Source organism: Leucopleurus acutus, assembly GCF_964270905.1.
Source record: "Leucopleurus acutus genome assembly, chromosome: 4".
NCBI classification, from domain to species: domain Eukaryota; kingdom Metazoa; phylum Chordata; class Mammalia; order Artiodactyla; family Delphinidae; genus Leucopleurus; species Leucopleurus acutus.
In genome coordinates this window covers 155,654,004-155,798,182 of record NC_139146.1, presented here as the reverse complement: position 1 = coordinate 155,798,182, position 144,179 = coordinate 155,654,004, and the positions used below count along the sequence as shown (strand labels likewise).

General features: G+C 40.0%; 2 protein-coding genes across 6 annotated transcripts in view; both read left to right on the top strand.

Moving 5' to 3' along the window:
* Positions 1 to 44,905: 44,905 nt before the first annotated feature.
* Positions 44,906 to 109,907, top strand: GLRB (glycine receptor beta; the record flags this gene model as incomplete). 4 transcript variants are annotated; one of them, XM_082837872.1, is made up of 9 exons in its annotated part: positions 44,906 to 45,027; positions 72,101 to 72,207; positions 74,097 to 74,164; positions 87,978 to 88,207; positions 88,315 to 88,397; positions 89,965 to 90,105; positions 95,248 to 95,400; positions 102,699 to 102,991; positions 109,611 to 109,907. In XM_082837872.1, the coding sequence occupies 9 exons, from the start codon at positions 44,906 to 44,908 to the stop codon at positions 109,905 to 109,907; spliced, it is 1,494 nt and encodes a 497-aa protein (XP_082693998.1). The 4 variants fall into 4 exon arrangements, with proteins under 4 accessions (XP_082693998.1, XP_082693997.1, XP_082693999.1 ...); XM_082837871.1 differs by having other exon boundaries at positions 109,572 to 109,907; XM_082837873.1 differs by lacking the exon at positions 95,248 to 95,400.
* Positions 109,908 to 141,376: 31,469 nt separating this feature from the next.
* The window catches only part of GRIA2 (glutamate ionotropic receptor AMPA type subunit 2), a gene marked incomplete at both ends in the record, with an annotated part of 153,617 nt that continues 150,814 nt past the window's right edge, over positions 141,377 to 144,179 (top strand). For both annotated transcript variants that reach the window (XM_082838458.1, XM_082838459.1), the window contains 2 exons: positions 141,377 to 141,464; positions 142,014 to 142,154. In XM_082838458.1, the coding sequence (XP_082694584.1) occupies positions 141,377 to 141,464; positions 142,014 to 142,154 (229 nt within the window). The remainder of the gene's footprint in view (positions 141,465 to 142,013; positions 142,155 to 144,179) is intronic.

The following is a 144,179-nucleotide window of genomic DNA, read 5'->3' as shown; positions in this document are numbered from 1 at the left end:
TTCATCCTTCCCTCGGTCCTTTCTTCGGAAGCCCTGGCAACCTCTGATCTCCTCACTGCCTCCATAGTCTTATCTTTTCTAGAAGGTCATATAGCTGGAATCATTCAGTATGTACGGAGCCTTTTCAGATGGGCTTCTTTCACTTAGCAATATGCATTTAAGTTTCCTCCATGTCTTTTCATGACCTGATAACTCATTTCTTTTTGTGATTGAATACTATTCCATTGTATGGATGGACCACAGTTTATCTACTTTCCTGTTAAAAGGCATCTTGGTTGCTTCCATGTTTTGGCAATGTGTAAGTAAAGCTGCTTTAAACATTCATGTGCAGATTTTTGTGCGAGCAGAAGTTGTCAGCGAATTTGGGTGAACACCGAGGAGGAAGATTGCGGGATCAGATTTTGTGAGTATGTTTAACGGCACCATTTTGCCTCCCAACCAGCGACGGATGAGCATTCCTGTTAGTCCACATCCTTGTCAACATTGGGTGCTGTCAGTGCTCTGGATTTTAGTCACTTTAGTAAGTGTGTAGTGATTCTTCTTAGATTTTATTCCATGGTGCTTAATTCTGTCCTATGTTTTCAGACAAAGTCCTCCTTATTACCTGCGAAAAGCGGAAGAAAACAGTAGAGAACCGAGGTTTACATCTGGGAATCCAGGCTTAATTTATTGAAATCATAGGTCACCTTGGGTCTTAGACTCAACTTTCATGTATGAACAAGTGGGAACTTCAGCTGAAAAACATGCTTCTAAGAGTTAAAATTCTGTGCAATTTACTTTGTTTATCCTTTACTGACTCCAGTACTTTCTGGCTCACGTCCGAGAGCAGGTCAGATCACTGTGATGACGGATGAATCGACCCAGTATCCCCAAAGATCGGAGGAGCCAGTCCCAGCTCTGGAGCTAATGGCCCTATGCTTTGCCCTGAATGTAGTTGCATAGTTGCGGCTATGTAGTTGCACACCTTCCTTATAAAGTTGTGCACCTTCCTTATAAAGTCGCACACCTTCCTTATAAAGTTGAGCTTGCTATAAAATAAACAGTTTGGAAATGGACAAGAGCAGCTGGTATAAAATTCCTTTCGAAGTACTGACTCTTTTATCTCTGCATTTATGAGATGCGACAGAAGGAGAACCAAATGGTCACAGGATGGCTGCGGCTCAGGGCACAGGTACGAAACTCAGGGCACTGATACAGTTGCTTTTTGCAGATAGCTGTTAACATTCTGAAGTGACTGTCAGGTGCTGAGTGAGATTTTTAAAGGTGCTGAGAGTGGATAAGAGAAATTCCTGGTCAGAGACGCACATTCTCTGTGGTTCACACTTCCCTTTTGGCAGTAAGCTTTGGGATGACTGCTCTAATTCTGACCCTCGTGTGTAAATATTGTTTGAAGGATAGAGCCTAACAATTCGTATAATTCCAAAGAATTCCAAACTCCATACTACTGAAGTTTGGAGGAGAGGAAGGAGGGTGGGTAATGGAAGAAATTTTACTTTATTCCTGGTCTTGTTACAGAAAAAAATTATTTTTCTTATCTTTCAAATGGAAACCCGAGTAAACCTGGCTGACAGGCAAACTGACCATATCATGATGGCACTAAAAGCCAATTTATTTGCCAAATGTCCTTCAGTGAGAGCTCTGGTGATTGAATGATACTGAAAGTTGTCCAAAGGGGTGATAAATTCACTTTTATGTGTTTTGACACTACGGATAAAGAAATTACTGTCATTTCTCACGGATTTTTAGTTATGAGTTACTGACAGCTGTGCAGTACCAGATCTAAATGTCATTACTGCGAGCTCATTGACTTTAGGATACGTACAGTAGGAAAGTTAGTACGCTATTTTAATAAAACCACTTACAGAGAGAGCACGGGGTAAATATGTTTCAGTTTGATTTCAAACTAATTGCTAGTATATTAAAACTATTCTGTAAATACCGAACACATAGATGATATTCTAGCATCTATCATTAGTCACAAAGTATGAGTGCTTGTATATTGCCCTGTCCTTTAATTGATTCACATCATAGTAAGGCCAATAAAGGTACAGTGACTGTGGTAAACTCTATTTTTTGTCAATAAATATTGAATCTTCTTCTCTCTTACCACTGAGAGAACCGTACTTCCCCACCCCATCAATTCTGGGTTTGGTCATATAACTTGCTTTGCTAATGGAATGTGGCAAAAGTGACATCTTGATAGCTCTAGCCTTTAAAAGAAACTACAAGTTTTCATCAATTTGTGAAGCACACCTAATCCAGTTCACAGCCTGAAGCACAGCTGCAGCCCACACAGCCCACAGCCAACAGCGAGCACTGTGAATAAGATGTATTTGCAGTGTGTGCCCCTAAGATTTTGAGATTTTTTCCTTCTTGTTATGGAGCATAACATATTTAAAGCCTACAAGTGGAGATATTAACATCTAAGATTGAAGCGTTTTTTACAGTAACAACAAAGAAATAGAAAGCTCTGGCGTTGGCGTGGGGCTGGCTGATGTAATATAAGGAAACTTCTAGGAGTCTGGAAAAAATGGCAGCCGTGTTATGTAATAAGGAACTATCTGGCTGAACTTTTGAATGCAAATACCTGAGGGGCTGAGAATGTAATGGATATGGTGTTTGAAATTGGTTGTGATTTGATATGTCTGTAAAGCTAATGCAAAAAAGAATAAGCTCAGAAAAGATCTGTACTGTTTGCGAGGGGACACAGAGAGTCTAAGGAAAGCTGGGGGACTCAGAAATGAAATGTTTTCTCATTTCTAGTGAGTCTAAGATAAAAGTGAGAAACCCCTTGAGCCACAAATGCTGATTAGCCCTCAGGACACAGCATCAGGGTTGTGACCATCGCAGATGTATAATGTATTATATTTTCTCAGAGGGAAAAGTGAAGCAGAAATTGCATTTGCAGTTGCCACACTGCCCTCACTACAACACACATTTCCACTCACCCACATGAACTAACGTAACACCTGCACTGAAATTCACTCATACGTGAACACTGATGCAAACAGCAGCCGTGCCTCATCGTGTCAGACACCTGTACTCGTGTCTACATCTGAGATTTAGCCCGTTGTAAAAGCTCAGTAGTAACTGCTGAATAAACTCATGATTTTTCCCAAGGTCTTAGATTTTAGATGCTAATAAATCTGCTTTCAATAAATGAAGGAGACGCATATGTCTTGTATAAAAAGTCAAACTTAAAGGCTTACCAATTTAACACACGATGTAAATACATAAATAATTTTTGCGTGTGGGTAAAAGAAAGACTTTAAATTAAGACACAGTGAAGAAAATGCTTGGAAACTCCAGGGGTTATCTTTCATTAATGTTCATATTGATATAAAAAGTAATAAATGTATTTTTTGGCCAAGATATATATTGACAAGATTCAATATTGTTTCTGACAAAGGGTAAGAAGACCCAAACATATGGGTACTAAGGAAAAATGTCCTAAAGTAAAGATGGTCTACAACTAATATTTTTTTCTAGTGCAGCCGGAAGCAAAGACCTCCTAAGAATTCTTTTTTTTTTTTTTTTTTTTTTGGTTTCTTGGGTCTTTGTTGCTTCATGCGGGCTTTCTCTAGGCGAGCAGGGGCTACTCTTCGTTGCGGTGCGCAGGCTTCTCATTGCGCTGGCTTCTCTTGCTGCGGAGCACAGGTTCTAGGTGCGTGGGCTTCAGTAGTTGTGACACACGGGCTCAGTAGTTGTGGCTCGTGGGCTCAGTAGTTGTGGCTCGTGGGCTCTAGAGCGCAGGCTCAGTAGTTGTGGCACACGGGCTCAGTAGTTGTGGCTCATGGGCTCAGTAGTTGTGGCTCACGGGATCTAGAGTGCAGGCTCAGTAGTTGTGGCGCACGGGCTTAGTGGCTCCACGGCATGTGGGATCTTCCCGGACCAGGGCTCGAACCCGTGTCCCTTGCACTGGCAGGCGGATTCTTTACCACTGTGCCACCAGCGAAGTCCCTCCTAAGAATTCTTGAGAAAAGTATTACAATTGATGTTATTGAGAATTCACGAAAAATTTCCCCCAAGTTTACTTGGTTTGTGAGTGTATTGGCTTATTCTTCTGAGTTTGCATCAGTTTAAAACTCAGGGGATGTAAAACAGAACTGCCAGCATTATGTCTAGATAGTCTTGTAAACCAAAAGAACCTTGAGTCATGAAGTTTGTAACAGTACTAAGGGTGAACTGCCTTGCTTTTCCCATGCTGTCTCTGTCTCCATGACAGAAGCAGCTGTAGAATGAAGGGAAAGATCTTAAGCCTTCTAAAGTCTTGAGTCATTTTAGAAATTCCTTCCCTTTGTGTTAATTACATATTTTAGTTTGATGCCGCGTTCTAAGTGTAGTTTCACACAAAAGCCCGAAGACACGAAAATCCAAAGTAGTCTTCAGAAGTCTATCCAGAAGAGAAAAATCTGTTAGAAATGAGCATGTATAGGAAAAAATAGAAAAAATTTGTTTTAAATTTATAATAATGGAAAAAGTTTTTAAATACTGTTTATAAGACTAGAAGCTTAAAGTGTGTCTTTCCACCACAGAGTTCAGCATCCCTTCCACTGATACTCATGAATTTTATTACACAATTCCTTGGCTTCACGACACTAGCTTTACCAGTTGTTTTCTTCGTGGACCTGTGTGAAGAATTAAGTATTTCTCTACTATTTTACTCGTGTATTTACTTTGTAGTTGAATTCAATTTATAATACATAGATCAAAGTCTTCCCAATTTGCAAGAAAATTAGCTGTTTATAAAATATTTAAGATATTTAAATGTGTTAGAATCCACGGGACCTCAACATTCCTTTTGAGCTACTCAGTGAAAGTAGACTTTGAAAATCCAAGAGCAATCTTAACTGAAATTCCTATCTTAACAAGAAGAGAGAGAGAGAGAGAATTCCTAGTGTGATGGTCAGGGACCATCATACTGCGATGATTTGACTTATGATTATTTGACTTTTGGAGAGCTCAAAAGCACTAGGCATTCAGCAGAGAGCACACTTGGAATTTGGAGTGTTGATCTTTTCCCAGGCAAGTGATTTGTGGTTCAGTACTGTCTTGTGAGGCTGGGCAGCCACGTGATCACCAGGGTAAAGAACTGACATGCTTACGACCACTCTGCATGCAGACAACCATTCTGCTTTTCACTTTCAGTGCAGTATCCAATCAGTTACATGAGATAGTCAACACTTTATTATACAATAGGTTTTTTAGATGATTTTGCCCAGCCGTAGGCTGATGTAAGTGTTCCGAGTCTGTTTAAGCTAGGCTAGGCTAAGCTATGATGTGTGGTAGGTTAGCTGTATTCAATGCATTTTTGACTTACGATATTTTCAATTTACAGTGGATTTATCAGGACTTAGCCCCGTTGTAAGTCAGGGAAAATAAGACATTTTGGCCAGTAGCTTAAATCACGAATTAAAATATTTTCCTCTGGAAGCTGTCAAATTATCAAACCACATCTAACTTTGTAAAATATCCATGTCTAAAGAACAGTAAATATGTCATGTTTAAATGTGCCCTGAAAGATTTGATTGTAAAGCTGACAACTTTACAATCCTCAAATGTTTTAATTGGAAAAAAAAGTAAATCACATTTATCATGAACACATTTATAATTATCATGAAAATAGGAGGACTGATTTTTATCACCAGGACTAGAAAGGGTGACGGAAAGCACAAGGAAGGGGGCTACGTAAGACTGCAGGAGATATTTTCTGTGCATGTGTGAATGGAAGAGGAGCAGGGGTGGGTGAGAAGCACACAGGAATATTCCCTGCTCTGTTCCACAAGGCCTGAGGGCACAGTCTTCTGGCATCCCACGCGTCTGCATTTTTAAGTGCTCGTTGCAGTTAGCATCCTTGTATCTATCTGATACAAACTTGGTAGAGCAGTAAACTCAATGATTTAGAAGAAACTACCATAATGTCCCTTGGTTTCTAAGATTCTAAAAGGAAAGCAGCATAAATTCAACATAAACTAATTCAGACTATCGTATCATATCCAAATTATTAAATGGAGGAAATGTTGTACCTTCTTTAGCTACATCCTCTTAGGAGGTTTATAAAATTCATATTTGCTCTTAAAGGCAAGATTGAAGGATTGACCGCCGACGAGGACCTTGTCTCATCGGCAGCTTATATATTGTTTTTTATTTCCAGAAAAACGTCTGGAGTCTCCATACAGGTAGCTAACATTGAATAATAAGTAGCATGGAATGGTCCCACCCAGCCAGAAGTTTAAGCACGTACAAAGGGCAAGGATGTTTCATAATTACAGGCTCTTCTCCCTCTGCATGATCCTGCTTTTCCACATCTGTGGTACCATCATCAGGCACAGGGTCTCGCAGTTCTGTATTATAATATCAGGGTATTATAACATCCCTCATGAGAGGACTTTCAGTGGTGGACTGACCACTGTTACTGACCTGTAGAGACCTGTGGTGTGGTAAGCACTCACGGCCTCCAGCATTTGCTGCTGGTTTTCCTCTATTTTTGTAAGCAGCTCTTTGCAGGAAACCGCCCTCAGCAGGAAGCCCCTTTTCTTGTTAATTTAGCAGAGCTATATTGTCACTCATCTTAAACCAGGCGCCCCCATGCTCTACTCATCTCTGGCCCAAGCACACCATACTTTGCCTAACCTGTTGGTTCTTTCCGTAGATCAAAGTAGAAATAAAGGATAAGTAATTAACAGATGACCAGATCTCTCCCCCAGCTTCCCCTTCAGTAACCTGGCAAACAGAGTGTGTGAACAAGACAGCATCTGAAGAAAGATCACCAGCGGTTGACAAGCCTGCCCACAGCAGGGGATGACGACCAATCTCACTCCCCTTCTCGATGATTCACTGAAACTACTTCCCTTTTTCCCTTTAAAAACCTTCATGGCCAAGCAAGATCTCTGGAGGTGGATTCTGGGGACCCTGAGTCCACCTTCTCCCCAGATTGAAGGCTTTCGGATTAAAAGCAACTTTCCTTTCTACCAACACTTGCCCTTGGGTACCGGTTTTCGAGCAGAAAGCAGCTGGACCTGCGTTTGGTAATGTTTGGGGACCTGGTTCCGTAGTAGAATGTGGAAACTGTCCCAGCTGCATTGCCCTCAGGTATGAGTCTGTGTATTCGCCTGCGGCAACCGAGAATACTTTTTCTTTTCCTCCTGTCTCTCTCTCTCTCTCTCTCTCTCTCAAACACACACACTTGACAATGAGGGGAAAACACCTTATTAACAGATGTTGGTTTACTAAAACACATTAGCTTTATAAATTTTTTCTAGCATTTTCCAAAAGATATAAGAGAAAATGTATGGAGTAGAAAAACATGATAAATGAAAAATATTTCACCATTCATCAAACTTACCTCGTTTGTTCCCCTGTACTGGGCATCAGAATCTGGTAACTGGGTTAAAAGAATGATTTCAATGGGGAGACCAATATGCAACAGTTTTTCTCCTAAGGCTTCATACACTTATCAAACCTTAAACCAGATTCATTAAACAGCCAGTGTGATTCACACATCCACTCATTACAGAGTAACGCCTGACATCAGGGACACTGGCAGCTGCATGGAAAATGAGTGACACGATTTCTGCAGCGGGGCAGGTCAAGTGCAGTGTTTACACCTGAACCACCAGAGGGTCCGACTCACACATGCTGGGTCAGAAGCTGCAGAGAGTGGAGCCCAGGGTCATGCCCGTTTTTATATTCACTCTCAGGGTGATTTGAAGGCACACTAGTGAAAGTTTGAAGGTAATGTATAAATTCCTTCTCAAGGAAAACTTAACTCTTAAAACGAAAGCAAAGCCATTAAAAACACCAGCAAATGCTTTCCATCCTATGTCACACCTTCAAAATTTCAGATTGTAATTTTCACATTTTTTAAGGCATGATTTCATTTGCTAAGTTTAGGGTGACAGCATTTTCCACATCCAACAGAGACGAAAACCGTGGCAAATACAAATTGTTTCAAATACTTCCAAATAGGAGGAGCCCTAAGATTTGGATTAAAGTACGACGCTTCTAAAATTCTAGTTGTTTTCCCCGTTTAACTCCATGCTCTTTAAATTCCTTAAGCTTCTTTCTTCTGTAGCCCCATTATGTCACTATTATTCCACCACGAGGCCCAGAATTGGGGCGAGTACTTATCAGACCATCTCAGGCCATTACCCCAAAGTGTTTCAATGCTCTGCTTAATTTGACCATGACAACTAGCCCAGCTGTAAAATTTCAACAGGATATGAATTTTCACCCAGAACCACATTTTGGAGTGTCTCAACTCAACTAGTGTCCTATCATATCATATATCATATTGCATTCTACTGTCTTGCATTCTATTGTATCATAAACTCATAACTTTCTAACAGGTCTGTCTTTTGCTGTACAGTTTTGGCCCAGGATCCCCAGGGCCCTGGTGGTGAGTCCTACTTTACCTCATTGCTAGAACCTTGAGCAGTACCCATGTCTTTGACTCCTTACCTCACTATAGAGCACAGTCAGTATCAGAGTTACAGTCTAAGCAGGTAGGCTAATGTACACTTACAATATACATTTTCAACCTTTTCCTTTCGGCTAGGGCTGGTAGGAACTGTTGCGTATGTTACAGGCAGAATCTCAACAACTGGTATAAATGGATTAGTTAAATAGGTATTGGAAGGCTCTGAAGATTCTACAGAATGGCTTTGGGTTTAAAGTGTTAGAGATTAGGGAAAATCCTCCATTCTCCCTGGGTGATATAGTCACTGGGATCCCATCCAAATCTGCCCTCGGAAGAGGCGGTTGCAGTGCCAACTGTTAACGAGTGTTTTGTTTATTCAAAAGGTTGATAGGTGACATCCTCTAGAATAGTCACGCAATGCGTTAACATCTTTGAACACACTCATTCTTTGGCTCAGTTTTTCCATCTTCATCAGGTCTTTGATGTTGATCATTTTTGTTGGCTCATTAATTCAACTTTTCTTTGTTCAATAAATTCCCTGCATGCTTATGTCGAACTGCCAGGAATAAGAATACTGATGATAGAAATGGCACCAGAGGAATCACTGCTATTCTTGGCCACAGACATTTCCAGTCTGAACAATAGCTGTTTTCTTCATAGCTTTCACCAATGTCATATTTTAAGCAGGGATTTTGTGGGCTTAACAAATGAATGGAAAAGTCTGTAAAATACGTTGCAGAAATCTCTCACAGGTAGGCAGGAAATTTGGAATAGATTATCAGGACAGAAAAGTTATATAGAGATGTCTAGGTCAAAAAGACAGAGTGAAAGGCTGACGCGTGTGGTGAAGTGGGATGCAGTCAGTAGCCCAGCCGTGCTCTTCCCAGCTGATTCTGTATCCACTGCTGTGAAAGAAATTAAAGGAGGGAGGCCAGGAGACCTGGCTATTTGAAGTTCTAGGAAGTGTTAAGAAGGCAGGTTTCATAAGAATAGAACTATCTTAAGGCAGTTTATTTTATAACTCGGTATAATAAAACTCTTATCCTTTTACTTTATTTATTTTTAAAAAAAATTTTATTGGCACACAGTTGATTTACAATGTTGTGTTAGTTTCAGGGGTACAGCAAAGTGAATCAGTTATATACATACACGTATCCACTCTTTTTTAGATTCTTTTCCCATATAGGTCATTACAGAGTATTGGGTAGAGTTCCCTGTGCTATACTGTAGGTCCTCGTTGGTTCTCTATTTTATATATAGTAGAGTGTATATGTCAATCCCAGTCTCCCAATTTATCCCTCTCCCTTTCCCTCCTGGTAACCATCAGTTTGTTTTCTACATTCTTATCCTTTTAAGTGATAATTATTTAAACCAAAATTTTCACAGATTGCAAATATCCAAATAGTCAATTCCAGAGTCAAGGGACATGAATGAGGGAGAATTAGGGAGGACACAGGTAACATGCTCATACCAGAGCTATCTGCCTTTCTTGGCTTTTCCTTCGAAGCATGAGTGGGAGTTAACACATGCAAAGAAAACAATATCTAATTATAAAAAACATGCAGAAGAATAAGGAGTTTTCCTGAGAAATACCTGAGACCTAGGGAAATTTCCCAAGTTTATTCAAATCTTCTTCATCTTTCCATCTCTCCAGAGACCCTCAGGAGTGACAGCTGCCCCTCCAATACTCCCAGTCTTTTCAACCTTTCTCTTGCTGTTCTATACTGCTTTTTTTTTTCTCATTCCACTTTAGTGATCTCTTTATTATGTGAATCAAGATAAACCTTCGTAGACTTTTTCCTTTGGATCACCACAGTGACTCCCAGCAAATGTACTTCATTCTGAAAGTTTACCTCAAAAGGTCAATTTGTTTCTCTAGTTTAGAAGATGCACCTCTTGTTGGGAAAAGTTGATTATACTGAGACATCACAGGTATTTGTGGAATTAACTTCTCTGTTTCAGACACTGAGTTCAATGGCTAGGGGTACTGTATTCGCTTGTAGGCGGTCTAGGGAAGCTGCAACAAGAGTCACTAGACATACCTGACAGTTAATACTTGAGTTAACTTAAATGTACTAAAATTAAACTTTCACTCCCACTTGCCATATTTCAAAAGCTTACTTGCTAACTATGCCTACTGTCTATCATGTTGGAAAGCATGGAGATAGAGACCCTTTTCTTCTTTGCAGAAAGTTCTATTGGGATGACTGTTCTAGAATCTTCTATTCAAGGTGCATTCATGGACCAGCAGGGTCAGCCTCCCATGGGAGTTTATTAGGAAAGTGGATTCCTGGGCTCCACCCCGGACCTACTGGATCATAATTTGCACTTTTTCACAAGATACCTGGGGTTTCATATGAGGACACATCAGTGCCCCCAAGAGGTCATTTTGGAGTCTGCCTTTAAATATGAACTTCCTTGCAGAGAGAGCAGATTAAAATATGCCTGATTTTTGAGATGTAGAGGTCAGAACTCCATCTGAGCCTTTCTTATCATGCAATACCAGAACAACCATTAAGCCACTGTACATTTATTTTAACAATAAGGACAATTATGATGTGTTTACAGCATTCCAAGATGTCTTCTTCAATTAAACAAGCTAATCATTTGCTATAATTTTTCCAACACTCACGTCTTTCTGAAATTATGCTCATTTTATTGGGACCTTCAGAAAAAAAGGAAATCACAGGCAAAGGGCAGCTCATCAAGATGTGACACTTTTTTTGAATCATGAAAATACTTTGGTCAACGTGAGGGAGACAGCACCTAACACAGGCAGCTCTCTGGGAGTTGAATGAACCATACTTGTAACTGCAGAATGTAATGGGGTCAACCCAAATTTTTTTTTTTTTTTTTTTTTGCGGTACGCGGGCCTGTCACTGCTGCGGCCTCTCTCGTTGCGGAGCACAGGCTCCAGACGCGCAGGCTCAGCGGCCATGGCTCACGGGCCCAGCCGCTCCGCGGCATGTGGGATCTTCCCGGACCGGGGCACGAACCCGTGTCCCCTGCATCGGCAGGCGGACTCTCAACCACTGTGCCACCAGGGAAGCCCTCAACCCAATTTTAAAGACAACGATAATAATTAATCTATATCCACCATTACAGATAGCCACCTGAAGATATTTAATATTCATTTAAAATCGTAAAAAAAAATTCAGTTCTCAAAGTCGCCAAGCCACTCACCGTGGCCTCCTTTGAAACTCAGAAAATCTTGCTTCGCATATATTGCATATCTCATCACTTTTTGCATTACTGGTGAATTGTTTAATGACAGTGAGAATTATTAACACGTCAAATATCAGAATTATTCCTGTGAGTCTTCTTAGGTAGATACTTTTAATATAATTACGTCCCAAATATTTGTTCTCGAAGATGAATATTCATTTCTTTATGAAATGCCAAGATTCTAAGATAAGCAGTTCTTGTAAAGATGTATAGGGATTAGCTCGGGCTCTGAAGACAATTTGAAAGTTTCACAATTGGGCTGGCCCTGAATTCCATCTCTTGAGATAAACCAAGGATCCAAATAAAATAAGCTAATCTGGCTCCAGTTCTGTAAAATCAGGCCAAAATTCCATCTTCTACTGGTGAAAAATACAATATACTTTGTGGTGGCCAAACAACAAATAACCACGTTAATTTATGATGAAGACTATGGTCCACGTCTTTCTTTAAAGTGAGCTTAAATGTGTTTTTCTCTGGCTCAGCTTCCTTGGTTCAAAGATCACCATTTGTATATCTGAATGATCAAAAACACTGTTCAAAGTGGAAAAGAAAATTTCCAACTTCTAGGCTCACAGACCCTCACAGAGATCTTTTCTCTCACTCCCTCACTCGCACAGAGATCTTTCCCCTTTTCTATATTCGATACTACTTTTCAATGCTGAAAGGCAGGATATTACAAAGGATGCGTATTTATCATAAGAACCCACTCTCTGCATTGGTTCTCACTGGCCTGCTGGACTCACTAAAATTTCACCATTAGGAGTTTATCACTTTATCTCAAATTATATCATTTCCAAACGGCAGGGTTTTTTGTTATTGCAGAGTCCTGGGGCAGTTTTCCTTGACATTCTACTGTATGCATTCTTTTATCACATGGTTAACCTCCAGCTGTGACAGGTGGCTTCAGTTTTAAGGAATGTGGCTGAGGATCAATGGGACAGAAGGACAGAGCCAGAGCCCAGCACGCTCCCTGTGGATGCGGACGTGGCCAGGCTGCTGAGAGGAACTTCTGGGCTGCCTGGTCCCCTGGGATGCCCTGTACGGGGAACAAGCCACACAGAGTGGAGGGGAGGGCGGAGGCTCAAACTTTATCCAGTGTAGACATGGATAAAGGACTATAATATTGGGAGACTATATTTATTTATTTATTTATATTTTTATTGAAGTATAGTTGATTTACAATGTAGTTTCAGGTGTACAGTTTATATGTATATATGCACATATATAATATATATTCTTTTTCGGATTATTTTCCATTATGGTTTATTACAAGATACTGAATGTAGTTCATTGTACTATACAGTAGGTCCTTGTTGTTTATCTATGTTATATACAGTGGTGTGTATCTATGAATCCCAAACTCCTAATTTATCCCTGCCCACCCCCTTTCCCCCACTGATAACCATATGTTTGTTTTCTAGGTCTGTGAGTCTATTTCTGTTTAGTTGTGTTACAGCTACCTAATTCAAACAAGAACGCTATACGTAAAGTCTGAATCTCAGTGAATTTTAAGGGTCCAGCTTACTAATTCAGCAGACGGAGTTTCAGTTCAAAAGTTATGCCAAGCAAGGGACATAAAGCAACAAAGACTTTTCATGTACCAGTAAAAATAATTCAGATAACCGCTCCATTTTACTTTCTATTTTGGATATTTGTGAAAAAGTAATTTTTAGAATTTTTGGAATCAGCAGAGTTAACTGCTGATAATTCTTTCAAATATCCATCTCAGAAAATGCATAAATAAATACATCAGGAATAATATAACTGAATAAACATATGGAAAGTGGAGCTGATAGTGATATAAATTCTAAGAGAAATAAACTTATCTATAAAACAAAATTGTTAATAAAATTACATTTGCATGAATCATAAGAATTTACCTGGATAAAATTAACTGCATAAAAAAAGACTAATTATAGGGCTTCCCTGGTGGCGCAGTGGTTGAGAGTCCACCTGCCGATGCAGGGGACGCGGGTTCGTGCCCCGGCCCGGGAAGATCCCACATGCCGCGGAGCGGCTGGGCCCGTGAGCCATGGCCGCTGAGCCTGCGCGTCCGGAGCCTGTGCTCCGCAACGGGAGAGGCCACAGCAGTGAGAGGCCCGCGTACTGCAAAGAATCCGCCTGCTAATGCAGGGGACATGGGTTTGAGCCCTGGTCCTGGAAGATCGATCCTACATGCCGCGCAGCAACTAAGCCCATGAGACACAATTACTGAGCCTGTGCTCTAGAGCCCGCGAGCCACAACTACTGAGCCCACGAGCCACAACTACTGAAGCCCATGCGCCAAGAGCCCGTGCTCTGCAAGCCCGTACTCCGCAACAAGAGAAGCCACCGCAATGAGAAGCCCGCGCACCACAACAAAGAGTAGCCCCTGCTCACCGCAACTAGAGAAAGCCAACCTGCAGCAACGAAGGCCCGAGGCACCCAAAAATAAATGTAAATTAATTAATTAATTTAAAAAAGAGTATATAGAAAAATTCCTGTCTGTGAAAACTTCCATTTAAAAAATCCAAATCTTTTTCTGTATCTGTATGATATAATGCGTTAATATGATGAGAGTCTACTTTTGCAAAAAATTAATAACGATAGCTTTGAAAATAGAAGTTTTTACATTTTTCCAGAGTAATACCATATACTGTTTGTAATTACTTATTAGAAATAATTACTTAAAATTATAAGCATTTATTTTATTCACTCTAGTTATTAAATCCTCCCAGGATTTCTTATAAAATAGATGTTCTTTAGGAAGTACATTAAATCATTTCTAATTAGCACAAGTAGTTACCTATATAAGCATTTTTAAAGTGTCTTATATTTGTAGACAACTAAAACTTGGCTAACTAATGTTAAGCCTCTTGGATTCCAAAACTACATCCTAAGGAAAGTAATAACATCTTAATTTCTACATCCTTTCATAGTTCTACAAATACTTGATTTAGTTGCATTATATTTAAATTCAAACTATAAAATTTCAACGACAAAGTTTAAAAAAACTTAATTATATTTTACATGGGTACCATTAAAAATATACTGCACCTTTTATACAGTTTTTGAATAGATATTTTAAATACAGTACTTTACACAAGACTATATGTGCAATACTAATGAATTATTAAGGGATATTCAATGGTAATTTGATTGAACCCTATTTCTATTTTGCACACTGACTTTAGAATCTGATTCTGGCATAAGATATGTCATTTCTCATGATTAGTTGCTCGCAGAGCTTTGTCTCAAGGAAGGAAGACACTTAGACATTAAATCTTCCGATTTTCTCTCTCTCTCCCTTTTTTGCTCTCCCTAATGGTAGAGAATTCTGAATTTAATAGTGCAAAATTTGGAAAAATAAAGAGAAACAAATGTCAATTATTCCTTGTGATGGGGGTAACCTTATCTGTTAGGGGTCAGAAGTTTTTCGACAGGGAGGATTTAATATAGGAAATTTGCTACCCAGGTGTTGGAGGGTTTAGGGGCAAAGAGAAACGCTGAAACCCCAGGGAGTCAGAGTAGGAGTTAGGTAGCAGTCTGTCTGGGGAGTAAAGAGGGAGATTAGTGTACTTAGAACATGGGAGCACAGCCCTGGGTGCAGGGCACGGCTGGGCTGCGGCTGACACCTCTGAGCAGGAACAAACAGGTGGAAAAGGCTGAAGGCTGGAACTGGCGGCCATTGCTGGGGTGGTGGTGACCGACCGGCACAGCCGGCAAAGAGTAACAACGAAGGCCCTCTGCCCCTCTGCCGATCTCCTGATCTTTCTCTCGTTCCTGAAGGATGCTGGTAAGGAAGCCTGTGAGGTGTCATCTGCAGGCTTCCAGTCCCAGCTTTCCAGGGTGCATTGTAGAAGGACAGATCCAGAACTGAGATGCAATGGATTTAAAACCAGCACAGCCAGAGGAATGGGTAAAGAAGATGTGGTACATATATACGATGGAATATCACTCAGCCATAAAAAAGAATGAAATAATGCCATTTGCAGCAACATGGATGGACCTAGAGATTATCGTACTAAGTGAAGTAAGTCAGACAAAGACAAATATGATGTGATATCACTTATATGTGGAATCTAAAAACGAGATACAAATGAACTGATTTACAAAACAGAAACAGACCCACAGACATAGAAATGAAACTTACGATTACCAAAGGGGAAAAGAGGTGGGAGAGGGATAATTTAGGAATTTTAGATTAACATATACACACTACTATATATAAAATAGGTAACCAACAAGGTCCTACTGTATAGCACAGGGAACTATATTCAATATCTTGTAATAAGCTATAATGGAAAAGAATCTGAAAAAGAAGAGATATATACATGTATAACTGAATCACTTTGCTGTACACCCAAAACATTGTAAATCAACTAGACTTCAGTAAAATATAATAATGATAAAAATAAAAATAAATAAATGTAAAAAAACCCAGCACAATGATCAGGCAAATATTGACAATGTTTACTTATTACATTATTTGAAAACACCTATCAATATTCATTTAGCTGTAATTACAAAGTATATTTACAACAAATTAATCAATACTAATAATAGGATTTTTCTGCTATATAGCTACAATTCTTTGGTATTTAAGCTCATAGAGTGAAATTTTCTATACATTACTCTCATTTAACTCTACCTTTCATTAAATGTTATTGAAATGGCAAACTCAGAAGATGGTGTTATGTAGAGGAAAGAACCTTAGATTTTGCATCAGAAAAACTGGTTTCTAATCCAGTTTTGATCACTAATTGATTTTAGATACATCTCTTAAGTTGCCTGAACCTCATAGTTGTTTTTTTTTCATTTAATGAACATTTACTGTGTGGGTCTATTGTGTTCCATACACCAGGAGCACAGAACTAAACACTTTTAAACTAAATTCTTTTCTCAGAGAGCTTACAGTCTGGTAAGAGTGGGGATAGATACACAAGGTAAAACATTCCAGTAAATGTGTGCATAGAATGATATAGAAGCAAATGGGCAAGGTGGTCAGTGACTTCAAGGATCAGCAAAGTTTTTCTGTTGCAGATAACACTGGAGTTTATTATGAAGAAAAAGTCTAGGTCACAAGTTGAAGGAAAAAGGAAATTCAAGGTAGAACAAGAAACGTAAGACACAGATACACAAGCCAGCATACTGGAAACTACAAGGAATCCAGGATGGTAGGGTAGGGAGGTTTCAAAGTGCTAGGTGAAGAAACATAAGGGACAGGAGAAATGGGCAGGAACATATCTATCAATATTTGCATATTATGATAGGAAATTTAGATTTGGTTCTGTAAGCAAGGGGCAGTCACTAGAAAAATGAAGAGCTTGGAAGTTGTCACAATCAGAAATTGTTTATTTAAATAGATCACTCTGAAAACAGTACAGAGAATGGCTCTGTAGAGGTTAAAGGCATTGCCTCTAAAACCACAAAGACGAGCATGGCCTCAGCTTCCCAATCTGTAAAGTGAGAATAATAACCCTAAGACTGGGCTTCCCTGGTGGCGCAGTGGTTGAGAGTCCGCCTGCCGATGCAGGGGACACGGGTTCGTGCCCCGGTCCGGGAGGATCCCACATGCTGCGGAGCGGCTGGGCCCATGAGCTATGGCCGCTGAGCCTGCGCGTCCGGAGGCTGTGCTCCGCAACGGGAGAGGCCACAACAGTGAGAGGCCCGCGTACCGCAAAAAAAAAAAAAAAAAAAAAAAAAAAAAAAAAAAAATCCTAAGACTGTCACGAAGTTTAAATGAAATAATGTATGCAAAACACTTAGTAGAGTTACCAGCAGTTTGGATGATGATGAAGATATCACTGCCAGAGACAGGATGAACCTCATAGTCTTAATTTTGGGTTTTATTTGATGATTTCTAATGTCATTTCAAGATTCATGGGTTGGGGGTTATTTGATTCAATGAATCATAGAAGAACAATACAATGAATTTTGTTATTTGCTGAACAGTGGAATGATATGCTATAGAATGTATACGTATGACCTTGCTTAAAATAATGGTGCTGCAAAGAATATGGAGAAATTATCCTGTCTACCTATTTGCTTCCAGATACATTAGCATACAAAAGTAAGATAAAATATTTTCTTTACTAACAGCACTTTATTGAATAGAAATGGATCTCTGTTTGGCAGAAAATTGTTGCATTATTGCTAAAATTGGAGAAAACTCAATTAAATTTGCCAGAATCAGAAGGACATTGTGAGTTATTGTCTAAACTGTGCTTTTTACAAATAGATGTTAAGCTGTTGGCCGGGGGAGAGTACAAAGTAATTATTTTAAAGGTCAGTATATTGAAACTATTGAATAATCAATCTCGTATATAAAAAAGGGCTGCAATGTGAAATAACTTTGCGTTTGGAAAACTTGCCATTTTTCTGAAATGTGAAAATGAGAATCAAAGTGACATGAATAAAACCGTTGGTTTCTAAAGCAGGATAAAATTTTGTAGAAAAACAAATGGAAAGGACTTGACTAGACAAAAATATAAAAGAAAAACCTGGAGTCTGGGTGCTGAACCCAAGCTGTGAGGATTCTGGAATTTATTAAAAGGAATAATTCATGGGGCATTTGGAAGCAATATTCCTGCTATATTATGCATTCATGAACTCTTTACTAGGATTCTGTGGCTACTTCGTGTCACTATGCTTTGTAAGAGATGTGGACAAACTGGAAAAGATGGGAAAGGAATGAGGAAAATGAAGAAAGGAACAGAAAATAGTAACCTGAGCAAAGTTTTGAAGAATTGTGTTGCTTATAATAGAGAAGAGAAGCCCACGGGGCAGCCTGATTGTTATAATTAGATACATGAGGTATTTTCACCAGATTGTAACTAATTATTATTTTTTTTCTCCACACCAATGTTTCCTAGAACAAAAGAAAGGTGTTTAATTAAAGAGCATTTAACTGTATATATACCCCCAAGTTAAACGTGTGTGTGTGTTTGGTTTTCCACTTCTTTGATCTAGTGAGAGAGGCGTTAGAAAGTTACCTCAATAATCCCTAGGAGGAGAACTCTCCCTTAAGATCTGGAAATAGATCCCTCTCCTTTTCTGAACAAACAGAGTAGCTTCCTTGGTCTAAAAAAGGGGCTCCATAGGCTTCTGTTGTGTTTTGCCTGGTCTTAGACCCAGGACATTTGATCTAACAATCCTTACAAAGGTAGGTGGCTGAACTGGTGAGAAGGGGCACATGGGGCCCTTTGGGTTTTGAGAGCTACAAAGGGGCGGGTTCAGAAACGCAAAGACAGTTTCGGAAAAAATGTGGACACTGTGCTCCCTGAGCCTAGAGGATGGCCAAGGATGGCTTAGAGATGTGAGCACAAGTAGCTGGAGGATGCACATCCAAGCAGGGGAGATGCTTGTTCCTAGGAATTCTCAGAGTAGAATCCTCTGGGGATGCGGGGACTCATCACCTAGGTGACTGTGGAGTATGAGTTGTCAACAGAGACACCTTGTGGTGGGGAGAAGCAATGGCAGCAGGAGAAGGATGAGAAACCGAGCTTCCCCCCTAAGGGGGGTGGGAGAGGACCACAGAGGAGGGCTGGGGTCTCCTCCCAGCGTGGATACTCCTGAGGGACGTGCCCACATCTACAGCCCATCTTGGAGAAGTAGCTCTGTGGGGGGGCAGCTTGTCAACAGAATGTTTTTAAAGAGGAAAGGAATAATGAACAGGTATAAATACAGATAAGTTGAAAACATTTGCTTATGCCCACACAGTGTTTCTTTACGAAAGTTGTTTCTAATATGCTTAGGGATCAAATATTCTTGTTATTAACTCTCATGGCATCCAGACCCTCTATTTAAATTCATTAAAATTGAAATTTTATGTTTATTGCTGTATATTTGGCAAAAGCCGGTCTCTCCTCTAGAGTATGTTCCAGAAGAGAAGGCCCATGCATCTCACCTTTGTATTTTCAACACAAGCTCAGAGTCCGCCTGCCGATGCAGGGGACACGGGTTCATTCCCCTGTCCGGGAAGATCCCACGTGCCGCGGAGTGGCTAGGCCCGTGAGCCATGGCCGCTGAGCCTGCGCGTCCGGAGCCTGTGCTCCGCAACGGGAGAGGCCACAGCAGTGAGAGGCCAGCGTACTGCAAAAAAAAAAAAAAAAAAAAAAAACCTCATAGTAAAAACCCCAGACCCAGAAGGATTCACTGGTGTATCTTCCCAAACTTTTAAAGAAGAAATGTAAACAAGAAATATCAGCCAGACGTAAATTCTTCCAGGACATGGAAAAAAGGGAATAATTCCTTGGGTGTTTTTTTGTTTGTTTATTTGTTTGTTTTTTATAATAGCATCCAATCATTGATTCCAAACCCTGACAAGGAAATGACAAGAAAGTAGTATTACAGACCAATAGTGAACATAGATGCAAACATCCTTAATAAAATGTTAGCAATTCCAATTCAGTGTATGTATATGTATGTGTCTATATATATGCTGATATCATCCTTCCATAGGCAAAGTTAGTTTAACACTGAAAAGCCATCAGTGTAATTTACCACGCTAAGAAAAAACGGTGGAGGGGAGAAAAATCACATGATTTTGCTAGGTTGAGAAAAATCATTTGACAATATTCAACACTTACTCATGATTAAAAACTCTGAGGATACTAGAAATAGAAGGGAGGTATCTTAATCTATAAGTAATCTATAAGAACATCTATAGAAAACCTAGTGAAAACATCTTACAAAATGGTGAAATACTGAAAAGATTGTCCTTGAAATTCGGAAGGAGACAAGGGTGTTTACTATCAACATGACATTCAACACTGTATTGGAGATTTAGGCAGTAAAATAAGGCAAGGAAAAAGACATAACAATTGGAAAAGAAGAAATAAAACGATCATTATTCAGACATAGCCATTGTACGCTTAGAAAATATAAAGAGTTTACAAACATTTAAAATTAATAAGTGAATTTAGCAAAGTTACTGCATATGTGTTCAATCTACAAAAATCGTTTGCATTCCATCAACAAATGACAAAAATGAAATGGAAAAAATTATACCATTGCAATCACATCAAGAAACATCAAGTATCTAGGAATAAATCTATCAAAAGAGGTTCAAAGCCTCTGCACTAGAAACTAAAATCCTTCTTAAGATGAAAGACTAGAGAAATGGAGGGATAATTTATGAGCCTTGGGAGTACAATGCTAGACACTTCCAAATAGCAAGACCTATTATAAAGCTGGAGTAATTAGAACAATGTGATATTTGTGCAGAGAAGTCGAAAGCCCAGAAGCGGCCCCACAGACCGTCACCTGACAGGGGTGAGCGCTCTGATGAGCAGCCCGTTTTTCCCTTAACAAATGAAGGGCTCCTTCTGTCGGCAGCTGAGAATGATGAAGATGCTGAGAAAGCTGCTGGGAGATGCTCCCGGACTGACAGCCATTTATGGTGATGGCCTCGGCTGAAGGAGACTGGCCCGCTCAAGGCCACAGCTACTTCTGGGGTTCTCCTGTACCCAGGGACCGATCGGCCCAGGCCCCTCTTTCCCAGCTCAGGGCAGCTCTGAAAGGCCATCCCTGCTCCAGATCTCTCCGTGGAATCCGGGGAGTCTTTCACTGGGACGTCATCGCAGCTCAGCTTCTCCTTCTGTCCAATCCCGTTTCCTTTCTGTCTCTTCTACACTCGTGCACTCCCAGGAGCAGTCTTTAACAAACGTCTGGCAAACTCATCTTCATCTCAGAGTATGCTTCGTAGGGAAGCCAAATCACGGTAGCTGGTGCCAGGAGTGTTCAAAGGAGCAGATGCTAACGCAGGATTTCAGGGCTGGCTCGTCTGCGGCCTGGCTGGAGGATGCAGCAGACTACTGGAAAGTCTACCAAGGCGTCATCCAAGTTGCAGCTCCTGAGCCAGATGTGATTGTCTTCGCTAGAGTAGAATAACAGGTGCATGGTGTATGGCCACTGATTTGATGAGTTTGTTATTTTCCATTCTTACTAACAAAGAGCATCATACACAGTTCATATGCAAATCAAAACTACAATGATATATCACCTCACTCTGGTCAGAATGACCATCATCAAAAAGTCTACAAACAGTAAATGCTGGAGAGGGTGTGGAGACAAGGGAACCCTCCTACACTCTTGGTGGGAATGTAAATTGATACAGCTGCTATGGAGAACAGTATGGAGGTTCCTCAAGAAACTAAAAATAGAATTACCATGTGATCCAGCAATCACACCACTGGGCATATATCTGGAGAAAACTCTAATTCAAAATGATACATGCACCCCTACGTTCACAGCAGTATTTACAATAGCCAAGACATGGAAGCAACCTAAGTGTTCATCAACAGATGAATGGATAAAGAAGACGTGGTGTATATATACGATGGAATATTACTCAGCCATAAAAAAGAATGAAATAATGCCATTTGCAGCAATGTAGATGGACCTAGAGATTGTCATACAGAGTGAAGCAAGTCAGACAAAGAAAGACAAATACCATATAATATCACTTATTTGTGGAATCTAGAAGAATGATACAAATGAACTTATTTACAAAACAAAAGTAGACTCACAGACATAGAAAACAAACTGATGGTTACCAAAGGGGAAAAGGGGGCAAGGGATAAATTAGGATTGGGGGATTAACAGATACACACTACTATATCTAAAATAGGTAAACAGCAAGGACCTACTGTATAGCACAGGGAACTATACCTGAATCACTGTGCTGTACAGCTGAAACTAACACAACACTGTAAATCAACTGTACTTCAATTAAAGAAAAAAATGGTTCACATTTACTTGGAATAGACAAGACATTTAGAGACATATAGAGTTCTGCCCCAGCGCACACTGTGTCACAATGTGGTCCAAGGAGATCTGTGCCCTCTAGATGTACCACAGCACATCACATTGGTCCATGATAGTGATGCCATTATACTAACGGGACTGGATGAGCCAAAGTGGTTAGTGATTTGGAGGCCTCGAGAAGACCCATGTGTCTAAAGGGTGGGAAATAGAATCCACAAAGATCCAGGGAACCATCACATCAGTGATGCCCTATTATCTACAGGTTTCTCCACTTTAATACAGGTCCGGCAGTGTGTGTGTGTTTCAGAACTATAAATCTGTACAATACTGGTAACTTCGCATTTATTGAGTATGTAACCTGAGGCAGGTTACTTAACTTCCTTGGACCTTGTTATTTCCATCGATAAAATAATTTCCTAATAGTCCACAGGAAATTTATATGACAAGAAATATAGTTTTCTAGCATAAGATATTTTGCTAAAATTGAATCATTGTTGAAGACATTACTTTGAACTAAATTCTTTTCCTTTATGTCCCCAGTCTACATCTATAAAATGAAAATAATAATAGCGCACCGTAAGGGTTTTGTGACGATTGAAAGTGATAAAATACGAATTTCCTCAAGTACATTTTCAATCCTCGCTCGTCTCTTTATGGGTCCCCTATAATGCAAATGTTGGTATTCTTATTGTTTTCCCAGAGCTCTCTTAAAATGTTTTTATTTTTATTTTTTATTTTTTTTGCTGTATGCGGGCCCCTCACTGCTGTGGCCTCTCCCGTTGCGGAGCACAGGCTCCGGACGTGCAGGCTCAGCGGCCATGGCTCACGGGCCCAGCCGCTCCGCAGCATGTGGGATCCTCCCGGACCGGGGCACGAACCCGCGTCCCCTGCATCGGCAGGCGGACTCTCAACCACTGCGCCACCAGGGAAGCCCTGTTTTTATTTTTTAAAACGTGATTTTCTTTCTGCTGTTGTGGTTGGATGATTTGCATTATTCTTTCTTCCAGATCACTTAGGCATTCTTCTGTAACACTTAGTCTTCTATTCATTCCTTCCAGTGTGTTCTTTTATTCCAGTATTGAATCCTTTATTTCTGATTGGGTCTGTTTTGTATTTTCTAGTTCCTTGCTAAAATTTTCACTTTGTACATTCATTCTTTTCCCTAATTCAGTTAGCATTATTTTTGCCAATGCTTTGAATTCTTTACCTGGTAATCTGTTTCATTATTTTTTTTAAGGTTTTTCTCTCACTCTTTCGATTGAGAGCAGATCCTCTACCTTTTCATTTCGTTTAAGTTTCTCTGCCTCTATGAATTTTGGTGAACCAGTTACCTGCTGAGGTCTTGAGGTGGAGTTTTTATGTGGGAGCGTCCCTGCGGAGACTGTGTGTCCAGTGCCCGTGGCGGGACTTGACATGGATGCGACTCGTGTCTTTGCCCGGGGTGTGCTGGCCGCCTTGGTCGGGGGCGGGGCTGAAGTGGAGGCCCCCGTCCCAGGGCTCGGCAGCTTCTAATGTGCCCCTAAGGCGAGCGCCCACAATGGCACTGCAGCCCCACCCAGGCTCCGCCCCCAGATCGTGGGGCCTCGATGTCCCATGGTCAATTCTTCTGCCCACCTGTGGCTGTCCCAGACTCGGTGCCGCCCTGTGCCTGGGACCATAGCGTTTGCTCAGCTGGAGCCGAGGCCAGTGTGGGAAACCTAGCAGCCACAGAGCAGACCTATCTCCGGCCTGGGACAAGCCGGCACAGGCCATCCTCAGGCTTCCCGCTGCCCTCCTGCGGGTCCCAGTGTCCCTCCAATCAGCAAGGGGGGCTTGCCTTCCCGCAGGGGGTCCCAGGACTGGGGCCCCCAATCTGTGGCTCTCACCGCTCAGTCCCTAGGGCAAATGTCCACCTGTGTGTTCTCCCTTTTCCTCCGAGTCCCCTCACAGTGGCCCAGGTCCTGACCTGATTGCTTTCCTTCCATTCTGATTACCTGTCCGGCTTTCCTCAGCCTTGGTTGTACAGGAGTCCTTCTGCCAGTATCTAGTTTTCCGTGAGAATTGTTCCCCATGTAGATTTTTTGGATGTGTTCCTGGGGGCAGGTGAGCTCCATGTCCCTTTATCCTGCCATCTTTATAGATCTCCAGAACTGTGTATTTGTAATAGAGACAGCCTTGCTGGCAAAATTTCAAATACAGTAAGTCCCCTACATGTGAACGAGTTCTGTTCTGAGAGAGCGTTCGTAAGTCCAATTTGTTCGTAAGTCCGACAGATTTAGCCTACATAACCACTACACTATTGGCTATATAGTACTGTACTGTAATAGGTTTATAATACTTTTCACACAAACAATACATAAAAAACAAACACAAAAAATAGAAAACATGTTTTAATCTTACAGTACAGCACCTTGAAAAGTACAGTAGTGCAGTACAACAGCTGGCATCCAGGGGCTGGCATCGAGTGAACAGGCGAGAAGAGTTACTGACTGGAGGAGGGAGAGGAGGTGGGAGACGGTAGAGCTGAAGAATCGTCAGCAACAGGAGACGGAGGGCCAGCTGCCATTTCACTCACGCCTGACGCTGATGGCACAGGTTCTGGTTCCTTGCTGGATTCAGTTCTATCTACCCTCTTGAAAAAACGATCCAGTGATGTCTGGGTAGTAGCTTTTTTTTCTCGTCATAGATGACACGGTGGCACTGGGTTGCATTCTGAATGGCTGCTGCGACCTTCATGTACCGTTCTACCTTCAGATCCTGTGCCTCAAAAACTAACAGTGCCTCCTCAAATGAAGAAAATCCCCTTGCCATTTCCTGCGTCGTGAATCTCTTCAGTTCTTCGGTTGCTTCTCTTCCTCTTGTCTCTCTTCATCCTTTCCCTGGGCCTCCTATTCCCGGTGCTTCTTAGCAGTACCAGCCACTTCACCGCTGCTTTTGCACTTGCTTCCAGACATCCTGATCTTGAAATAAAGTTACTGTGCTACTGTACTCTATAAAGTCCTGTACAGTAAAGTACACAACAGCACAACCACTTGCAGAGGATGCACGCACGTGACAATGTACGCCAGACACGTGAACTCACTTACGTGACTGGACGTGCAAACACATGTTCGCTCTTTGAAAGTTCGCAACTCGAAGGTTTGTACGTAGGGGACTTACTGTATTCGTTATCTGAGTCTTTACAGAAAAACGTTTGTCAATCCCTGCAATAGAATATCCAGTATTCTTTTCAATATAGCCTGTGGGTTTTGGTGTTTTTGTGTTTTCTATGTCTTCTTGAATCAATTCTTGTCATTTATCTATCTACTTGGCTGTCATTATCTACGGCAACTGAATTTACTTTTTCTTTCTGTTTTCTCATTACTAATAATATGTTGCTACCAACTTTTATTTTGATAAAAATACTATTTGGCCAGACATTATTTCCTTATTATTTATTTTAATTTTTACTTTTGATTTTATTGTCTATATTTAAAAGAAAATTAACCTTGTTCTTCTTTGTAATTTCTTGGACTGAATGTTTAATTCATTTATTTAAAATATTCTTGAATTATAATGAGTGTATTTCTAGTCATAAATTTTCCTCTTAGTACTGCTTTGGTCTAACTCCATTATTTTTGAAATATGGAAATTCACGATTAAGTTTTAAAGTTCATATATATATATATTTGTTTTGATTCCTCTTTAACTCAAGTTTTATTTAGAAATGGATTATAAATTTTGGAATGTAGTGATTTATGTGTATGTATATGTTTTGAGTCATTTGTAGCTAATATTTAGTGTATTGCATTGTAGCTTGAAAATGAGGCCTGTATAGATTCTTCTTCCAGAAATTAATTGAGTTATCCGTTGTGGCCTTATACATAGCCAATTTCTACTACTGCAGGGGCAAAGAATTAGGGTCTGGGGTAAGAATATCTGTGGATTGTTGACATTTCTTTGTGATTTTTTCCTTTGTTATTGGCTATAAAATTCTATCTGTATTAGATCAATCAGTTAATTGTTTCATTCGAATTCTATCCTCAGCATCTGGTCCCAATCCAGACAGAGATGGGAAAGGGGGAGGGAGGACGGACAATAGGGAGACAAAATGGAGGGCGATTCCAGTTACTTCATATTTCATGCAGCACAGACCTACTCAGAGGCAAGGAGCATCGTATATCTTGTTAACAAAGCAGATAGAAGAAGCAAAAAGCAAACAAATTCTATACCTTTTACCTTTTTTGTCCACTTCATCTGACAATTTCTGAAAGATGTATATTAAAATCTCCCAACATGATGGTAGAATTGTGTACTTCTCTTTTTATTAATAGAAATTTTTGCTCTACATGCCTTAAGGCTAACTTATGAGGCAAGAAAATTTGTGATTATCAAACATTCTTTAGGTAAGCTATTTCTTCCCTTGCTGTGTTCAGTCTCCTGACGAGGCCATCAAAGGCATTCCTCATTTCTGTCAGGCTTTTAGATTTCTAACACTTCCTTTGACTCTTTCTTAGAATTCCCATCTGTCTGTTTACATCACCCACTTGATCTTACTTGTTGCTGCCATCCCCATTAGAGCCCTTATCATGTTCATCATGGTTATTTTATTTTTTAATTTAATTTAATTTTATTTTTGGCCATGCCACACAACTTGTGGGATCTTAGCTCCTTGACCAGGGATTGAACCCAGGCCCATGGCAGTGAAATCACCAAGTCCTAACCACCGGACTGCCAGGGAATTCCCTAATCACAGTTATTTTAAATTCCCTGTTTGAGAATGCCAATACCTGTTGTCATATCTGGATCTGGTCTGACGCTCATGTTGTTTCTTCAGATGGTTTTTTTCTTACTCTTTGATGTGCCTTGTAATTTTTTCATGAAATCTGAGCATGCTTTACTGGATAATGGGAAGTGAGGTGATAGGTCCTTAGGGTGTAGTTTTGTGCTAATCTGGTTTGGAGTTGGTCTTTCCTTACTGTTTGCTGTGGCTGTTAAGTGACAAGGCTTCAGACTCGTCTTGTGTCCTTATTTTTTTTTTCCTTCTTGACTTTGGACTTTCTTAAGTACTTCTTAGAGAGTCTGTTTGCATGCAGTTGTAATAGTTGTAATCCACTATTATTATAATAAGGTATGGATGACAGAGGGCATTCCACAAACTTCCAGTTAAATCTCTTTCATGGGGCCTATATCTCTGGCCTGTGACCTTCACGAGTGTTTTTTCTTGTATGGCTTCTCCTCTTAGGAAGACAGGGACCAGGCTCTGAGGAAGTCTTTCCCCGGGGGGAGTAGGTTCTTGTGATAGCAAAGTCTCTGGGCATTTACCACAAAGCTCACTCTTCCCTTCCCCTGTCAGAGCCACTAAGGAACTTTTCTCCAGTCTTCACTGTGACAAGCAGGGGAGGTCCCTAAAGGTAAAGTCCAAGACGTGTGATGCCTGCTAGGACCTCAGCCCCCAGAAGCATCTCACTCTTACACTAGTCCTCACTCTGCCTCGATAATTTGTCAAAATCACCCTTACGGGTTCCTATCTGTTTACAGCTCCAAGGGCTTCTGCTCCAGGTAAGCAGATCTCAGCTATGAGGCTCTAGATTTGACTGTGGCTCCAGATTTTGGGATGGAGACTTTCACTACGAACTTAGTTCTCTGAAAGGTCTAAGAAAAAAATCACTGATTTTCAGTTTATTCAGCTTTTTCTTGCTGTAAGTTTAGGAGTAACAACTTCCAAGCTCTTCCCAGATCTCTGGAACTCCCGATCTCGTCTTTATCATTATAAATATACTTGTTTTTGGCCTCATTTAATGCTTTTCATGTCATAGCTCACTTTATTTGATTTGTAGATTAGTTTTTGTTTAATACATCCTTAGTCATTTCATTATTGTTAGCCTTTCTATGTGACTCTGTTTTTGTCTTGTTCCTTGTGAAAGGCACATAGCTGGATTTTGTTTTCTAATCCAACCTAGTATTTGTCTTTTAATAGGGCAATTCAACCCATAAATGCCATACATCATACTTTGTGTTGAGTGTATTCTGACCTTCAGTTTCCCAAATTAATTTGCTTTCAGCAATCTATTTTTAATTTTCTTTTCTTTCCTTTTTCAATGATTGCTTTTATGTATTTATTTAGTTATTTATTTTTGGCTGTGTTGGGTCTTTGTTGCTGTGCGCAGGCTTTCTCTAGTTGCGGCGAGCGAGGGCTACTCTTCATTGCGGTGCATGGGCTTCTCACTGCGGTGGCTTCTCTTGTTGCGAGCACGGGCTCTAGGCGCGTGGGCTTCAGTGGTTGTGGCACGCAGGCTCAGTAGTTGTGGCTCGTGGGCTCTAGAGTGCAGGCTCAGTACTTGTAGCACACAGGCTTAGTTGCTCCATGGCATGTGGGATTTTCCTGGACCAGGGCTCGAACCCATGTCCCCTGCATTGGCAGGCGGATTCTTAACCACTGCACCACCAGGGAAGGCCATTTTTAATTTTCTTTATTGACCTTTTTTTAATATACAAAATTATTTTTTTGCTGTTTTAAATTTTTTTTAATTATTGTGTTCTCTGCTCTTTGAAGTGTCTTCTTGTATTATTTTAAGAATTCTTTTTTTTAAAAATAATTTTTATTGGAGTATAGTTGATTTACAATGTTGTGTTAGTTTCGAGTGTACAGAAAAGTGAATCAGTTATACATATACATGTATCCGCTCTTTTTAAGATACTTTTCCCATATAGGCCACTACAGAGTATTGAGTAGAGTTCCCTGTGCTATACTGTAGGTTCTTATTAGTTATCTATTTTATATATAGTAGTGTGTATATGTTAATCTCAATCCTCCAATTTATCCCTCCCCTCCCTTCCCCTGGTAACTGTAAGTTGTTTTCTGTATCAGTGAATCTATTTCTGTTTTATAAATAGGTTCATTAGTACCATTTTTTTAGATTCCACATATAAGTGATATCATATCATATTTGTCCTTGTCTGACTTACTTCACTTTGTATGATAATCTCTAGGTCCATCCATGTTGTCTCAAATGGCATTTTTTCATTCTTTTTTATGGTTGAGTAATACTCCATTGTGTATACGTACTACATCTTCTTTATCCACTCCTCTGTCAAGGGAGTGTCAATGGAGTCTATTTTTAATTTCCTTTCCTCAATATACAAAAATCATTTTGTTGCTTTTTAAAAAACTTCTTTGGCTCTCTGCCCATGTCTTTGAAGTATCTTCTTCTATTATTTTAAGACTCAATTTTATTTCCTTACGCATATCTGGGGAATGTCTTACTCAGGTGGTGAGGTTAGGAATGAATCCTGTCATCATTTGGTGAGGACCCCATGGCCTGGCAAGCTGACCGTAGGTCGAGTGGCCCTATTTGGACTCCTCCAGGTTTGTCAGCTCTTAGGGAGGGAGCAGAGAGGGGCATTCGTCTCCTGGCTTCGCGTTCCCCTGGCCGGTCCTCCTTAGGGGGACTGGATGGCTAAGAGCTTTATGCTTTTCCCTGAGCCACGATCACAAAGCAGAAAGGGGCATTCCTCTGTGAAGGGCACAGCCTGGGACGTCATCACCCTAGTGCCCTCAGCAGGCTCTCCTTTCAGACTGCACAGCCTCAAGATGGACACTGCTGCTTGCAGGGCCCCTTGGAAAAGAGCACATTTTACAAGACAGGGTGATCTCCTGCTTCTCCCTAAGCTGTAGCCCTTGGCCCCAAATTCTTAGAACACACACACACACACTCAAATGACTAAAGAGGTAATTTTTTTTAAAAAAGGATTTATTAGTAGCATAGGAAGCCATCTTTACAGACTCTTTTGCTGCTTATTAACTTTTCTCCATCTTCTTGAATAACAAAAATTAGACAAAGCAACCCTTTTATATTGAGATCTGCTAAAACACAGCAATGTGTGCCGACAAAGACTGAAGAACGTTTAATATTTCATCTTGATAAGTAAAAGAGATCATCACATCTCAATTAACTGAAGTAAAGAACTATATCTATATCTTTGTATTAGAAAAACTCTTCAATTCTTATTTCGCATCTGGCCAAGTGAAAATTCTCAAATCAAGACTGCCCTATTTATTCACAAAATAATATTATCCTGATAAATTGTGAAAATGAAGAGGCCTATTTTTTGAAATACATTTTGGCCTACTTGTCAGTGTGGAGATCATAAAATACGTTGCTCAAAAACAATGGAAATAGTATTAAATTTACTGAGCTTTGCTCATGTGTCAACATTCCAGTTTCTTTTGACCTCCTTAAATCTTGGCATACTTTCTCCTTCCTGGCTTCCCTCATCTTCCTGATCAATTCCCATTTGGAGCCACGAATTTGCTAAAAGCAGCAGTTACGTGTTCACAAGGAAATCAGTGGAACTACACTAAATGCCCCCTACTGTAAAATCTGAAATATGTTCTTCCACGAGCCTTGCTTTCAGCTATTCCATCAGTAACACTGTACCTGGTGTGACATCTGGAGGACACATCTTTTGTCTTGGTTTTCAGATGGAAACAACTCGATCAGTGGCACGTATTTTCCCTTGGAATTATACTAACCAAAATGGAATGGCAATAAATGAAGAATCATTTCTGGAATTCCTATATTTCTTTGTAAAACACACTCAAAGACAAACAAAACTACCCCATACTTTTCCAAGGGGCATAGACTCACATCTCAAGTATCATATTGATCTGTTGTTATATGTTTGTCTTCCTACATACATATCATTATATTCTAGACTAGAAAAAAGATAATAAATATTTTATCCTTGTGCAATCCAAATGTATTATTCATCTGGAAGTTTTCCAAAATCCATGGACAGAAGTTTATATTAAATAGCTAGGAATTTTGACCCTATTGTGTCATATAGTTCTCCAATACTTAGGAAGATAAAAACTTTCATTCATAAATCTAGTGGAAAAGATTCCCCAGCGGTGCTCCAAATTCAGCCTGAGATATAAACGTCTCTCTTCTTCCTCCTTAAGTATTCCCAATGCAAGCCTGTCCATCGTGTGCACGTACCCGCATTCCGCGCCTGCTCGGGCGTCAGGCTCCCAGAGGTTCAGCAAACCCAGCTACAGTTATGGCAGCACAGGTGCAATTTCCTCGAGTAACACTGATTTGTGTTAGAGCAACTATTTTTGCCAGCTCTATTTTTTAAAACAGAAGTAGAGTTGATTTACAGTATTATGTTAGTTTCAGATACGAAGTGATTCAATTATATACATATATGTATATTTTTTCAGATTATTTTCCTTTAGGCCAGTACTATTTTTATTTTTAAAAAGGTTTAGGTACAAAATTACTTAACACATACCATTGGGATAGAGCCGGCTATCAATCGCGGAGAGAGATTGGTTGTCAGTCAAGTTTTGCACAGAATTTGTTAGTGGAGAGGTTTACATGAAAAAAAATACCATAAATGACTTCTTGAATCAGTTTTACCTCTATTCTAATAAAATTACCTAAAAGTAATGAATATAGCACAAACTTGAAATAACGGTGCTGTATTATTTTGGAATCGCAATATGTTACTTTGAAAGAGATTTACTCTCAGTGCAAATTCATTACACTGTTTGCTTAATCTATTTTAATGACACCCTTCAATATTTGACAGCAATTCAAAATCAGCATGTTCTTTTGCTGATCATACTTCTTTAATGTTAATCTGGTCGTTTTTATCTCCCAATGAAAGCTCTTCAATGGCTCTCATAGTCTTCAGAATAAAATGAAAATAAACTCTTAAGCATGTTGTTCAATGTTCTTCATTATCTGGTTATACTCTCCTCTCTGGCTTCATCTTCTTCCATTTCCCTATGATGATCCAGCCATTGTGTTAAGTGGCAACACGTAACATAGTTTTATAAATATATCTGTTTGCCTCACTTTGGATCACTTTAGTGTAAGTACCATTTCTTACTAGTTTTTATATTTCAGTTGCTTCCACAATGTTTGACCCATAGTGGATACCCAAAACATGTTTTTATTGAAAGAAAAATAGAATTAAAATGAGCTATATGGTATTTCTTCAGCTTTAATTAGAGTAATTTTCTTACTAAAAATAAGTATTGTCTGATGTCATTGTTCTCAGCATCTATCATTTCCACCTTCACGAACTTTCAATAACCAGATTCTAGGTTTCAATAACCTACAAAGAAAGCATAGGAAACTGAGTTGAATTAATTAGAATTAGTAAATAAAAGAAATTGAACACAAGAACGACGGAAGAATTTTTATCAAAAGTACAGTTAGTTGTTTTGTCTTGGTTTAAATAGTTTTCACTTGGGACTATCAATTTTGACCGATGAGAACTTCATAAATGCTTATGGAGATCTCTTATTGGCACTTGGTGAGCTACATACGAGGTCGAAAAATGTCAAAAAAGCTACTTAGTAGAAATTAGCTTCTACTAATGTTTTTTAGAGTCTATCTATATCTAAGTATCTATCTATCTACCTATCTATCATTTATTCTTACCAATTCTATTTTCTGTTCAATACTGTGTTTTGACTTCAAATGTATTTATTTTAACATTCCATATAGGTAATTTACTATGACTCATTTACATGAAGCAGGGTATGAAAATGAAAAGACCTAGATTTCAAACCTGGCTCTAACACAGAAACAGATGAAATCCGATACCTGCCTTCAGTGTCAGAGATACAGCTCATAAAGCTTCTGGTGTAAGGTAGCGGATCCCTGCTTGTTCTGGGTCCCTGACCTTCCCCCCCGACCCCTCCCCGACCCCATTTTCCCATGAGCGCCATCTTACTCATTGAAGATGGCAAACTGAAGCCTTAGGCTCTGAAGTTCTCTCTCTCTCTCTTTTTTTTTTTTTAAACGCTCTCCTTTCTTTGCTTCCATGAATTTCATTTCCTTATCAATTTTAACAATTTCCCCATCATTCTTCCTCTAAGTGTGAGCGTCCCCACAGACACGGCTGCACGTCTTATTCTGTATTTTCCCTCAGGGTATCGGTTGGCATTGTGCCTGATATTACCTCTGCTTCCCTGACTTTCTCCTAAGCACTGGCTTGCTGTCTCAATCTCAGTGCCCCTGAAATAAAACACTTCATCCTTCTTCCCACCATTGCACTTCTTCTGTCCCATCTTCCTGTAGATATACCAATGGCCACCTACTCATCCAAGTTCAAACACTGCGAGTTGCCTTTGAGCGCTTTTCACTATCCTCCACATTTAATCAGTTCTCTGTATCAACGGCATTGTCAGAATCCTGTCACTCATGAATCTCTCTTATGCATTCCAGGTGCTATGACCGAAGTCCAGGTGTTATGATAGGTCTGAAATGGTTCCCTCCACCTTCAGAATAAGAGAAGAAATCAATAACCTAATACGTAGCAGTCAATAAAGTGATGAACTTTATTGTTTACTGCCCCGCCCCCATCCCGCAAATGCATGTGTTGGTAGCTCCAACCCCTGGTACCTCCGAATGTAGCCGTATTTGGAGATAAGGTCTTCAAGAGATGATTAAGGTAAAACGAGGTTGCGAGGGAACAGCCCTCATCCAACAGGACTGGTGTTCTTATAAGAAGCAGAGGAGACACCAAGGATGTGTATAACACAGGGATGGCCATGTGGCCAGGAAGCAAGAGGGCCGCCATCAGCAAGCCACGCAGAGACACCTCAGAGCAAACCCTGGTGGGGTGGTGGTCTCAGCCTTCCAGCCCCAGAACTGTGAGAAGATGCATTTCTCTTGTTTACGTCACCCGGTCTTTGTAACTTTGTTGTGGCAGCTGCAGCAAACTAATACAGCACTGACCTTGGGTCAAGGACGTTTCAATACACAGGTGTCCTAATGCTGTCCCTCCAGTGCATAATAAGGCTGGTCACGTGAGGAGAGGAAAGCAAGGTCTAGCAAAAGGAGCAGGCGCGATGGCAGATGGAGAGTGTCAGAGGCGGGATGCTGTTTCCCACAACTTTGTTTTCATTTAACACCAAAGTTTATTGTCAATTACTTAGCTTTGGGGAGAAGGTTCTTATTTTCAAATGTTGGAGAGTGTTATGTTTAGTGCTGGGGTTGATAGGAAGGGGGCAGCTGGAGGTAAGGGAAAGGGAGAGGGGAAGGCAGTGTCACGGCTCCTGGATACATGAAAGATGCTGAGAGTCGAAGCAAGGTGATGCAGCTGGTGGTGGACGGGAGGAGAGATGGAGAGGAAACGTTTGCTGTTAGCTGAGTGGAGGAGAAAAGCAAAGTTCTCATCATGGGTAGCTTTGTTGAATGAACGTCGAGTGAATGCTGCCTTCTGTTTTGTCACCTGTTGAGGGTGAGTAGGGAGCCGGGCGATGGAAGTTCGAGGACCATGGAGAATGAATGAAATAACCATGGAAACCAGGGCAAACGTAATAAGATTGCCGAGCACATAAAGGGCCCGTCTACTATAAATGCCATTAAAGCTCTTCTGTTAAGTAATTAATCCGTCCACTCAGTTTTGGAGAAAGCAGGTCGTGGGCTTCACGCAGGATTGGAATTTTGTCAAGGAGGGGTAGCAGAAGGACAATCGGAGTGTAGTGCAGGATATCGATAAGAAAGTTATTCCTTGAAACTGCCCAACCACAGTTTCTATCGTCCTGTCAGCCACTGAAATGAAATAAAACAAACCAAACACACAAGCCAAGAATAACTTCCCTGTCGCGCCTGTTTTTGGCCATCGGCACACTTGGTTCTGCGACCCTCATCCTACCATGGTCCATCGTGCATCCTTAAGTCTGTGTCATCGATGTCTCTCTTATTCTCTGGACTCTTTTTATTTCCTGAGACGCTACCTACCGACAACTTCCTCAGTGTCTTCTTGCTTCTTGTCTGTCCCAACACTGTCTCCAGATGGCTGTTCAAGTGATCACTCTACAAAACAAATCCAATTACATAATGCCCTTCTCTTAAGACCCTTCCCAGCTTTATTTCAACCTATAAAATAAGCATCATTGTAAATGAGGCCCTTACTTGTCTGGTCCATGAACCCCTCCAGCTTCATTTTCTGTCATTCTCTCTCTTCCCTGAATCACAAATTCTTTATGTTCCAGAAAAATAAAACTCTGTGGAAAAATGTCCACACCATGTATTGTATATCTATGTCTCCACACCCACCTTTCCACTTGTTAGGAATTCCCTTTGGTCAATCTGGCACACTGATTCTCTAAAACCCAACTGAGACATCATCTCAATGAGAGATCGTAATTGTCTCCCTTCCCTCAGGCTGTTAATCATCACTCCCTCCTCAGGGAGCCGTGAATACCTCATACATGAGTCTTCTGTCGTAATGATAAAACCCTGGCATTGGCAGGCAGATTCTTAACCACTGCACCACCACGGAAGCCCCCAAAGTAAATCTTTTTAAAAACATATACACCACCACGAAGCTCCGCTCACCATAAAATCTGAAGAGAATATTCCAGCAATATTGCTTTTTATCATTAAAATATTGTCTCTGCCCACCCACCCCCATCCCCACTTCTTTGGAATAATTATTTTGGTGACTATGGCTCTAATCCCTGTCTCCAAGAAGGAACACATGATTCTGAGAAGAAAGTCATGCATCCAGGGCTTTTCAAATGATCTTTTGAGAGATGGGTCATGAAAATACAAAGACGTAACTAATATACTAATAAAATAAAGCCATACACTCCGACATGCCAAAAAACCAAATCCACGGGCTTCCCTGGTGGCGCAGTGGTTGAGAGTCCGCCTGCCGATGCAGGGGACGCGGGTTCGTGCCCCGGTCCGGGAAGATCCCACATGCCGCGGAGCGGCTGGGCCCGTGAGCCATGGCCGCTGAGCCTGCGCGTCCGGAGCCTGTGCTCCGCAACGGGAGAGGCCACAGCAGTGAGAGGTCCGCGTACCGGAAAAAAAAAAAAAAAAAAAAATCCACGGCAAGCTAAAGTTGTTCTTAATGATAACATGATGAGCTTACTTTGTTTGGTGAGGCTGATTTTGAATCTTATTTTAAAACCATAATAATTTGATACATACCACAGTTTTATTTCTATAGCTTACTTTTAATATTTGTACAACCATTATACATTCACTTACTAATTCTAAAAAATAAATTGCTGAAATAGGAAGCCAGTTCTTGGTCATCATCCGTCATATCATAGACATAAATTGTAAATGGAGTTTACTGGTATGGCAAATAGAAAAACACTTCCAACAAAGACACAGATTTAGAATCCATGCAATGTGCATTTTTGGAACTTCCAGTTGATGTAGCTTGGTATTAGAAAACTTAGAGGAATAAATTCTTCATATTGTCCATAGATAATACTTCTCTAATATTAATTGTTTACCTAGTTCTTAAAAGAAAGAGGTAATAAGCAAAAAAAATGAACATTGACACTATCTACAAGTTTCTAAAAGACAGGTTTTGGGTTGCTTTCTAAACTGATGTGACACATCTGCTCTGGTTACCGGGGAAGACAGCTGTTGTTCAGGATACTTAAGGCATGAACTCCTGGAGGAGAGCATGAGATCTTCCCAGACTTGCAGCACTGCTGATGGGCACATTCAGAGCTGGTCAAAAGAGGCTACTATTTGTTCAGACTTGGTAAAAACTGAAAATACTTCTGGCAGAGATTCTGTTTCACTGGAAGATTTGTGGGCCTGAGTGACTGGCCATCTGCTTCTGCCCCAGGAACTGTCATCATTGCTCCAGAGAAGCATCTGGCTTCGAGCAGTAGGAACGAGCTGGTTTATCACATGCTAACTGCAAAGCAGAAGAATGAGAGACTCAACACACACAGAAAAGGCAGGAATGAGCGAGAGAGGGCACGAGAGAGAGAGAAGCATGATGTGAAAAAAATATATATGTTTATGTTAAAATGTTTATATATATATTTTAAAAAAACTGGGAAAATTTAATTATGGGCAGAATTTAGGTGATACTAAGGGATTCTTCATTTTGTTAGGTGTGAAAATGACATTGTGGCAATGTGTGAAGGTGTCTGGTTTCCAGAGATGCATACGGGAGCAAGTATTGAAATAACATGGCAACGCCTTTAACTACCTTTAAAAAGACACAGATCGAGCAAATGTTCAATTATTGATAACTGTTTTACGACGGCTATATGGGGGATTGCTGCACTGTTTAAATTCCAGGTCTATGTCTTTCTAACTGTAACCTTATTTACACTAACTCTTCTAGACAGAAAAATGGCTTCAATACAACTTTCTGCCCCATTTAAAAAAAAACAAAAAAGAATAAATAACTCACACAAACTGATCTGTGGATGACAGTTGCTTCATAATATCTATCTGGATGTTAAGAGCTTTGGTGAAAATCAGTGATTTTGATATTGGACTAGCCTTGATAATGAAACTGTGTACAAGCTCCTGTGTCCTTGATTTTTTGAAGTAAAAGTCTGGGTCAAGAGCTAAGGATTAGGAATATGAAGATGTAGAAACAAAGGTTAGCTGTTGGGCTTGGAAACTGGTAACAATTTAGATTATAAACCAGCCACACAGCAGAATCACTGAACTCCCAGTTCCCTGAAAGATACAGATAAATGTCCGACACACAGTCCTAGGTTGTTTTTATAGGAAGCAGACCCACCAGATGAAAAGTGCTGACTGTAAGAACGCAGACCCTAGACCATTTGAAACCAGAAGGTTGATGATGCTTGAAACCTCACCTTGATGCCAGCCAACCTGAGAATCGTGCATGAGCTAATCATGCACTCTGCAGCCCCTCCCTCACGTGGCCTTTAAAACCCTTCCCTGAAAGCCATTGGGGAGTTCAGGTCTTTTGAGCATGAGCTGCCCGTTCTCCTTGCTTTTGCCCTGCAATAAACGCTGTACTTTCCTTCACCACAACCCAGTGTCAGTAGTTTGGCTTTTCTGCACACGGGCAAGTGGACCCAAGTTTAGTTTGGTAACAATAACACTAAATAATCATTAAGTTCACTTGCTTTTTCCTAAGGCATATTCTTAAAGTATGGTAATAGTATCATGTCATTAACAAAGAGGTGAGAAATTCTTCCTCTTCTTTTGCTAAGGACTTAGGACATACAGTATATCTAATTTATCTAAAAGCTGCATCATATAATGTCACTGCTTTTATAATGAATAATCTGGCAAAACATTAAAATCTTGAAAACCATACACCTCCAATCACAGATAGGTCCTCTCTATGGGGTAAGGGCTGTGGTGGATTAATAGAAGTTACAGTGGCCTTTGATGGTTCGGAACTGTTTCCTCAATTGGATGAGACAGAATATAATACTCAAATTCATAAACAGGAGTTTCTTACTCATATTTCTACTTTTATTTTCTCAAAATTACATCACAGTTAATGTGTTTTGGTTGTATATAAATGTTATTTTGGATGTCATTAGCTACTATTAAATATAAAATTTACAGCCACACAAAAATATTTTTAGTGCCCAGCTTCCAAAATCAGACATACTTAGGTGCATAGCTCTCTCAATCATTTATTAGGAATGTTATTAACAAACTTGGGAAAAGTTATATGATGCCTTTGGATCTTTATCTATGAATGGTAATAAGAAGAGTATTGCCCTCATAAAGGTGGAGAGGAGATAATACATTTATGCAGCACCTGGAAAATAGTACACCCTCAATCACTGAAAATGATAATTATTATTATTGCTATTATATGGAACAGAAAGAAAAATTAAGTGAAAAACAATTCACATATTCATTAATCTTTAGGACCAACCTGACATTGGAAGTAAAATTCTGGATCTACTACTAGAACAGCCTCTTTTACTTCAACTTCCTAAACTGTAGCCAGAATTCTGTACAAGCCAAGTCTATGTCTAAAAAATAAGCTGCATTAACTCATGTGCAACTAAAACTGGAGTTTTAATGTTCTAATATGACATTAAAGGTGAAATACTCCTATCTCTTCCCCTTCAACTCTATTATCCTGGAGAAACAAATTCCTTCTCTGAGCCTCTGGTTTTTCATAGATAATAAGTGTATTAAAATAACTTGCAGTCAGAGCAGAAATACATGAAATAGAGACCAAAAGTAAAAACCAATAGAAAAGATCGATGAAACTAAGACCTGCTTTTTTGAAAAGATAAACAAAATTAATAAACCTTTAGCCAGATTTAACAAGAAACAAAGAGGGCCCAGTAAATAAAATTAGAAATGAAAGAGAGGTTACAACTGATATCACAGAAATACAAACAATCATAGGGGAATACTATGAACAGTTATATGCCAATAAATTGAACAACCTAGAAGAAATGGGAATTCTTAAAAACATACAATATTTCAAGGCTGAATCAGGAAGAAAGAGAAAATCTGATCAGACCAGTTACTAGTAGTGAAATCAAATCAGTTATCAAAAAACTCCAAATAAAAAAAAAGATAGCTTCACAGGGTTATTCTACCAAATGTTGAAAGAAGAGTTAAAACCTATCCATCTCAAACTATTCCAAAAAAGTGAAGAGGAAGGAACACTTCCTAACATATTCTTAGAGGCCAACATTATACTGAAACCAAAACCAGGAAACGATACTACAAAAAAAGAAAACTACAGACCAATGTCCCTGATGAACATAGATGCAGAAATCTTCAACAAAATATTATCAAACCAAATTCAACCATACATCAAAAGGATCATACATCATGATAAAGTGGGACTTATTCCAGAGATGCAAGGATAGTTCAATATCCACAAATCATTCAATATGATACACCACATTAACAAAACAAAGAATAAACACATGATCATCTCAATAGATGTGAAAAAGCATTTGACAAAACTAAAAATCCATTTGTGATTAAAAACTCTCAACAAATTTGGTACAGAGGAAACATATCTAAACATAATAAGGGCCATTTATGACAAACCCACAGCTAACCTCATACTCAATGATAAAAAGATCAAAGCTTTTCCTCTAAGATCAGGAACAAGACGAGAATGCCCACGTTTGCCACTTCTATTTAACAAAGTATTGAAAATCCTAGCGCAGCAATCAGACAAGAAGAAGAAATGAAAGACATCCAGGTTGTAAAGGAAGGAGTAAAACTGTCACTATTTGCAGATGACATGGTACCATATATAGAAAACCCAAAAGACCCCACCACAAAACTATTAGAACTAATTGATGAATTCAGAAATTTGCAGGATACAAAATCAGTATACAGAAATCTGTTCCATTTCTATACAGCAATAATGAAATATCAGAAAGAGAAATTGAGAAAACAATCCCATTTACAATCCACCAAAAAGCATAAAATACCTAGGAATGCTTTCTTTAACCAAGAAAGTGGAAGATCTGTACTCTGAAAACTGTAAGACACTGATAAAAGTAATTGAAGACAATACTAATAAATAGATACACAGTATTCATATATTAGAAGAATTAATATTGTTAAAATATATTTTCTACCCAAAGCAATCTACAGAATCAGTGCCACCCCTGTCAAAGTACCCATGGCATTTTTCACAGAATTTTATAATCCTAAAATTTGTATGGAATCACAAAACATCCCGAATAGCCAAAGCAATCTTGAGAAAAAAGGACAAGGCTGGAGGTACCACACTCCCATATTTGAAATGATATTACACAGCTATAGTAATCAAAACAGTATGGTGCTAGCACAAAAACAGACACATAGATCAATGGAATAAAATAGAGAGCCTAGAAATAAGCCCACGTGTACAGGATCAATTAATACGACAAAGGAGGCAAGAATACACAATGGGGAAAAGACAGCCTCTTTGATAAATGGTGCTGGGAAAACTGGACAGCTACATGTAAAAGAATGAAACTAGAACACTTTCCCATACCAGATACGAAAATAAACTGAAAATGGATTAAAGACTTAAAATGTAAGCCCTGAAACCATAGAATTCGGAGAAGAAAACTTAGGCACTATGCTCTTTGACATTGGTCTTAGCAATATTTTTTGGATCTGATTCCTCTAGCAAAAGCAACAAAAGCAAAAATAAACAAATGGGACACAAACTAAAAAGCTTTTGCACAGCAAAGGAAACCATCAACAAAACGAAAAGGGAACCTACCGAATGGAAGAAGATATTTGCAAATATGTCCAATAAGGGGTTAATATCCAAAATATATAAAGGACTCATACAACTCAATATGAAAACAAACAAGCAAACAAACAACCCAATAAAAAAATGGGCATAAGATCTGAATAGGCATTTTTCCAAAGAAGACATACAGATGGCCATCAGACACATGAATAGACGCTCAACATCACTCATCATCAGGGAAATGAAAATCAAAAACCACAATTAACTATCACCTCACCTGTCAGAACGGCTATCTTCAAAAAAGACAAGAAGTAACAAGTGTTGGCAAGAATGTGTAGAAAAGGGAACCCTCCTACACTTGGTGGGAATGCAAATTAGTGCAGCCACTATGGAAAACAGTATGATGGTTCCTCAAAATTTAAAAAATAGAACTACCATATGACTCAGAAATTCCACTTTTAAGTATTTATCTGAAGAAAATCCAAAAAGATACATGCACCCCAATGTTCATAGCAGCATTATTCACAATAGCCAAGGTATGAAAACAACTTGTGTCCAAGTTTATATGGCTTTAGTGATTCTGCTCAATTTAAGTGCGCTTAAAAGGTCAGGCTTTGAGAAATTGGAAATAAGACTCCGAGATGAAGTTAGATGCCAAGAGACTAGGCAGACAATGAAGGCACAGAAAATGTATGTTACCCGCTTTGGCCCAAGAAGGTCATTTGTTAGTCTGTTGTTGGGTTTTTTGGTTGTTGTTGTTTGTTTGGTTTTTTTTTTTTTTTTTTTCCAAACTAATGGTCAGAAATAGACCCTAAACGATTCCAGCTCCTTGAAAGGGTTTTCCTTCTGATCCAACCCCTGCCCTCACCATCCCCGCCCGCATCGTCTCCAGCCCCTGGCGGGGACCACATTCTCCCGCTAGACATGGGGAGGGGACGCTCGCGCGGCCGGGACACCCCTGCCCTCCCCGGCCCCGGCCCCAACTCCGTCCCCATCTCTGTCCCCAACTCCGTCCCCATCTCTGTCCCCAACTCCGTCCCCATCTTTGTCCCCAACTCCGTCCCCATCTCCATCCCCATCCCCGTCCCCAACTCCGTCCCCATCAACTTCGTCCCCATCTCCAACCCCATCTCCGTCCCCAACTCCGTCCCCATCAACTCCGTCCCCATCAACTCCGTCCCCATCTCCGTCCCCAACTCCGTCCCCAACTCCGTCCCCATCAACTCCGTCTCCATCATCTCCGTCCCCATCTCCGTCCCCATCTCCGTCCCCAACTCCGTCCCCATCTCCGGCCCCATCTCCGTCCCCATCTCCGGCCCCATCTCCGTCCCCAACTCCGTCCCCACCTCCGTCCCCATCTCCGTCCCCAACTCCGTCCCCAACGCCGTGCCCCTCTCCGTCCCCAACGCCGTCCCCGCTCCGTTCCGCGGCCGCGCAGCGTCCCGACCGCACAGGCGCGGACCACACGGCGCAGGCTCGGCGGCCGGAGCAGGCGCGTCAGCCCATCTCGGGGACGCGGGGACGGGGACGCGGGGACGGGACGCAGCCGCTCCCCCCGCACCGGCGCGTCCGGCCCGAGCGCGCGTCCTCCGGGGCTGCGGGCGGGGCGCCAGGGTAGGTCGGCTCCGGGGGGAGGGCGGCGCGGGGGTCCGGGATGAGCACCCCTGCGGCGAGGCCTGGCCGGGGAGCGGGGCGCCGCGGCGGCGGGAGGCGGAGGCGCAGCGCCTCCCGCGAGTGCGCGGTGGAGGTGAGCTTGGCCGCAGGGGTGCAGTCGGCGGCGTTTGGTCTGCGGGGCCCGTCAGCCCCTGCCGCTGCCCGCTTCGGGAGGTGTGGGTGGGCGCAGAAGGACGGGGTGGCATCTCTCTCTCCGCCCTTCAGACCTCCAGGACGGCCTCGGGCTTCCTGCGCCGGGAGGGAAGGCGGGCGCAGTCCCTGCGGCCGTGGGCACAGGTGTCGGGGCCGGATGCCGCCGCTGGCTGGGGTGCGGGGCAGGGAGTCCAGTGCTGCGAGGTGACCGCGGGCAGCTGTGGGCCTGGTGAGCCCCTCCGTCGTCTTCGGGAGAGAGGACCAGGGAGGCGTCCCCTCCTGCTTGCTTAGGGCTGCGAAGGAGAAACGTGAGAAGATCAGACTTCCTGGGAGGAAGAGATGAAAAACGTGACACAGGAGAAGCCAAATTATGAGGGGGAGCTGGGACTTCCGTGAACGCTGAGGAGTAGACCGGTCTCTTCCTGTGCAGGAAACAGTGAAGGAGACACTGTTTATGGTTTGGGAATTAAAGATGCGGAAGAGGTCTAAATACTACAGGGTTTAGGAGATGCTTAAAGGTTTTTTGTTTTTTTTTTTTATGCATCAGATAGGCAAGATTGTAGTTCTCCTGGAGCATGGAAAATGTTATTAAAATACAGCTAAGAAGAGTATTTGGAGAAGGCTGACTATATTTGCTATTTTATTTCATACAATGTTGCCTAGAATTTCTGGAGCCAGAAATCATCATTTGAATGATACATGTCAGTATCATGTGAGTGGGAAAGCCAAAAGCTAACTTAAATCAATGAGCACCTTTTTTGGGTAAAAGGTAACTGCGAATTTAATGTACATAAATAAAAACAATGAATTTAGACAGTGAAACTCTTTGATAATAGTTTTTTCTTTTTTCTCTATCAGTCCTTTAATACTTAGAATTATCTTTTCTTCGAGAATAGTTTTATTGGTTTTGAAAAAATATACATGCGAAAGTCAAAGAACAGAGGAAATTTAAAAAACAAAACATTGATTTAAATGACCTAGTACGTCGTAACCATCTTAAAACCGTGTAAACATCTTTCCATGTATCTTGTAGGTTTGAGCAATGAGAATTTTTTTTAAAGCCAAGTAGCATTTATGCAAGTAAAACAAATCACAGACACTGCACATAATTATACATGAAAACACACATGATATGATTTTAAAAGTCTAAAAGTGGACTTCAAAGATGGAACTTACAGAGTTTTTTCTTCAGAAGAGAAAGTATAGAAAATTACACTGAATATATTTAATAAGCTTAAAATATGATAAAATCTTTTTTTAAAAAAAATATTTATTTATTTTTATTTTTGACTGTGTTGGGTGTTCGTTTCTGTGCGAGGGCTTTCTCTAGTTGCAGCGAGCGGGGGGCCACTCTTCATCGTGGTGCGCGGGCCTCTCACTACCGCGACCTCTCTTGTTGCGGAGCACAGGCTCCAGACGCGCAGGCTCAGTAGTTGTGGCTCACGGGCCTGGTTGCTCCGTGGCATGAGGGATCTTCCCAGACCAGGGCTCGAACCCGTGTCCCCTGCATTGGCAGGCAGATTCTCAACCACTGCGCCACCAGGGAAGCCCCAAAATATGATAAAATCTTAAAGCCCCAAAATATGATAAAATCTTAAATAAAACCTGTATGCAAGACAGATGTTTGCCACAAGCAATGAGAACTTGATGTACAAGACACCCTTGTCCATTGGGTAGTAATGGTCGTACTCCTTAAAGAGTCGTGTAGTTACCGTTTGCCTCATAAATGTAAACATTTTCTTGTTCTTTCTTGTAGATCGATCTCCTGAAATTTAACTTTTCAAGATGAAGTTTGTATTGGCGGTGGCCTTTTTTATTTTAATTTCCTTGTGTGTTGAAGAAGCCTGTTCTAAAGAGAAGTCTTCAAAGAAAGGGAAGGGGAAAAAGAAGCAGTACCTATGCCCATCGTATGTTCTTCATGTCTTATATTCTTATATGGAGAAATATTATTGCATTTTTCATCAAAGTGGTTTATTGAAACACATGACAACAGAACTTTCCCTATTAGAATTGCACCCATTTGTTTCACAGGTAGAAAGTGACAAAGTGAAGAGGGCTTTACAATGGGAAAGCTAATTCTCAGTATGATAAAGGTAAAGTTTTATAAAGTTTTGTTCGTGCCCTGGGCTTCTGTAATTTTCATACATCTTTTATAAAAGTAGAAAAAAGTTTCTATTTCTTTCTCACCCTGAATGTGCAACTTTCGCTGGTTACTGAGATTCCCTGCTTTGAGCAAATGCCAGTTCAAAAAGTTGACTTTAAAAAAAAATACTACTGAAATTGAATATTCATTTAAAAAATCAGATTGCTAGACTATGATTCTAAGGTCTGTTTAATTCACATTAAGGCATGGCAGGAGAAGAATTACATGGTAGATCCATTTTCCATTTCAATGGGGTTTTTTTGGGTAAAAGATTTATCTTAGGAAATAAGTATATTTCTCAAAAAATGTCATTAAATTTGAAGTTACCTGTAAAAACTAAATCCAATTCCCACTCCCTCCCCACTCAGAAAAAAAACAGCAAAAAAATTTTATGATTTGGACTTCATTTAAAAAAAAAATAAAGTGTTACTAGTGAATAACAGTAAATAATACCCAATAGTTAGAACAATTGAACAGTATATAAATCAATAACCTTCACAGAATATGTGCTTTTAAGTAATAATGTTAAAACATATGCAGTAATGTGGAATAAGAATTAAGTTGCTGGTACTGGTTATTTTTACATTAAGATTTCCGAAGTGCTATATTGATCTCAGGTAACATTATTCCAGCATCATCACTACTTAAATATTGATTATTATAGTTTCATAGATGTTTCATAAGAATTATTAAGATACCTTCTGGGAAGTAAATTTTGTAAAGAAAGGATATTAGAGTTGGTATTTTGGAATGGACGTCTGTATGAATATGTGAGACGGAAGGTCTGGGGACGGTATGGTGACCCATATAAAGTCCCGTAGTACGTAAAGCTCTCTGTTAAGAAATACCTCCTAGTTTTCAGCGTTAATAGTCCTGCTTCTTCCAGTCTACACAGCCTGATGTCAGGGCCAGCCTTCTGGGTGTGACAGGATGGCCCCATCCGCCCTACTGAGTGTGACTCATCTTCACAGATAAGAGTGTTTGAGCTGCAACCAGGGGACTCGCGTTTTCGGGAACTGGACACGGTCAGGCCTTACTCTTCCCAAGGATAAGGACACCTTGTCATATTTTGGATAGCCTTCATTTTAACATTTTGTTGGATAAATCTTGGCATATTGATGTGAACTCTTGTATTTGTCTTGAAGGCGCGCCGATCCTATGTGTGGAGTCAAGCCATCTGTGGTCAGTCGGGTTCCGCTCTCTGTGGAAGCTGATGGGGCTCCTGTCTCCCTCGCCCCAGCCTGCTTCCCCCCCCCCCCCCCCGCATCCTGTTAAATGTCGTGAATCACAGGTCTGAATGTGGCAACTGCAAGCCTTACGGCTGCCGTGTACCTTACAAGAGTCTTTTAGAGGGCATCCTATTTCTTCCCAGAACTGCGCTCTTGCCTTATATGTAAACTGACTGTATATGCTTAGGCTGTCTCTGGTTAGGACAGATTTTTAACATTAAATCTGATAGATAAAGAGTGAAACAATGAAGGTTCTCTTTGGTGCATATGGAAACCTCCAAGCGGAAGGCCCAACATACACGTGGTGAGCCCGTATCGCAGTGTTTTAGGTATGTTGAGAAATTAAAGTTTTATCTCTGAAATTTTCTACCACAGTTTTCAAATTTTGATTGTATTACTTACTTTCTTGCAATTATGAGACTGAATAAAGCTTCATTAACAGGAGCCCTGGTGATGCTGCCCCAAATCCAGCTTATTAAAAAGTAGATGTACTTTGGAGAATTACATTTGCATATTTTTTGTTTGAGCATTTTACTAAGAATTTTGAGTTCATGGTCACTGCACTTCTGAAGGCTAAGGTTTTCTCTGGCTTTTGTTGGATCCATTGTATTAAATTTCTTTGCATATCCAGGTTGGGAATCTCAGTTACAATAACGGGCTGGGAAGGAACATGCAGATTATTTGTTTCTCAGCGGATGGTCCAGTTTGCCCATCCTGTGTAAGCTGACTAAGCATAAAACATCTTGATTAAGAGGAATACTTGAGATCACAAAACCCGGAAGTTACGTACAGGCTTCCATACACTCCTCAATATGGTGAAATCTTGCCCAGTGATGTTCTGATTTCTTTACATTTTTTTTTGAATAGAGTTGAAGAGCAATGGTGTTGAACGGATATATGCAGTTGACGTGTTGTGCACGTGTAGTAAACAGGAGCAGAAACTTCCCTTTTTATTCTTGAAACATTTCTTCCCAAAGATTGGAAATAAGAGGAAAACTGCTTCTAAATGTAGAAAGGACTTAGGACCCTTCGTATTCTAGGTTGATGTGGAGCTGGAATCATATGATACTCTCTCCCTGGCTCTTTATGATTTTTTTAACCTTTAATTGTTTTGAGAAGCTCGAAAATGATAAATCTATGCTATTATTCATTGTTTTTTGGTGTGTAACTGGAGCAGCGGTACCAGGTTGCCAGACTACCTGATAAATTTGAGTCCCAAAATTTTAGAAATTCAGTATAAATAAATACACAGTAAACTTTAAATTAGAAGTTATGTTTTAGATTAAGTCCTTGGACACTGTTTAGCTTTTTATTGTAAAGCTTGAATTTGACATTGACCTGAATCTATTGGTCTTCTGATTTCCTATACGTTCTGCCTCAGCGATTTTGTCCAAATCTCTGGCTGTACCTCCATCTGTGCACTGTTAGCGCCTAAGGTGCTGTATGCAGCCCAGCCTCTCTGAAGAATGTACCCATACATCCACCACTTCTACCTGGTTATCCCATCTTGATCTTAAAACTCAATTCAAAATGATAAAAACCCGAGTACAGAAATCCTCCCCACGTCTCCTAATACAGTGTTTCCATTTGCATCCTTTGCCATCCAAACTCAGATCCTAGGGATTACCTAGGACCCCCTCTTTCTACCTTAGCTTCTCAAGTCCAGCCGTTGCCGAGACTTCCACGTTCAGAGTCTGCGCCATCTTGTGAGTGTGTCCCTCACTTCCATCCCCATCGTGACGCCGCTGTCACTTCTCCCCCCAGCCCTTCTAGTGAGCTCGTTATTGATCTCCCTCTTCTTGGCTTCCTCCACCAGTTCCTACCCCACCCGGACCCTAGAGTGTATTTTCCACAGCGTACTCAAGCCACTCCAGCGCTCAGAGTCCCCTGAGGGACTCCATAACCTTTGGGAAAGGTTCTGATCTCTTTCAGCACACAAAACTCTTGCTGAGCTGGCCTCTGACTCCTCCGTCTGTCTCTGCATCCCGATCGCGCCCTTACTCAAGTCTCATACACGCTTTGCTCTTTCACGCTTCCGAAGTGTTCTTCCCTTTACCAAAATGCCAGAGGTTTCCTTCTTCCATGAGTTAACCTTGCCTCAGCGGTCTTATGAAAATCCACAGCGATAAATACCACGTGTTCGCTGTCGACTCCTGTATCTGTGTGCCTGGCCCAGATCTCTCTGAAGAGCACCACATCCATACATCCAACACTTGAATCTGACTGTCCCGTAATGACCCCACACTCAAACTTTGTTGTCTCCTTTGGGAAACCTTTTTTTTCATATTGTAAAGTGTTTACTATTTCCACCACCTGTTAACAAAAAATTAAAATTAATGCTGGCCGCTGAATCAGAAATCTCTCTATATGTGTGCATGTATATGCCTATATATATACACACACATATTCATATGCTTTTGCTTTCTTTAAACATGCAGAAAAATTCTGACCATTAATGGAATCATTTCTGAATTATTGCACATGACTCTTGCTTAATTATTCACAGATGCCTAACACCATAATGCATTTAATATATGCGCAAACAGACACTAGCAAAAGACTCCAGGCCATCCTTGCTTCCTAAATAACATAATTTCAGCTACATATAATATTCCTTTATTACATGCTAAGTACAAGGATAGATTTATTTTTGTTTTTTAAACATTATGAAATGGTTAAATTATAGATTCTATAACATTTTAATCCTGACTGATTTTCATAACCCATCTTGCAAGGTGGATATCTATTTTTTTTTTAACATCTTTATTGGAGTATAAACCTTTCTTAATCCTGACAGTCTGATTTAGACAATCACACTCTGTGCCTTCGAGGTTCCCTAATTGCCTATCCTGCTTATAAAACTACGTGGTGACATCAGCTGTAATTGTCTGCTCCCCCTACTAGATGGTAAACTCCGTGAGGGCTTGTCTTACTGACTTAGTCACCAGACATCAACATCGTGCCTGGTTCAAAATGTACATGCCATAAACATTTGTTTAAAGAGTGAATACAAACTCCAGATCGTTGACCCTTACAAGTCACTGTATCTGGATTTTGTTACAGTACTTGAAAATAATTTATATGATCTCCCTGGACAGTATTTAGACATATAGTCTTAATATAAGGAGAAGAAGGGAGTTAATGTCTAGGTTATTGGTAGAGCGTCTTCAGCCTGGAAGATGCTTCCTGGTGAAAGTTTGGCCTTCTCGTGATAAACATCATATCAATGACTAAAATAAACTATACAGAGGAAACATCCAGATGGAGAGTAATGTGATACTGAAACATATGGTGGGTACGTGAGACAGAATTAGGATCTAATATGACCTTGGAAGTCCAAAGCGATGGGCTGAATCTAACGAGATTGAAGTATAAACTTCACTTTGGTTCAGAAATCATGTGTGCAAGTATAGGATGGGGAAAGCAATGTGGCTGAACGCACTTGGAAAAAATATTAAATAGTGTTGTAACCATAATACAAGTGAATAATAATATACTGTAGTATAGTATAATATGACATAATACAATATGATGTATAATATATGTACCTGATGCAGATGAGTAACTCTGTACGCTATCTTTCCATCCCAGCTAAATATAACTATATGCATAGTTACTTAAGAAAGAAATTAGTGTTCTTATTTTACCAATTCTGTGTGAAGCATATTACTAGCCTTAAAAGAATTATATTATTTAAAGCAAGACTTACAGAGATTTCTGCACTGTGCTGGTCAATACCTTCGGCGGAGAGAAATGAGAATAGTTGAGGTAATTAAAATAATGTCATATTAGGAAGTGCTGAAGGAACTGAGGTATTTGACAGTTATCTTCAATTTTGTGAAAACCTGTGATTCAGATGACAAAGTAGACTTTGCTGCTTGGCACCAATACTTACAACCAGGACTAATGAGTAGAACCTCGAGAAGGGATATTTTTGGCTCCAAATTAGCAAGAACTTTCTAATAGCATTCTGCCAGATATAATTGCCTGGGAACAGAGGCAGTGGAGCTCACAGCAACCCCAAGCCACGGGGGATAATTACTTGCAGGCATACTTTATAGAAAGTTTGAGCCTTGGGTAGGTAGTTTGGCCCGACATAGGTGTTTAAGGACATTTCAATTTGTGAGATTTTTAAGAGTCTTTGACTCTAGTATATTGTATGTGATGACGGTCTTATGATTATCCAATTGCAGAATGATATAGAAAGAATCACCTTTTAAAAATTTAATCTCCACCCAGATTTAAAGAGCTTGGCTGCTAATATTGGTGCGTTGTTGTGGAGAGCTCTACCATATAAAATAAGTATATCTTGGTCTAATAATCAGGACTTAAAAACTTGCAGTGGTAGCATTTCTTCTTGAAATGTCACACGTAATCAGGTTTTTTGAATATCTTTCAAACTCAGACCATCTTTTCTCTTTTCTGACCTAAACCAATGGGAATAAATATGTCAAGCTACTGTTAATCTCAAGAAATAATGATTGAGGGATGACGAATATTAATTATCTGAGCAATGCCTGCCGTAACTGATGAGAAGAAGGCTTAGGTTTATGGATTTGTGTTTATGTCTATTGTATATGAAACCAGAACATTCTAAAATATACTTTCGGAATTCTTGATTGAATGAACAAAAACAAAACAGAACTATTTGAACCAAAACCAAAGCATTATTTGTCATTTCTATTTGTACTTAGCAGACACAGTAACACTTTTTAATACTGAATTTGGCCCGACTGTAACCTCTGGACACATACTGACATTTTTGTCATCGCTGAGTTAGGGAACTTTCTACCATTTGTTGAGGACTGTTTGAATTCCAGGCATCTGATAGCTCACCGTAAGTGTAACTAATTTGCTTACAAGTTACATTTGAAATCTTTCTCCCATTTTGGGCCCAGACTTGTACCTTAGGTGTGAAGAAGCATCATAAGAAGCCCTTAATTGATCCTGGAGGAGGACTGCTATTATTTCTATGACTGTTCGGTCATGTTTGCATGTATTTACTTCATCCTAATGATATTTCCTCCAAACTGTTGGTACTCTAGCTTTGAAATCATGACATGAAGATTTATGGTTCTGTGTGTGTAATGAGAAAAAATTTCATTACTTTTTATTAGTTTCTTCACAACCTAAAAAAGTTGTGTGTGTATAAATGTGTTTGATACCAATATGATATTTTTTTATATCCTTCAGAGAGATACCATTTAATGGTAGTATTCGTAGACATCAGTTCTGTGTAGTATGAAGGGTTGGGTTAAGTATAATGTTAGCCATTTTCTTCCTATTCTGATTTTATTCCCTGTTATTCATTAATAGAATGGATTGATTTCATTTTAGTTCCATTTCCTTACTTCCTAATGGAAATGTTCAAGATAAATACATTGGCCCAAAAATGAAAGGCTGATTGGAAATGGATATGGAGAATCTGTACAATGGATATAATTGAAAACTGCCAGTATTATTATTACTATAACAAAGGTAGATCAAATTTTTCATTGATGGGCAGTTATGTATTTTCTTACTACCTAACAAACAATTCTGATTTAATGGCATGATATTATTTTGCAGTCAACTGAATTAATGATCTTCCCTTTCCAAATAATTTCCTAGATTTTGAAATCGGAATCCTCATTATTTTAGTTATTCCGGCATGAAACTTAAATGGAACCTGTTTTCTCTTAAAATGATCTCCCGTATCTGTCCTGTTCATTGCATCTCCTCTTACCGTCATTTTCAACATAGTCTGTTAAAATAGTTTCCTAATTACTTGCCGTATTTTTTTCCCCGCTCATTATTATTCATCTTACATACCGTTTCCATATTCATCTTGTTAATCTTATGTTGCAGACCCACAATGTCTTCTTATTCCCTCAAGGATCCAGGGCAGACTGTTCACTCTGACTTTCAAAGGTCTCTCTGATTTACATGCGGAACTTTGTGCGAAACTACTCTCTCATCTTAGAAAGGCTGATCTGTCCTTGTGCCAACCTGCCACTGCTTATGCTTAGACGTGCTTATGGTTATAGAGCGACAACCTCCTGCTGAATCTACGCAGTCCTTCAGGGCTCATCTCAGTCATTACCTTGCCTGATGAAACCTTTTAAACGATTAGAAGTGTTCACTGAAAGTAAGATTAGTGCAAATTATTAGCATGCTATGGCTGTTAATGCATTAAGGTCTTGGACCTTGTTAGAAATACAGTGTTTGCAGAGGGAAAAAAAGGGTTAATTTCGTGGTGGGTATATCATACCTGGAACATTGTGTTGAATTCTGGTTGCATTTGTTTGTGAGGATTGGATTTACGTGGGAGTTTGTTCAGATAATCATGATCAGCGTTTGCAGGAACATGAAAGTCTGTGGTTTGATAGGTTTACCGTGGGTTATTTTCTTTAAGAGTAGATGAGTAATCCACCATTGTGAGGAGTTTTCATATAATAGGAGCTAGAATTCATATTTAGACCTCAAGTTATAGAACCAAGACCAAAGAGAGAAACATAGAGGAAGACATTTCCATTTGAAAGGATAGGATATAACTATCCAACAATATAACTATCCAAGGATTTCCTTGGGAGGTTCTTTGTCACCAGAACCTCCCAAGGGTGGGTAGGGACACTACCTAAACGTAGCATCACTGGGAAGTTGCCGAATTTAAAAGTTCTTTTCACCAAGATTTCACGAGCTTATGATTAGAGCTAAAATTAAACTCCCTCTTCTTGACCTCTTAGAATCCTTTTTGTGCATCCTGTGTGTTTTGACACTCGATTAGATTTAATAGTAATATTCTTCCTATGATATCTTTTATTTTCTAGTTGAAATGTATATATTGTGTTAACTCTTCAGCCGAATTATAAATACTTGAGATGAGATGGCTCTCCCTCTCTCTCCACTTTCATTACAGTATATACACTTTCATTTAGTAAGCATAAATGAAGCTCTGATTCAAGGAATTTTGAAGTAGGAAGAATATATATATATACACACACACTTTCGTAAAGATACACACTTTCATATATATATATAGATTCATATTCTGCCTATTTCAACGTTCTCTGCATTTCAGCTATGTTTATACTTACTAAACCAAATGGGTGACTGATCCAATAGAAAAATCATAAATTAATCTTTTGATGGGTCAGTGGCTCACTGGGACCATGTTTAGAGATCACCTTGAAACATGCATTGTTTAAAATTCCCTTTGTATGTCTGCTTAATCTAGATGGATAAAACCTTGGAATTTGGGAGAAAGCCCACTGCGGTATCTCAATTAGGACTTTTGTTGATGGGCTTTATAACTTTCAATAAGTCATTTAATTTATTTCGGTCTCAATTTTCTTATTCTCATGGTGAAAAGTTTCATCTCAGTAGTTTCCTAATTTCAGTCATTCATTCCAACTCTATCTATTATGATGCAGTCACGTTTTCTTTATGATTGTTTTGCTGCCTTTATATTCAGGGCTAACTATTCCTGTTTTTGTCAAGATTTTTCATTTTCTGATTTAGAACTAGACAAGCCTAACCAATGGAAAGAGAATACACAAAATTCTGTTTCTTAAGCAAGTTAATTACTAAGGGATCTAATTGCAGAGTTGACTTATCAAAATGTAGGTATGTAACCATCCTCCCAAGTAGAAGAATCACTTGTGTGCAAGGTAAATTGTACCCATTCTTAACTCTATAATTTTTCACAAACTGAGGAATTTGACTTACAAAAATGTGTCCTGTGTTTGTCTTTTGTTTTCTTTTGGAGGTGAATAATTTCTGTAATGCAGTAAAAGATAGAGTATCTTTGCCGAAGTCTCCTGTATTCTTCTTGAGCTACTACCTGAAAAAAGCACATCACTGCGGTCCTCCAGAGAGCAGAGAGCACGTCATAAATGAGTCCCTTTGCCCTCAACATGGAATTTACACTTAGAATTCAAGAAGCAAATTATTCAAATTTATGTACATACAAATAGCTCCTCTGAGAGATGATGTAAATAGGAAATTACCTTTCTAAGAGCTCTGATTGGAATAACAGCAAAACAATGATTCAGTCACTAATAGACTTTGTTGGAGAATGTGAAACATCTGACCTTTAGTAGTCCTCCTGTGAGAAAACAGTAGGAGGAATTCTTGATGATTCGGGGGAGTTTAGGACTCCACTCCCAAGAGTAACCTGATAGAAAAGGCCCACATTTAATGAGTGGACTCGTAGCCTTCTTTGCATCTGTGTTCAGCTCTCAGTTACACCATGGACGTGGCTGCTGAGATAATCCAAAGGTCGTATTGCAACACCCTTTAATATCTCCCAGGAGTTCCATATGTATTTGACTGGAATATCTATAATGTTTTCGGTTTCATTCTACAAATGTTGTTTGGAATCTCCATTGGTTTATTTTGTGTGTTGATGTAGCCTTGGTTGGGTCTTCATTGTGGTGCCTCAGTTCTTCACTGGCCCTTAGTGGCTCCATGTTTCTCTTTCCCTAATAATGTTTCAGTCCTTGATCAATACCCCTTTCAGTCTTCACCTACGATACGAACTTCCACTTTAAAGAAAAAAAATAGAAGTTGCTGGACTCGCGCTCACTCACCCCTCCATCTTCCCTCCAGAGCTGCCTGTGGCATCATCCTTTCTCTTCTCCTTGGCTCCGACCCAGAGGAAGAGGGACATCCTTTTCTCAGTCCTGGATTCCGTCCCCCACCCCCTTCTGAGATGCGCCCCATCACCACACTCTGCTTGCCCATGCTTCATATCTTCTCTTCTTTGGCTCCTTTTTCTAAGGGCTTAAAACTACGCTGAAGCGTCGCCTACCTGAAAAAATGCAGTTTTTTTGTTTGTTTGTTTGGCTGCACTGCATGGCATATGGGATCTTAGTTCCCCAACCAGGGATTGAACCCGCATCCCCAGCATTGGAAGCACGGAGTCTTAATTGCTGGACCGCCAGGGAAGTCCCAAATGCACATTTTTTGTATTCCTATTTCATCAAATTTGTTTTTTCCTCTGTGTTCATTGTCACATTTCTTAAACTGACAGCCCACAATTTCAGCTCTAATTCACAATTTTTTCCTTTTCTTTACTTGAATTTCTTTGAATTGCAAAAGCCAGACATTATTGTTGTAACAAAGGAAACAGTAGAACCACTTAATTCTCCTATTAGTATTGACTCCTGCCACCATTCTGTTTTTTGATGAAGATACTTATTTTATTCCTTTTAAGCAAATCTGCAAAATTTCTTCGGAGTCCTTACTTTACTTGACAAGGACAAATGATTGTCTTCTGCGTCCTGAAGTGATCTCTTACCCTCAACCCCTCTGCCCTGATTTGCCTTCCAGCTTTGCATCTGCCTCTCCTGCTACCCCTGATTAGACCCCTTCCTAGCTATGCTTTTTTGTCTGTCCAGAAATAGTGGGTTTTGTCACATATTCATATCCTGGATGTTGCTAGATGTTCATCTTGGTCCTTTTAGCTTCTTACTTATCGCTCTTCCCCTGAGTAATTTCTCCCTGTGTCTGTGGTTACACACACATCCTTATCTCCAGGTGTAGCTAGTCTTGTGAGTTCCAGGGCACTATTTGTAACTTCCTACTGGACCTCAGAGTTAATATAGCAAACCAGCTCTGCCATCAGCCTTCCTCAGCTCTCCACCCAGCCTTTCATGAGAAACGGCTGAAACATCTTCCATTCTGTCCCGGACGCTCACCTGGATCATCTCATCAGTTGCCCATTCTGTTGATTCTTGTTCAGAAATGACCCTTGCATCCGGCTATTTCTCCGCGTCTCGACGGGTGTGGTCCTTGTTGGGCTCTAATCATTTCACCTTGAAGCTGTTGTTGCAGGGACTTCCCCAGACTCCTGACTTCCATCCTGTCCTCTGTAGTTCATCTTCTATAACAGCAGCTCTCAAACTTTGGTCTCAGGACCCCTTTCCAATCTGAAGCATCTTTAAGGACACAGTGAGCTTTAGTTTATGTGGGAGTTATCTATTGATGTTGCCTTGTTATAAATTGAAACAGAAATTTTAAAAAATATTTATTAAATTACCTAAAATATACTCATTGCAGATTAACATGAATAACTTATTTTTATGAAAATTAACTATATTTTCAAAAATAAAAAAAATAGTGCGGAGAGTGGCATTGTCTTACAATGTTCCTGTCTGTTCAGTGGCTGGCATAATGGAAGACAGCTGAATTCTCATAGCTGCTCCTGGATTCCGTTTGTTGTGATATATTGTTTTGGTTGAAGTAGGTGAAGAAAATGTGACCTCATGCCGACATATAATTGGAAAAGGGAAGAGTATTTCAATAGCCTTTCTATAATTATGAATATTCCTTTTTAATGCCATGCCAAAATTGGACAAGTGATCGTTCCTTAAAAGTTAGTTGTGATGTAAAATCTGAAATCAGATCAGTGAACATTTTGATCTCTGTTGTATTAAAATTTGCTGGTCTTTCATTTTGAATGGCTTTTTTTTTTTTTTTTTTTTGCCCAAACATGAATTTATAACATGCATTGATCATTTGGAAAACATTGGTTTGCTGGGTTTTGCAGATCTTCCAAATGTTGACAGGTTTCATTATACAGTATCAAATAATCACATCCATTTACTATTACTTTTGATCTCACTGGAAAGTCTGTTAGTATCAGCAGACCGGCAGCAAATACTCTCATTAGTTTTCTTACCGGCAGCAAATACTCTCGTTAGTTTTTCTTGAACTTACAGTCTTTCTTCTATCACTTGTGAAAACTTTTTTTGCCACATATCCAAGTCTGAATCACCATAGGTTTCCCATGGTCTTCCATGAAAACAGTGTTGCATGAAAAGTCTCTTGTTCACTAGCAAGTCGAACAGTCATCCAAGTGCTGTTCTTTGGAACAATTCTCGTAGTTCAGTTTTCTGTGCAGCAGAAGTGCTGTCTGGATACTTGCCATTTTTTTCATGCAGAATATTAAAACAGTATGGATTTAAATTGCAAAGTTTAATAAATTTAATATTTTTTACTGCTTCTTTAAGAACAGTACATGGGAACAACATCTTTCACATCTTTTATTTATTTCTTACTGCTGGTGTCTAGAGGTTAAGGACACGAACACTCTTGCTACGTAAAACTATTAGTTTCCTGAGTTGTGCACTGGCGGTCTTATCCACCGTTGCTTGTGCAGCATCAGTGCAAACGTCTGCAGCGTGAAACAAAGTAAATGTTGTTTTGAGGAGGAGGATGATGATGATGATGGAGATGAAGAGAATAGTTTGACTTTCTGGACGCTCAGAAAAGGTCTCGGGCACCTTCAGGTGTCTGTGGACCACTCTTTGAGAACTGCTGTTTTCTAGTGTCAGCAGATTTGAGATGCTCATTGTATATCCAACCATGTATTTCTCTTTTCTTTTTTTTTTTTTATTGGAGTATAGTTGCTTTACAATGTTGTGTTAGTTTCTACTGTACAGCAAAGTGAATCAGCTATACGTGTACATATATACCCTCTTTTTTACATTTCCTTCCCATTGAGGTCACCACAGATCACTGAGCAGAGTTCCCTGTGCTCTACAGCAGGTTCTCATTAGTTATCTATTTTAATATGTAGTAGTGTATATGTGTCAATCCCAATCTCCCAATCCGTCCCAACACCCTCTTTCCCCCCTTGGTATCCACACATCTGTTTTCTATGTCTGTTACTCTATTTCTGCTTTGCAAAGAGGTTCATCTGTACGGTTTTTCAAGATTCCGCATATATGTATTAATAGATATTTGTTTTTTGCTTTCTGACTTCTTCACTCTGTATGTCAGTCTCTAGGTCTATCCACATCTCCACATATGACCCAGTTTCCTTCTTTGTATGGCTGTATATATGTGCCTGTATATATGTGCCACACCTTCTTTTCCTGCCATGGTGAGCTTCTCAGTGCCTCTCTGTTAGTCATCTGCTGTGTTCGCTGTGACCACCTCCTGGAATCTGCCGTCCTCCTTCCCTTTCCACCTGTTGCCTGCTTCCTTATCCTTCCAGCCCAGCTCAGGAGTCACCTAGTCTATTAAATCCCTACTCTAGACACAATTAAATGATAGAGAAATAAAATTAACATTGACAGTTTTTTTTTTTTTTTTTTTTTTTTTTGTGGTACGCGGGCCTCTCACTGCCGTGGCCTCTCCCGTTGTGGAGCACAGGCTCCGGACGCGCAGGCTCAGCGGCCATGGCTCACGGGCCCAGCCGCTCCGCGGCACGTGGGATCCTCCCGGACCGGGGCACGAACCCGCGTCCGCTGCATCGGCCGGCGGACTCCCAACCACTGCGCCACCAGGGAAGCCCTGCTCTGGCCTCTCTTTACTGAGTATCTTGTTTTTGAGTTTTGTTTGTAGTAGCAAGGAAAACACTCCCTTTTGCTAGCTCAGTGCTATAAATTTCGAGGGAGCAGTAGGAATAGGGTGTTGATTTGGAAAAGAAGATGCGTGAATGTACGTTATGTGTATGTGTAAGAAATCAGGATATTCTACATATTTGTGGATCAAATCACATACTGAAAACTTCAACAGGTTTGGATCAGCTTTTTTCTGACTAGGGGTCTTCTTTTTTTTAAAAATTAATTTATTTTTATGTATTTATGTTTGACTGCATTGGGTCTTCATTGCTGCGCACAGGCTTTCTCTAGTTGCGGCCAGCAGGGGCTACTCTGTTGCGGTGCGCCGGCTTCTCATTGCGGTGGCTTCTCGTTGCGGAGCAGGGCTCTAGGCGCGTGGGCTTCAATAGTTGTGGCACGAGGGCTCAGTAGTTGTGGCTCGTGGGCTCTAGAGCGCAGGCTCAGTAGCTGTGGCTCACGGACTTAGTTGCTCCACGGCACGTGGGATCTTCCCGGACCAGGGCTCGAACCTGTGTCCCCTGCATTGGCAGGTGGATTCTTAACCAGTGCGCCACCAGGGAAGCCCTAGGGGTCTTCTTAATTGTAACCAGTTTCTGTTCCTTTGCCGATGACCCAAGATAGGGTACCGTGCACTGATTGATGTGTAACACCAAGTATTTGGTGTGTTCTAAGCTCTTACGTAAATCACCTAATTTGATTCTGAAAACATGCCTTTTATGAAAAAGAGTGATTTTCCAGGATTATCAGCACTGTTTACAAGACAGCTAATTGAGGCACAGGGGTTAGGTGTCCAGGGCCACGCTGCTAGTAAAGCAGGATTCACACCCAGGCGGCATGCCTTTCAGAGCCAGGATGCTGTCACTAGTGGTGCCTCTCATGTCAAGGGCTACATATTTCTTTTTTTTTAGATGAGAAGGGGATCTTGCCTTTAATATATGGTTTAGAAAGGCTCAGAATGATATGGTGACAATCTCAAAATCATCATAAACCATACAGAAAAAGTATCTATAACAACGATGTACAGTGCAAAGAATCATCTCTAGGGCGCTTACGGTGCCTCATGCCACGTAAACGCTATGTAAGAAGTTGCCAGCACACTGCAGACTCAAGTTTGGCTTTTTGGAACTTTCTGGAAGTTTTTTTCTCCTCACATGTTTTCCACCTGAGGTTGGTTGAATCCTGGCTGCAGATATGGCCGGATGACTGTACTACAGTCAGTTCTCCCATCTTTGTTATGCATTTTCATGTCTTAACAGTGTCTCTTGATGAACTGAAGTGCTTATTTTTTTCTTTTGAAGTATAGTTGATTTACAGTGTTGCGTTACTTTCAGGGGTACACCAGAGTGATTCAGTTATACGTGTACGTGTATCCACTGTTAGATTCTTTTCCCATGTAGGTCATTACAGAGTATTGAGTAGAGCTCCCTGTGCTACACAGTAGGCCCTTGTTGGTTATCTGTTTTGTATATAGGAGTGTATATCTGTTAATTCCAAACTCCTAATTTAAAGTGCTTATTTTTAATGAAGTGCGATTTATTGATTTTTATTAATGCTTTTGTGTTTTATTTAAGAAATCTTTCTCTGACGCAGGTCACGAAGTAGTCTGTTTTGGTTATTTTCCTAGAGGGTGTCACTGTTTCGTGTTTCACATTTAGCTCTGTAGCCCACTTCAGCTCATTGTTTGTGTATGATGGGATAGGCATATCCAGTGAGGGCAGCACATTTATGCAAAAGGCTCTCCTTACTTTGCTAACTGGCAAGTGTACATTCACTGTAGGTCGGTTATCGCTTCTCTTTTCTGTCCCACTGGTCTGGGACTGCTCACCTCGTGCAGTGACACACCCCCCATCAAGGGAGTGGAAAGCCTCACATCCCCTGCTTGGTTCTCCTTCCGTGTCACCTTGGCCATCCTGGGCTCGTAGCATTTCCCTGTGAAGTTTAGAATCAGCATATCCATCTTCACACAGGTAGATACAAAAGCTTGGGGTGGTCCCTAACATGGTATGGACTCGATTTTGTTTCTAATTTTTAGTCGAACGTGAAATAAAAAGGTAAACAGAGAAACGTACGTGGGAAAATAGGCAAAGCAAATGAACTGGGAGTGGAGATATTTATCGTCAAGTTGTGATAACCACCTTTTCCTAAATATGGCTGGATCATGGGTATTTGAAACCGCAGCAGATGCAAACCTTAGCACTGAACGGTGCACGTTCAGGACTGGCACCTGGGGGCTTTCGGATTCCTGTCCGGCGGCAATCACTCCATGAGTCCAGGGTTGAGCTCCAGGAGGGCAGGTGTTTTTGCGTGTTGTTTTTTGCACACGTTTCCAAGGCTGAGGAAAACGCCTGGCTGCAGTTGGCTAACTCAATATGTGTTGAACGCTACCCGTGCAGAATACGAAGAATGGTAGTTCTATTTAAGTGTGGGTTCTGTGAGGGAGAAATAGATTCAACTCTTGAAACATTTACACTCACAGAACATTTCCCCCCAAAGGTGTTAACAAATATAGACAATGATAGGCCGTAATTGATATTAGTCATGATTAGTGAATCATTTGGCAACAGTATTGGATACTGTATCATAATACCTTTAAAACGTAAGTTTCAAAATCAGTCACATTGATGTGTTTTTGGTTACCTTTAAGGTTCGGAATTGTTTTCAAATGCAGTTCAGTATATGTCATTTTGTATCTTCTGGGTGCTCTGTGATAGCTTAGTTCTTGGCAGGTAAACACGAAGATTGTTCTGCATTATTAGAGTGAAACTTTCAAGGAGGACAGGACATCTGTCTGACTGTTTCCCACCAGGCGTATGATCCTGCCTGTATTCCCCACCTTTTCCCTTTCAGAGAAGGCACTCCCCACCTCCGTCCAGGACTCATTATGTCTCCCCTGTCTTAGATTTCATTGACTCTGGGTTTTGTTTTGGGGGGGAGGGATTCTGAAATGGGAATTAATATTTCCAAGTTTTTCCACTCAACTGCATCTTTCATCTCCTTAGATTTTACAACACAGACTAATGTAAAGAAAAATTCCCACATGTTTCTGAAACCCACACTTGCTTCTAGTCAGTTTTTCTCCTTTTCTGGAGTCAGTATAGTCCAAGTCTTCTTTTGGGGGTGGTAACAAAGAGTAGATTTATTTTATTAATTTTTGAAGCCCAAGTATTTAGGAACTATACCCAGTGATATTTTGTCTTGCTAGTGTTTTTTTTTTTATCTCTTCATGGGCCAGATTTTCCTTAGAAGAAAGCCAGGACGTTAAACTTGGTTTTCAAATATTAGGTAGGGAAATAGTTCAAATAATCAGCCATTTGGTTTAAAAAAAACAAACAAAAGCAAACTAGTAATTTGACTGATTTTTTTTTTTCTGTCTTAAATTGAGTAATAACTCAGTCACAATATTTTGTTATGTATAAATACCGTGTGGATTTTCTTTTGGGGCGAGTTGTCACTGGATTTTTTTTTTTTAATTTAAAATATTTTTATTGTGGCAAGAACACTTAACATGAGATCTACTCCTTTTCACAGATTTTGTGTCCAATACAGTGTGGTTGACATTGGGTACAACGTTGTACAGTAGATTTCCAGAACTTACTCATCTTACTTAAGTGAAATTTTACACCTGTTGATGACCAACTCCAGTTCCCTCCTCACTCCCACCAACCCCCATTTTTTCCTTTGTCGCTATGAGTGTGACTGTTTTAGGCTCCTCATATAAGTGGAATCCTGAAGTATTTGTGCCTCTGAAACTGGCTTATCTCCCTTAGCATCCTGTTCTCCAGGCCCATCTGTGTTGTTGCATGTGGCAGGATTTCCTTTTTAGGGCTGAGTAATATTCCATTGTGTGTATGCATGGACTGCTTTTAAAAATCCATTCATCTGTCAATAGACATTAGGTTGTTTCCACACAGTGTCTATTGCGCAGAGTGTGGCAGGGACCCTGAGCTGCAGATGTGGGGACGAGCTGGGGTAGAGTTTTATTTTTTATTGTTTTAATAAATTAATTTATTTTTATGTATTTATTTTTGGCTGCATTGGGTCTTTGTTGCTGCATGTGGGCTTTCTCTAGCTGCGGCGAGTGGGGGCTACTCTTCATTGCGGTGCGCGGGATTCTCATTGAGGTGGCTTCTCTTGCTGCGGAGCACAGGCTCTAGGTGCACGGGCTTCAGTAGTTGTGGCATGTGGGCTAAGTAGTTGTGGCTTGTGGGCTCTAGAGTGCAGGCTCAGCAGTTGTGGCGCACGGGCTTAGTTGCTCCGCGGCATGTGGGATCTTCCCGGACCAGAGCTCGAACCCGTGTCCCCTGCATTGGCAGGCAGTTTCTCAACCACTGCACCACCAGGGAAGTCCCCCGGAGCTGGGGTTTAGAGCTCAACACTGTGCACTAAGGTGGTGGGAGGGGCCATGGCCAGTTCTCCTGGTTCCAGCCCCGGCTTGGATCCCTGTGGTCCCCACGGGATTGGTATCCACCGGCCCCATCAGTGTCTGGAGGCAGGCGAGCTAGAAGCCCATCCCTGGGGTGGCACCCCAATGAGCTGTGATGCTGGTTCCACTCTTTCCCTGTTCTCTCTGGTCTGTGTTGTGGTGGGCGGTGCCTGGGGGGTGGGGATTGTGGGGATACAGTGTCTCCCCTTTTCCTACCGGGGCCATTGAGGCTGGTTGGGTGGAGAAGCCTGTCTGTTAGTTTCTGGATTTCTCACAGAGGGGATGGATCCGTGCCTTGCTGTTGAGATGGTGTATCCATGGCGGGAGGAGAGTCCAGGATTTCCTGTTCCATCTCCTGAAGTCCCTGCAATCAAATTCTTCATTCCATCTCCTGCCCTATATCTTACCATCCCATCCAGTGTGGCTTCTGTCTCTCCCTCAGCTGGAAAACAGCTCTCCCTTTTGCTCAATCCTGTGAAGAGTCTTTAGTCCTCAACTTATTAACCTCTCAGCAGCTTTGGTCCTGTGAACCAACCCTTCCATCAAATATTTTTTTCCTGGAGTTCTGTTGACGCCACACTTGTGGGTTTTCTCTGTTGACGGAAAAGAATGCACAACCTAAAAGTTGAGAATTATGCTTTATTTGGCGGACAAAACTGAGGACTTAAGCCCAGGATGCAGCCTCTCAGAATAGCTCGGAGGGACTGTTCCAAAGAGGTAAGGGCAGAGCCAGAACACAGAGGCGTTTTTGCAACAAAGACCAAGTAATCGGAACATCAAAAGATTACCATTAATTAACGAAAGCCAGACATCTCAACGTAATGAATTTAGCAATTTTCTATGTATGGGAAGATGCAAGAGTCCGGGCTCACTGAAACCCTTCCTTAGACGTGCACCCCAGCTGCCGGGGGCCAGCGTTCTCATCCTGAGTCCCCTCAGGGGGCACCGCCGGGGGTGGCTGTCATGTGCTGGCTTCATGGCTTCCTTTGTTTACTGATATGGCGGCAACATTCTTTGCCCACACCGCCTTCTTCTTGGGCAGCTTATCCTTTGCCTTAATTGTCGGCTTATCTTCCTACATCTGCTCATTATATGTTGTTGGGGCTCCTGGTGTTTCAATTCCATGTCCTTTTTGGCACTGTAAACTTTTTTTTTTTTCTAACTAGTGATTTGTCTAATCATTAAAATCATCCAAGGAGCTTTTAAATCCTGATGCCTGGGTCTCATCCCGCACTAACTCAATCTGGAGGTGGGGCGTGCGACTTCGCATCTGTAGTCTGCAGAGCTCCTCCGGGGGGCTCAGTGCACAATCGAAGCTGAGAATCGCTGGACACGTTCATCAGAACCTGCAGCTTTCAATACCACCTTCATGTCAGAATCACCCGTATGTGTGTTTGACTCTCGAATACCTCACTAGCACATGCACTGTGCAGGGCGTGTTGTGAACGCCAAGAGCTTTCTTAAATGAAACCTTAAACGACTGAAGTAGAAGAGAAATGCAGCAGATTGTAGTGGCGTGGCTGGTGAAGCTTTGGTTGTTCTTTAGGGATCTTATTGTTTCATGTCCTAAGTTGAGTTTTCTCAGGGACAGACTCTGAGATGGAGATTGACCCGCAGAATGAGATTGTTTTGGGAACAAGACCTCCTGGGGCTGAGAAAGGCAGATTCAAGCACAGGAACGAGGCAGTTGCAACTGAGGCTTCAGTTGATGCCCCAGGAGCTCGAGGCTGGGATGGCCTCGGTGAGTAGAGAGGGACTTGGGGCTTGGTGTCCTCACAGAGAGTCTTCAGACACGGTTCACCTTCAGCTGAAGGCTGTTTCTGAAGAGACCGAGCTCAGAGCCTTAAGCAGCCACATTTCTGGCAGCCTCCGTTGTGCTGGGAGATCTGGGGGGAAAGCAGCACCCCAGGGTCCATCACAGGGGTATCTGGATTGGCACCTGCACGGATCTTAGAGTTCACCTCATTTAGACCTTCATTTAAAGGTGAGTTCACGGAGGCTCAAAGAGGGTAAGTGATTTGCCAGTGTCACGTGGCAATCTCGCAGTCTGTCTGGCACTAGTACAGTGTCCACTCTTAAGGTAGGAGTGTCTTCAGTGATACCCGTACTTAACTTTATTACGCGACTGTGGAGCTTATCTTATTACCACGTCTCTTAGGCCAGAAGGCAAGTATTTTACACTTATGCTATGTGCGGAAAACTGACAGAAGATAAGTCCTGTTCCAGTTGTAATTCGTCTCAGAGTCAGAGGTATTATTGCAACACTATGGATTCTGATTTGCTGGGCTGGATGGAATACCATTTCTGTGTAGTATGGAAAATAATTGCACAGTAGCCATTTTGTTTGGGTTGAGGTTTAAGTTTAATTCCTTATACCACGAGGCTTGTATCAAAAGGACCGCAGTCTTTGATGAGTATTGGAAATCACTAGTGTCCAATATATAGCATCTCTAAATAGATGTTTCTACTTCATGAAAAATATTTTTTTCTATGAGCCATGGGTAATGTAATTGCGTAATTGAAGACAGACAAGTTTGTCAAATGTTTCCATGGGATTTAACAGTTCCTTAAGCCCAACTGGAGTGACAAAATGGTTGTTGAGGAACACTGTTTGTAATTATAATTCTTGGACAATTATAACACAACAGACTTTGCTGCTCATGTACACATACACTCATAAACACATTCTTTTCAAATAATATAAAACTAATTAAAGTCAACTAGTCAGTCAAAGGTATCACTCCCTGTATTCATAAACCTTCCGTTCACAATTTGGGAAAACCGAATGGAAAATAAATACCGAAGCTGTTAAGAGAGGTGATAGTAGATTATACTATAGTAAGGCGAATACAAAACAAATAAAAGTACTCTACAATAACCCCACAATTATCTGGATTCTTAAATAACTACTGACCTGATTTATTACCTGAATCTAGGAAGTGTTTGTCTGTCTTTGTATGTCTATCTGATTGTCTAATTAAAAATTCTTCCATGTAGATAAAAATGGGAACTAACCTCTTAGTAAGGGGATATGTACAGACTTGTAGCAGTGGGTTTTCATAAGCCCCAGACTTCACGTATGATCAAAATGTCAGTTTTACCTGACTGTGTAGAGAGTTTACCTCCAGTTACAGCTGTGGATTTTGGAATAAGAAAGTGTGAGTGCCTCTCTGAATCTTTTAGCTTCCTTCTTGTTCTTTCTCTTAACTTTACTTTTTCAGAGAATTTTTAGGTTCACAGCACAATAGAGAGTATGGTACAGAGATTTCCCGTGTACCCTCTGCCCCTACAATGGCCTAGTCTCCCTCATTATCAACATCCCCACCAGATGGTACATTTGTTACCGTTGATGAATCTACGTCGTGATCACTCAAGGTCCATAGTTTCCATGAGGATTCACTCTTGGTGGTGAGCATTCTGTGGATTTGGGCAAATGCACAGTGACATGTGTCCATCATTATTGGGTCATACTGCGTACTTTCACTGCCCTAAAAATCCTCTGTGCTCTGCCCACTCATCTCTCCTCCAAACTTCCAACCCCTGGGCAACTGCTGGTCTTTGTACTGTCTCTAGTTTTGCCTTTTCCAGAATGTTATATAGTTGGAACTATACAGCCTTTTCAGATTGGCTTCTTAGAAACATGCATGTCAGTTTCCTCCTTTTATTTTCATGCCTTGACAGTTCATTTCTTTTTAGTGCTGAATAACGTTCCCCTGTCTGGATGTTCCCCAGTTTATTTATCCATTCACCTACTGAAGGATGTGTTGGTAGCTTCCAGTTTCGGCAGTTATGAGTAAAGCTGCTGTAAGCCTTGTGTGCAGGTTTTTGTGTGGACGTAAGTTTTCATTCCCTTTGGGTATATACCAAGGAGTGCTATTACTGGATCGTATAGTACGAGTATGTTTCATTTTATAAACACCCACCAAAATGTCTTCCAAAGTGGCTGCACCGTTTTGCTTTCTTACCAGCAAAGAATACGAGCATCTGCTGGCTCCACATCCTTGATGTTGTCAGTGTTCCGGAGTTTGGCCACTGCGGTCGGTGTGTAGCAGTACCTCATTGTTGTTTTCATTTGCATTTCCTTGGTGGTACATGGTGTGGAGCATCTTTTCATATGTTATTTGCCACCTTGCTCATCTTTGATGAGGTGTTTATTATTATTTGTCCCCCCTCTTCTTTTTTGTTCCTCAAATGAACTTTTTAAAACAATTAGAACAGGGACTTCCCTGATGGCGCAGTGGTTAAGAATCCGCCTGCCAGTGCAGGGGACACGGGTTTGATTCCTGGTCCGGAAAGATCCCACATGCCACGGAGCAACTAATCCCGTGTGCCGCAACTACTGAGCCTGCGCTCTAGAGCCCGTGAGCCACAACTAGTGAGCCCGCACACCTAGAGCCTGCGCTCCACAACAAGAGAAGCCTCCACAATGAGAAGCCCGTGCACCACACAGAAGAGAAGCCCCAGCTCGGCACAACTAGAGAGAGCCCGCGCGCAGCAACGAAGGCCCAACGCAGCAAAAAATAAATAAATTTAAAAAAATTAGAACAGTTTTAAATTTATAGAAAAATTGTCAAAATAATATGGAGTTCCCGATATCCTGCATCTAGTTTCCCCTATTATTAACGTCTTACATTAGTTTAGCACATTTCTTACAACTCAAGACTCAGCCATAAAAAGAAACAAAATTGAGTTGCTTGTAGTGAGGTGGATGGACCTAGAGTCTGTCATACAGAGTGAAGTAAGTCAGAAAGAGAAAAACAAATACCGTATGCTAACACATATATATGGAATCTAAAAAACAACAACAACAAAAAATGGTTCTGAAGAACCTAGGGGCAGGACAGGAATAAAGATGCAGACGTAGAGAATGGACTTGAGGACACGGGGAGGGGGAAGGGTAAGCTGGGACGAAGTGAGAGAGTGGCATGGACATATATACACTACCAAACGTAAAACAGATAGCTAGTGGGAAGCAGCCGCATAGCACAGGGAGATCAGCTCGGTGCTTTGTGACCACCTAGAGCGGTGGGATAGGGAGGGGGGGAGGGAGGGAGATGCAAGAGGGAGGGGATACGGGGATATATGTGTACGTTTAGGTGATTCACTTTGTTATACAGCAGAAACTAACACACCATTGTAAAGCAGTTATACTCCAATAAAGATGTTAAAAAAAAGAACCAGCAGTGGTATATTGTTATTGACTATAGTCTATATTTCGATTGCTTAGTGTTTAGCTAATGTCCTTTTTCTGCTCTAGGACCCCAGTCAGGATACAAATGACACCCAGTCCTCACACCCCCTTAGGCTCCTTTTGGCTGTGACAGTTTCTCAGACTTTGTTTTTTGTGGCCATGGAAGCTTTGAGGAATCGTGGTCAGGTAGCTTGTAGAATGTCCCCCCGCTGGGATTTGTCTGATGTTTCTGTCAGGACTAGATTGAAGTTATGTGTTCTGGGAAGGAAGAACACTCGTTTAGAAATGACAGTCCCATCACATCATATTAAACGTACACAGAGTCAACATGACTTATCACCTGGTTAGAGGTTAAGGTTAATCACCGGGGTGAGGTCGCATTTGTCAGGTTTCTCCCCCGAACTTCCATCCCATGCTCTTTGGAAAGGTGTCACTGTGCACAGCTCACACCAAGCTGGGGGTGTGATGCCCCAGCAATTTGAGAGCAGAGGATCTATGCCAGTTATTTGGAATTCTGCACGGGAGATTCGTCTGTGCTCTACCATTTAGTTATTTACCCAATCAGCCATTTTATTTACATCTTTATGGACTCATGCGTTCTTATTTTATACTTTGGATTATAAGCCAGTACAATTTTATTTTATTGCTCAAGTCATCCTAGATTTGGCCATAGGGAGCTCTTTCAGTTGGCTCCTGTGTCTTTTTGACAAAGTCCCATCAGCTTTAAAAAAAAAAAAATCTTCTCTTATCTCACTTTAGGTGAGGATAACAGCATTTGTTTCCACGAAGGAGGGTTTCTTAACCTGCGGGGCACATCCTGGAACCCTCAGCATTGCAAACTTAGTGGCCATTTTCTAAGGGAAGCACATAGCTTTCATCATATTCTCAGCGGTATCTGTAGTGCTAAAAAAAGAGGTAAAGAATCACTGCCCTAGAGTAAAGAGGAGAAATAATACAACGTACACATTTCGCACGCCTTGCTCTTTCCTCCCTCCGCGTGCTTGCTTTAGTTCACAGCCAGCAGGCAGCTCCCTCCTTGAGGTGACCTGGCTAGTGCCCTGCCACACTCAGGTCTGCGAAGACCTGTGACCATGGTTGCTGCACTTATAACTGGAAAAACAAAACGGTCCTTTGACTCAGATTCCTGGTTTAAGGGAGGATGTGAAGCCAATATGCTCGCGCACACCGGCTTTGAAATGCAGCAGTGCTGTGTGGTCGCTAACGGGTCATGGAAAATAAGTACACTCTGCAGTTAATGGAAAACTGAGCTTCCCTCTTTGGAAAGACATTTCTGGATTTTTCCTTTAGTGCTGGAAAACATTACATCATCCAGCTATACAGCCTGGTCCATTCCTTAGCATATTAGTCATGACATCAGTTCAAGTTTAGGTGAGTGAACAAAAGAGGCAGGCTGTAAAAAGGCTTTTGATATAAAAGACATTATTTTCTCTAGTCATTTGATGACTTTGCCTCAGTAGACTCAGTTATTGTCTTAAATTAATATCATATTTCCATGAAATCAGTCCTGTTGTGTAATAATATCATAATCCTTGATAGATTTACTGAAAGAAAACACAATGGCCTCATCAGATGGATAAAACATTGGACTGAGATTCAGAATGTGAAATCTCTAATAACGAAATAGACATTGAGCATGGAACCTAATTAAAATCATTTAACTCTTCTTATTCCTGGTTATTTTGTATAAATACAAGCCACTTTCCAAATTATAAGGTTATTTATAGTAAAGTGCAAACACAGGAAAATGTGCTGCATGCAAATTGTTTCAGCTCTCTTGAAGAAAGTGATGTAGCTATCTAGGCTTTTAAAATATATTTTAATGTGTGGAGATGACTTTAATGTTATTTTAGGATTGACCAAGCTGAAAAAGAATGATTTCTATTTTTTATTTAGGTAGGAAAAAAATCCCTGAATTCATCCATGTGAATATGAATTACATGAGATTTCACTTAAATTTTAAAATGTCTTTGAATTTCTAATATAAAGAAAGGTAAAGTGTTGATTAAAGACTCATATCAGGTTACCTGCAGCAGAGACATGAAAATATGTATTGACACAATGGTCAAAAAAGAAAAGAAATTGTTAATTGTCTTTATGTTGTCTGGTTCATTCTATTGCTTAGAAGAAATGTACTTGTGAAGGATTTTATATCGAGACATAATAATAGCAGTCCTTAATTGATCCAATTCAAGTGTAGTTTGTAATCCATCAGTTCCGTTTTCCTCCCTTGAATGAGAAAACCTGTAGATGGGTTTGGACACTAATTTGCATCTTAATATCTAATTTTTCCACATAACCTCATTCTCTTGAGAATGAAATGGAAAATGAATGAATGGGAAAATCTCATTACTGGTCCCCAAATCCTGCAGCTAGGATATGGGAGCTGATAAGGTCTTGAGAAACAAATCTACTTGATCTCCTGCACCTTTGGGGGGTTTAACTAATTGGTTTTCATTTTTTTTTCTCCAATGTTTTGGATTCTTTCTGAGAGCTACTTGAAAAGGTTGTCTGTATCAACTCACAGTAGTTTTAGATTTTTTCATACGCTTCTTCATATCTGTCATATTTCACCTGTAGTGGTTGTATCTTATCAGCACATTGTACGATAATTAACACAGAAAAGAATTGCCTGATAGGTCAGAGCTGGGCTTTTAAAACAAAGCCAAGCACATGACATTGTTTGCTTCCTTAATGTCACTTATGAAATTGACACTTTTACTGTATCGGTACAGAATAGACAATGCTGGACGCTCCAAGTGTAGTTTTAACCTTCCCTGTGATTTTCATGGATATTATTTTTGGACTGGGAAAATGATTATATGATAAGACTTTACAGGTGGTAAATGAATCCAAACCAACAGTAAAGAACAACAGTTTCCATTGGCTTCCAAGGAAGCTTTACGTGCTCCCAAGCAACTACCAGTTTAGTCAAGATTAATTGTTCAAAGTTGATTAAAGTAGAAGGAATGGCAGTTTTTCTCTTTTCGATAGTTGACAGCAAATATGTGCATGTAAAAGAAAAGGCAGCTGTGTCTCGGAGCTCTGTATTTCCCCCTTTTAATTGGTCTGATATTTGAGGAACTGCCTTTACCAATCCCCGGTGTATTTTACTCCACGGGACAGCATTCCTTGTGTGTTTCTTGGACAATATCATTTATGGGTCAGCATGATTGTTTTGTGAATTCTTGGACCCTCTGGCCTTATCATCCTGTAGTATTCACATACTCCTTTGCTTAGGTGGAAGGTTAATATTATATATATTATTCAAAAACTATTTTTCGCTCTTGTTTAGTTGTCTGCCATTCTTTTGTGCTTGTCTAGATTTTGATTGCATGTTGCTTCAGGACAAGTGAGAGGTCTGCTTAATTTTATTTAAAGAAAGTAACATGAAGTATTTAGGGCAGTGTTTCATGCATTTGGTAAAATTAAACGCTAAAATGCTTTTTGTGTTTGTTTTTATTTTTTATGACAAATACCTTTTGGGATTCTGATAAGTCTACTACTTTTCACCTCTACTTGGAAAAGCCATGCTGCAAATTTATCTCAAAAAGCGAAGTCTTTTCTCCAATGAACATCACGCATTCCTGTTGCTTGCTATTCTAAATACTTACCAGGGCTTTGTTTTGCTTTTTCTCGTATAGGCAGCAGTCAGCCGAGGACCTTGCCCGAGTACCGGCCAACTCCACTAGCAATATCTTGAATAGGCTATTGGTCAGTTATGATCCCAGGATAAGACCAAATTTCAAAGGTTGGTCTCCCTCCACCCCAATATCTCCATTCTTTGCAGTTTAAAAACTAATTTTATCTGTATAAGATCATTTATTTGTTTTATTCAAAAGAGTATATTCTAAATGGACATCTAACTGTCATGTAATGTGCTTAAGTCAGAGCAATTTAATGCAAAGATGTTTAAAGATAAGCAAAGCATTCGTTCTAATAGGCTTATATAGTTCCCAGTTAAAAATAAAAAAGATATGTTGTGAATTAATAGGCTAACCGATCTGATGGGTTTTCTAAGTACTTTGTATTCTTAACCTTAATAATTTAAAATTTACGCTCTGACTTTCATTCAGACACCAAAGTTCTACTTTGTAGGAGAATGGCCATATACTCATTTGAGGATAGAGAATGCTCTGATAGACATTTAAATTCTTTTTTTTTTAATCTTTATTAGGTTTTTACATTGATTAAAAAAATTCCCTCTACTCTTTAGCTGAAAAAAAATGGCCATATGGTTTTTAAAAGCGTGTTAACTTTGTGAATAAAATGACTATGTTTTCTTCAACAAAACATTATCTCCTATCATTCCTTTCAAGAACCAAAACTGTACTTGAGCTAAAAGTTGTGGGAAGATGGTACAGCTTCCCTCCCTCCCTCCCTCCCTCCCTCCCTCCCTCCCTTCCTTCCTTCCTTTCTTTCTTTCTTTCTTCCTCTCTCTCTTCCTTTCTTGCTTCCTCTTGATGAGTTAGGGAAAGTTATATGAACATATCTCTGGAAAACTGTCATCTTTGTTGCTGGTTAAGGACAGGTATTAATGTAGATCGGATTAACATTATAAGGCTTGATTATTTTTCCTTTATGGAAAAAAGAAAGAAAGAAAGAAAGAAGGAAGGAAGGAAGGAAGGAAGGACGGACGGAAAGAAAGAAAGAAGAAAGAAAGAAAGAAAGAAAAAAAGAAAGAAGAAAGAAAGAAGAAAGAAAGAAAAGAAAGAAAGAAAGAAAGAAGAAAGAAAGAAAGAAAGAAAGAAGAAAGAAAGAAAAGAAAGAAAGAAAGAAAGAAAAGAAAGAAAGAAAGAAAGAAAAGCTTGCAGCTGCTTCTAGTCAAGTGAAGTTATACGACTCTGTTATAAAAACAGGGTTTTTGTTCGTTACCAGAACCTGCGGTTACTTTCAGCAGCACTGTGCTCTGGGTTGTCACATGTCTACCCTGTATTGATTCAACATCTGTTTTTCATCAGTCAGAGGTTATGTGGCTAAAAGGCTAAATTCACATTTTCCCTTTGTTAGCCCAAGCAGCAGTTCACAATGAGTAAAAAAAAAAAAAAGAAACAGAAAGAAATTGGCAACATTATACTTTAGTTCTCACTCCATGAACTTTAAAATTATTTTCCAGCAGATCAGGCAAAAATCTTAATAATGATTCTGTTATATGTCTCATTAACTTTGCATTTTCATGAATTAAAAATCAAAATATAGCAATTGTAATTGGATTCTGCATTACCATTTAAGGTAACAATTTAAAATGATTATAAAATGCAAAAAAAACCCATATTTTAAAAATGATGTTTTTTAAAGAATAATTTACAATCTCTTAAAGTAAACGCATCAGCCCAATTAAAAAAAAATTTAAGGTAAATGTATTTTCCCAGAATTTCTACAATTTAAGAGAGAAATATTTCTAAATAAATAACGCTATAAAGTACAAGGTAACTCATTTTTTATTTGTGTGTTGATCCCTATTTAGAAAAATAAGTCAATAGCAACTGTGAACATGGTATCCTGAAACCATAGGTTTATAATTTTACATCCATACGGATTGGAAAAAATAGAAAAATCAAATGCATAAACCATAAAAAAATGAAGATTCTGACCAAGGTTTTTACAGCTACTAAATATATCCTTAATTTTTATTGACAGGCATTCCTGTTGATGTAGTTGTCAACATTTTTATCAACAGTTTTGGATCTATTCAAGAGACAACAATGGTAAGATTACAACCAATTTAATATTTTTAATTGAGAAGATTTTAACTGGAGGATAGTGGAAGAAATTATAACTGAAGAATAAGGAGTAACTCTCAGGGAAAAAAATGCAAGCTGTCTCCTAGTATAAAATATTCAAATTTCAGGGTTTTGTTGAATCAGTGATTTCAATGGCTTTGTGATTTTGCCATTCAAATTTAGTCTTTATATTGCATTGAAACTTACAGACTTGGGAGAATTAATGTCCTCACTCTGAACGACTAATTGGATACCACCTGGGAAAAGGATTGATGCAATTAATATTCTGGAGCGACATTTTTTTCCTAATATGCTTATGTGTAGAAGCATTCAAACATATTTAAGTGTTCATAGTTTTTTTTTTTTCCTTCCAATTTCCTGAGAAGAATCTTTGTTTTTTCTCTTGTGCTAATTTTGTGATGTGTGGAGCAGAGAACAGTAAAAAGCAAATTTGCTTTTCCCAAACTAGAGCAGCGGAGCTCCCTGAAAAGATTATGCGACACAAAGAAAGGGCAAGGAGACGGCCAGGAAGAGAAAGGAGGGACAGAAAAGAGCGAAGGGAACAGAGAAGGGAGGCTTGAGGTGGGGCTGCCATCCAGGGTGAGTTGGGCGTTAGGGGCAAAGATGTCTGTGGAGGGTGATTAGTAGATGCCCTGAGCCATGTGTGATGCAATTACCCCTCAGCTTTTAGAAGACATTCGGTACAGTCCACTTGCTTATTAATGTTTTAACATATTAGATTTGTACCCTTTTTGAAAAACCACATGCAGAAATGATACTTTAGGTGGGAGAAAGAAAGCTTAATGTTTTTTTTTTTTTTGGTATCTTTTTTCTTGAGATACTTATATTTTTCTTAAGGAATAATATAAGGTTTGGATTAAAAGCCTAATAGCAATGGTTAGAACACAGTAGAGTTTTTCAGGGAATACCTCAGACCAGAGAAAGAATGATTTTAAATATGTTTTCCTTTATTCTTAGGAGCAGCATAGTATGTTACAAAAGCAATTGTATATTGCATTTAAATGATGACACCTATTTTTATATTAATTAATATAAGAATATAATATATTAATTGTGAGGAGAATGTTATTTATTTTTTATAGAACCATGTCTTTAGCCCTGAGTACTTGATTTTTTTTTAGACAGTGTGTAGATATTTTGGATAATTAAAGATTTTGAAATCAAGTCCAAAATTGACTTGCAGCGACTTTAGTTCACCTAAATGGCTGTATGTCTAATATAGTATAGATCACCAGAAGACAGCTCTGAAATAAAGGACAACCATATATCACTTAGGAGACAAGGATAGCCCTCATCATTTGAAAATATGACTAGTTTATCTAAGCACTTCACTTAACAAGAGTGAGAAATTTCATTTTCTCAAGGTGAAACTTCCAGGGGATCTCTTTGGTCTCTATACTCTTCCCTGTACCCTGTTTTATGTTTCATGGGACCGTTACGCTAATCCCAAAACACCACCATCGAGGTGTTTCAGCCTGTGGGAAACATCCCCAACTCTATCTTGCATTTTAGGACAACTAATGCAGGGGTGTTTTTTCTCATTTGCATGAAGGCTACATATGTGTCCCAACTCACGCAGTACCGTTAATGTACCTGTTCTTTAATGAACATTGAATGCCTCCCAAATATCAGACGCTACACTTCTCTAGGTCCCGTCAGTAGTTACTTCACTGTATCAAGCTGAAAACACGTGGGGGCCATAGAAAAGGAGTAAGAACTTTCTTACAGGCTATTTGAGGATTATAACAAAATACTGCACGACTTCTCACATAATCTTCTCTCGTCCTCCTGCCTGCTCTTCACAGTAGCGAGCCCAAAGCACCCGTTGCTGGGACCAGATCCCACCAGTTTTCAGCAGTGTCTTTGTCTCCGCTACTTGCCTCGAACCTCCATCTCTCGTCTGTCATCAGGGCCTCTTACTCTGAGCTACTCCCATTCACCCCGTGCCCCCTTTTCCATCCAGGTCTTTCAGCTCTGTCACATTTGTTTGTTAAACCAGATCGCTTCTTGACTGTAATGCAAGTATTTTTGTGTCTTTTCCTTTGATCTCTGATGGACTCTTAACTCCTTAAGTCAGGAAAAATGTATTCAACTTCTTCATTTCCTGTAAAGTGAAGAGACAATAGGCCCTCAGTTAGTGAACACATAAATAATGTCATATTATTAACTAATACCGGTTAAATAAATGAACAAATAAATTCTGCTATTTGTCTAGCAAAAAGTGAGTCCACGTAGCCATAAAGAAATTGGCAAAGCAAATTTAAACAGTAGACTCATGTTGAACATTTATTGGGTTAAAAAACAGAGCAGGGCTTCCCTGGTGGCGCCGTGGTTGAGAGTCCGCCTGCCGATGCAGGGGACGCGGGTTCGTGCCCCGGTCCGGGAAGATCCCACATGCCGCGGAGCGGCTGGGCCCGTGAGCCATGGCCGCTGAGCCTGCGCGTCCGGAGCCTGTGCTCCGCAACGGGAGAGGCCCCAACAGGGAGAGGCCCGCGTACCGCAAAAAAAAAAAAAAAAAAAAAAAAAAAAAAAAAGAGCAAATAATGTTATAATAGTAGAGGGTTAGTTTTAGAGACCTTTATGCGGAGGAACCAAATTATTTATATTTACTGTTTCTTTTGATGAAATAACCTGGCTTTCCCTTTGTGTTGTGAAGATACAGCCTAAAGGTTCAGAATTGGAACCATACTCAAATAGACTTAAATGTTCCATTTTATCATAAGTATTATTTTTTTCTTTTGCAGTGCTTATTTCATGCATACCTATAAGACAGAGTTTTATAGATGTGTGTTTTAAGCCTGTCATATTTTATAGATTTGCCCAGTCTTTCCAAAAACAGATGCCCTAATACCTGGTTGCTTAATAGTTAGGAAAGGTACAAGCTATTCTCGATATAGAGATAACATTAGGATGTCTTCTAAGGGAAAAAAGTGTTATCTAAGACAAGCTTGCTCTTCATCACTTGTTATAGACACCAGTCAGAAATAATAGTGATGACTCGGCAGGGTAACTAAGAGGGTCCACGTGTGGAGAGCAGTTATTTCTTTCTTTTTCCTTCCAATCACCCAGGGTGGGCTTATTTTTTTTCAGCTTCATTGAGGTATAACTGACAGATGAAATCGTAAGAAATTTAAAGTGTATGTGATGATTTGATATGCCTCTATATTGTGAAAGGATTTCCCCCATCAACTTAATTAGCATATCCACATTTATCTCTTCTTTTTTGATGAGAACATTTAAGTGCTATTCCTTTACCAAATTTCAATTACACAATTGTGTTATCAGCTACAGTCACCATGTTACACATTAGATCCTCAGACCTTATTCATCTTACAACCTAAAGTTTGTACGTTTTACCAACCTCTCCCTATTTCCCATACCCTGAAATTCCTGGCCATCACTCTCCTACTCTCTGATTCTATGAATTCAACGTTGTTTTAAGACTCGACATATAAGTGATACCACGGAGTAATTGTCCTTCTCTGTCTGGCTTATTTTACGTAGCATAATGGTCTCCAGGTTCATCCATATTATTGTAAATGACGGTATTTCCTTCTTTTTTAAGACTCAGTGATATTCCACGATATATGTATATATATATACCACATTTTCCTCATTCATTCCTCCATTGGTGGGCACTTAGGTTGTTTCCATGCCTTGGCTATTGTAAATAATGCTGTAGTGAACATGGAAATACACGCATCGCTTCTAGATATCTTGTTTCCTTTGGGTATAGGCCCAGAGATGGGATTGCTGGATATGGTAGTTCTATTTTTAATTTCCTGAGGACTCTCCATACTGTTTTCCATAGCAGCTGTACCAGTTTGCATTCCCACTAATAGTGTACAATTGTTCCCCTTTCTCTACATTCTAACCAGAATTTATCTCTTGTCTTTTAAAAAAAATTTATTGAAGTATAGTTGATTTACAATGTTGTGTTAGATCTCTTGTCTTTTTGAAAATAGCCAGATAGCATATTTCTTAAAAACAAAAGAAAACAAACAAAAAGACGCCTCCAAGAAAAAGAGGTTGGAAAAGCAGAGAGCCTTAGATTTGTCTAAATATAAGATATATGTTCATAGAAACAGTATGATGAATAGTGTGTAAGTTGTGATATCAGACAGGCTTGTGCTGGAATCTGTTGTGTACTTGATGTGTTACACCCTAAAAAGAGTGAAAAAACTATAGAAATAAAGCAACGGTGTTTTGCATGGCATAGTAACTCTTAGGAGTGGTTCACTCTTTGGTTGTCATGCATTTGCAAATTAACGTACTGTCAGGATAGAATCTCATCCTAAAGAAAATGAACCATTTATGTTTGTTAGCAGCTTCACTGTACAGTTGTGGTTTTGTTTATGAATAGCCCCCTGGAAATTTCCCCTATAAAGATCTGCGGAAATAAAGGAAGCCCTAAAATTTGGAAGCTTCAGCGTTGCCCAGAGCTTTCCTCTGCAGCTCAGATCTTTCTACTTTAACCGGCAGTTGCTTACTCCAGAAAACATAATGTAGAACACAGAGCTTGGGATGGGCGTAGCGTGAGGAACTGCAGACAGAGGTGGGGCAACTTCTGAAGGAGGAGGGCAGCCCTTTCCTCCAGTGTATAAAGTTCATTACCAAACAAAGAAGCCATCGAGGTGGTGCACATTAACGCTGCTGTAAGGACATGTTAGCCAATTCTGTTTGGAAAACATGCCTTCCTACTTACTTGTCTTCTAATTCAGAGGCTATTATTTTTAACACCTTTATTGGAGTATAATTGCTTTACAGTGGTGTGTTGGTTTCTGCTTTATAACAAAGTGAATCAGCTATAGATATACATATATCCCCATATCTCCTCCCTCTTGCGTCTCCCTCCCTCACACCCTCCCTATCCCACCCCTCTAGGTGGTCACAAAGCACCGAGCTGATCTCCCTGTGCTATGCAGCTGCTTCCCACTAGCTATGGATTTTACATTTGGTAGTGTATAAGGGTAAGCTGGGACGAAGTGAGAGAGTGGCAGGGACATAATTCAGAGGCCAGCTCGCTAAACTAAAATCAATCTCACATTTGTTCACAAACTGTAACTGTAGTGGAAGAAACAACGTCACAGCCATGTTATACTCCTTAAGCCCTTCTAACCTCCACGGTTATGTATGTGCTCCTTCAGCTGGTTTCACAATCTCAGTTTTTAGCTTTATGGTTCCTATTTCTCATGTCGGTGTGTTCGTTGGCATTCTGCTACCTTCCGTTTCTGTAAGACATCGTTGTTAATGCTGTGAGTGACATTTACTGACTTAATAGCAGCATTACCCAAATCATCCAATAAATGTGATCCTCCTCATTTGAAGCTGGTACAGCGGTCACTTGTTGTATCAGTTTCTATGCTACTGCTGGTGACTACTGAAATAAGACCTTCAGAACAAAAGGGTGTTCGTTAGAGGCGTCTGCTCCGTGGTTATACTGAAAATATTTGTTGATTTTTCCATTCAGTTCCAACCTCTGCCTTACGTCAGTTGGTTTTTAGAATTGAAAATGTGAACTGTTGCACTTGTGGGGAAAATTAGGTATTAGGTTTATTGTAACGATCTGTACACAGACACTTTACCTCATCAGAAGTACGTAAGAACTCTTTCATGGAAATAAAAGACTGATTATACAATCCATTTTCTTTGGTGTAGACACACTTGGTAATTATATTGAATGATTGTCGCATTACGTTTCATGATCCTGCCAAGCTTTCTATGCCTTTGTGCTGCATGACCTTTTCAAGAAGAAAATCATATTTGGGGTCAGCTAAAAGAGCTTAATTCTAGTTCTTGGCACTTACTTATCTTTGTTGTTTTAAAACAATTGGATTTTATGTATTTTCTTCTATATGTAACTTTAAATTTCTTTCCTTACAACTTGTCTTAGTTTACTAAGACAAGTTTACTAGTTTACTAAGTTTACTAAGTTACTCTCTATCCTATTTCTCTTAGCTATATTATTCAGAAGCACTGGTGATCAGACATCATAAGTAAGAGGATTGTACAGCTGACCCTTGAACAACACGTTTTTGAACTGCACGGGTCCACTTCATACAGATTTTTGTCACTATAGTACCATGTACGTACTACAGTATTACACGATCTACAGCAGTTGGTTGAACCCATAGGTACAGAAGGGCACACAATAAAGTTACACGCGGACTTTTGACTGAATGGCGGGTCGGCACTACTAACCCGGCGCTGTACGAGGGTCGACTGTCTTAGACAAGAAGGAAGGATGAGAAATGTCCCAGTTTTATCTTCTCCTTCCAAAATTTGTCATTATCAGCCGGTACAGAAAAATTAAATTAAGGGTGTAAACAGTGCTATCCAAATATCCTAACCTGTCAAAATGTCATAGAAATTATTTCTTCCCTTCTGTCTTTAACAGAAATACATTGGGCACTTGCTAGATATCCAGTCCAGCAGACTGCAACTCATGTAGTTTATAGTTTAGGGTGGTCGCATTGTATCACCTAGCAGGCACCCCTAATAAAAGTGGAATGTTGACATAGGTCTAGAAAAATTTAAATATTCATAGGTGTGATTAAACAGTATTTAACTAAAAACTCTTAAAAATCACATATTGAGAAAAACAGGTAAAGCATGACCTAAGAATTTTTACTGACATTTTGGTAGCTTGCAGTTCTTACGTGAAATTTCTAACCTCACTAATGACCGAATTTAAATCCCTTTCACACCAGGCTTTATAACAGCTCTGTTGACAAAACTTTAATTATGGTGCTGCCAGATGCTATGAGAGTTGATTTTCTTTATTTCCTTGGACGCAATTTTTTTTTATCGTAATGTAAAGAAATCAAATGAGGAAACATCACGTATGTGAGAGTTAGGTAAAAATTACAAGTAACCAGAAGAGGTATCCTAACAACAAAACAAAATATAGATGAACAGTTCTTAATATTAAAATATCATTAATGAAACTAACCATTTTTAATGCCTTCTTGTGAAATGTTTTATTGCCTTGAATACGTAGTGTAATTTGGGTGTTAATTGGTACTGAAAATCTTGGAGAACATCCATTTTCCAGATCATGACTATTAGTGTGCTATTTGGAATGAATAATGATAGTATTTGTCACCAAGTTCTTTCAAAACAATTAAGTAATTTCCCAGTGATAAAAGAGGTCTGTTTCTGATGGGAAGTTGTTTATTGCAAAATAAATGATAGAGCTATAAGTATAGTGATTGAATAAATGAAAATGAAAATAAATAGGTTTCTAAGTTAGTTATCTAGATACAGAGCCTTTGAAATGCCAATAAGTAGCAATTATTTAGAAAGGTCCATAAAGCATGAACCAAAGCATGCTAATTAATAATCTTTTATCTTTTAATGAATGTTAAACCAAAGCTATTAATTTAAATTGTGAAATTTTTAAACACTCTTAAAAGACGCATCAGCGTGCTGCAACTTGTATTGAATATAATACTATGTAGCTGCATAACTAATAGAAAAGCATCTTGGAAGCACTTTCCTAATGAGATAATAAGACGTAATGACCAAGAATGATACAATGAAGTAACTGATTTCCAGTTTTTCAGTGATACTCATTGTAATACAACTCTGGAGTTCTACTCAGAAATAAAATTTGGAAAAGGATTACAGTAGAGACTCAAAGCTTATGGTATATTGAGCTTACATCAGTGCAGCTGAAAGCAAGAAGAGTTCATTTCAGGAGATGCTCAAAGCAGTTTCAAGATTTGTGACCTAGAAATGGATTACCGTTTAGAATAATTGTAGGTCGATCACAGTACAGAGCAAACCCAATGAATTACGGTATAGGCTTGAGTTTTTTTTTTTTTTTGAGGCAAAAAGCCTATTCACCTCTATTACCAACATTATAAAAGAATAACAACATTAAGGATATATACTATCCATAATGAGACAAAGTGTTGATACTTGCTTAGTGCCTAATATAGCCAGATGAACTTTGTGTACTCTACATATGTTTTCTCATTTATTGCTGGTAAAAAGCCTGTGTTGTGGGTGTATCATTATTATCTTCATCTTCTAGATAGGCAACGTTGCTCACGTCCTAACTCTCTGTCATCTTGCTTTTATGTGCCACAGGGTTTTGCTGAAATCATCAGTGTCTCCCTCATTTGCTGAAAGTATTCAGTTTGACTGTACTTGACCTCTGGTGGCATTTATTGCTGTGGACCATCTTGAAGCTTTTGACTCTGGTTTGGTGAAATCACATTCTCAGGGCTTTCTTCTTTTTCTCAGACTTCTGAGAAAGCCAGCCCTTTAAATGCTTACCCTCCCTAGGGTTATTTTTTCCCCTGCATTCCTTCTCTAGGTAGGAATATTGGACAAACTCTTTCTTAGTCTTGATTTTTTGGGGTAGCGTTTTCAAGGTTCATTCATGTTGTAATATGTATCAAATGTCATTCCGTTTTATGGCTGAATAATATTCCACGGTGTGTGTATATGTATATACCACACTTGTCTATCTGTTCATCAGTTGATGGGCACTTGGATTGTTTCCACCTTTTGATTATTGCGAATAACGCTGCTATGGAAGAGGGTGTACAAATATCAGTTGTAGTCTCTTGCTTTTAATTCTTCTGGGCATGTACCTAGGAGTGGAATCGCTGGATCATACGGTAATTCTATACTTAACGTTTTGAGAACAAAGCACAATTTTTAAAAAGTTAAAAACATGAATATTGTAAGGGCATGTCAGTGATTTATTTAACTCATTAATGAGGGAGCCAGCCAGATAGTAAAGCTGATTCAGTGGAGGATTCAGGAGACTGGAGAGAAAGAATGCTGCCATTAGGTTGCTAAATTAGATATACTTGTTAATGTTCTACAGGGCAATAAAGGCATACCTTTGGGAGTGTCTGTCCTACCTGACAGAAATCATTTGTAATTTAGTAATCTTCTTGAAATGACATACTTGTACAGAGTCTGGGCCCTAATCTATGGAAAATGGCAAGTCAAACAAAGTTACATTTTCCTAGAGACTCAGACAGCCCTTAGGTGGGCTTGTTAGACAGCATTTACTGTGCTATTGAAAGGGCCATCTTTTTGCCTGTCTCCAAATTTTGGCTAACCTTTTATTTATTCCCTTTCCTTTTGTTGACATAATTTTTTGCTTTTCCTTTTTTTAAGTAGACTTTATTCTTTAGAATAGTTTTAGGTTCGCAGCAAAAATGAGCAGAAAGCGTAGAGAGTTCCTGTCAGCCCCTTACCCCTGGACGTGCAGTCTCCTCCACTGTGGATTTACTCCACCAAAGGGGTCCTTTGGTTGCAATCGATGACTCTACATGGACACATCATCACCTAAAATCCAGAGTTTAGATTAGGGTTTGCTCTTGGCCTTGTCCATTTGATGGGCTTTGACAAACATATGATGACATGTATCCACCATTATGGTATCAAACAGAAGAATTTCACTGCCCTGGAAAACCACTGTCTTCTGCCTGTTCATTCTTCTCTCCCCCTAACCCCTGGCAACCACTGATCCTCTTACTGTCTCCTTAGTTTTGCCTTTTCCAGAATGCCATTATAGTTGGAATCATACAGTATGCAGCCCTTTCAGATTGGCTTCTCTCACTTAGTCACATACATTTAAGGCTCCTTTATGTCTTTTCATGGCTTGACGGCTCATTTCCTTTTAGTGTTGAATAATATTCCACTGCCTGATGGAGCACAGTTTATTAATCCGTCACCCACTGGAGGACATCTTGGTTGCTTCCAAGTTCTGGCAGTTATAACTAAAGCTACAATAAATACCTATTTGCAGGTTTTTGTGTAGACATAGTTTTCAGCTTTTTTGAGTACTTACCAAGGAGTGCAATATGATACGAGTATGTTTAGTTTTGTAAGAAACTGACAAACTGTCTCCCAAAGTAGCTGTAGTATTTTGATTCCCAGCAGCAGTGAGAGTTCCTACTGCTCCACACCCTCATTTCCATTTGCTGTTGTCAGTTATTTTTAGTCCCTTATAGTTTCTTTATGACTGCAGGAAACGTGTGTCCAGGTGCAAGCCCTGCAGCAAAGGGTCCCAGGTCCCAGGTCCCAGGTCCCAGGTCCCAGCCTGTCTCAGACATATAGAATAAAAAGAGGGTTGACTGTAGATTAAAACATTCTTGTATCATTTGTAATTTTGTAATTTTTCACACAGACAGTTTATTTTGTCAAGGTCTCTGATACTATCTAGGGCTTTCATCAGCTTTCAGCTGATTAAAATGCTTTGAACTTAATAAATGATAAATGACATGAATATATTCTGGGATGGTGTGGAAACATTGATTAGACTTCAAGAAGAATTTAGAAAAATGGACTTCACATGGAAAAACACTACTGCAATTGCTATAAAAATTTTAAAAGAAAAATAATTCTGCGATACAGTTTTAGATGAGTTAACCATTCCATTTTGGAAATAGGTGGGAAGTAGAACAGTGCTCCCAAAAGAACGTGTGCCTGTGTGGAGATGTCGAGGGGAGCTCGACATAATGCAGGCTTAATTCCTGAAGTTCCACCCCAAACATTGTAAGATGGCTTCTTTTTTAATTATGTAGAATATGCTGAAGTTAAAGGTTAGCGTTGCTTTAATTCCTGTCAGATATCTTTCTGATATTAAAAAAATAGTGATATAATGTCTTTAGAAATCAATTACTAAGAAGCAAAATGTAGTTGCTTGGGTCTAGATAAAGAATACCAGTGAGATCTTAATATTTCTATCTCTACACATATTTCTCACCCTCTTTAAAGTAATAAAACCTAATATTAGGCTAAAACAAAGCATCCAGTTTTAGAAGCCACACTGGTAAAGTTGCTTGGGAGTTGTGCCCAAGTAATACCGAAAGAGTCTTGTCAGTATATGGCAGTGTCTCAACTGTTATTTATTTTTTTATCCAGCCCCCTGTTTCTGGAGAGGATTTACAGTACATAATAATAACAAAAATACAATGAAGGAATTGAAACAGTACTAAATGTGTAGGAGCAATACTATGATAGTCATACCAGGATGTGAGCTATACAGTAATTCAATTAGCTGTAGGGTTTAGCTTTCAGCTCCCTAGCTGCCAGACAGAAAGGAAACACGACAATAAGCTTACCTTGTACTTCCCAGTAATAGGAAGCATTTATGAGCACCAAGAGACCATTTTCACAGTATAAACTTCCAAAAATAGTCATATTTTTGGAAGGCACTTAGGCCAAATATGACTAGCACGTAGTAAATACCTCTACAAAGATATTATAGTTATATTTGGATAAGCAAATGAAAAATTAAAGAAAAATTCATCTTCGGTATTTTCATGTCATGGTTATTGACCAAAATAAGGGTTATCGATACATCATAAGGGTCAAAGATACATCGGCAACCTCATCTGACCCTTAGGACACAGTATTTTATCATAATACCGTGAATGCATATTTCAAATACCACAGCTTAAAGATGTAGTGTTTGATGATTTACCTGGATAAGAAACGGTAGTTATAAGAGGGTAATAGAATAGCTTTTACTGTATATAATTTTAGAATACCAGTCATTTTGGCCGATCATTACAGGAAAGCTTTTTAGCAAATAATTTGGAATTGGATACTGTTAAGTGCGCAAAGTAATGGCAAGTGTATATCAACCATGTGCTTTCGCGAAGCTAGCATACTAGGAATTTTATTTGAAAATGACCAGGTCTATGGTGTATTTCTTCTTAAGTTGGGGGCCATGCATGTTTTTCTGGGATGAGAAAAACTTTGGTCAGGAAGCAGCATTGTGGCCACTGGAAGGCTTACCAGCTGATAGGCCTATGTCCTGGACATGTTTTGAGCTAATTTCTTTAGCTGTCACAATCAGATATGAGGTAACCACTTAAGTCCCATTATGAATTGTAAGATATGTGTATATTTGACAAAAAGTTAATGGAGCTGTGTAGTGCAGGTCTTCATCTTCCAGGGTCCTAGGTCTCCTTCACGTCCTCCTTGATTCCATGTTCGTTTGATTAGGAAAATGTTATTTTTGTTTTCCCTGCCAGTGGTACAGATATGTTCAGTGCCAGCTTACATAATTCTTAATTTATTTGACTTTTGCACTTCAAGACCATCTGCGTACGATTTTTAACAATCAATTTATATTATGTGTTGAAGTTTATTTATTTATTAAACATGTATTTAATCGAAGTATAGTTGATTTACAATGTGTTATATGTGTTGCAGTTTTTATAAACATCAAGTCTAGCTGTTAGATGTAGGTAAGTTAAATCTTACTTCACTGTCTGTAGTTCAGGAAATATTTATTATCGATATGTGCCTTACCCTCCTCTGATTACTATTATAGAATCTGAACATCATAGGAGAGAGACAGTGAATTCCTCAAATTTTCCTAGTCACTGCGCATTGCTTATTTTATATTTTATACATAAATAAAATGTGCGCATTTATGTTTCATATAAATATGTTAGGTCTTATTATTTAAAGAAAGAAAATCTATCATCTCTTCCTATTTAAATATTTGGATTTTGATTTGAAGTTTATGCTCTGATTCATTTGGATCATGTCAAAAGGCCATGGATAATAGTATTTTGTGAATTTTGAATGGTTGAAAATAAGGATGCTGAGGCCCAGTGTCATTTACGCCTCGAGCACTTTGGTGCATGTTCTGAGTTCAGCATATAAAATTAAAATAAAAAAACCTGAGCATAATGCCACCGTGCTGCTTTGGACTGTATATACCCCAGTGACCCAATGTGTGCCAGAACCTCATTTCACTGGCAAATATAAAATGTATTAAGGTATTAAACAATGTTTCCAGGTTCATCTATTCTTAGAATATACGTGTCTTGATATAATCCAACTTTTACAAAGTTTTACAATTTAAATTTTGGAGATAGGCAAAAAACTGAAGAAAAAGAATCAGCTGTTTAGTGGATTTCAAAACCTTTTCCTACTGGAGTTGAATATAACATTTACACATGTTTCATGTACGCTCATCTGGCAAAATCCAATGTTATTTGACTACCTCTGTATAACCATTTACATGTATGAGTAGGCAAGGATCATTTTTCCTTTTCTTCCTCAAGTATATATATGAAGTATGTGTTTTAAACATATATGGAGTTTCATTTTATTTTTATTGATGTACAGTTGATTTACAGTGTTGTGTTAGTTTCTGCTGTACAGCAAAGTGATTTAGTTATACTTATATACACACTCTTTTAAAAATTCTTTTACACGGTGGTTTATCCCAGGCTACTGAATGTAGTTCCCTGTGCTCTGCAGTAGGACCGTGTTGTTTATCCATCCTATGGACAAACAGCTTCCATCTGCACACCCCAAACTCCCAATCCTTCCCTCCTGAACCCCCTTGTAGCTTTATATACATATAAATTATTTTTGTAGTTTGCTACTTAGTAAGATACAAGTGAAATATTTTCTCTTGGCTTCTTATCTATTTTTAATGAAAATGTATCCTACTTTTGGGGAAAGAATAATGGCAGTATTTAGCAGTTCCTGTGCTTTTTTGACAAGATCAACTAACCCCCTGGTATAATTGGTGTTTGTATTACAGTAAAGCAATTATTGGTAAAGTTCTATGACGACGTTTGAACTCGCAAGCGCTAAGAGGATGTCTGTAGAGAGTCTTAGAAAGACACGAGGGGCTTTTTGTACCCAGCTATTGTGATCCTTGTTAATGTTGGAAGAGCAAACGTATTTGTGCTGCTAACGATTGAACCCTTTTTATTCTGGTGCTGAACGCATTCCTAAAAATGGCAGTAAACACACGCACACGTAATTTTCCCAGGATTATAGAGTCAACATCTTCCTGAGACAGAAGTGGAACGACCCCAGACTGAAGCTGCCTAGCGATTTCCGGGGCTCGGATGCCCTGACGGTGGACCCCACGATGTACAAGTGTCTGTGGAAACCTGATTTATTTTTTGCAAATGAAAAAAGTGCCAATTTTCATGATGTAACCCAGGAAAATATTCTCCTCTTTATTTTTCGGGATGGAGATGTCCTCGTCAGCATGAGGTACTCTTTTCTCTCTAATATTTGTAGATTCATATTTTCCTTTAAAAATCAGTATATCACAGAGACATGTGTTAAACAACTTCTAAGACGTCTGTTTCTGCTTTCAGGCTATCTATTACTCTTTCGTGCCCTTTGGACTTGACCTTGTTTCCCATGGATACACAACGTTGCAAGATGCAACTTGAGAGCTGTATGTAAATGAGACCCTAAGTCACCATAGGGATAAAAATGCTTAAAATTTCTAGGCAATACGTGCTACTAATATCTTAGATAATAACGGTGAAACTAATGCTTTTGATTCCAAATAGACGTTAGAATAAGTTATTTAGGGAAATTATAGTTTTCCTTTTACTGTATTAATTTGTATACTAAGATAGGTGAATTCTTTTGTTACCAGTTGATTTCAGTTGAGTTGCCGTAGGTGTAGGTGTGTACCCTTCTAACTTATTCCAATCGCCACCTGCATTTGAGTTAGTAATATAGGCAAGGTAAAGGAGAAAATGATGTTCTAATAACTTTTCTAATGTTAAAACCACATTTTTCAGAGCAGAAAATTTGGAAAACATTGAAAAATATTATCTAAATCCTACCAAGCGTTCATTTTCTATGGATCTATAAAAAAAATATTTTTTACAAAATTGGATTTTAGATTTTCTATATTTCTAGAATCATATATTTTTCAGTTTCTAAAAGAGGTACCAGGTGTAGTCATTGAAATGCTTATCTCTAAAATATATTTATTAATTAATTTGCTATGAAACTTGTCATGTGAAAATCAAAGTAGGAAATAAAACTTGAAAAATTAACACTAATGGAAGGACTCTTCAGCCTGAATACCCATATACTGTGACCTGTTCCTACACCTTATAAAATGTAGGTGCCTGCTTGATGACATGCTTTAAAGTCACTTAGTGGTTACTTGTTGTTGTTTAATTTACTGAAGCTGGATCCTAAATTTGAACCATATTTTTTGCTTTCTAACTATCATGTGAGATTTTGCAGATATAAGTGTATGTATGTACACGTCTGTGTGTGTATTGTATATACGTGTGCCTGTGTGTCAGTATGCATCTTTTATAAATAATTCCAAATGTGTAGATACCTCCAATTCTATTACTAGATACACTAAAGTACGGCTTTAAAAAATATAGGCATGTAAGAGTTGAACGGTAGGCTACAACATGCTGTAAACCCATGGGGCCCTTGAGTTGTAGCCAGGTTACCTAAGCCCACAATGTGGGTTCCAGGAGGCTCTAGTGATGGACTGATGTCCATCTGAGGGGCTGTTTTATTGCTCTCCTCTGGCCATGCAACTCCTCTAGGGAAGCTGGTAGTGAATTCTTCAAAAAAAACCATTTTGGTGCTTAAGTTTCTTTAAAAATCTCCAGGTAGCATATTGCATGATGGTAAATGTGTACATTCAGAAAGCTAGTATCACTTATTTGCTACTTTTTCATTGATGACAGTTCAGAATTCTGACATAGACAGATGTACTACTGTTCATGCCCCCCGAGGATTTTTACCATCTGTGATATGCTGATTATTTTAGCTTGTTCTTTCTTTAAGCCAATTGTCTGTAACTTGTGCTAATATTTTTATTAGTGGCCATAGATCTTACCTCTTTACATTTCTAACAAAAGTTTCATAAAAGGGCCTATTGTTTTACCATTTCTGTGTTTGATATCTGGATGTTAAAGTGTTAAAGAAGTGTCCATAATTATATTTCAAACTAATATTTTATTTCCTTTTGTTTACAGTTGGTTACACAACTGATGACTTACGATTTATCTGGCAGTCAGGGGATCCTGTTCAATTAGAAAAGATTGCCTTGCCTCAATTTGATATTAAAAAGGAAGATATTGAATATGGTAACTGTACAAAATACTACAAAGGCACTGGTAAGTAATATTCTTTAAATTAAGCAAAACTAAGTCTTATTTCAAAGATTTGTTTCAATATTAAAATATGCTAGGGACAGAACAGAGAAAACTAGTTAAAAAATAAATTCAGTATTTATAGACATTATATCTATATGTTGATACATTTAAATCTTTCATAAAATTACATCCACTAAAGTTAAAATTTATTTTATCACTAGATAGTTTTGCTTTTCTCTGTGTAATTCCAGATAACAAGAGGTTTTCAACGTTTTATTTTATATGAACTCTCCAGGCAGTGGTTTTCTTAGATGTTGCCTAGAAATTCTGCTCTGACAGGATTCATATTAGGGCCAAACGTTATGGATATAAACAATGTAACCCATATATATTCGTCTGCTGTCTTTGGGGCAGTTTTTCATTGTTGGTTGACCCATTTTCTTAATTTTCAAAAAATTTGATCTTTATGCTGTGCAGGAAACAGTAAACACATGAAATAATTGGACATGAGTAAAAATTTGCCGTATAATATTCTTGATCTAGGTTATGGAACGGCCAGTTATGAAAACTCAACAAATTAACCTCACGCATTAAATCACGTCAAGCTTTACAGAAATGAAAATACAGTACTCACTGATCAATACTTTCATAATATGTTAGTATTCAACCTTTGAGTCTCCTCTGGAGGTTATAGGTTATTGAAGGCTCTAGATATTAAATATAGTGCTATTTTCCTCGGCAATATAAATAAAAAGGTGAATGACTTTTGACCAATACATTCACACTAATAATCAGTCTAACTTATAAATTATCACAAAATTCTAATTCTGTATCAGGAAGTAAATCATGACAAAGATATTCAGGAATAGATGTAATTAAAGTTTAAGTTTATTGCAACATTTATGTTGACTTTGCAAAAATAAAAATGTGTAGAGTAATTGTGGAAAATTTACTGGGATGAGATGTTTGAGCTAAAATGCTGCATCGTGACATCATCAAGGACAAAGTATGATTTAAAACATACCTGTTGATTAGAATAAAAGATAGAGTGAATAGTTGCACATCTACGTTGTTGTAATAATAGATACAACACGGGCCAACTTAGAGATAACGTGAGTTTAAGCATCTGTTGTCATTGACCTTCAAATAAATTAACAGATTATGTAACATTTATATATAAATAGTCCCTTCTCTTGTAGAGCTTATAGTATTTTAGGACAAGAGACAAAATAAGCAAATACACTGCTGAAAGAGTTATCAAAAATTTTAATGGAAAAACAGAGCTCTTAAAAATTTGACCATCCAAGTACTCCGTGAAGAAATCGTAGATACCTTGATTGTCAGATGTGGAAGTGATCGGTCGGCTAATGCTGAGTCAGCTCTTCTGTTGAACACATAAAATAACTGAGATGCAGGGTCAACGACTTCCTGAATGTCAAGGGCAAATCAGTGTCAGCTGTAACCTGGGCACAGTCATTCTCCTCTCTGTGACTCGTGCAAATTGAGACTGACTACAGTTTTCAGGGATTTCTCACCTAGTAATGGAAAAAATAAACTTGAAAGCCAAGAGAAGTTTTTTGGAGGATTGATGTACAGAAACATTTACTAGATGGCTTTTTGAGTTCTTGCTATCTGTCAGGCATTGCTTTAAGCACTTTGCAGGAATTCTATCATTTAATCCTCACAACAATCCTGTGAGTTCAGTGAGTGCTATTATATTTGGAAAATAGTTACCCACATCCAGATTATACGATTAACATTTCAAAATGAATAGTCTCTAAATTGTTGGAGAAACTTGAAATAGAGTTTACTGAAGTGTTTTAAACTTCATCTAGAGATGAAAAATAAAACCAGTAATTTTATTTCTAATTTTATGTAGTATAAAATCATGTAACAGTATTGAAAATCATGGGGTTATTCATTTTTTTCACCTTTAAGCCCTGACCTTAAAATGTCTCGGGACTTCCCTGGAGGTCCAGTGGTTAAGATTTCACCTTCCAGTGCAGGGGATGCGGGTTCGATCCCTGGTCGTGGAGCTAAGATCTCACATGCCTCGTGGCCAAAAGGACAGAACATAAAACAGAAGCAATATTGTAACAAATTCAATAAAGACTTTAAAAATGGTCCACATCAAAACAATCTTAACAAAAAAGAAGCCTCTACTTGGGGACTCAGCAGTGAATAAAGGACAGATCCCTGCTGTTTTATAGATCCATATTCTTACATGGCAAGCAAGTAAAGTAAATGTAATTCTTTTAGTCCTAAGAAGGAAATAAGAGGGTGTGCTGCGGTAGACAGTATTTGGGGATATACTCAAGATTTACGATAAGTAAATCTTTCATAGATTTGTGTGTGTGTGTGGTGTTTATTTTTTGAGTTATCATAAATAAGTCGCTTATATCTCATTAGATACAGAAAATAAGAAAAAACTCATGGCTAACATAATAATAATTGGCACTATATTTCAGTAAACATGCTTTGTCAGTATTTATATGAATCAGTATATGGATATAAGAAAAACATTTTAATGTTTGGATAATACTTAGAAATGTATCTAGGAAAATAGAACATCCAAAATACATGGAATGCTTAACAGTGCAGAATACTGGAAAAGATACAGAAAGCAACGTATAAAATGATGGCCAATATTTTCTTTAATTTGTACAAAATTATCCGAAATGGTGATTTGGCTTTAACTTTATTAAAAATTAGGGTTTTATTTATAATAGTAGAAATTGCACAGGTGGAGAAACATATGGGTACACAAGTATAGAAAAATCTTTAAACTGGAAGCCTGAGTGAATAATAATCAAATAAAAGCTCACAGGAAATAGAAAGTAAATTGAATTTGCCAGTGAGCATTTATACCCATTAGCTGCCCACCTGCCCCTCATAAATGTAACAGTACCAGGAAATCAAAACAGATCAAGGGATGTTTCTCATAAAAGTTTATGGAGCAAATCACTGTGATATCCAGGCGTATATTTTACTGCTAAGTGCATCCACGTCTTGGGAAGCTCCCCAGGGGGTGGCTTCAGATGAAGCAATCGGTTACCAGGCTGTCATCTAAATGTGGTGGATGGGATGCGCAGATGCATTGGAAAGTGAGCAACTTTATAGGAAATTGTTATAATCCTTGTGACAACCTAGGCTCCTAAAGATACGCAATAAGCACATATGCGTTCGTCCCCATTTCACAGGCACTAGGTGAGTGTAAAGTTACCTTGCGGGAGTGACACTCTTAGAAAGCAAGGTACTGCAGAACCGCGTGTAGGCAACGCTGTGGGCCTCCTTAATTGCAGCGAATGGGCTTAGGAAAGATTATGGTTTGGAAGTTTTGCACGTGGTTGTTAGTTGGAAGCGTATGTTCTCATTTGTCCAGGCAGGAAGTTGAGAGAAGAGGTAGGCACTGAAAAGGGAGGGGGATTTTCCATCGTTTTGCCTTTCATATCTTTTTAGAACCTGTGCACCATTTAAATGAATTGCCCAGTTTTAATGAACTTAAATTTTAAAAAAGACAAACACTCTGCATTGCTTGTCTTTTTTTTTTTTTTTTTTTTTTTTTTTTTTGTGGTACGCGGGCCTCTCACTGCTGCGGCCTCTCCCGTTGCGGAGCACAGGCTCCGGACGCGCAGGCTCAGCGGCCGTGGCTCACGGGCCCAGCCACTCCGCGGCATGTGGGATCTTCCCGGACCGGGGCACGAACCCGCGTCCCCTGCATCGGCAGGCGGACTCCCAACCACTGCGCCACCAGCGAAGCCCATGCTTGTCTTTTTTTGATATAATATGGAAACATTTGGCATAATTAGAATTTACTTCGGTTCAAATCAACTATTTATTTTTGTTACAGATTAGCCCTAACATCTTTCTAATCCCTCCGAGGTATCAATGATTATTGGGAAAAGGATAGATTTCTAATCTAAGCTATTTGATAAAGGGATGAGAATAGCCATTCTTTGAAAGACCCTATTTGTGTGCAATTACTGCTCTAGATACTATTAATGAATAAATATGAAGATTATTCTAGCATCAGAAATATATAGCTTCTTCCCAACTCGGAAAACTAGATAAGTACAACTTTTTAAACTAAAGCACAGTAAAAAAGTAATATTGTCTTTTTCCCCCATAATTATTTTCTTTATGCACTGTCCATTCATTTGTCTCAGCATTTTAAAATAATTATGTACAGTTTAAGCTGAACGCAACTGAAGATATAACGTTTTGGAATTCATGCATACCCTTCCTTTTGTTGAATGGGAAATGACATTTTTATCTAAATTGAACATTTTAAAAATTCATCTCAAACATCTGGAAACATCTCTTGTACGCCAGTGCTGGGAGGCTATTTGTGTCACTTATTTTCTTTCTCCAGTCAGCAAAGGCTATTATGAGGCTGCCCGTAATTTGTGATTAATTTGAGAGACTACTTGACATCATGGCAGTCCTAGAATGATGTGTAAGGGCAACGTCTGCTTCAGTCTCAGCCTGTGAAAGTGAAGCCCTTTCCCTCGATTCCAGAACATTTGAGGTCCTGGAGTGGAACCAGGGGAGACTTGGTTGGGATGTCCGATGTTTGCCTTTACAAACTTTTACCTGCATAGACTGGGAACACTCACTTACCCTGCTCGTGTTTACCTCCAAGACTGTCTGCACATTTCATGCGTAAATGTGCGTATGAGTTCTGGTAGACGGTCACATCCCTTCCAGATAAGAAGTGGTCCACGTGGCTGAAAATTATACTGACAACGTGTAATCCAGGCATGTTTCTTTTTAGACTTGCTCTGCTCTGATTTGATGCTCCCGGTGGCTTCTTTAGATCTTTTGCTCCCAGAGGACCCAAGGATAATGGGAAGTTTAAGTCACTGCAAAATCTCGGAGCAAAGACTTAAAAGCCGGGACTGGCCGTCCCAGAGCAGCACATGGTGTCTGTTTGTCAATCTCATAATGAAGTCGCAAGAGGTCGGGTGAAACAGGTCTCATCATGCCGTCCTCTTAGATCACGTAAAGGATACATATTTACAGAACCAGCCCCCATCCTTTTTACGTGGAGTTCACTTTATGAAGTTGCCTCAAGCAGGAGCGACCTGTAATTTCCGGGCACGATGTGATTTTGCGGTGGGATGTTGCGGGAGTGTCACTCTTGCCCGTGTCTGTTGCTGGCAGGGTACTACACGTGCGTGGAGGTCATCTTCACCCTGAGGCGGCAGGTGGGCTTCTACATGATGGGCGTCTACGCCCCAACCCTGCTCATCGTGGTTCTGTCCTGGCTGTCCTTCTGGATCAACCCTGACGCCAGCGCTGCCAGAGTGCCCCTGGGTAACGTGTTCCAGCCTCTCTCGGGGGGTCGCGAGTGCGCTGCATCTTTATAGAAATGACTGTATAATTTTGAAATTATACCAAATGATTTTGAGACAGTGAGTTTTGGAATTGATGGCAACCTTTTTTTTTTTTTTTTCCAGACTTCCTTCAGTCCTTGACATTGAACTAGATTTTCTCCGTGTTTATGCATTCTATAATTAAACTAAGTTTTCTCTTTTTGTGTCCTTGGGGTATTTTAAGCAGTTAATCCATCCTACTTTGACTCTCATGAAATAATTATTAATAAGCGATTTTCACGCATAACGGAAGGCTAAAATCCCCAGTGGTGCCAAGCTTAAAAACAAATGACTATTTGGATAGAAATCTTTCTAAATCATATACTGTCTCATACTGTTCATCAGGGAATATGTAATAGAATTTATCTTTTAAACATGACTTTGCATCATTTTCCTAAACACTGGTTATTGTGTGCTGTACCACCAAGAGAGGCTAGAGAGAGGAAGGGCTGGTTAGGCCACGCTCTCCAGTTTGTGATGTTTAATGCTCTGTGACATAGAAACACCAATAGCCAGACTTGCAAATTCTGTCTCTATAGGGCTTAGATAGTCTCGGGTTGGGGAAATAATCGAGAGCCTTTCTTTCTTTTTTTTTTTTTTTAAATTAATTCATTTATTTATGGGTACGTTGGGTCTTCGTTGCTGCACACGGGCTTTCTCTAGTTGCAGTGAGCGGGGGCTATTCTTCGTTGTGGTGCATGGGTTTCTCATTGCGGTGGCTTCTCTTGTTGCGGAACACGGGCTCTAAGCACGCACGCTTCAGTAGCTGTGGCACGCGGGCTCAGTAGTTGTGGCGCACGGGCTTAGTTGCTCCGCGGCACGTGGCATCTTCCCGGACCAGGGCTCGAACCCGTGTCCCCTGCATTGGCAGGCAGATTCTTAACCACTGCGCCACCAGGGAAGCCCTGATTCTGCTTTCTTAAATCCCACATGCAGGACATCTTGTAGATGGTATTTAAGGTGATGAGTGGAGTGTAGGTAGAAGAATCTCAGGGCTAAAGCCTTGGGATTGAGAAGATGAGGAACAATCTATGTGATGTGGTTTCCTAGAATCCTGCCAAGTGGAGAAGCTGTGTCCAGGCGAGGAGAGTGACCAGCCAGCTGCTTGTAGGTCAAGGTTAGGGCTAAAGATTGCCCTTGGCTTTAGCAGCCTAGGGGGTCCCTGGGATCCAGAACAGAGACAGTCTCCATGGAGTGAGGAGAAGCGGGAAGCCTGGAGGGAGTGACTCAGGAGAACGCAGGAGGGGGGCCTAGAGCCCTCGGTGTAGACGGCCTGTTGGAGGTCAGCTGCCCACAGGAGGGGAGGGTGGGGAGATAGCCTGGGGGGATGGGAGCTGAGAGGTTTCTTGGCTTTGTTTTTCTAAGGGGCACAATCCACACACGTTTATTTTTGGTGGGAAACAACCGGTAGTGAAGGAGACAATGAGAGTGGGTAGACGTGCAGGAGCAGTGAGAGGGGATGGGAGGCAGGAAACGAGGGGTTGGCCTTCGCCAGGACACAGTGCATTTGTCCACGCGGCCAGCAAACTCCTTCGGCGACAGTTTGAATAGCAAACATTTGAGGTTTCTGTTGAAACCCCGAAATCCGCTGTCATTGCGCTAAAGCAGCCTTAGACGATACATAGCTGAAGAGGTGTGGCTATGTCCCAGTAAAACTGTATTTATAAAGATAGGCGGTGGGTCAGATGTGCCTGGTGCGTCGGGTTGGCTGACTGCTGGTCTGTAGCGTCAGGAGAGAAGGCAGAGCGGATGGGCACACGGCGAGATGCGAGGGCAGACGTGGTCATGGGCGCCAGCCTCTGATTTTGTTTTCTTAGTGAAATGGGAAGCCAGGTCATGAGTTGCAAGGGTGATGGGGAAAAGCACCGTGGTTCTGAAGGGAGAGAGACCGGTGAAGGGACTGGGGAAATACACCCTGATTGCCTGGTAGGATCGCGGACCTCTGGAGGTCAGTGGTGGTAAATTGAAAGTGGGATCAGTCAACATGTTGACTCATGAAAAGAAAACTAGGGACATGTTTAGGTTTTTGAGATTTACATGTGCTGTTGCGTGTGTTAATGTTTGGTTCTATCTTATTACCGAGTAGCATTTCATAGTATGGCTACACCACCGTGTGTTTCTCCATTAACCAGTTGTTGGGGATTGGGTTGTTTCCAGTTTGGGGGTATTATACGTGATGTGATGAATAATTGCGTACAAGGCTCTGTGTGGGCATACATTTTCATTACTCTTGGGCAAACACCTAGAAATGAAATTTCTGCATTTTATAGGAAAACTATGTTTAACTTTTCTAAAATATTAGCATAGTGTTTATCAAAATAATGGTACCGTTTTGCCTGATTCATACTCCTGTGTCATATACTCCCTACTTCTTGTAGTGCCTTGGACCTTAGTACAATGTTGAATACAGTTGTGAGAGATGCTTATTCCTGATTCTGGGTAGACATAGTTGAAGTATTCACTGTTGAGTGTAACAGTGGCTCTAGTTATTACAGATCTCTTAATCAGGTTGAAGAGGTTCCCTTCTCTTCCTAGTTGGCAGAGGGTTTTTATCATGACTGTTGACTTTTGCCAAATGCTTCAATGCTTTCTCTGAGCATATTTAAAGGTTTATATGGTTTTTTCCTTTATTTTGGCAAATTCTACCAATTGATTCCTAGCTATTAGATGAATAGGTAAAATTATTAGCACAAACACGTTCATAACGTTTGTTTTTCCTTTTCATGTCTAGCTGTAGTGAAGTATTCATTCCTACGTATTGATATTGTTAAATTGTGAATTCTTTTTTTTTTTTTTTGACCACTCTAGATAAAGACTTATCCGTTTTCTTGGCGTTCATTTCATTCATTTCTATCTATTTGTTTATTTTTCTTTTTCACTGATTTTGGCTCTTATCTTTATTATTTCTTTTTACTCAGTCTGGATTTTATTTGATCTCTTTTTGATGATTGAAGTGGAAACTCAGATATCCGATTTTAGACCCTTCTTCTTTTCTAACATGGGCATTTAAAGTTACAAATTTCCCTTGTAAGTCCTGCTTTAGCTGCAGTGCACAAATTTTGGTATACTGTATTTTCATCTTCCTTCATTAAAAAAATATTCTCTAATTTCCCTTGTGATTTCTTCTTTGGCCCACGGATTCTTTATATATGTGTAGTTTGGATTCCAAATATTTAGCGTTTTCATGAGTACTCAAATATGATTTGTTTTTAATTTTGTCAGGGAACATACTCTATGATTTCAATCCTTTTATGTTTACTGAGACTTTGTTAATGGTCCAGCCCAGCATATGTCTCCTGGCAAACATCCCGTGTCACCTGCACTGTATATTTGTCACTCTTGGGTGTAGAATTCTGTAGATATGAGTGGAGTCAGGTTGGTTGATAGTACTGTTAAAATCTTTTATGTCTTTTGTCTAGTTATTATAGTTATTGATGAGAGAGTTGTTAAAATCCCCAACTCTAATTATGGAATTATGCTTCAGGTATTTTGAAGCTCTGTGATTAGACCCACACATATATATAATTTTATCTAAAAAGAAAAAAGAAATAACATTACTGACAGATTAAATATCAGGATATTCTGTCAATACGGCTATTTTGACCCAGTGTATCTTTCCTTTTTCTACTTTTTTTTCCCCTACATTGTTCCAAAAGATTATGAAATCAATTTGCCAATCTTTTCCTTCTATGGCCCATAATTTTTATTTTCTAAAATTTAGGAGAAGAACATATATCATTTACCCTAGACTCATTTTGCTTTTTAAAAAAAATCAGTCTTGTGTTCTAGTTTTATTTTTCTTCCTATCTCTTTTTGATTTACTTTTCCCATTGTTAACAAGTATCAAAGCTTCCTCTGCGAACTTTAGGTAGACTTTGTCTTCAGCTATTTCTTTAAGTATAAAAGTAACTGTGGAGGTAACATCTTACGCTTTTTACCCTACGTAAACTTTACTGTAACACATTCTTTTTCTGGTACATGAAATGGTTTAGTTGCTGCTAAAAAGGATTTTTTTTTAACAATACTTTTTAATTATAAATGTAAAAAGATGAATAATTCAGGTCGCAATTCAGACCTCTAGCAGGTCACACACAGTACCTTTCTTCCTTATTATAGTCTTTTCTTATCATCTGGAACAGTGGTTCAAGATCTTTTGGATTACAAGGATCTCTTTCAAAAATGTCATATTATTTCTGGATTCCCACATGGTAGTAATTGTAGTTTTCCTTTTAGTATCCTTTGATTAGAATGCTGTGCAATGATAACATGCTGACGTAATAATTTAGCAGTATTTCTAAATGAAGTTTCATGTTATTAATCACAACTCCATATAAGAATTTGCTGCATAGTGTAGTTTGTCTCAGTATGGGATAAAGATGATTTCAGGTTTAGACAGTAGCTGTTGGGCACAGTTTCTCCTTGATTTGCTCTGTTGGTTCTATTTGTTGTTAATAAAAAATACTACCGGGACTTCCCTGGTGGTCCAGTGGTAAAGAATCCGCCTTGCATTGCAGGGGACGTGGGTTCGATCCCTAGTTGGGGGACTGAGATCCCATGTGTGGCAGGGCAGCTAAGCCCACGCGCCACAACTACTGAGCTTGCGTGCCACGCACTACAGAGCCCACACGCTCTGGAGCCTGCATGAGACACTAGAAAGAGAAAACCCGCACGCCACAACTAGAGAGAAGCCTGCGGGCTGCAACGAAGACCCAACACAGCCAAAAGGAAAAGAAATAAAATAAATAAATAAATGAAATACAAAAAAAAGATCTCCACCTCCCCTTTCTTTTCCTTTTCTTTTTTCCCCCTTTTTCTTGCTTTCCTTTTTCAGTCTTCTAGGTTTTGGTATTCCTCTTTTAGGCAATAGATTGCTAGAGTATATGCTATTAAAGAATTATTTTTCAGATGTTTCCTCTGAGATTGTCTGAACGAGAAATCTCTGGACATCCCATAGTCAATGGGAGTTCACTATCAGTAGTGGTCTCTTAAATAGGGATTTTATCACTATAAAGTTCTTTCTGCATATTGATGAGCTAAACAACTTTATCTTCACCCTGGATTCTTTATAGAAGTTTTTATCCAGGTTAACTATTTTATGTAGTTAATTTATTAATGCTTTGATTTATGTTATTTGTTAGCCATAACTTTTGGTAGATGTAGACCTCACGCCTGCTTATCAGAGTTGAGAGCAATTTTACGACATACTCCCTGATCTGAAATCTAGACTTGGTCTGTCTTGGCGTTCGGGAGAAAAAGTAACAAATGACAAATAAGGACTGTATGTTTTAAACACGTTATAGAAAGATTATACCAAGAAGTCCTGGAATGTATTAGAGAGGTGCTCCATTAAGTGGGGAGAAGATATTAAGAACACAACATTGAAACTATAAATATCCCCATGTCTTTGAATGATGGGTTTCACATTTCTTTTTATTGGTTCATAATGTAGTAAAATTCAGGCAGCATTTCACTATGAGTTACTTAAACAATGAAGTAATCTCATCTGAAGGCCATGTTAAGATAAGGCTGAAATATTTGTCCGGAGAAATATTTGCTCAGATTTCTTATTTGAGGATAAAAAAGCAAGTGGACGTTTCCTATTTTAATGTGATTTCCTGAAGACAAGGCACACAGTGAGGTCCACATTCTCTTCCTTCTCAGCTGATCTCCATTTCCATTCTTACCTCTTCGAAATGATACAGGTCTTATTGGAATTGGTCACCATGGTTTTTAACTTAACGCCTGGGATTATAAATATCTCCCAAATGTCCATTAATATCCTATTATTCTGAATCTTTCTCTGCTCCTTTGACCTCCTTTTTCTGATGCCTGAGCCTCTCTGGAGTCCCCTCCCTTTCCACCACAACCTCCCCTGAACGATACTGGCCAATCTGTCCTTCAAGAAGGTCCTGGGTGCCCTGTGCTGAGTCGTGGTCACCAGTTCTTTGTTTCTCGGCCTTTATCTGGCCTAACTCGGTGTTTTCTTTCCAAAGTCACATCTTTTCTATATTCTCCTCTTCCTATATTTCATGGGTATTTTCCCAGTCATTCTGTTTAGAAGTTTGTCTCAATCTTTTCCTTCTTCCTTTAAACAGTAATCAAGTTTTAAAAAATGTTTTCTCCAAAATCCTTTCACATTCATCCTATCCTTCATTTTCCTATTCTTTGTTTCTGCATCTCCTATATTTTTCTTTCTCAGTTTATTTTTTTATCCCTAGAAGAGTGACCTTATTGAAATATTCTCTTGATAATGTCATTTCTCTACCAAATACGATAAAAGATCCACCCTAGGACATTGAAGGCCTTCTATAATCTGGCACTATTCTCCATTTCATTCACAAAGTTGCTAATATATCAGGATAAAGATTCAGGTATACTACTAAACTGACTACAATTTGATACATTCTGTGTTATTGATGAGCATGAAATGCTATGGAAACACAGAGAATGGTGTCAATATATGCTACTTAAAGGCTTGTTTTTGATTGATTGATAAGCTGACATAACATTTGACTAAGAATAAAAAAATAACTTGGGAATATGATTTGCTAAATTAATGCCCATAGGTATAATTAACTGAGTTTAGGGCAATGTTTGAGAAGATCTTGTATTTTTATGTTACTTTTCACTTCCAGGTTAGAAAATGTTAAAACCTATATTAACTTTTAAAACATAGTCCTGTTCATTAGTTTTCTTCAGGATAGAGGATAATTACAATATAATAATAATAATATATGTGTGTATATATATATATATATATATATGTAATATTGTTTCAATCTGCAGAAGTTATATTTTACTAAAAGCCTTTCTTTCTAGGAGAGAGTCTCTTAGTTCTTCAATATTAAAAAAAAAAAAATCCCCAAAACTCCACACCTTTCAGGAGCCTCTGAAATGATGCAACTGGTGGAATAGATATTTTTCACTGTTTTAAATGATTATTGATACTAATATAGTGTTTCCCATATTCCCAATGCAAGAGCAAAGAGAACCAAGTACATCTTTCATTATTAGGGTAATAAAAAATAAATATTTATTTTTTAAAATGTTAAGTGTTTACACCCACATTCAATAATTCTTACATAAGAAGCAAGTACATGGTATTTCTTCTACTCTTTGAGTTTTAAGGGGACCTGAGGGGCGTTGAACGTTATTGGAGGGGGATTTCGTCAAAGAACAGTGATCGTAGAACATTCCACGGGAGGAAAAGCAACTTGAACTCCTGTTCCTGTCCCGCAGGAATCTTCTCAGTGCTCAGCTTGGCCTCTGAGTGCACAACCCTGGCTGCGGAACTCCCCAAGGTGTCTTACGTGAAGGCTTTGGACGTGTGGCTCATCGCGTGTCTGCTCTTCGGGTTTGCGTCCCTGGTGGAGTACGCGGTCGTCCAGGTGATGCTCAATAACCCCAAGAGAGTCGAAGCGGAAAAAGCCAGAATTGCCAAGGCTGAGCAAGCAGATGGGAAGGCGGGGAGTGCCGCTAAGAAGCACACTGTGAACGGCACGGGCACGCCTGTTCACATCAGCACCTTACAGGTAAGGGCGGCGTCGGCCAGCAAAGTGCATTCTGCGGGTTGAAAGGTTTGGTAGACTTGGTTCTCACTCGTTTTTCTCTCACAGATGCAAAGGGACTAAGCACAACCTACTTTCTGGAAAAGAATAGAAAACACTTAGGTCCAATAGTAGCCGAGAAAAAAATCAACACTTTATCAAATTACTGGAGAACTTTCCGTGGAGTTTAAGGATGCTTCAGTTCCTTTGCTTTGATGGTCACCATTGAATGTGGAGGCCTTGCCCAAGTGACAGACCTTCCTACTCTTTCTCATTTGACAAACCTTTGCGAATGGCCAGGGGGCTGAAGGCTTACGGGGCCCACGTTCTTGAGTCAATCTCCCACCCATTCCCCATCAAGTTGGAGAGCTTCACAATGCTCATGTCAGGCAGGCTACTTCTTTACTGGGTGCCTGGCTCACAGGGAAACTATGCCCATGGCTTGGGATTTGTCCAGCGCAGTGAGTAGCTAGAGAAGAACGGAACAGTTAAAACCCATGACCTTGCCTTGTCACTTGGTGATGGGTCTAAGAATAGCGGACCATGCCTCTAGATTCAGGTACTGATACATCCTGGAGCCACAGACCACGTCATGGATTGAGGACAGTTGTCCACTCACTCCAGCATGCCTGTACTTGATGACCTCTAGTTGAGAAGACCCTAGGCCAGGGGACCATTTCCACTGAACGTAGCATGGTAAGTTCCACAAGAGACTAACAGGTCCAGACCATCCTACAGCCTTGGAAACCTTGCCTGCATCTGGCCCCAGACCATGTCCATTTGCTGACCGCCACTCCTACCAACACCTAGAACGTTAGACACGGTTTTAGAGACAGAGGCAAGCAAACTGTTCTTACGTGATGCTGTCTGCAGGTCTTTTTTTATTTTTTTGTTTTTTTGTGTGTGTGTGTGGTACGCGGGCCTCTCACTGTTGCGGCCTCTCCCGTTGCGGAGCACGGGCTCCGGACGCGCAGGCTCAGCGGCCATGGCGCACGGGCCCAGCCGCTCCGCGGCACGTGGGATCTTCCCGGACCGGGGCACGAGCCCGCCTCCCCTGCATCGGCAGGCGGACTCTCAGCCACCGCGCCGCCAGGGAAGCCCTCTCGCGTTTTAATTTGTATATTTAGATCATTTAAATTTAATGAACTTATTGATATATTTAGGGCTTCAATCTATTTTTTTTTAATTTTATTATTATTTTTTATTGGGGTATAGTTGCTTTACAATGTTGTGTTAGTTTCTGCTGTACAACGAAGTGAATCAGCTGTATGTGTACGTAAATCCCCTCCCTTTTGGGCCTCCCCTCTCCACCCCTGTCCCACCCACCCGTCTAGGTCACCACGGAGCACTGAGCTGAGCTCGCTGTGCTATACAGCAGGTTCCCACTACTTATCCGTTTTACACGTGGTAGTGGGTATACGTCCATCTCAATCTCCCAATTCATCCCCCAACCCCCATGTCCACATGCCCATTCTCTACGTCTGCACCTTTATTCCTGCCCTGCAAATAGGTTCATCTCTACCATTTTTCTAGATTCCACATATATGCATTAATATACGATATTTGTTTTTCTCTTTCTGACTTACTTCACTCTGTATGACAGACTCTGGGTCCATCCACGTCTCTACAAATGACCCAATTTCGTTCGTTGTTATGGCTGAGTAATATTCCATTGTATATATGTGACACATCTTCTTTATCCATTCATCTGTCGATGGACACTTAGCTTGCTTCCATGACCTGGCTATCGTAAGTAGTGCTGCAGTGAACATCGTGGTGCATGTGTCGTTTTGAATCATGGTTTTCTCAGGGTGTATATTTTGTGTGCTATTTGTTCTATTTTTAATCTCTTTCTTCTTTCTCCTTCTTCCATGTGGACTGCTTGAACAGCTCGTAGAATGACATGTTGAGTTTCCTGTGTTGTTTGTAAGCATGTCACTCTCTTGCTTGGAGGCTGCTCCAGGTGTCCCATTATATACACATGACTTTATCACAGTTTCCTGATGTCACTCTGTTGCCACTTTGTGTGATGTGTAGAAATGCTACCTCCCTTTAACACCTTTTGCTTTCCTCTTCACATGACAAAATTATTGTAAATACTTCTTAGAACCTAATTAGAAAGTGTTACACTTTTTGCTTCACCATCACACATAATTTGGAAAACTCAGAGAGAGAAGGAACGTTTATTGTATTTGTGCCTATTTTTGTTTACTTTGATCTTTCTTCCATTCTGATATCCCAAGGTTCTATCTTTTATTGTTTCTTTCCTTTTAGAGAATTGCCTTTATCCATTATTTTGGGTAGCACTGCTGGTAACAGATCCTCCTAGTTTCCTTCATCTGGGAATGTCTTAGTTTCTGTTCATTCCCAAAGGATCTCTTCACTGGGAATAGGATCCTCGGTTGAAAGTTCTTTTCCTTTGGCACCTAAAAAGTATTGTGCCCATTCCTTCTGGACTCTGTGGCTTCTGAGAAGAACTCATTCACGCTGTTTTTCTCCTTTAGGTAAAATGTCATTTTTCTCTGGCTGCTTTCAAGATTTTTTTTTTTTTTTTTTGCCTTTAATGTTCAGAAGTTTAATTATGTATTTTGGAGTGTTTTTTTTTAGGGTTCATCCAGTTTGGGGTTTGTTCAGCTTGTTAGAAAAAAATGCAGGCTCATGCTTCTTGCCAAATGGGAGAAGTTTTCAGCTGTTATTCCTTTGAGTACCTTTCCTCCGTCCTTCTAGGACTGTGACGACACAGATGTTAGCTGGTCTGTTACAGGCCCACACGTCACCACTGAGGCTCTGCTCATTTTTCTAGTAAGTTCTCTGTTGTTACCACCGTGAAGTCACACCTAAGTCTTCTGGCCCAGAAATATTGCCTCGGGTGATTCGCTTTTACCTGTGTGCAGATTCAAGCTGGAAAGGACCACAAAGAAAATCTTAGAGGCTACAGTTTGAAGCCTTTGGAAGTTCTTATCTTCATCAGTTTTTATCCTTGACAGCCTCATTATCATAGTACCTCATTTTTGCTACCAGTAATTTTCAGAAGTGACAAGTTTATATGATGAAAGTAAATGAGACACATTCATATGAGGAAAAACGGGGAAAGTATAAATGGGAGATCTGTAGAACCAAGGTCACTTTTAAGAATGTGTGGAGTGGGGTCACTGTCTTACTTCTAAGTAGCTCATTTAATCCCTCTGCATGTGATATTATAATTGTTTAAAGTAGCATTTATATTGTAAACTCTTTGTACTCTCATGTACATGTTTGATTTGATAATGATGTGTGGAGAGTATTAACTAAAGAAAGTCGTGTTTGTGTGAAGTCTCTGATGAGCAGAAGAAGAGACCAGCAAATGAGGTAATGAATTATGAGCTGTTTAAGCAACTAGAGGACTTCTCAGTGTGGAACCTAATTTTATTGCTTATTCAGCTCTGACACATCATTAAAAATTACTTCTGCAGTAGACCTACTCTTCACCAACACACACACACACACACACACGCACACACACACACCTCATTTCAAATATAAGAATCTGCAAATACGTTTATAGAAGAGTGTTCAATAAACTAAATGATTAAGCATTTAGTGTAACCAAACTGAAGTTTTTGGAGTGATTTTTCCTGTTATCACTTCAACATTGAAGTAATTATTCTTCCCTTAACTATTTCCTATATTTAAACAATCTCTTGGAATAAATGTAACATTCTATGTCTACATTTTGAATGAGCTGTGTAGGTACAATTATATAATGATTAAAATTGCGGGCAGGGCTTCCCTGGTGGCGCAGTGGTTGAGAGTCCGCCTGCCGATGCAGGGGACGCGGGTTCGTGCCCCGGTCCGGGAAGATCCCACATGCCGCGCAGCGGCTGGGCCCGTGAGCCATGGCCGCTGAGCCTGCGCGTCCAGAGCCTGTGCTCCGCAACGGGAGAGGCCACAACAGTGAGAGGCCCGCGTACCGCAAAACAAACAAACAAAAAACGAACAAAATTGCTGGCAGAATCTAAGAATTTGTTTATGTAAACAAAACACTAGAAAATTTGAAGTGTTAATATGTATGACTTAGGTTATAATATCATATAAATTGGGCTACTTGTCCAGTTACTTATAGATGCTGAAACTACCCCTAAAGCCATGAATAAAATACGGTTCAGAGTAAATGCATTTCTGTAGTAAATATGTATGGCCTTCTTTGTGCAAAAGTAAAAAGAACTGGTAGGAGTCACGCTTCCTGAGTCGCTGTCAGAAGCCAGAGTCCTCCTTTGTTTTGATACGTGATTCTAAAGCACAGTTAGTGCTCTTGGAGCAGAGGATTCTAAGTGAGAGAGAGCCTGGGACACCCACGGAGTCCCAGAGCTTGCAGGCTGCTCTGAGAGTCTGAGAATAGTACAAAGGTTTGATATGGAGAGGCTATTCCCAGCTTCTCTTCCGATCAAGGTCGTGATTCAGTCTTTACACAAGTTCGCTGACACACACTGGGACTTACCCATTCGTCAAACAGTCCTGGAAAACCAGAGCTTCAAATGCGGTCTTCTGTCTGGGACACTTACCAGGAGGGTATGTGCGTGTGAACGTGTGTGTGTGTGTGTGTGTGTGTGTGTGTGTGTGTCTGTGGAGACAGAGCTTAGGTGACAGACTGCTTGCTGAAAGTGACCTTTTAAGATTTCAAATTGGGGAATTTAAATAAAAGGCCTGGAAGTAAATTTTAAATATATGTTTTCACAATTCGTGATATATATATATACATATATATAATATATACATGAACGATTTCCCAAAGTCTCATTTAAATAACTTAGATTCTCGTGGCTAGCTTTGTTCTGTCTCATTCCATTGATCAGTCCCTATTTTTTGCCAGACATTTTCCTAGACACTGGGTTAAATTGATGTGGACCAGAGCCCGGACCAATGGTGGCTCCGTCGGGATATAACTCCTCTTTAAGCTCCACTGGGTCCTCACCATGGGGAAGCTGGGACTGTACGTTAAAAAACGGGGAACGGTAATCCTCTTTCTTCCGGCTGGCCTCCTTTAGCTCCAAGTCCCATCAAACCAGGACGGAACTAAATCGACACTTTCTAAATATTGTAATATGTTGGTGATTCACATTTTTTTAACCTATAAGACATTCAGAAAGGATGAAATTCCAGTGCCTCAGTCCCCATTCCTACTTACCAACATTTTCTTGTGTACTTTTGTACAATTATATTTACATAAACATCTTTTTCAAAAGTTCTCACCCAACAGGATTGTACAAATATCTATGTGGCATAAAGATATAATAATAAAGCCAACATTCATAGATCAGCTTAAAAAAATAACATTACCAGCACTTGTTCAAAATTGAAAAAAAAAAAAAAAAAGGAAACAACCTAAATGTATAAAGCCAGAGGATGTGGTGACACATTTTCATTTGTTTTTTCACTCAGTGTGTGTTGGTTACCTTTGCTCTCCACCTCTGAGCACTGCCATCTGGCTTTTGCCCAGAAAATATGCCTCAGTGTTTGTTCGGATAAAGGATACCGTCCTGGTACCTGAAGGGCTGCTGGGGAATGATTTGTCTTACATCTTACATTAAGCATCACTTTTACCCAGCCATAATCTAGTAAATGTGAATAGAATCCACATAAGTAGTCAATGTATTATTGTAACTAAGGCAAAAACTAGAGTGTGCTAATAGTGTACAATGACGTGGTCTCCTTTTTCGGTAAAACAGTAAATATTTTAGTGAAGATTCCCAAGGTGAATCACAAAGGTCGGGAGTAAGAACAGTGAAAGATGAAGCAGTGGAATCATGGGCTCCCCCTTCTGTGGCCTTTCCTTAAGCCACTGGTCAGCCTCTGTCTTTTCCACGAGCTTTTCTGACGGCCAGAGAGAGTTCAGTGTGAAATAATTATTTTGTATATTGTAGGGAATTGAGTCAAACGTAGTACTTCAGAGATGATCAACTGAACAGTCTCTGTAGCATATGATCTGGCTGAAATAGCCACAGTTTCTTTGGATTTTCTGAGTTTGGATTCTCTGGCTAATTCATCTTCAGGCGGCAAGTGAGGAATGCCTTTCGTTGGTCAATCTTTGGTTCATGATCATTGTGACCATTTTTAGTTCTTACTTGTGAGTGTGGTTTAGAGACACAGTCTGTCTCATTGCAAGGATAAATGCCTCAGTCTTTTATAAACAACCCAATTTGGCAATAGGATCCCTGGGGAAATCAAAGGTCAGAGGTACCAGAAGACGTTTGTATTCCGTATGTTCTGCTAATATGATCTGTGTCATGGTTAAATGTTGGATTTTCATTTATCGGTCAGTCTTTCAACTGAGAACTCTCACAAGCCTGGGAGCACCTAAGATAAAGGATGATTTGCGCCTTGATCCCTTAACATAAAATAACCTACCAAAAGTTTATTCCATGACGTAAGCCTTGTTGTATAGGCAACATTTTAGAGCCCTAAACGTTCAGGTAATTCCGTGGTTTAATCAGTTGACTATTATTTCTGTTTGACAAAGAGACATAATAGTCAACTGAATAAACCATCAGATTTTTAAAATATCTTTTTGAATACGTTTTACAAATAGAAAAATTCTAAATATCCTGTCTTTAATTTTTATTCTCAGGTTGGAGAGACCAGATGCAAAAAGGTTTGTACGTCCAAGTCTGATCTGAGATCTAACGACTTCAGCATCGTGGGAAGCTTACCGAGAGATTTTGAATTGTCCAATTATGACTGCTATGGAAAACCCATTGAGGTCAACAACGGACTTGGGAAATCCCAGGCCAAGAATAACAAGAAGCCGCCTCCTGCCAAACCTGTTATTCCGACGGCAGCGAAGAGGATCGATCTTTATGCAAGAGCGTTGTTTCCTTTCTGCTTCTTATTTTTCAACATTATCTACTGGTCTATATATTTATGATAAACCTTTTCCATTCGTATAAAGTCAAGTCCCATTGCATTGTGAACAACCTCGTTCATTAATGCCAATCTGTGAACATTCTTTGCATTTCCGTAGCAATATATTGCATTTTGGATGCCATTGGAGTGTAATACAAATATGGCGCCTTCATCATGTGGAATGGCAGCATGATCTTGTTACGTCTGTGCTCTAATCATGATGTATTTATGTAAAGCAAACATAATTGCTTTAGGAATAAATGAAGGATAAGTGTACCACGTAAAATAGAATCCAAACATTTCTCTCCAGTTAGTGTAAATTGCAAATATTCCGATAATTCTGATAATAAAATGGGGTGCACTCTGAACCCTGTTTTGTCATCATCGCAATGTACGTAGTGTTTCAAATCCCTTTCCTTGTAACTTTCGGAGAAAGCCATCTTATTCTTGTACAATTTTAGATGGTATTATCATAGATAAAGCAAAAGTATATTGCATATGGTATAACTTTATAAGTAGAAGTATATCAACTCTAACTACATGAGCTCTGTGGAGAAATAAAGTTCAAACAAATTCCTAATTTTTAAAAGCAGCTCATTTTAAAGTGTGCCTGTGTTGTCAAATGCCAGATAATAAAGCCCAGTGAGCATTTTTGAAGCAAAGGGAAATCTAGATTTACCTAAATTCGTGCTGAATTCTGGTTTCTCATAAAATAAAAATAAAAGGAGATATATTGATTAAATATTTCTGATAAAAGAAGTTCTATTTAGTCCACTTTAAAACCTAGATATATTTTCATGGATTTTATTTTGTTGATACAGAGTATACAAAATCATTGTGCCTTAAAAAGAGTCATAAATATTTTGAATTGGAATATAGCAATGAATATGTGATTTCATACCATTTGTAAGAAACCAAGAGGAAAATACCTTATTACTAGAAGTAACTTGAGTTGGGAAGAAAAATCCATAATCATTAGAGGATTTTAACTTCTTTATTTTATTAAAATGCTCACATCGTTTAAAGTAAAATTAAATTTTTTTCCTGAATTCCTCTTTTTCTTATTTGAATAGTGTTTGATTTTGTTACAAGACATTTAAAGGTTAAGTAAATGGTTACTTAGTTAGATCTCACCTCCATTTGTATCTTCTTTCTTGCTAAAAGTCCAGGCTACTTGGATTAATTGCTTTGGTCTTATTCCAACTTGCAAAATAGGTACCTTCTGGTCTATAAGACTTGTATTCCCTAGTAATATCAGAGCCAATGTACCTTCTTATTTCTCCATAGCTGATACTAGGACTATCAGTAATCCATGTAACATAAACATAAGACCAAATAAGTGTATTTACATTATTTGGAGAGTTTGCAGCAGCTGAGGGTTTGGATTGTCAGTTCAATAATAAAATGTGTTTACATATTGTTTATGCAAATTGCATCTATAATTCGATGTTATTTTATTGAAGACTTTAATTTGTAAGAGTCACTGATTACTGAATCTTTAAAAGACGAGATATATCTAGTCCTCTGTGGTCCTTCAGCACCCTCTAGTTGCAAAAGCACAGTCACCTGAGTCACTTTAAAAATGCCACAAGTCCCCCTGTTGATGGACTTCAACATCCTGCTAGGACCCGGACAGTAACATCTTAAACTCTGAGAGGAAAAAGCGTCTTGGATAATACTTAGACCATTTAAATTTGTAGTTACAATAATTATATTTGCTTATGATCTCTGTTCTTCATTCTTGCCAATTTCATTCATTTTAGGGAGTTTGATTTAGATACAGAGTTTTAAGTGGGAAATGTATGAAATGGAAGACAGTTCTCATTCCATAAGAATTTATTTCTTGAAAATAATGTGAATGAATTCCTTTCTGTAATACAATATTGTAGCCTCTTAAGATCCATTTTAATACCCAAATATATATAACTGGCTGTCCCAGGATTAAGTGTGTATGTATAATTACAAATGGAACATTACGCAATGATCATAAGGTAGTACAATTGGTGTCCACTAACAGTTGCTTTCTATTGTTATCTTGAGGATTTAGTGACTTAACCCCAGGGTAGTTCTGATCTGTGTACTTTAAATATTATGTCTTTCTAGGAAACTTGCAGTATATTTACCTGGATGTCAGTATCGCAAATTCCATGTTTCCAAAATAAAAAAGATCTTCTCCTTACAAATCAGCCGCTTCTCTTATTTTCTGTTTCCAGTAAAGCCATCACTATTCCAGTCCCCCGTGGGCCATCTGCCTTCCTTTGTCACACGGTATACCCTGTCAAGTTCCAAGTCCTAAAATTTCCCCCCTTACACCAACCACTGCTTCTCCATTTCTGCGGACACCACCCTAATTCAGTTTCCCTTTCCCATGCATCAGACAATTACAGCAGTCTACAAACTTACTTTGTGATGTTTATTTTGTAATGGCGTGAGTAATACATGAATATCTCGACGTATTAGAAAAACAGGTGTGTCTAAAATAAGTAAGCCCTTAACGTTGTCATAACCTTCTATCTTCAAACCTTTCTCTTTTCCCAGAGGTCACCACAGTGACCTCTAGGCATCTACAGCCTCTATCTACCTTTTAAATATAAAAGATAACGTAACGGGATTTAACGTAAATGAGATTTTACCATACGCACGGTTTTGCAATTTGTTTTTCATCTACTGTATTTTGGAGCTCTTTCTGTGTGAGGATATATTGGATGCTGATAAACCTTTTGCCTCCTATTATTCTATAGCATGAATGTGTCTGAACTTAGCTTCTTTTTAAACATGAATTTTGATTGTTTTTCTTTTCTAATACAAAATAGCATCGTACTAAATATTTTTGTGCACACATGCGTATATTTCCGTGAAGTGGATGCCAGACGTGGAGTTGCTGAGTTGAAAGAAGTCTACATCTTAAATTCTGGTAATGTCTTTAGATTGTCAAGATGCTGTGTGCAGACTCTCACAGCCTGGTCATCTCTTAACCTGTTGCATGTAGTGTACGTATTACTTTTCTTTCTTAAAAACTTTTTTTGACCTTGTTTCAGACTTCCAGAAAAACGTGCAAAACTATTACAAAGAATTCCTGTACGCCATTCATGCCAGTGCCCCAAAGGTTAGTACTTCATCACACTAGGTTTATTTTCCCTCTCCCACTGTGTGTGTGCTCACATGAGACACTTTTTTTCTGAAACATTTAAAATACAGTTGCAGAGATGATGATGACCCTTTGTATTTACACACTTCAATGTATGTTTCCTAAACAAGGAACATCCTTTCATAACCACAGTAGTACCAGGTACCCACATCCAGAAATTGACATTGATAAGTTACTATAATCTAGAGGCCTTATTCAGATTTGCCAGTTGTCCCACCTTTTCTTGTTTGTTTGTTTTGGTTCAGGATGTAATCCAGTATCCCATTCTTTATTTACTTGTCATGACATGAACTTCTTTAAAATAAAGCTGAGATCACGGCGTTCTGCTCAAACATCTTTAGAGCTTTGTATTGCCCAATGAACTAAGGAAAAAAGTCCTCCCTCTGACACATAAAGTTCTCCTTGTTAGAGTTTAACTTATCTTGTAGCTGTTTCTCGCATTGCTCACATCTCAAACTCCAACCAAACTGAAGCCGACCTTTGCTTGTCACACTTAGCAGTGACAGGATTGCTAAGTTCAGCGAGGTACCTTTCCTTTTAGGTTAGTGTTTAATTTTACGTCTCATTATTTCTCGTAAGTGGGTCAGTCTTGGATGGTTTGTCTTCCCATACTCATGTTAACTGATATGATTTTATTCAACATTAAGCGTGTGTCAGTTATACAGTTTCGTCTCTACTGAATAATAAAATTAAAAATATTTCCCATTGCACATGTCGTGTTCAAATTAAGCTGCTTTAAAAACCATTCAATTTATCATCATCTAGATCATGGAAAATTTCAGTTTACATAAATAGCTGGATACAAAAATTTAAAGTACCAGGCCTAAGATGAGAAAAAGTTTGAAATCTTTTTTATAACCTTTAATAAGGATTTCTTGTTAAAATTTTATTATCTTGTTTTAGGAGAGCAGATTTATTCCAGTTATATTTTCAAATGAAGTGCATATGTTTACACAACCTATCAATAATCTAGCATTCACTAATTCCCCCCAACCTTTTTTTATGAAGCTGGTCGTAACCTTTTAAGAGGTTAGGGTCCAGTTATTTCAAAGCATTGGAAGCATCAATGGAGTAAATATGCTTTACCGACTTTCTTGCGATTGATATGAAAGGATAATATAGATGCCATATTCAAGGGTGGTTATAATCTTAGCGTGTTTATATACACATATGCATAAACTTGATATTTTGTATTTTAATACATTTTGCATTTTCTCCACATACACACACACACATATATACATAGGTATTTTTTAAAATTAATTTATTTATTCTTGGCTGTGTTGGGTCTTTGTTGCTTTGCGCAGGCTTTCTCTAGTTGCAGAGAGTGGGGGCTACTCTTCGTTGTGGAGCACGGGCTCTAGGCGCGTGGGCTTCAGCAGTTGTGGCTCGTGGGCTCTAGAGCGCAGGCTCAGTAGCTGTGGTGCACGGGCTTAGTTGCTCCGCAGCACGTGGGATCTTCCCGGACCAGGACTCGAACCCGTGTCCCCTGCATTGTCAGGTGGATTCTTAACCACTGCGATACCAGTGAAGCCCTACATACGTATTATAAAATTTTGTCCTTAACCAGCAAGAACAATGAGAAAACTCGTGAATTTTGTTCCAGTTGGAATTTCTGTACTCCAAACAATAAGTGCATTTTCACTGTTATAAGTATTTTTACAGTTTCCAAATCTCATGTATCACACCCAAAACAGGTCTTTCTAAATCCTCTCAGAGTAGAATACTAAATAACAACAACAAAAATGTAAATCAGTAAATGCTTCTTGGGTACTTGATATTTTGAGGGTCTTGTGTCAGCCCAAAACCGTGAAGATGAAGAAAACATTTAAGAGTGGAAGCTCTCTTAAATGATAGTCAATAGTGTGAGAAGGAAAGGTATGCTAATGATACAATTCTCTATAATGCAAATCAGAATACATAATGCATGTCATTAAAAAGCATAAGGGAAGGAAGAAAATCAGTGATTTGAAAGGAAAAGACTTGTCTTAAAGAAAATTAAGTAAAGTATACTTTACTGTAGTTAAATAAAGGCCATTTTACTATAGATCATAGAATTTTGAAGCTAGACATTAATGAGAAGAAAAGTTATGAATTGTAAAGTGGAGAAACATTGCCATAAAGAAAGTTAAAGTGCTCTTTGAATTTTATTTCCTAGTTAACATTGCTGAGGAAATAATGAAGAGGAAAAAGCAGATTTTCCACAGCTGATGGAAGGCGCTTTACCTGGTGTTTGTTTCTTAACTAAAACTCCCATCTGATCTTGATCCTATAACTGGAAAGAATTTTCAGTAAATCTCAGTTTGCAGCCCGAGGCAATGGCAGTTCAATTAATATTATGCACAGTGAGGTGACCAGGAGTCACCTCCTGGGCTCCGTGATTTAGCAAGAATGCAGCAATTACCACATCAAATAGGGATTTTATTAGTCAATTAGCATTGCCTTGCCCCTAAGCCACTGCTGACGTGCAAGAGAAACCCTATTTTGTGAGATGGTAAACTAGATGACGAGGCAAAGATTTTAGCTTTTGAAAAGCTCGGCTGACTTTACCGCCTGTTCTCAAGGGATGGAGCTGGCAACGTAGCAGGAGGAACATGGCATTTAGCAATAGTAAACACTCTAGCTGCTCTTCTTCAAGGACCACGACCTCGTGCCGTAAAGCTTTTAGAGACCTGCGGAGGACAAGAATTCGGCGCACCACAGCAGCATCATATCTGCTGACTTACTAACGAGCTTCAGCATTTTTAATAAATCTGAGTCAGAATCTGCAGGCTTCTCAGCTACAAAGATGATCTTTCACTTATTAACTGAGAGAATATTTTATGGAACCCATTAGAGGGAATACCTAATAAATTCTGCCTTGGACTGTTATAAAGCCTCTTTCTAAACGCAGCTGCCCTTCTCTGGTTTATTCCTTTGTATACTCAAAAGCCCTTTCATTCAAAAATCTCTGGAGTTTCCAATCGGTCCACTGACATCTTGGAAGCTTTCAAATTTCAAACGTCCCAATAAAAATGTGAAATTTCTTAAGGCATATACATGGGAGGTGCATCCTACAGAAATAATCCCAGGAGCTACGCTAAGTCAGAAGCCAGTCCAGTATGTAGACGCAGAGGGAACAGGAGAGGGTAGAAAGACTTGGGCTGGAAGGAGTAAGAATACGTTATAGTTATAGTTTAGTTATAGTTCTGGGTTTGCTTTTCACAACCCTGCAAACCTTGTCAAAGAACGGTTTTCTCGGGCTTCCCTGGTGGCGCAGTGGTTGAGAGTCCGCCTGCCGATGCAGGGGACGCGGGTTCGTGCCCCGGTCCGGGAAGATCCCACGTGCCGCGGAGCGGCTGGGCCCGTGAGCCATGGCCGCTGAGCCTGCGCGTCCGGAGCCTGTGCTCCGCAGCGGGAGAGGCCACAACAGTGAGAGGCCCGCGTACCGCAAAAAAACCCCAAAAAACCAAAAAAACGAAAAAAACAAAAAAAAAAACATGGTAATAATGACCACCTCATAACATTATTGTGAGGATTTAATGTATTAAGTAAAGTGCTCAGCAGAGTTCCAGCACGTAGTAATTGTGCAATAAATTGGGGTTATTATTATGTCCTTTTATCCCTTAGTACTGCACTATTTCTAGCACTAAAACTACTTTTTTTTTCTCTTCAAATGAATTTATTAATTCAGCTCTTCATGTTCCATAAATTGTCACTGATTTGGTAATTTGTTGAAAACATTTATATACAAATATTCCACTAAAACATAAAACTTTAATCATAAATAAAATACTAAAACTACTTTTAATGAAGTTTGTCTTTCAAATAAAAAATGCACTGACATCCATAATCATTGAGCTCTTTTTTTTTTTTTTTTTTTTTTTTTTTTGTGGTATGCGGGCCTCTCACTGCCGTGGCCTCTCCCGTTGCGGAGCACAGGCTCCGGACGCGCAGGCTCAGCGGCCATGGCCCACGGGCCCAGCTGCTCCGCGGCATGTGGGATCCTCCCGGACCGGGGCACGAACCCGTGTCCCCTGCATCGGCAAGCGGACTCTCAACCACTGCGCCACCAGGGAAACCCTCATTTCTTTTTTAACGTCTTTATTGAAGTGTAATTGCTTTACAATGGTGTGTTAGTTTCTGCTTAATAACAAAGTGAATCAGCTATACACAATTTTGAATATAAAATAATTTAAGGAACAATAGCAGAAACTATCAGTTGCATATTAAAATATTCTTGGAGTGTGTTAAGGAGTCCTTAGATTATTTACTTGGAGTTCCGAAGTTTAAGAATTAGGTTGTGGGCAATGGAATGCCCAAAATTCAGAATACACTTAGTTAAGGGTCATATTTTACATTTATCCTTTAAAAAGAAAAATAAATGAGAAGACTTCAGAATTAAAAAAAAAATAAGGAAAAGAATTTCCTAGGTGTATTAAACATGACAAATCAAGATCATATTAACTCATGCGTGTATGGTACTGATGCGCGTATTGTAGGATCTCTTATAACTTGTGCGTGTATGGTACTGATGCCCGTATTGTAGGATCTCTTATATGTCATGCGTGTATGGTACTAACAAAAGATATTTAATGCTCATAATGGTCATCCTGGCAAACTGCATGATTGTGAAATTCTTCCTGAAACAAAGAGAAAACACTAAATTGTGTTCGATAGAATTGTCATGTTAAAATAGTTGATTGTATTCTCATTCTCTGAGGATTGGTAATCCAACTGCTGACCATAATGGTTATTCTCAATTAATCAAAATATCCAATTAACCCAATTCTGTATAAATGGAAATGTATTGCATTCTGAATTCATACTAAAAATGTATGAGGTCAACCTCTAAGTAATAAAACCATATTTAACTCTCCTTAAGGCAATATATTTTATATTATAGTAACAATAGTTATCCATTTATTGAAGAAACATTGTTCTTAAAACCTAAGTATAATACTGGGAAGATATTAGATTTTAAAAAGTACATATATGAATGTGTATATATATGTGTGTATATGTATATGAATGTGTGTATGTATGTGTGTGTGAATAGGTTTAGGTAAATACGGGTCTATATTTGTATATGTATATACATATCTGTACATGTATATATGGATACATAGAGTATGTAACATTAACTGGTGTTTTATCTGCGACTAAGACATACTACGTTTTTGCCCTTTTGGAAGTCCAGCAGGGTAACCTATTTTGTGTATGTCTGGGACAGTCTCACAAGAAGGTTACACTAGGAGCTCTGGAGGGAATGCCTATTTAAGGGTCAAAGAAGTGTGTGCTAATTGCTATGAACCAGACGGCGCACAGAAAAAATCTTAGCCTCAGCGGACTGTTCCATTTATTTATTTATAAGCAATCATTGAAAACCACTCCCATTCTTGTATATAGGCCAGGTCCGCTCTGCCCCGCCTCAGAAAGCGCACATCCCCTCTCCTGCCCCATCATTCCAGACATGGAGAACAGCTCCTCTTTTCCACTTGCCAAACGGTCCTGGAAGGAAACACCCCCAGGTGCGTCCCTGCTCACTTGGTCTCGTTCTTTTGGATTCACACGTAGTTTAGGCTGAATCTGACAGCTTTCACACACGCCAGGTCACACCTGTCCTCCAGGGCATACTGGCGCGCGCAGAATACCCCATCTCGTGGGGATGTACCATCTTAGTACCTGAGAACCGTCGGCCTGTTCACAGCCTGCACCTCAGCTACTCTGGTCTTGTCACTCTTCCCTCCCCAGGAGCGGTCCTCCTCTAGTTCCCTCTCTGACTTCTGGGGTCTCCATCCTTATAAACAAAACCTTAGCGTTTTATTCCTTTTCCTGCCTCTCCTGACCTTAGTCAGAATGCTCCAGAGAACTGTTTAATTTAGATCTCACACCGTGAACTAGATCTCAAACCGTGTATGTTTCAAGTGGCCCCTGTTTATTTTCCCTCGCCATCTAGGGATGTGGGACCCGAATTAGCATTTTTCTTGCTCTCTAATTATGCTCCCAGATTATTTCTCTACCTATGTGTCTTAGCTGGCCTGAGCTGCTTTCGCAAATTGCCGCAGCCTGGGTGGCTTAAACGGCAGACATTTATTGCTCGCAGTTCTGGAGGCTGGTGGTCCAAGATCAGGGTGCCAGTGTGGTCGGGTCCTTGGTGAGGGCCTCTTCCTGGTTTACAGAGAGACGTCTTCTGGCGGCATCCTCGCATGGCAGGAAAAGAGCTGGCCAGCTCATTCTCGTGTATAAAAGCACAAATCCCATTCAGGAGGGCTCCACCCTCATGATCTAATGACCTCCCCAAACCTCCATCTCCAAATACCATCCCATTGGGATCAGGGTGTCAACATTTCAACGTATGAATTTGGGGGGTAACAAACATTCACAACATTGTACTATGTAAAACTCTTTTCTTCTGAGCTTGAACTATCTTCCTATATTATGCTTTTAAGTGTGTGTGTGTGTGTGTGTGTGTGTGTGTGTGTGTGTGTATCTACGAAAGAGACAGATTGAGAGAGAGGAGAGAGACAGGGGTGGAAGTCGATAAAAGCCAGAAAAATGGTGAAGGAAATATAATAATTACCTATATTCCAACACTGAGAATTAAATCACTTTAACTTTCTGACATATTTGATTGAAGTTTTATTCTTTTTATCTATTAAGTAATATAACTTTGTCTTTTTTTAAAAAATATTAAACCTTAAAGATAAACTTGAAATTGTCATCACCTCCAAGTCTTTATCTTGCTTCTCTGCAGTTATACCTTGAGGCAACCGTGATTATCAGTCTGTTTGTACTTTCCCAATATATTTAACAATATTTTAAAGAAAAAAATGTACAAATATTAGTGTTTTTTAATTTACATTAATGCTATGTGTGTCATTCACATTAGGTTTTTTGAGAGCTAGTCACATAGATATCCAGATTATTTCATCATATGCATGTGTCACATTTTATTTAATAAAGAATATTTATATTGTTTCAAAGTTTTCATTATTTCAAGCAATGCTGAAATAAACATTCTTGTGTATATATTCTAGTATTTATGGGAGACTGACTCTGTATAGTAGATAACTACAGATAGAACCCCTGTGCAATTAAAACATTAATTGATAACGCAAAATTTTTCTACAGTAACAGTATCAATTTACACTCCTGGCAAGATTGTAAGAAAGAACTCATTTCCCATCCTCCATTCAACAAGTGGTGTAATCAGAATTTAACATGCAGAAATTTTGCCAAGCTAAAATGCTGAAGAAACTCATTGTCTCAATTTGCAGCTATTGACATGATATTGTTTTACTCCTATAAACTGTAACATAGTTACTGTGTTAAAAGATTTTCTGACTTGAAATAATTGCTGGGATAAACTGGTTTTGCCTGTGATGTATTCATTTTGGTACATTCCTTTTAGTTTTAGTATAGTTTTTCGAGTTATGTAAATTGTTATGTCTGTATTTATAAGTGAGATTGGCCAATAATAGCATGTTCTCATGTCATCCATATTCTGTTTCTGCATCAGGGTTACATTCGTCTCATAAAATGAGTTGTGTATCTTCCTACTTCTTTCTGGACTCTGGAAGAAATTAAGTAAGCCTGGAGTTAATGGTTCTTTGAGTTTTCTAAAACTCCTATAAAACAGATCCATCCTTCTGTTATTGAGGGTAGATGTAGGGACATTTATTATTCTGAGCACATTAAAAAGAAGTACATAATGTTCTATGCAGACTTTTTCCTTCTTAGATGAATTTCGATAACATTTCTCTCTAGGAAATTATCAATTTTTTATGGTCTTTAAATTATTGACAATTATCCATGAAATAATGTCTTGGGACATCTAAACTCTCTGTTATAATCCATACCACTTTCTTTTTAAATTAATAAATTAATTAATTTTTGGCTGCGTTGGGTCTTCATTGCTGCGTGCGGGCTTTCTCTTGTTGCGCAGAGCAGGGGCTACTCTTCGTTGCGGTGCGCTGGCTTCTCATTGTGGAGGCTTCTCTTGCTGCAGAGCACGGGCTCTAGATGTGAGGGCTTCAGTAGTTGTGGCTCGCAGGCTCTAGAGCGCAGGCTCAGTAGTTGTGGCGCATGGGCTTAGCTGCTCCTGTGATTTCCCTTTTCTTAATCACACTTACAGAGGTTTTCAATTTTGTAAGTCTTATCAAAGAGTCAGTTTATTTTTTTATTGATCAACTCTGATTTAATGTGTGTGCATTCTACTTCATTCATTTCTCCTCTTCAGTGTTGCCTTTCTTCTATTTTCTTTGGATTTATTTTGGTGTTCTTTCCTAAACTTCTTGATTCAAATGCTTAGTCCATGTTTTTCCAACCATTCATATTCTCCAAATACATTTAAAGCTATAAATTCCTCTTTAAGTACTGCTGGATGCTACACATTTTTATATGCATTTTTGTTGAAGTAGAGTTATAAATGCTTTTAAGTTTATTTTTAATTTAGTCTGTAACCTGAAACTATTTAAGAGTGTGACTTCTAGAATCCAAGTTCATGGATGTTTGGCTATCATTAGGGATATCTATTTTATTATTGATATCTTATTTTACTAGATGTGATTGCCAAACATTATGAGAAAAATGCTTAAAATTTGTCCTTTTCTTTGCATAATTCTATTAGATTTGGCTCTCTATATTTTGAGGCTTTATGAATATTTCTCTCTCTATATATTATACACACACACACACACATATATATAAAGTTTGCACACGTTTGAATGCAAGACTGGCATTTTCTGATGAATTACTTCATTTGTTTGTGTGGACGGTGCCGTTTAGTCCCATTTCACGCCTTTCTACTTTAATCCTACATTTTACTTTGCCTGATGTTAACCTTGTCATGTCGCTTTCTCTTTGTTGATTTTTCCATCTTTTTGGTGTTGCTTTGCCTTAGGTGTGTCCCTTATGAACTGCCTATGTCATGTGGGTTATTTTAAAATCTAACTTGAGCGCTGGTTTAATCATAATAAAACATTAGAGAAAGTCAAACTGAGGGACATTCCTCCAAAGACTTGACAGTCTTCTGCGAAAGTGTCAAAGTCGTGAAAAAACAAGGAAACTCTCATGGTTTGGGGGAAACTGGAAAGACATGAGAACTAAAGGCAGTGTGGTATCCTGGGCGAGATCTTGGAACAGAAAAAGACATTGACGAAAAATGTGGGGAAAGAGAATGAAGGCTGTAATTTAGTTACAATACTGTGCCAATGTTACTGTTTTAGCTTTGATACATATACTGAGTTTATTTTCTATGTCCACATGAGAGAAAGCTCCAGGGGAGGTATAGGGAACTCTATTTTCCTTGTTACTCTTCTGTAAATAAAAATTTATTTAAAAGTAAAAGTTTACAAACGTAACTTGAGGCAATCCACTGGTGTGCAGAGGTTAATTTTATTGAAGTGTAGTTGATTTACAATGTTGTGTTAATTTCTGCTGTACAGCAAAGTGATTCAGTTATATATACATATATATATATACATATATATATATATATATACACACACACACACACACACACACACACACACACACACATTCTTTTTCAGATTCTTTTCCCTTATAGGTTATTACAAAATATTGAGTAGAGTTCCCTGTGCTCTACAGTAAGACCTTTTTGAGTAGCCATTCTATATATAATAATGTGCATCTGCTAATCCCACTTCTATTTTATGAGAAGACTTCTCTCCCTGTGAGGATGCTTCTATGACGTCACCTCAGCGGTCATCGATATTTCTGGCCTTAGATGTTTGAACCCTGCCTGCCGTGGGGGCAGTTTGGATTAGCATCCAGCAACAAGTCAACACTTTCCTTTCAAGCAGGTGAGAATGAACGGCGGTTTTAGGAAGTTGTCCGATCCAAAACCTGGGAGGCCTCATCTGGGGAGCCTGATTCACATTTTGCCAAAAGGTCTAGTCTGTGTCTGTTTGGGCTGCAGATAACTCCAAGGTAATGGGAGCAGCTCAGTCCTCAGGGCTCAGCGGGGGCAGCACTCTAACACTTCAGTGCTCCTTTCAGCTCAGAGCCCAATTCAAATTCAGATTTCCTTAAAACAGATAACCAGCCAGGACCTACTATACAGCATGGGGAGCTATGTCCAATATTTTGTAATAACCTATAAGAGAAAATCATCTGAAAAGACTATATATATGTATATATAAAACTGAGTTGCTGTGCTCTACACCTTAAACTTACGTGATGTTGTAAATCAACTATACTTCAATAAAATTTTTTTTAAAAAATCCCCTCCTAAAAAATTTCGATTTCTTTCTGTTGACCTTGTGATTAGAAGCCAACAGGAGTCCTGAATGAAAGGATGATCTTGCTTTACATATCAAGTAAACTGAACGAATCAGAGGATTCACCACATTTAACCCCTAATCAGCTACTGTTCACCTTTTGTTCCTGCCTGACATACAGGCTGGACAGGATTGTGACAAACACAATAACCCTTTAACTGGTTCCTTAATCAGAGCAGTGATCGGTCATTGCCCTTCTGGGTTTTTATCTTGCTTAACGTGTACTACTGAGGACAGCTCAGGGGATTCCACAGTTCCCGGTCATCGTGGCCAATTTAAACTTGGCCAAAGGCAGACTTCATTTACACCCCTCAGGAAACTCATCCCTGTGTCCCATTCACATGTAACGTCTATCCCAGTGATGATGTCTTCAAAGGCAATGAGGCCACAGACTCATCCACCCAGCCAGTTTCTGTTAGACCTGCGCGGTCTCCTAGGAGTTTCGACTCGCCCAGGAAACAACAAGAGTCGGAAGCCGATGCAAAACGCAAGAGGTTTATTGAAGGCCGGTGCACCGGGGCTCCTTGGTCCTCACGTGGGAGGTCGAAGAAGGAACCCTTTTGGGCGCGAATATGTCAGTTTTATAGGTTCCCACTTCCCCGTATGTAAATTATAGATTTGGTTGTGTTCTCCTGCTGATTGGTCCCGGCTTAGGCTCGGACCAGAGAGGGAACTTGTCCCCAGCTGCCTGATTGGTCTTTGACAGACACCTTTTTTACATTTTGTTATCTCCCTCCTTCTCGGAAGGGGGCCGGACATCCTGGAAATTCACCCATTGTCTAAGAAGCCCCTATTGTCTGGAGAGTTCTTAATCATTAGCTGGAACAATGTCCCTCGAGTCCCACATTTCCAGGCTGCAGTCCCATCCCTAGCTTGGTTTTCCTAGCTCAGTGTCTTTATATCCTCCCACTTTCAGCCTTGGGCCTTTGAGGGTACCCTCCCCAACCCCAAGCAGATGACTTTGGGCTCTGGACAGGGAAGCATGTGCTTGGCAACTTAGTCCAGAAGCTTCATTCATTGTCAAGCTCTTCTTCCTTGTCCTGTACAGCGAGTCCCCTACGTACGAACCTTCGACTTGCGAACTTTCAAAGGTGGGAACGTGAGTTCCATCAGCGTCAGGCGTGAGTGACATTGCAACTTGCCCTCCGCCTCTTATCTTATCGCTGACGATCCTTCAGCTCTACCATCTCCCATCTCCCATCCCTCCTCCAGTCAGGAACTCTTCCTGCCTGTTCCCTCGATGCCAGCCCCTGGAGGCCAGCTGCTGTGCTGCACTGCTGTACTTTTCGAGGTGCTGTACTGTAAGACTAAAAATGTTTCCTTCCATTCTGTGTTTGTTTTTTATGTATTAGTTGTGTGAAAAGTATTATTAACCCATTACAGTACAGTACTATATAGCTGATTGGATTAGTTGGGTACCTAGGCTAACTTGGTTGGACTTAGGAACAAATGGGACTTAACAAACGTGCTCTCGGAACTGAACTCGTTTGCACGTAGGGGACTTACTGTATTGATCTCCTGGTCACTCATATTTATTGAGGAATTTGACAAGTGCTATTGCAGATCATACTTGCAGACCGTTTTAGGGCCCATCCTTCAGCTCTGATGTGACTTTATGTGGAAAGATCATGGCTGAGACTCCTTCAGAGGTTGCTGTGGACACTGACATGGCTCTGTGAGCAGAAAGGGGGCTCTAATGTTTACGGAAGCGTTTCAGCTAAGCAATTCCTTCTAGGTCCTCTGTGTAAGATTTGAAGAGGGAAATTCTTTAATTTTTTTTTGCCATCTTTATTGGAGTATAATTGCTTTACAATGGTGTGTTAGTTTCTGCTGTATAACAAAGTGAATCAGTTATACATACACATATATCCCCATATCCCCTCCCTCTTGCGTCTCCCTCCCACCCTCCCTATCCCACCTCTCTAGGTGGTCACAAAGCACCGAGCTGATCTCCCTGTGCTATGCGGCTGCTTCCCACTAGCTATCTATTTTACGTTTGGTAGTGTATATATGTCCATGCCACTCTCTCACTTCGTCCCAGCTTACCCTTCCCCTCCCCGTGTCCTCAAGTCCATTCTCTATGTCTACATCTTTATTCCTGTCCTGCCCCTAGGTTTTTCAGAACCTTTTTTTTTTTTTTAGATTCCACATATGTGTGTTAGCATATGGTATTTGTTTTTCTCTTTCTGACTTACTTTACTCTGTATGACAGTCTCTAGGTCCATCCACCTCACTACAAATAACTCAATTTCGTTTCTTTTTATGGCTGAGTAATATTCCATTGTATATATGTGCCACATCTTCTTTATCCATTCATCTGTCAATGAACACTTAGGTTGCTTCCATGTCCCGGCTATTGTAAATAGAGCTGCAGTGAACATTGTGGTACATGACTCTTTTTGAATTATGGTTTTCTCAGGGTATATGCCCAGTAGTGGGATTGCAGGGTCAAATGGTGGAAATTCTTTTAATATTTGGAAATGGCAACTGAAGGAAAATTTTGATGGTTTGTGTCAGTTGGACTATAGCACTGACCAAAGCTAGAACAACAGACAGAAGGTATGAGTTCCATTCACAGTCGTAAAGACAGTATAAGGAAGGTCCACGGTACCCTTATTTTGATAAATTAAATTAAATCTCAGCCTATGCCCTAGCTTCGCCAGCTGGCAAGAAATTCAATTTTGTCGTATTTTGAGGGACCTTCCCTTTCGCATAATAAACTGGAGAACTTAGCAATGCCTGGAAAATGGAAGAAAGAATTCCAGTCTCCAGGGCATCAAGCCATTTTCTGAGTCCTGTGATCCTTCACATTGTGTGAGCAGTTCTATCTTTTTGCACGAGCCTCAGCACAGAATGTTTGCTCAACACCAAGGCGGTCGTGCTAGGGTTCTCCATCTCTCCAAGTGTCCACATGCCACCCCGTTTGGGCTTCTATCAGCTCTCAAGTTCTTCCATATTTTTCCATGTCTTCTGAAGAACCGCATTCCCCACAACTCTCATGAAAAATAATCAAGTCCAAAGCAAACAAAACACCCATCTCTATCCTTCACGTCAGAGAACTTGTCTAGTGGTTTAGACATTTTCAGCCTTAATTTTCCACCCTTCGGTGTATAACAATTTAATCCCAAACCCATTAAACCTGACCCTAGGGTAAAGGCATCCATCTGCCTCTAGGACTCAAAACCCAGCAAAACATTTCAAAGGGGGTTGGCGGGGAGAGAAAGAAAATAATTCTCATTCTTTAGGATTCTTCTATAAGACGAGAACAAAAGACTTCTTGTCATTAACGTCTGCTCTGCGATGCCTTCCAGTGAAAAGGAAGGTTAAGGGCACATCTGAATGAGGCTTTTGTGTCTAACCTGGCAGAAGTACTTTTCCAAAATTAATAATGAACTAGACAGATTGTGCAAATTTACAATTAACTTTCAAAACTTCAGGTGGTTGGTTTCCTTATTTCAGTGAGTAGCTTTGATCCATAGGTGAAATGAAGTGTACTCGAACTGGAATGTTTGCTTTCATGTCACCATCTGAAAAACATTTTTTGGTTGCAAATTTAATGGGTTCATCATTACATGATATAGAGCAGCAAAAATCTGTCATTGGTACTAAACCAGTCAGACATGGCTCTGTTTTAATGCCGGGTGAGGGGAAGCAAACAAACAAAAACTAACCGACAACGAAAACAAACTCTGTCTTTCTGTTATGACAGTATAAAATTTTGTTTTTTAATTTTTAAACATAGCTATCCAGCTACGATGTGTTTTAGCACAGTCACATAAAATACCTAATTAGTGCTGCCAAAAGGAGTCTGAACTAGTATGTTTGTGGGCTAGAAATTCTTTTATGGAACTCATTAGTGGTATCAGATACATAAATATTTATGATGTTATAAAACTGCTGGGAACAGAGAGGGCATTCAGGGCAGTTGAGGGTTAATTTGTGCCTCAAAGCACTTTCACGGCCTTGAACTTTTCTCAAGCTGTACATGTGGTAGCAAATAATGCTGTTTCAAAGGAGTTTATAGTGTTACTGGAATTTATACAATGTTGAAGGAATAGCCTTTGAAGTGAACAGAAGGCTATAGTCATAGCACATTCTACTTAAGTGATCGGATCAGTGTAAATGTTTCTAAGATGAGAGAAAGCATGTTTCTGTATAAAGTCATAAAATTTCTCCTTGATTAGAATTACCCTTATTCTCGCATCTTTATGCTCTCTGGTGGACGGGCTGGTCTCTGCGCTCAGCTCTCCTTTCTCCCTCCTTCCCACTGGTAAGGGCACCCACAGATCCACTGACTCCTGGCTGTAATGGTGGGTCCCAGATCCAACCTCTGTTATTTCTTCCTTCCAGACACAGGCATTGGGTTAAAGCTGGAATGTGACCTCGGCAAGCTGGTTAGGATAAACCTCAAATCTTAGCATGTCTTGTTGGAAAGCGGCAAGGAAACTGCTTTCTTTTCAGCTGGAAACACCAGTTGCTACCTCCATGAGAAGAATTCATTTTTTTTTCTTAACTGAAGTATAGTTGATATACAATGTTGTGTTAGTTTCTGGTGTGAAGGAATGACATATATATATATGGTTATTTTTCAGATTATCTTCCCTTATACCTTATTATAAAATATTGAGTATACTTCTCTGTGCTATACAGTAGGTCCTTGTTGGTTGTCTATTTTATGTATAGTAGTGTGTGTATGTTAATCCCAAGCTCCTTATTTATCCCTCCCCACCCCCCGCCCCGCCTTTCCCCTTTGGTAATCATAAGTTTGTTTTCTATGTTGGTGGGTCTATTTCTGTTTTGTAAATAAGTTCACACTCTGGTCAGAATGGCCATCATCAAAAAATCTACAAACAATAAATGCTGGAGAGGGTGTGGAGAAAAGGGAGCCCTCTTGCACTGTTGGTGGGAATGTAAATTGATACAGCCACTATGGAGAACAGTATGGAGTTTCCACAGAAATCTAAAAATAGAATTACCATATGATGCTGCAATTCCACTCCAGGGAATATATCTGGAGAAAACTCTAATTTGAAAATGTACATGCACCCCTATGTTCATAGCAGCACTATTTATAATAACTAAGACATGGAAGCAACTAAACTGTCCAGTGACAGATGAGTGGATAAAGAAGATATGGTACATACATAAAATGGAATATTGCTGAGCCATAAAAAATAATGAAATAATGTCATCTGCAACAACGTGGGTGGATTTAGAGATTATTAAACAAAGTGAAGTAATTCAGAATGAGAAAGACAAATGTCATATGGTGTCACTTATATAAGGAATCTAAAAAAGAAGAGAGAGAGAGAGAGAGAGGAGACTTCATCTTAATCTTAGACTAAAACTGATTGAAAGAAAATCAGAGTGATTGGGTCAATCAAATCCTACTGTAACTCTGGGATTATAGTTCTATGAATTGATATATTTAGCTTATTTTTAAGACAGTTGGAACTGAATTTTTGTTGTTGCTATTTGCATAAAACTTCATGTACTTAGCAACCAAATAACTCTTTTTAGAAAAGGAAACTTTTATTCCTTCCCATCCCATTCAGGTATCATAAGAACTTCAGTACTGCCATATTAAAATTGATTAAAATTTTCTGTAGCCTTCAGTCTCCAATAGTTATTTAAATTTTTTCCCCTTTGAAAAAATATTTTTTCTAAAATGTGGGACAGGGCTGTAGATATTCCTCTGAATGTCCAAAATCCTTGCAGTAACTTTGCTCTGCTCTCTGCTGATGCAGAAGTGGAACTTTTCCTCACAGCAAGGTTTCATGGAATGTTAGGGTAAGGAAGAGGATTACAGCCTAGAAAGACAAGCTAACTTGGAATATTAGATCTTCATTTCTTAGTAAGTACTTTATGTCCTTTTTCCCATGAATTTCTGACCATCTCCTCTGTAGGATCCTGATTCCTGCTGTGCTGTGTTTCTTTGCGTCTGTTTTCTGGGCCACTTATATTGGGTGTCTTCTGGAAATTCAATTCTCCTCCTTTTAAAAAAAATAAGTGTAATCTAGCTGTCTCTGCCTTTCCTTAGCTGTACATCCACTTCCACAGGTCTCTGTGGAAAAACAGATTTATCTTCCCTGTCATGAGAATCATGCCTCCCCTTTTTTTCCATAACACCTTATCCACTCAATGCAGGAGTCTCTCTCTCTCACTAGAATGTGTGCTTTCTGAAGGCAAAAACTATCACATTAACCTCAATTTCTCGGGACTTCCCTGGTGGCGCAGTGGTTAAGAATCCGCCTGCCAATGCAGGGGACACGGGTTTGAGCCCTGGTCCAGGAAGATCCCACATGCCGCGGAGCAACTAAGCCCGTGAGCTACAACTACTGAGCCTTCACTCTAGAGCCCGTGAGCCACAACTACTGAGCCTGTGCACCACAACTACTGAGCCTGAGCTCTAGAGCCCATGAGCCACAACTACTGAGCCCACGTGCCACAACTCCTGAAGCCCACACGCCTAGAGCCCGTGCTCTGCAACAAGAGAAGCCACTGCAATGAGAAGCCCATGCACCGCAACGAAGAGTAGCCCCCGCTCACCGCAACTAGAGAAAGCCTGCGCGCAGCAACAAAGACCAAACGCAGCCAAAGATAAATTAATTAATTAATTTTTTAAAAAACCCTCAGTTTCTCTAGTACTCAGCATTTACATGACCAATAAATATTTGTTGAATGTATTAAAAGGTAACTGAGCAATAAAAATAAAACTTTGAATATATAAATAATTTAAGTCAACCTGATAATCAGACGTGGGCATTTGCACAATCCCATCCAGGTACTATATCCTCTTGTTACTCTCCATGTGATAGTTTCTAAATTTAGACTATTCATTCTTTAATATTATTTGAGTTAGAACTCCTTAGGATAACTGCCCCATTTAAAAAGCTTTGCATAGATTAGGTTCGTTATATTCCAGAAAAAAGAAAAGCTACCAGAGGGTAATGTTTTTTACCCTTCTTATTAGTCAGTGTTGAAAACAATAGCAAATTCATGTCTAAGTACTAAGCTAGGATTGTACACCTGTTAATAAAGTTACGTCTAAGAAGTTAATTTCAGAAGATCAGACTAATTTCTAGTTTGGTCACATTGGAAAGGTAGCAAGGGAACTAATCCCCTAAAAACTGATCTCAGCAGTGTAAACAGTGTTTCCCCAGGTCTCCTCAGGCTGTTAATTGGGTAGTTTTTTTTTGTTTGTTTTTGTTTTGTTTTGTTTTGTTTTTTTTTGCGGTACGCGGGCCTCTCACTGTTGTGGTCTCTCCCGTTGCGGAGCACAGGCTCCGGACGCGCAGGCTCAGCGGTCATGGCTCACGGGCCCAGCCGCTCCGCGGCATGTGGGATCTTCCCGGACCGGGGCTCGAACCCGCGTCACCTGCAACGGCAGGTGGACTCCCAACCACTGCGCCACCAGGGAAGCCCCAGGTAAAGTTTTTTAAGCATCATTGATCTGAGGTTGGCTGTCCCTTTCAGCACCTATCACACAGAAAGAAACAAAGTCTGGTAGACCTGTTTGCATTCTGCAGGCAATGTGCACCACATTTGGGTTTGCTGCCCTGTCACATTTATTGGTGCTCACCTACGAGGCTGCCGGTTGGACCCAAAGCAATAAACTACAACAGCAGTTTCAGGCTGCAGGGCAGGCTGACACCTGAGTCTTGAGACCTAGTAGACCCAGTGGTATTTGAAGTGTCTGGGGCAGACGGCTGCTGACACAGACTGTGGCAAACTCTAATAAGGGAATCACAGCACAGATGCCTAGGGTTTGAAGTAAAACCTTGCTCCCCGCTGCTGCCAACTACTTTCCATTTCAAAAGTAGCTTCTGACTTTCCACTGGGCACTGGGACTGGGCTTCTGTCCAGAGGCTTTGACATGATTCTATGACCCACTATCCCCATCCTAAAGAAGTGACGTCATGTGACCCACTGAACCACGAGGTTGTCCGCGCACAGCAGCGTACCCTTGTGGAGTAGAAACGGCGTGACCCGAACCAGGGGAGAGGAGATGGACATGAAACGGAGGAGACGTGATTAACAATCCACTGCAGTGCTTCTTGTATTCTCTCGTCCAGTATTCAGGCAAGACACAACTCTAGAAATCCCCAAAAGAAAAGACCACGAGGGACTCAGATCCTGCAGGCATGGAGGTTTGGATCCCATACACCAAGGAAAGACTTCCGTCTAGCTGAAGTGCTGACAAAATAATGTGGAAATGGAGCCAGTGCTTGAAGAAGGTGGCTGCGGTCACATATTTAAATCTTGTAACCATCTGCAGATTGGAAAATGGTTGTGGCTATGCTGTAAGCTATTTATTTGTTTCTTTTCTTCTCCTTTTTGTCCCCTCTTACATGATAGGAGAACCACAGGGGAGGCCTGCTGAATACTTTTGGCTAGCAGCTTGCCCTTCTAATTTCTGCTGTCACCCATTGACTGAAAGCCAAATGTATTAAAAAAAAAAAAAGAAAACATTTTATGACAGTTGAATTTGATATTGTGATTACATAATTTAGTTAAAATACCTTCTAAATTGACACCATGTGAAAGGAGAATTGTTGAAAACTCTGTCGAATGTTCTGGAAAGGGTCAGTCATGCAAACAGGCACAACATTTGATTCTGGTTAGGAGTGAGTGAGACTATCATATAATATTAGAAAAACCCTAAAAGTGGAAAAAGATTTAGTGTTAAGATTTCTCCACAGATACTCTTAAATTCTCGTCCCACTTTAAACAGACTGAAATGGGAAACTATTCAGTAGAGCCATGTTCAAGGTAACGGCCTGGTCCCTCTTCAAGTAAGAGGAAAGGTTTTATGTTTATCCGTATGAAACGAAAGCAGGATTTTTAAGGTATGCCTATGTCTTCTCTGTTTTAGATTTTGTACTTTAACTGCCTTTTTAAAGAAATAGTAGCTATCATATGAAACACCAAATGATGATAATTCTCGACATAAACCTCTGTGTGAGACCTCTTCCCCGAGTTTCAGAATCATTGTCAAGTGCTGACACAACACCTGGAGAGGGCGTGTCCCACAGACCCTGTGAACCCAACGCATTAGAGAGTAAACAGACCACCTTGCGCGCTTCCCGGATTCTCTACAGCTCGTCCTGAGATGAGGCAGCATTTTCCTGGGCCCTCAGCCTCCTGTCCTGGGAGTCGGCTTCGTCTCTGCATCATCTGTATCTCCAGCACGTACAAGTTCACTGACGAGTTCTACTGAATACTTCCTGAAACCAACCTTTCCTTCCTCTCTGCACGTCTCACTCTCTTAATCCAGTCAGCCCCACCAGGAATACAGCCATTTACCCACTCCCCTACATTCAATGTTTCCCCATAAATACATTCTCCCCACAGCCTCCAGAGTGTTCCATTTAAATGCAAATCTTAAGAACTCACCTCTCTACTTAAAACTCTCAAATGATTCCCCTTTCCTATTGGGTAAGCTACATATTTCTTGCCATGGTCTGGCTTATTCCTGTTTCCCCTTGTCTCACACTTCCCATCCTACAAACACTGCACTGTGTGTAATTCCTGGATCGCACTTATGCCTGTCCTGATGGGACTGCACTTAAATGAGGTGTTCTTGGGGTCAAGCAAGATGGCAACATAGGAGGCCTCTGTGGTTCTCCCCCTCAGGGCTCAGCACAGAGGAAGCAGGCAAAAATGAAAGGGACCCACTGAGTCCTCAAGGATATACTGTACAGCAACAGAGAATATAGCCAAGATTTTATAATGATTTTAAATGGATTATAATCTATAAAAATATTGAATCACTATGTTGCACACCTGAAGCTAATAAAATATTGCAAATCAATGACACTGCAATTTAAAAAAAGCTGCTATCTGAGGATTAGGCTTCTGACTTAGCATGCATCTAGGGGCTGGCCAACGTCCTCCCTGGAGACTGGGGAAGCTAAGCAGACACCTCCCCTGTTTTATCCCTCTAGACCTCTCTAAGTTGCTAAGTTGCCAGTATCCCCCTAGAAGGATCTTGTAGACGTCTGGACCCCCAGCTTTGGGGCTGCTGCCTAAGGGACAGGCCCCAGGAGCACCAGCTCTGATAGCCTTGCTATCAGAGGCTTGCATTCATAAAGAAGCAGGTCTTAATGGGTACAGGAGCACCCTCCCCATTCCTCTGTGGCTTTACACCGGGGCCAGCACAGAGGGAGAGCAGGAAAACCACCCATCTCCAAGTTTACCCCTGGAAGGGGCTTAATTACTTACTATGCCAGCTGCTGTCTGAGGACCCACCTTCCAATCAGCCTGCATCTCTAGGTGCAGACTACAATGCTCCCCTTTGGGACACTGACAGGTCTTGGCATGTTCTCAACTGCTAGAACAAATAAGAATGAAGATGGTGGCTTGGACAATCACAAACGTTTCAGAGACAAACCGGGGCTCGGGCCAGGCTGATTGACAAGGTTTATCTTCCACACGAGACCACTCTGTCAGGACTGGGAGAGGTGGCCGTTTTATCTAACGTGCAGAGACCAACACACAGAGTCAAGGAAAATGAAGAAACAGAGGAATACATTCCCAACGAAAGAACAGGATAAATCTCCAGAAACAGATCTTAGTGAAATGCAGATATGCGACTTACCTGACAGAGAGTTCAAGATGGTGGGCATAAAGATGGAACCATGAAGAAACAGAGGATCTGAACAGACCAATTACTAGTAAGAGGCTAGTCAATTACTAGTAAAGAGGTTGAACCAACAAAGAAAAGTACAAGATAAGATGCCTTCTCTGGTGAATTCTACCAAATATTTAAAGAAGAGTTAATACCAATTGTTTCTCAAACTCTTCTAAAAATCAGAAGAGGACGGAACACTTCCAAACTCATTTAATGAGGCCAGATATCAAATCCAGACAAGGACACTACAAGAAAAGAAAATTTCAGACCAATATTCCAGGTGAACATTCATTAAAAAATATTCAACAATTCATCCCACCACCACCTCCTGCCCCGAGATTCGGATTGACATATATACACTAATATGTATAAAATAGATAACTAATAAGAACACGCTTATTTATAAAAAAAATAAATAAAATTAAAATTTTAAAAATTCAACAAAATAGTAGCAAAGCTAATTAAACAGTACATTAAAAGGATCATACACCATAATCAAGCAGGATTTATTTCAAGGATGTGAGGATGATTCAATGTCTGCAAATCAATCAGTATGAAATACCACATTAACAAATGGAAGGATAAAAATTATCAATAGATATAGAAAAAATGTTTGACAAAATTCAATTCTTTTCATGATAAAAACTCTCAACAAATTGGGTATAGAGGGAATGTTCCTCAACATAATAAAGGCCATATATGACAAGCCCACATCTAACATCATACTCAATGGTGAAAAGCTGATAGCTTTTTCTCTAAGATCAGGAACAAGACAGGGATGCCCACTCTCACCATTTCTATTCAGCATAGTACTGGAAATCCTAGCCTGAGCAATTAAGTAAGAAAAAGCAATAAATGACATCCAAACTGGAAAGGAAGAAGTAAAATTGTCTCTCTTTGCAGATGACAAGTTACTGTATATAGCAAACCCTAAAGACTTCACCAAAAAACTGTTAGAACTAATAAACTCATTAAAGTGTCAGAATAAAAAATCAACATACAAAATTCAGTTGCATTTCTGTACACCAACAATGAACTATCTGAAAAAGAAATTGAGAACACAATATATTTACAATAGCATCAAAAAAAAAATAAAACACTATACACTGAATCCTATAAGATATTGATGAAAGAAATTGAAGAAGACCCAAATAAATGGAAAGTTATTCTGCATTTATGGATAGAAGAATTAATATTGTCAAAATGTCCATACTGCTCAAAGCCATCTACAGAGTCAGTGCAATCCCTATCAAAATTCCAATAGCATTTTTCACAGAAATAGAAAAAAAAATCCTAAAATTTGTATGAAATCACAAAAGACCACAAATAGCCAAAACAATTTTGAAAAAGAAGAAATAAGCTAGAGGCAGACTCTCTGCTTTCCAACTATATTACAAGGCTTTAGAAACCAAAACAGTGTGTTATTGACATTAAAAACAGACAAATCCATCGAACAGAATAGAGAACTAAACCCATGTATATATGACAAATTAGTTTTTGATAAAGGAGCCAAGATTATACAATCAGGAAATGATAGTTTCTTCAATAAATGGTGTTGAGAAAACCAGATTGTCACATGCAAAAGAATGAAATTGGACCCCAATTTTACACCATACACAAAAATCAACTCAAAATGAATTAAAGACTTGAACATAGAACCTGAAACCATAAAAATCCTAGAAGAAAACATAGGGGGTAAGCCCCCTGACATGGGTCTTGGCAATGATTTTTTTGGATTTGACACCAAAAGCGAAAATAAACCAGTAGGCTTATATCAAACTAAAAAGCTTCTGTGCATCAAAGAAAACCACCAACAGAATGAAAAGGCAACCTATGGAATGGCAGAAAATATTTGCAATTCTTATATTTGGTAAGGGGTCATATCTGAAATATATAAGGAATTTATCACAATAGCATAAAAACAAATAACTTGAATTAAAAATGGGCAAAGGAACTGAATAGACATTTTTCCAAAGAAGGCACACAAATGGCCAACTGGTACATGAAAAGATGCTCAATATCATTAATTATCAAAAAGATGCAAATCAAAAATCACAATGAGATATTACTTCTCCTTCCAGGATGGCTATTATTAAAAAGACAAGAGATAGCAAATGCTGGCAAGGATGTGGAGAAAAGTGAATTACTGTATACTGTTGGTGGGAATGCAAGTTGGTGCAGCCACTATGGAAAACAGTATGGAGTTTACTCAAGAAATTAAAACTAGAACTACCATATGATCCAGCAATCCCACCTCTGGGTTCTACTCAAAGGAAATGAAAGCATCATCTCCAAGAGATATCTGTACTCCTATGTTCACTGCAGCATTATTCATAAGAGTCAAGGTATGGAAACAATCTAAATCTCTGTCAATGCATGAATTGATTAAGAAAATGTGATATATATATAATATATATTATGTATTATGTATATTATATATATTATATATATATATATTCCACTGTGGAATATTATTCAGCCTCAATATACATGGACATGCAGGGCATAATGCTAAGTGAAATAAGCCAGGAAGAGAAAGACAAATACTGCATGGTGTCGTTTATATGTGGAAAATTTTTTTAAAAAGTCATACTTACAGAAACAGAGAATAGAAAAGTGGTTGCCTGAGGTGGGGGTCAGGGAAGGGAGAAGTTGGTAAAAGGGTTCAAACTTTTAGGTGTAAGGTGAATAAGGTTTGAGGATCTAGTGTATAACACGGTGACTATTGTTGATAACACAGTATTGTATAATTGAAATTTAGTAAGCGAATAGAACTGAAATGTTCCTACAAACAAACAAGGGTAAAACTGTGAGGCGATGAATGTGTTAATTAACTTGATGGGGATAATCCTTGCACAATGATGTATACGTGTATCAAATAATCACATTTTATACTTTAATTTCTATTTTATTTGTTAATTATACTTAAATAAAGCTAAAAAATAATAAAAAAGGAGAAGTGTTCTGTTTACCTACATCTCAACCTTCATCTGGTTAATCTCTACTTGACTCCATTTAGGTGTCAGCCTTTAGTGATTCTCCTCTGCCCTGAGCTCCAAGATATAACGTGCATAAGTTTTGCTTTTGCCTTGTTATATTTTGTAATCACATGCCTATTTATTTCATTTCTGACTGCCCTTCTCACATGGTCCTAACCATTTGCTTACTTGAATGAAGTCTGGAAACTTCTTGAGGAAAGCTTCTGTTGTACCCACGTTTTATCCACTGTTACGTCAAGCTCATTATTTAGAATATCCTTGTCCCGTTTAATTTGTTGAATTAATTAATGGATTGAAACACTTTTCCAATAAATATTTCTGCTATAGGATTGCTATTAATTGGGGTAAAATTAATTAAAATCCATGTAATCAGAGCCCTTAAAGAAAACAAAATGAAAACTTCCCTTATTCTTTCCATTTTTGGACTTCATTCTAAGTTCATTTTAAAAAATATACAAAAGCTTAACTTTAGATATATGTTTTGAGTCATATAAATTGATTTTATTCGATCAATGATCAAGTGTGTCACAAAGAAAAGAATAATCAATATTGTTTCCATCTGAATAACTATTTATATCAATATTATTCTTTATCTTTAATTGAAGAACTGAAACTCCCCGGAATGAATATCTTTTTCTATTTACTGTCCTGAGTGATTAAAATCCTCGTGTTTTTTCTTCTTTTTATTTTCTCTGTCTCAGCCAATAATGTCTCAGGTTTGGAACCTGGATCCTTCTGCAGCATCTGCGTCCAAGCCTTTCCGATAGCCTACATGTTCACGGTTCCAGGGGATCAATAGGAAGGCAGGTGATGATCTTCACCTTATTGAAGCTTCATCACGGGAAACTAGGGCATTGACATTTATAATCCAATTTTGGTAACGAATTCAGCTAAAATAGGCTCTGCCAGTCATTTCAAAGCTGTCACCCCCCTGCCCCTGTCCCACCCCCTCACACATATAACGACTTTCCTTGATGCTTTTTCATTACGGAACACAAATTGAAACTTCACAGAATATGTACGCATATATAACATCTTAAGCATTGCAAACCAGATTTAAAAAGAAAATGATTATTTCCTATATTGAAACAAAGACTGAGTAAAACAGAAATGAAGATTTTATGTATAATATTTATTTCTAGCCTTAATGCTAAAGCTATATTTAAACATACACACAAAACAGCAACAGTAAAAGCGACTGAGCAAACGAACAAATGACAGAATGGATAATATTTTTATTTCTTCCGTTTTTACTGTAATTTTATCCTTGCTTCAGAAACGCTTACATTTTAGATAATTACCAAAATTGAACAGCAGAGGGCAGAAAATAGCAAACTGTTTCTTGGAGCACGCTTTTATATTCAATTGTATTCCTGGTAGTTTTGAAATTTTCAAATTTGATTTTATTACTGATCAATTTGAGGTATTTTCTTGAAACAGAGTTTCTAAGTATTAAAAATAAATTGCAGTATTTTTCATTTATTTGCATAACCACTTCCTTCAGCCAATTTAAATTTATCACATTGATACTGACAGTATTCTATGCCTGAAAAATGTTATGTAATAAATGTTATAGTGAATTTGAAAAAGTTCCATGAATGATAATATAAGTACAGTGATGCTAATACTGCAGGAGATGTGTCTATATATGATGCCAAACGTACATGCCTTGTGAAAGGCACATTAACAGAAAAACAGTTGAATTACAAGTCATGCCTACTAAAATTATTTCCATTTTATACATGAATTATAATTGGTCACTAAACAGTAATACTTGCCTTGAGTTATTACATATTATTTACTAGGAAAGGTGCTTCTATGATTCAGCAAATTCTTGTTTTATATTGTTTGTTTTTATAGAATGTAATTCAGTCAATTTTGAGTCCATCTTTTCCCCTGATTTTAAAATAGATTAAGATGAAAATAGTTTTTAAAAAGTCCTCTTTAAAAAAAAAATTAATTTACATTGACCCATACTTCAACCATGACCAATTATCCACATTTAACTTTCTCTCTCTCTCTCTTCTTTCATTCCTAGTTACTTGGCATGAAGTTGAAGTTTTTCTTGTGGAAAAAAATTGAATGAAGAAAAAATATGGCTGAAAAAAGTATTTTTTATTTTGCCCTGAGCTGTTATTCATTCTTTTACGCATTAAAAATATTTTAGAGAATAATTCAAATCATTTTGGTGCCTTCCATCACAACTAGTGATTGAATAGATAAGATGTATTTAATTATTGTTTATATTGTAAACTTGGATATATATTTATTTATGTCTTCCTTACCATTTTTATTCTTTTTTAATTTTTTAAAAGGCTAAATGCATTTTGACTCACAACACCTGTTATATGCAGAGAAGTGTTTATTAACGGACTAAAATAAATTCTTGGTGACAAAATTGGGAGGTATTTTTACCTGTAGTATAAAAAAACTTGATAATTGATTATGGATATTTTTACTTCCTGGTTTAGGAAAACATACCGAAAATCAAAAACAGGGAAAGACCATGATTTGAAATCAGGATTACAGGATTAGAGAGCCATAGAGGCCGCTTTGCTCATCTTCCTCATTTTTTTAAAAAAATTGAGGCCCAAAGTGATTAAGGGTCAAGTATGAGACCCTACAAGGTCAACAAGGAGGCTGTACGAATGATACTCATGGGACGAGTGCCCAGGATAGCAGCACGATAGACTAACTCTTGGCGTTCTGACATATTACCAGGCTACGCCTTCCGTATCGTGGGCTCCGATCTCCCGCCTTCTGGAAACTGTCACTTGTACTCAGTCGTCCTTGATTTCTTCGTTTAAACCGCAAAAGCCATAGACGGAGTGAGGAATTTCTGCCACAGCAGGTCCCAGGCATCAGTTTGGCAGGCAGTGTGAGGCCCGTGAGTTCCCACACTTAAGTCCAGGCTTCCATCCTGCCCACCATCCCCCTCCCCACAAACTTCTAATCCCTTGCGTCATCTTTCTTCTCCAGTGGTCTCCAGTTCGCGGGTTCAAAGGGGTGAGAGCTTAGTTTACTTTCTTTGGGCGGTGATATTTTCAAAACTCACGACCAAAACGCGATGCAGCAGCCGGTTTCTAACTCAGTCTCTGGTAAAGGGTGTGCAGCTCAGCGGCCTTTCCAGACTTGCTTCATCTTTTAATTTCTTTATCCTACGAAGCTTTCCTTGAAATGGAGTCCTCTGCTTTCAAGCTGTGTAAAGACATACTTCTACGGAGCCAAGACTACACATGTCTCTACGACGGGGTTGGGGGAGAAGGGGGGGAAGTCTGCAGTGAAAGCTGCAAGAGGGACCCGCACGCAGCAGGCTGGGCACAGTGTAAAGATGGGATTTCCATGCAAAGTATTTCAAAGGTTCAGTCTCGATCTTCTCCTGTGCGGCTTTGGCCTTTAAAGATAGACCTCGGGGTTTTCCCTGGATCCTGGCTACCTCCCATTTAGCTAAAGTTGACAGTTTTGGAACCCCTCCTCATGGGTGTTTTGTTTGCTCGCTTGCTTTCCTGGTGGATCAGGTGCGGTGGGAGGCAGCGTTTCTCTATTGCTAGGAGGGTTTTACAGGCTCTGGAAGATAAAAATCAGAATTGCTTGTATCGTACGGCAGCAGGGCCTGGTGAGAGAACACTTCACCGCCAGCAGCACGGAGCCACTCGGCTTCGCACGGCAGCCGGAAACGGGCTTTGCTGCGTCCGGTCCGTGCTGGAGCAGCTCGCGGCGCCGCAGCTGCCGCGGCGGCACAAAGGTAGCGCCGCGCCGCGCAGGCGGGAGTGGGGGCGCTGTCCGCGGTGCTGAAAGGCGAGCGCCGGTGGGCGCGACAGCTCGCGAGACCCGAGGTCTCGCCCGGGGGCCGCAGCACCCCGGCTCCGAGCCGCGCTCCCAGCTCCGCGCGCGCGCGCGACGCCGTGGCGCGCGGGGCGCGCGGGGGGAGGGGCGCCCCGGCAGCCCGCCCGTCCGTCGCGACTCGCGCACGCGCGCCGGACGCGTCTCTGAGACTCGCGTGCGTGCGTGTGTGTGTGTGTGTGTGTGTGTGCGCGCGTGTGCGCGTGTGTGCGTGTGTGTGTGTGCGCGCGCGCGCGCGCGTGTGAGAGCGGGGAGAGGGAGAAGCGCGCGAGGGTGAGTGTGTGAGTGCATGGGAGGGTGCTGAGTGTGCCGAGGCGCTGGGACCACAGCGGCAGCCTGCTGGAAGCTGCATCCAGCCAGTCTCCGGACTTCGCGAGCGGGGACCGGGCGCAGGGCGGCAGCCACCCGCAGGACCTTGGAAATAGGGATTCCTCTGCCACCACGTCGGGTTTCTAGCAGCTCGGTGCTACATTGCTGTCTCAAAATGCAGAGGATCTAATTTGCCGAGGAGAACGGCCAAAGAAGGAAGAGGAGGAAAAGGGGGGAAAAAAAGGGTATTTTGTGGATGCTCTACTTTTCTTGGAAATGCAAAAGATTATGCATATATCTGTCCTCCTTTCTCCTGTTTTGTGGGGACTGATTTTTGGTGTCTCTTCTAACAGCATACAGATAGGTAGGTACCCTTTGTGCTCTGCTTTTGAATTGTGCATAATTTGGTGGTAATCTTTGTTCACGGTGGACAAATTAATTCATGTCATGTAGACTTATGTCATACCTTGACTGCATTCCAGATTTAAACTGCCTGGAATATATATGTTTTTCTTAAGATGAGGCAAGGGCAGAAGACTATGCCTCTGATACAAGAGAGGGAAAGGGCTTCTCATTAATGACCCCCAGATTTTTATTCCTTCTGCCGTCACAGCATCTTCCGGTTTGTTCAGGTTCTGTAGGGGTTCTGAACGCACAGCTTGTGATCACTAGGGAGGGAGGACGTTTCTGGCCACCCACCTTGCCCTCGGGCCCCCCTGTGCCTTGACCCTCGGCTTAGGATGCTGCCGCCCCCCCGCACACGCACACACACACCGGCTCCCGGGTCCGTGGATGTGTTTATTCGGCCTGCTAGTGTGAACGAGGGGCTCCGGGGCAGTCGGGCGCTAGCGGGCTCCCCTGCTTTCCGCCGGGCGCTGACACTGTCCTCCCGCTTGGTGTTTGTTCTTTGCAGGGGGGCTGTTTCCCAGGGGCGCCGATCAGGAATACAGTGCATTTCGGGTAGGGATGGTTCAGTTCTCCACTTCGGAGTTCAGACTGACACCCCACATCGACAATTTGGAGGTAGCCAACAGCTTCGCAGTCACCAATGCTTGTGAGTAAGGAATATTTATGTCCTTTCGGGGGGCCGCACGCGGAAAGCGGGCTGGTGTGTGTATGTGTGTGTGTGTGTGTGTTCCTGCGTGTCGGTGTCGGGGCACAGTGACTGCACGCGCGCGTGCGTGTGGCAGCGTCGGGGGAAGGTGTCGGCGATCGCGCGGACGCCCGCTGGCTGGGGCCTGGGGGGCGGTGAAGAGCCAGCGAAAGGCGGCGGGGAGTGTGCGCTCTGGGGCTCGGGTGGGGTGGGTGTCGGAGGTGAGGGGACGCCCTTGGGTGCAGGGCTACCGGCGTAGCTGGAGTCTTCAAGGCGAGCCCTTCACCCCTGTGCCCCGCGAGCACGCGGTGCCCTGGGGCGCGCCGTCGGGCTGCTGGGTAGACGTCACGGCCCCGGGTTGAAATCTGCAGGCCCCGCTCGGGGTCCCCGTGCGGACCCCGTGAGCCTGTATGCACCCCCGAGACGGGACACGTTGTCACAGCGGTCCCGCAGTGCGCTCGGCACCCGAGGCCCCCGAGGGGCGCGGCGCGGCTGACGCAGGCCGGGGATCGCGGCCCCGGGAGCTGCGGCCCGAGCGCAGCGGCGAGCGTGCCCGGGGCGCCGCGGGCCCTCGCCGGCCGGGGCGCTGGTTCGCAGGTCGCGGGGCTCCCGCCGAGGCAGCGGGAGGAGAAGGACCCGAAAGCGGCGGGATGCGCCGAGTTCGGAAGGTGGAGAAGCCGCCGACCAGCCATTTTAGTCTTCGCAGCCGTCCTGCTAGTCCCGGCGCGGCGCGCGGTGTCCGGGGACCGGCCGCGGAGCTCCATCCAGGCCTCAGAGTGCTGGGACCCAAGCAATTAAGTCCCCGCGCGGTTCCGTGGGAAGGCCGGCGGGCCCGAGTCCAGGCGCGGCCGCCCCCGGACCCCCTGCCCTCTGCCAGCGGCTGGCATCCTTTCCTGCCGGCTGGGTTGCGGGGACTCTTTTCGGACTTGACGTTCTCAGTGTTTACTGCACAGCTGACAGTCTCGCGGGGGGACTTGCTGATGGCTCCCCTCCCACTCTGGCTACTTGCAAAGGAGCCCGCGGAACATGACCGCAGAGAAAGGCCGACCGCGGAGTCCCCACGGTAGACAGGGAGCTGGTGGCCGTCCCGCTGCTCCGTGATAAGCCTTAATTGTAGAGCCCATGGGTTAGCTTGACTGTAGTGTCAGAAACAGCATCCGCTCGGTTTGAAGCTCCCGTCCACCGAATGAATGAAGGAACGGAACCACCGGCTTTGACCGATAGAGCGGGGGTCGTCATCACGGTCCTGTTAGATGCTTAGAAGTCAACTGTTTATGAAAACCTGTTTAAGAGGATTTCAGTGTTGTGTGTTTTCTTCAGATGTTGGTTCTAAGTGAGAAAAGCAACTGGGCATGGTGGGGAGGAGAGAGAGAGAAAGAGGGAGAGAGGGAAAGAGGGAGAGAGGGAAAGAGAGAGAGAGAGGCTTAAGTGGATTTGCAGTTAAAAAAAAAAACTCCATAGAAGAATATAATAATATGTATCTTGGAAAATTTATATATATATACATGTATGTATACAAAGAAACCGGCTGTAGTTTAAGTTTTGAAGGCTTTTTATGCTTGACCTGTTTACCTATCAGATTTTGATTATTCATTTTATTTGATATCAGGTTTCCATTTTTTTCCCCTGAATTGTGAGTTTGACACACAATTGTGCTAAGTATCTGACTGTATGTAATTGTATACTAGTGTGAAAATGCTGTGGAAAGTAATGAACCTAAGGCAAGACTATGATTTTTGGAAGGATCTAGATTTTTAAAACAAGGTGAGAAGAATTTGAATATGGTCAATGACAGAGAAGTTCACTCATTGGTGAAAATCATGCCAGGGCCTGGCTGAGAGCACAGGAGATAGGTCCCCTGAAAGCAATGAGTATGTCTTCATATTGAAATGCTGAATGACTATGCTGGGCCTTTGTAAAGACTAAAAAGTAATGGTTAGGTAAGGTTAGGTGACTAGTTTAGGTCCTCAGTCTCAGTATTTTTGG